Raw genomic sequence first — 143676 nt, forward strand, 5'->3', positions numbered from 1 at the left:
TTAAAATCCCAATGTTATTTTTTTAAGGAAATAGAACAAAATATAATCAGGTTAGTTTGGAACCACAATAAACCCTGAATAGCCAAAGCAGTCAAGGGAAGAGAACAAGGCTGGAGGTATCATACTACCTGACTTCAAAATATACTACAGGGCCACAATAAGCAAAACAGCATGGTATTAGCAGAAAAACAGACACACAGACTAATGAAACAGAATAAAGAGCCCAGAAATAAAACCACATGTATATAGGAAAATAATTTTTGACAAAGGAGCCAAAAACACACAATGGAGAAAAATCCTTTTCAATAAATAGTGCTGGAGCCTGACAGGTGGTGACACAGTGGACAGAGCATCAGACTGGGACACAGAGGACCCAGGTTGGAATTTCCGAGGTTGCTAGCTTGAGTGTGAGCTCATCTGGTTTGAGCACGGGCTCACCAGCTTGAGCACAAGGTCACTGGCTTGAGCATGGGATCATAGACATGACCCCATGGTCACTGGATTGAAGCCCAAGGTTGCCGGCTTGAGCCCAAGGTCGCTGGCTTGAGCAAGGGGTCATCACTCTGCTGAAGCTCCCAGTTCAAGGCACATATAACAAAGCAATTACTGAACAACTAAGGTGCTGCAATGAAGAACTGATGCTTCTCATCTCTCTCTCTTCCTGCCTGTCCTTCTATCTGTCTCTCTCTCTTGCTAAAAAAAAAAAAAAATTGTGCTGGAAAATTGGAAAGCCACATGGAAACAAATGAAACTTGACTACAGTTTGTCCCCATGTACAAGAGTTAATTCAAAATGGACCAAAGACCTAAATATAAGATCTGAAACAATAAATTACATAGAGGAAAACATAGTTACTCAATTTATGGATGTTGGTCGTAGAGAACATGTTATGAATTTGACCCCAAAGGCAAGGGAAGTAAAGGCAAAAATAAATGAATGGGACTATATCAAACTAAAAAGCTTCTTCTGCACAGCCAAAGAAACCAACAACAGAACTAAAAGGAAGCCAATCAAATGGCAGATGATATGTGCAAACAACAGCTCTAGAAAGGGGTTAATATTCAAATATATAAAGAACTCATGGCTGACCGGGTGGTGGTGCAGTGGATAAAGCGTTGGACTGGGATGCGAAAGACCCAGGTTCGAGACCCCGAGGTCGCCAGCTTGAGCGAGGGCTCATCTGGTTTGAGCTGAAGCTCACCAGCTTGAGCCCAAGGTCGCTGGCTTGAGCAAGGGGTTACTCAGTCTGCTGAAGGCCCGTGATCAAGGCACGTATGAGAAAGCAATCAATGAACAACTAAGGTGTTGCAACATGCAAAGGAAAAACTAATGATTGATACTTCTCATTTCTCCATTCCATTTCCTGTCTGTCTGTCCCTGTCTATCCCTCTCTCTGTCTCTGTAAAAAAGAACTCATGAAACTCAATAACAAAATACAATCCAATTAAAAAATGGGAAAAGGACCTGAACACATACTCTTGTCTTGAAGACATACAAATGGCCAACAGATATATGAAAAGATGCTCATCTTCACTAGCTATTAAGAGAAATGCAAGTCAAAACTACAAGGAGATACCGCCTGACACCTGTTAGATTGTTATCATATCAACAAGAGAAGTAGTAACAAGTGTTGGAGAGGCTGTGGAGAAAAAGGAACCTTCATTCACTGCTGGTGGGAATGTAAACTGGTATAGCCACTATGGAAGACAGTATGGTAGTTCCTCAAAAAAATTAAGAATAGAATTACCACATGACCCAGCAAGGGCATCTACCTGAAAAACTTGAAAACATTTGTTTGCAAAGATGTGTACCCTCATGGTTCACTGCAGCATTATTCACAGTGGCCAGGACATGAAAACAACCAAACTGTCACTCGATAAGAGGACTGGATAAAGATGTGGTACATATATACAATGGAATACTACTGAGCCATAAGAAAAGATGAAATACTGCCATTTGTGACAACATGGATGGTCCTTGAGAATATTATGCTAAGCGAAATATCAGTTACAAAAACTAAGAACTTTATATGATTTCACTCATATGTGGGATATAAAACTGAGACTCATAACAAAGACAAAAATGAGGTGGTACCTAGAGGGAGGGGGGGTGGGAGGCTCAGAGGTAAAGGGGGCCAAACATACAGTTATAGAAAGTGGTTTGACCTTGGGTGATGGGTACACAACACAATGAATAGATCACATGCCATGGAGATGTACACCTGAAACTCATGTGTTCTTGTGGACCAATGTCATCCCATTACATTTAATTTCTAAATAAATAATAAATATACAAAAGAATAAAAATAGAGCATTAAATTAATTACTAAATCACCATACTTCTCTATTTTAAGAAATATATGAAAAATTATGTATAAAACTATATACTTCAACAAAGAAGATTCATGGTACTATGTCCTTGACTTTAGATTTAAGAGTTCAAAAGAAGGTAACAACAAACATCTGTGTGTTCACACTGATAGGAAGTAAAGTATTACTGATCTAGTTAGAGCTCCATTGTATTCTTCCTAGTTCACTTATTCCTCCCTCCTCCTAGAAATAACCAGGACTTATCATTTGCATGTGTTTCTTTATAAATCAGTCCCCTATTGTTGTGAAATAGAGCACTGCAAAAGTCACAGGTTTAAACAGCGATCACGCATAGGAAGCATATAGCATCTATCAGTCCTGGGGGTTGCTGACCCAAGATGAGTTTCTGTTCTTTCCCAGACACTCAGAGCTCACATTCCAGAGGGCAGGATAGGTGTGCAATACATATTTGTTCAACAGATGAATACCACCAATATTATTTTTGTCTGGAGGTAGAATATTAAAAAAAAAACATCATATTACGATTATATAACTTTTATTCATTTTTTTGCTACAAACTAGTACTCATTTAAAAATAATATTTAGTAATTTATACTCAAAAGACATTTTATAGCTAACATCCAAAAAAGGAAATCAAAAATATTTTTAAAAGATTTATTATGTGCTTGGTACTCAAGAGCTAAATCTGCTCTTTGTTGGCATTAGTAAGATTAGAGAGTTAATTTCTAGCTAATGATTATAGAAGAACACTGAGGAAATTTTCAACCATTATAATCAGTAAGAGTATAATTTTACATTTCATGAAGGACAGTAGTCATGTTTAGCAATAGCCTCACTTATAAATTAAAATATACTCACTTAAATGTTGTATTTTAATACTATTTCTTTTCCTTTCTCTTCTTGGAAGTAACCAACAGGCACAAACTGTTTCCAGTTGGCAATCCAAAGGAAGGAAGAATCGTGGCTAACCATCTAGTTCAGTGGTCGGGAAACTTTTTGGCTGAGAGAGCCATGAACGCCACATATTTTAAAATGTAATTCCATGAGAGCCATACAATGACCCGTGTATGTTACGCATTATCCAATAAAAATTTGGTGTTGTCCTGGAGGACAGCTGTGATTGGCTCCAGCCACCTGCAACCATGAAAATGAGCGGTAGGAAATGAATGGATTGTAATACATGAGAATGTTTTATATTTTTAACGTTATTATTTTTTTATTAAAGATTTGTCTGAGAGCCAGATGCAGCTATCAAAAGAGCCATATCTTGCTCGCGAGCCATAGGTTCCCGACCCCTGATCTAGTTGCTAATGTTTGTGAAAGGCAAATTGCAAACTCTGAGTATAGTTGAACTTCACCAAAAGTAAAGTTCATCTTTCTAACTACTTTATTTCATGAAAAAAGTATACTTTTACTTCTAAAATATATGTTTAAAATTCAGTACAAAGACTCAACAACTATCAAATTTCCAACACTGATCTTTTAAAATATCCAATTAGCAGTTTTGAGACTAATTTGAAAATTTTAATAATTTAAATAAATGTAAGTTATTACATATTTCATTTCTCCATATCCTTCCAGAAATTTAAGTTAGGTAAAAATAATCACATGATTCCAGCTCATGTTTATATTTAAGGTATAAATATAAAACTGATTTTTAGAATAAAAGAATAATAAAGAACTTCTCCATTATGTATTTTTTTTGTTCCCAATAAACTTTTTCAGATAGATTTATGAAGTAACACAGTATAATGTCAACATACCTTTCATTTCAAAGGCCAAAAATATAGAAGTTAAGTAGTGAGATAATTTCTATTAGATTTTATAGTTGTATCAATTAATTAGTTAATCAATTAACTTAGTTGATCATTTTTTTTTCTAAATGAATAGCAGTTGATTTAATCTCGCCCAAATGAATGGGTCTCTTTTGGTTGATCAATGCGATAGAGGAACTCTGCAGGTAAAAAGTAGCCAAGATATTCCACTATATCGGGGGTAGTGTCGTAATGGTAGTGTCCACCTTCTCCGTGATGACTAAAACAGTGAGTGTGCTCCAGTCGCAAATCGAACCCCTAGGACAACAAACAAGCTACTGTTAATATTCAAGTTATTTTGGAGAGAATTTCTTTAAGGGGGAAGGAGACCTTTTATATTGGTGCTATGGTAATTATTTTTTTTATAGTTTAAGTAGGTAATACATGCATATGATTCAAAATTCATAGAACATGGCCCTGGCTGGCTGGTTCAGTGGTAGAGCTTTGGCGTGGTGTGTGGATGCCCAGGGTTTGATTCCTAGTCAGGGCACACAGAAGCGACCATCTGCTTCTCCACACCTCCTCCTTCTCTCTTTCTTCCCTTCCCATAGCCATGGATTGATTGGTTCTAGCGCATCAGCCCTGGGTGCTGACTCCATGGAGCCTCTGCATCAGGCACTAAAAATAGCTCAGTTGCAAGCATGGCTCCAGGTGGGCAGAGCATGGGCCCCAGACAGGAGTTGCCAGGTGGATCCTGGTCGGGGCACATGAGGGAGTCTTTCTATTTTCCCTTCTCTCACTTGGAAAAGAAGAAAAAAAATTCAAAGAATGCAAAAGGATGTAAGGATATATTCAGTAAAATATCTTTCCACTGCTTGCCCTCATCCCTCACTTCCTTACTTTGTAGGCAGCTAATGTAAGCAGTTTCTTCCATATCCTTCCAGTGTTACTTTTATTTTTTTCACTCAAGTGGTAGTACTCTGTACATGCTGTGCTGAATACTGTTTTTTTTTTTCATTTAACAATATAGCTTTGAGATCTTTGTATATATCACATCATAAAAGACTTCCTTATTCTTTTTCACATATATGGTATTCTATTGTATGCATGTACCACTTTCCAACCAATATTTAGATTATTTCCAATTGTTCTGCAATTATAGCAAATCTGTCATGAATAACCTTTTAACTGATCATTTTACACACTTATGTAAATATTTAAGTATAAATTCCTAGACACAGAATCATTGGATCAAAAAATATCATTAGCTATTATTTTGGTAAATATTTGCTTTGAATTGGTCTATACTATAATATTTTTCCTAGTGTATAGTGTTAGACTATAATGAAAAGTATAATGAACAGCAAATAAAATGAATCCTGTTGTGATTCTACTATTTAATAACATGACTTTGGGGATTCTTTAAAATGCCTGAGCCTTCATTTTCTCAAAGGTCAAATCTGCTCTGCCTAATTCAGGGTTGTTAGCCACCTGCTCCCTTATCTTTCAAGATAATGCTAAAGACCATCTTAGTTCTTAAATAACAACACAGAAAGTGTATTATCCAAAGGAAAAAAATCGTAAACACTGAGCATCATCATTGTGGTAGAAGGCAATGTAGAAAACAGACACAGACTTACTGGGTCCTTGGACACAAAAACTGGCAGACAAATCAAAGGCGCCTTCATTTCATAAAAATGCAACCATTTATTCACCTCCTCATCAGAGTTCAGTGGGCAGGAAGAAAATTCTTTAGGCTACAATAAAAGATCATTAGACACGTAAACATATTGAATATTATTGAGAATTAAAATTTTATATTATGTTACAAAATTTAAGCCTTTTTATATATTCTGTTGACTAGTTTTAGCATCAAAAGGAGTTATACACCCTGGTTTTCAAAAGGATCACCAATCAATGTGTACACAATAAAATGTATGAAGGAATGAATCTACTACTATGTTTTTATTTTCATAGCCTCAGTTTTCCTGTAAGTATATCCTCATCCTAATCTTACATGTCATCCTATAGTACACAAGTCTTTATTATTAACTATATTACCATTAAGTATGTTAGATTTCTAGAACTTATTCATCTTATAACTGAAAATTTGTACCCTTTGACCAACATCTCTCTAATTTTCCCCTACCATTATTCCCAAACCCCTGACAACCACCATTCCACTCTGTTTCTCTAATTTAGACTTTTTTAGGTTCTACATGTAAGTGATATCATGTAATGTTGGTCTTCCTGTGTCTGGCTTATTTCACTTAGTGTAATGTCCTATAAGTTCATCCATGTTATTGCAAATGGCAGAATTTCTTTTTTAAGCCATATATCTATAATATATCATATGTTGTTTTCATAAGTTGGCTATTGTGAATAATGCTGTAGTGAACATAGGAAAGCAGATAACTCTTTGAGATACTGATTTCATTTCCTTTGGATATACACATACACACACAAATATATATACACGTATATACCCAGAAGTAGAATTGCTTTATCATATAGTATAGTATCATATAGTTCTATTTATTTGAATTTTTTGAGGGACCTCCATACTGTTTTCCATAATGGTTGTACAATCCCATAATCATCTGGCATTTACAAATATATGTTGTAAATAATTTGGAAAAATAAGTAGTTTCAGAAATGTATCTTTCTTTGCAGGATCAGCTGGTGGGCCATTTAAAAATAACAGGATAAAAAACCATTAGAACAATACATTTTCTAATGGCTTTACTGATAAAATAAAAAAGAAATTAAGCTGTAATCACTTTTTTTTGAAAGAGAGGAGGGAGAGAGAGCAAGCAGGCGCATGATAGAAGAATCAACTCGCTGCACCCATTGATTGCTTTTCGTACACGTCCTGACCAGGGATCCAACCTGTGACTGAGGTAGGGGGTGGGTTGAGCTGGCGCCCTTGGGATCCAGACGGCTCCCAGGATCCACTGTACCACTAGCCAGGGCAAGTTGTAATCACTTTTATACTTCATTCATTCATTGACTCATTTGCCTACCAAAAATTATAATAAACATACTGAATGCCCTGAGTCTGCTTTCATACAGTATTCCATTGTTAATGTCTTATACACTTACTATATTTAGCCCATAGATTGTCATTTTCATAGTGAGTTCTTTTTCCAAAACTACAATCATGCTAATAGCAATGTCTATGTACTAAGTATGGGATTCTGGCAATGAAAATAATAATCAGTTTCTCAGGCTTATACTCACATCTATCTTGATCTTAAAGATGCTGAAACGAAAGTTCTAATGTATTAACATAAAAAGGGACTAACCATATGTTATGGCATAATATGACTTACAGTATTGTTTGTCATTAAAAATTTTAAAGTAATACAGTCTAGTAAAGGGATTTATTCAGGGTGTTTTTACAGGTAGAATTTTCAATGTGCATTTTAAAAAGTCCTGAAGATCTCAAGTACATACACACACAGATACCCACAACTGTTCACATCCATGCCCCTACAGGTCCTTACCATAATGTGAGTCTTCACTTTTCCCTTTTGAATTACGAAAGTACCTCCCATCCCTATAGGCTTATCTCCATAATGTTTTTCAAGAGTCTGTCTCATACAAGTCACAAAATTAAGTGTTCCAGTTCTTCTTTTGGCTTTCACCTCAATGACCTAGGGAGGACATAAAGACACATACCATTGTTCTAAGGTGCAAACTTTTATATAAATAACTACCAAAGTGAAACATTCTACAATCTAATGCCATCAAGCAAATATTCATTTCTTTGTTTAGAACACCCAAATATGAGTTGAGGTATCTCAATCCTTTCTAAGTTTTAATAATGCATATTTTATATAAATATAAATGTAATAGGTCATTTAATAATAATTCTTATTCATGCTTTCTTGGACTAAGAGTTATAGCTAAATCCAACACTGAACTCTAAAAGATTCTTATCATTGTATGTCAAGGTCGTCAAAGGTTAAGAACACTCTGGCTGAAAGGGTATTGCTTATTACACATTATTCTTAACCTCAGTTTTTTGTGGGGTTTTTTTTTTTTTTTTTTGTATTTTTCCGAAGTTAGAAGCGAGGAGGCAGTCAGACAGACTCCCGCATGAGCCTAGCTGGGATCTACTTGGCATGCCCAACAGGGGGTGATGCTCTGCCCATCTGGGGCAGAGTTGCAGAGACATACTAAGGCAAAGTAACTTCCATTCACAGGAGCTTTGTGTTCACTTAGTTGCTTAGTTACGGCCGAAGCCATGCTAGCACCTGAGGCAGAAGCCATGGAACCATCCTCAGCACCCAGGCCAACTTTGCTCCAGTGGAGCCTTGGCTGTGGGAGGGGAAGAGAGAGACAGAGAGGAAGGAGAGGGGGAAGGGTGGAGAAGCATATGGGCACTTCTCCTGTGTGCCCTGGCTGGGAATTGAACCTGGGACTTCTACACGCCAGACTGACACTCTACCGCTGAACCAACCAGTCAGGGCTTAACTCAGTTTTAAATAAGAACTTCACTCTGCCTATAGTACTTTCTGAATCGTCCATAACTGAATTATTTACTTGCAAGGGAGGGGAAAATGATTACATTTTCTCACTTCTTTTATAATTCTGGACTTAGGTTACCTTAACTTTATTAGTTATTTTTACTCCACTACCTCATTTCTCAAAGTGTCTAAAGTAGTTATCTGTGTTTATAAAATCTAGTAAGTGTTCACAACTGCTAAAATGGAAATCATCTTTTTGTGTACCAATAGGAAGTAATCTGAGGCATTAATTAATCATTCTTGCTACAAGTTTTTTTGCTACCATCATTTCTATTTAGTTCAATTAATGTCTGATCAGTCACAAATAAACACATTGCAAGTATACTAATTATCAGTAGACATTAGCTATTATCAGCCACATGGTTCATCTATTTGACTATCTCATTCTCCATATGACTATCTGTTGCCTTTTAGTTCCTCAGAAAAGATTGTATTGCTTACTAAATATTATTCTTAACCAAATGAGACTTTTACTCTACCTGTAGTACTCTCTGAATCTTTCATAACTGGGTTAAACAGTGTTGACTTAGGCACCTTGTATTTTCTTTATAAAAACATATTTGTGCAATAAAAGTTCAAATTTTTAGCTGACAACTTTTGAAGAACAATGTTTTTATGGACAAAATCACCTTTCCAGGTTGGCCCTCACTGGCAAAGAGATTAGCCAGTAATGCGCACCCAAAATCATGGTATTTCTCACTGTATTTCTCCAGGAGGCACCCTCCACCTTCAGGGTTAATGCAGGCAAAGTAACTTCCATTCACAGGAGCTTTGTGTTCACTTTCTGTCTGAATAACTGGCATAAACTGAAAAGTAAATAAGGTAAAAGTAGTCAATCTTAGTATGTCTCTGCAAACGGTATCTTGAATGATGTGGCAGAATTTTATCCTATAGTTTAAGATTTTATTTCAAGATCTAATAAGAAAACATGAAATATGAACTATTTAATTTTATATTCAAATCAAATGTTAAAGATATACAAATATCAAAAAACTGAACACATTTTATAAAATGTTTACATATTATAGTGTTCCTATTACATTGTAACATTTCCTTTATTTAAAATGTCTAGGCTGACCAGGCGGTGGCGCAGTGGATAGAGCATTGGACTGGGACGCAGAGGACCCAGGTTTGAAACCCTAAGGTCACCGGCTTGAGCGCAGGGTCGCTGACTTGAGCATGGGATCATAGATGTTACCCATGGTCACTGGCTTGAGCCCAAGGTTGCTGGCTTGAGCAAGGGGTCTCTTGCTTTGCTGTAGCCCCCTAGTCAAGGCACATATGACAAACCAATCAATGAACAACTAAGATGCTGCAATGAAGAATTGATGTTTCTCATCTCTCTCCCTTCCTGTCTGTCTGTCCCTATCTGTCCCTCTCTCTGAATCTCTCTGTCTCTGTCAAAAAATAAACTAAACTAAACTGTCTAAATAAATTTTTTTCTTTCTTGTGTACTAGGCAAATTATAGTAATGATTCTGCAAAAGAACCTGTATGATTATTGACTAATGGTCACATCTGTACAAGTTATCAGAGAATGGGCAGACTGAAGAGGTCACTCACTCTTCTATTTATGAGACATGAAGAAACTGTGCTTTCCTACCAAAAGCAAAGAGTTATGGGGAAACTAGGAATCCCCCGATGTATAAGGATTAAAGTCTTTCACAGACCAGGTCCACAGCAGACCACAGCAGGACCTTGGATTCTTCTAAGACTGAGCGAATACCCTAAGAAAATCTGAAATTAGAGGTTAGTGCTCCATTGTAGTTGCACCAATTGGAGCATGTGCTATATAGTTCAAGTCTGTGTCAAACAGTAGCAAATCTGTACAGAGACACATGACGTCAATTGATTCAGTAAGATTTCTGATAGGGAAGTAAATGGAAAAAGGCAAACCAAATGTCTAATCAATAAAATAAAATATATATTATATATATACTGACCTCAGAATTGAACCCAAGAGTATGAAATGGGCCGGCCCCTGCTCCAAGAATAAAAGCTCCAGGAAGCTTAATTTCTTTGGCAATCTTATTTAGATCATAGACCTATACAAGAGGAAAACAATACTATTTAAATCATAATTTATACAAATTCCCTGCTTTGCTTTTATTACTGAGTCTATCAACACTTCTTTGCCACACTGGTCAATGATCTTCTAATACTAATAGAAATCAACCCAAATCATAAAATCTTCATGTGATTATGAAGAGTAAAAATACACTTACTTTTTTTTTATTTACAAGAGGCAATAAGTAAGGCACACCTCCTACTTCTGCAATTCTAGGTTTCCCACAGATGCCTAAAAAATAAAAACATCTTAAAATAGACAAACATCTAACATAAGTACTATAAAATGCCAGAAGACACTAATTTAATTTATTAAGAGTAGATAACTTTCCTATTCTCATAGTTTTACAAATAGTAGCAGCTGGATGATATAAATAGCTAGGACCCTGTCCTATTCTACATGTGACTCTAATATTGTCATAACCAATTATGACTTAATATAGCTGGTAGCATAAAGGTAATGCAAAGTTGATTATAGGGCAGGGGTCAGGAACCTTTTTGGCTGAGAGAGCCATGAACGCCACATATTTTAAAATGTAATTCTGTGAGCTCCATACAACGACCCATGTATGTTATGCATTATCCAATAAAAACTTGGTGTTGTCCCGGAGGACAGCTATGATTGGCTCCAGCCACCCTCAACCATGAACATGAGGGGTAGGAAATGAATGGATTGTAATGCATGAGAATGTTTTATATTTTTAATGTTATTATATTTTTTATTAAAGATTTGTCTGCGAGCCAGATGCAGCCATCAAAAGAGCCGCATCTGGCTCGTGAGCCATAGGTTCCTGATCCCTGTTACAGGGCAAGGGCTAGAATTGGGGCCAAAGCTTATACTGGATGAAGTTTCTAAAATTTAATTTCCAGCCTGTAATTACTTATTTCTTTATGAACCTGTTTTTCCCCTCTGGGTGGGGAGGGGTTTAGCTAAAATTGCATTTTAACTAAAAATATTTATATTTTGCTATGGTAGAATATAATATTCTTTTAAAAATCCCTATTGGAAATCCTCTTGTCAAAGTTGTTTTTTTCTTAAGGTTGTTAATAAAAACGACAAATAATTAGAGGTAACTTCATGTGCTAGGAACTTTTTACTTACATTTTTAATCAACATCACAGGTACAGCCAGACACAATTTGGGAGAAGTCACTTTTTTTGTTTAACTGTATAGTAGAAAAAATAGCCTCTTATCTGATAAAAAGCAGTCTTATCAGTTTCATACTAACATCATTTACACAGTAGATATAATTGCTCTGTTTCTTCAGCTATACAGAGGATAGATGTACACAATTCATTTAGGTCCTGTTTATAATTAGGGATTTTGTAAATGTTTTCCACGAGGTCAGCAGAAATTACTCATGGATAAGACTTTCTCATAAGTACCAATAACGCTGAAGTCTCTAGAAGCCCATTAGAGGACTATTGTAGTACTCCAGGGAAAAGATAAGTAATGAGCTAAAAATGGTGACTTGTAGAGATGGAGAAGAGGAAATTAAGAAAAAGAACAAAGAAAGAATAGGCAACTCTAGTGAGATAATGAGTTGAATTTTAGACATGTTGACCTCAAGGGGTCCTTAGCAACTATAGGTAGATATATAGACAGCTGGAATTACTAATCTACAACTAAGAAAAAAAAATCTAGGCGACAAGCACAGATTTCAAAGTTGTTGTATCCAAATAGTAACTAAAACCACAGGAGTAGATAGAAAAGCCCACAGCATCCCAGGTGGATGCTCTATCCACTGTGCTACCACCAGTCAGGCTGTAAACCTTTTATATGTACCAGGAAACAAACAACAGGAAAGCCCTGGCCAGATAGCTCAGTTGGTTAGAGCATTGTTCTGAAGCACAAGGGTTGCTGGTTCAATCCCTGGTAAGGGCACACATAGGAACAGATCAATGTTCCTATCTCTCTCTCACTCTTTCCCTTTCTCTCTATAAAATCAATAAAACATTTAAAAAAATAAAAAGAAAGAAAAGCCCAGAGATATTGTAGAATAAAAAGAGGCCGAGGAAAGAATTCTATAAAACATCCAAATTTAGAACCTGCTAGAAAGAGAAATGAATCAGGAAAAATGAGGAACAAAGAACATCATGGAGGTAGGAAAGGCACCAGGAAGAAGAGGTGAAAGAGGAGAACCAAAGGGAGAGAGAATGTCATGTAACAATCGGCAAACAGTATGAAATATGAATACTGTGTAGTAAACACACCAAGCTCACTGGAGACTTGAGCGTGATGGATTCATGTAGAAAGTGCCTATGTTGCCTGACCAGGTGGTGGCGCAGTGGATAGAGCGTCGGACTGGGATGCAGAAGAACCCAGGTTCGAGACCCCGAGGTCGCCAGCTTGAGCGCGGGCTCATCTGGCTTGAGCAAACAGCTCACCAGCTTGGACCCAAGGTCGCTGGCTCCAGCAGGGGGTTACTCGGTCTGCTGAAGGCCCATGGTCAAGGCACATGTGAGAAAGCAATCAATGAACAACTAAGAAGTCGCAACGCGCAACGAGAAACTGATGATTGATGCTTCTCATCTCTCTCTGTTCCTGTCTGTCTGTCCCTGTCTATCTCTGCCTCTGTAAAAAAAAAAAAAAAGAAAGAAAGTGCCTATGTTTATGAAAGGTCATACATATACATACATATCTGGCTTCCTTAGTATTGTAATTTAAAGACTCACAAATTATTGATCAGAAAAGTCTTTCAAAGTATAACCCTTTGCAGAAAAAAAAGTATAATGCTTTGTATGAAAGAATTAAGATTTAACATTTTTTCTTTTTCCTTGTACCCTTTGTGTTTTCTCATTTTTATTTTATTTAATTTATCAATTACTATTTTTTTAATGGGGGAGAATGTATTATTCTTATAATTGGAAGAAACATGGCTACAAAAATATCATGCTAAATGCTTTCAAGGTATGCAGATAAACTGCTATCTGGCACACAAAACTTCTAGAATTATTGGTTTACTTAAGATCAAAGATTGTTTAAATTGGGAAGACCCCAAAAAGACCATTTAACTGCCAACACCCTGCTGCCCCCCATCCCCATCTCCCACAAAGTCCAGATATATTGATTGGCTTACCCAGGGTAATAAATATGAATGTGGCAGAGAAAGAACTAAAGTTAAGAACTTCCCTGTAAACTGTTTTTTGTTTTGTTTTGTTTTTTGTGTGGCAGAGAAAGGGAGAGTCAGAGAGAGGGACAGACAGACAGGAAAGGAGAGAGATGAGAAACATCAAGTCTTCGTTGCGGTTCCTTAGTTGTTCACTGATTGATTTCTCATATGTGCCTTGATGGGGGGGGGCCTACAGCAGACCGGGTGTCCTCTTGCTCGAGCCAGTGATCTTGGGCTCAAGCTGGTGAGCCTTGCTCAAACCAGATGATCCCGCACTCAAGCTGGCGACCTCGGGGTCTCGAACCTGGGTCCTCCACATCCCAGTCCGATGCTCTATCCACTATGCCACTGCCTGGTCAGGCTGTAAAATTGTGTTTTTGTTTTTTGGGGTTTTTTTTTTTTTTTTGTATTTTTCTGAAGTTGGAAACGGGGAGGCAGTCAGACAGACTCCCTCATGCACCTGACCGGGACCCACCCAGCATGCCCACCAGGGAGCGATGCTCTGCCCATCTGGGGCATTGCTCTGTTGCAACCAGGGCCATTCTAGCGCCTGAGGCAGGGGCCATGGAGCCATCCTCAGCGCCCGGGCCAACTTTGCTCCAATGGAGCCTTGGCTGCGGGAAGGGAAGAGAGAGACAGAGAGGAAGGAGGGGGGAAGGGTGGAGAAGCAGATGGGCGCTTCTCCTGTGTGCCCTGGCCGGGAACTGAACCTGGGACTTCTGCACGCCAGGCCGACGCTCTACCACTGAGCCAACCGGCCAGGGCCGAGAAGATCTTTGAAAATCTTAGTCTTAAAAGGGTGGAGAAGAGTTTAGTCTTTAAGCCTTAGGCTATAAGGACTTTGCCAGTTTACAACCTGTCTCCCACAATAGTGAATGACTATGAGTGTTTATCTTCAAATTTTTCATCATAGTAGAGTATAGTTGGAGGCTGTAGGACTTTAGAAGCAGACCTAGATTTGATTCTGGCTAATGATTCATAGGGTTCCACATCTATAAACTAGGGCTAATGCTTACCTTGCAGTGTTACTGTAAAAATCAAGACTTCAAATATAGGTTTCTATTATACTCTTTGACAAATTATATTGACTCGACCAATATTAATTTCCCTTTAATAATAATTAAATTAATAATTAAGTAATTATTTCACTTTAAACACTGGCTGGATGATCACTAGGCAAATTTGTTGAAGGGATATAAGTATCTAATAGAGTATTCAAATATAAGAATTTTAAATTCTCTTCACGTGTTGAATGAATAAATAAAAATATAAAAATTAAATTATGTTTCCATAATAGTCACAAAACTCTCATGTAATATCAAGAATTCTAGCTTAGGAGAATGGAGATGGCAGCGGAGTAGGCGGATGCACAGACACCCAGCTCTCAACACCAAACTGGAATACAAATCAATTTAGAAAAAATCAGCATGAAAAACCAACACTGAACTGCAAGAACAGCTCTCAAAAACCAAGGAGCAAAGAGGAAGCCACAATAATCCTGGTAAGGAGTGCCTGAATCTCCTCTGCTTATAGGAAGGGAAGGAGGGGGGTGAGGCTGAGAGCCCAGAGAGGATTTCACAGAGGAAAAAGAGCAGAAACTACTGCTCACAGCCACTTACCTGGCGACCAGGGAGCAAGGTGGGTTGAAAAGACCAGCTTATCTCCCAAGTGGAAAAGACAGGGAGAGGGACAGACTGTGAGGGGCTAAGGTATGCAAGAAACAAAATAAAAAAGCTGACTCATTCGTGCTGGAGGCGGCCATAGCTGGGGGAGGGACTGAACCTTTCACAAAACAGAGCTGAAGTGCTTCCGGATCAGAGATCTCGGGACATCTATCCAGCTCAATCAGCACAACAAGACACAGCTGAAAACAAGAAGTGGGGAGGAGGGGCAGTAACTCAGGTCTCCATGGAGATCTGAGATACACCTCCCCCTACTGAAGCTGAGAGAAAAAACCCTGCCCCCAGTGAGATTAGTTGGAGGAAGAGACCTTCAGCGTCTCAGGTTACACCCACAGTATTCCTGGATACAGTTTCAAGGAAGCCCCCTGCTGAGATCAGTTAACAAGACTATCACCTGTTAAGAAAACAAACAAATCAAGACTTCAAAGCTGCCCAAATCCGAAAGTGGATTACAAATAATAGCTGATACCAACCCACCAAGACCTAAAAATAACACAACTGAAAACTGGAGGCAGACAACACCAAGCCTAGACTCAATCAACTCTACAAATAAAAAAAAAAAGAAGAAGAAGATGAGAAAACAAAGGAGTGCAATCCAAATGAAACCACAAGAGACACTTTCGAGAGATGAACTGAGTGATATGGAAATAATCAAACTTCCAGATGCGGAGTTCAAAATAATGATTGTAAGGATGCTTAGGGATCTTAGAACAACAATGGAGGGGGAGTTTGAAAACCTAAATAAAGAAATAGCAAGTATAAAAAAGAATCAGTTGGAGACGACAAATACAATATCAGAAATAAAGACCACAATGGAAGGAATAAAAACAGGATAGATAGAGCAGAGGATCGAATCAGCGAGTTAGAAGACAACTGGAATGAAGGCATGAAAGCAGAGAAGAAAAGAGAAAAAAGACTCAAAAAGTCAGAGGAAACTCTTAGAGAGCTCTGTGACAACATGAAGAGAAATAACATCCGCATCATAGGGGTTCCTGAAGAAGAAGAAAAAGAACAAGGGATAGAGACTTTGTTCAATCATATCATAGCTGAAAACTTCCCTAAATTAATGCAAGAGAAACTCTCACAAATCCAAGAAGCACAGAGGACTCCATTAAAGAGAAACCCAAAGAAACCTACACCAAGGCACATCATAATTAAAATACCAAAGCTAAGCGATAAAGAGAAAATATTAAAAGCTGCAAGAGAAAAAAAAGTTATCACCTACAAAGGAGCCCCCATAAGGATGACATCTGACTTCTCAACAGAAACACTTGAGGCCAGAAGGGAATGGCAAGAAATATTCAAAGTAATGCAGAACAAGAACCTACAACCAAGACTACTTTATCCAGCAAGGCTATCGTTTAAAATTGAAGGAGAAATAAAAAGCTTCCCAGACAAAAAACAACTCAAGGAATTCATTACAACCAAACCAATGCTGCAGGAAATATTAAGGGGCCTGGTATAAACAGATAAAGTGGGAAAAGAATACAGAAAAAAAAAAAGAAAAAGGAATACACCTTTAAAGAAGAAAATGGCAATAAACAACTACATATCAATAATAACCTTAAATGTAAATGGATTAAATGATCCAATCAAAAGACATAGGGTAGCTGCGTGGATGAGAAAACAGGACCCATACATATGTTGTCTACAAGAGACACACCTTAGAACAAAAGACACACACAGATTGAAGGTAAAAGGATGGAAAAAAATGTTTCATGCAAACGGAAATGAAAAAAAAGCTGGGGTAGCAATACTTATATCAGACAAATTGGACTTTAAAACAAAGGATATAGTAAGAGATAAAGAAGGCCACTACATAATGATAAAGGGAGTAATCCAACAGGAAGATATAACTATTATAAATATCTATGCACCTAATATAGGAGCACCCAAATATATAAAACAGACTTTGATGGATTTAAAGGGCGAGATCAACAGCAATACTATAATAGTAGGGGATTTCAATACCCCACTAACATCACTAGATAGATCCTCAAGAAAGAAAATTAACAAAGAAACAGCAGACTTATTGGAAACACTAGATCAACTCGATTTAATAGATATCTTCAGATCCTTTCACCCTAAAGCAGCAGAATATACATTCTTTTCAAGTGCTCATGGTACATTCTCTAGGATAGACCACATGTTAGGGCACAAAAGTGCTCTCAACAAATTTAAGAAGACTGAAATCATATCAAGCACTTTCTCCGATCACAACGGCATGAAACTAGAAATGAATCACAGCAGAAAAGCTCAAAAATTCTCAAACACATGGAAACTAAATAGCAGGGTGTTAAATAATGAATGGATTAAGAATGAGATCAAAGAAGAAATAAAGAAATTCCTAGAAACGAATGACAATGAGCATACAACAACTCAAAATTTATGGGACACAGCGAAAGCAGTGCTGAGAGGGAAGTTCATAGCACTACAGGCACACTTTCAGAAGCTAGAAAAAGCTCAAATAAACAACTTAACCCTGCATCTAAAAGAATTAGAAAAAGAACAGCAAGTAAAGCCCAAATGTAGTAGAAGGAAGGAAATAATAAAGATCAGAGCAGAAATAAATGACATAGAGGCTAAAGAAACAATACAGAGGATCAATGAAACTAGGAGCTGGTTCTTTGAAAAGGTAAACAAGATTGATGCACCTTTAAGTAGACTCACCAAGAAAAAGAGAGAGGACTCAAATAAATAAAATTAGAAATGAGAGAGGAGAAATAACAACTGACACAACAGAAATACAAAATATTGTAAGAAAATACTATGAAGAACTGTATGCCAAAAAACTAGACAACCTAGATGAAATGGACAAATTCCTTGAAACGTACAATCTTCCAAAAATCAATCTGGAAGAATCAGAAAACTTAAACAGACCAATTACACCAAAGGAGATCGAAACAGTTATCAAAAAACTCCCAACAAAGAAAAGTCCGGGGCCCGATGGCTTCACAACGGAATTCTACCAAATATTCAAAGAAGAACTAACTCCTATCCTTCTCAAACTATTTCAAAAAATTCAAGAGGAAGGAAGACTTCCAAACTCCTTGTATGAGGCGAGCATAATTCTGATTCCAAAACCAGGCAAAGACAACACAAAGAAAGAAAATTATAGGCCAATATCTCTGATGAATATAGATGCTAAAATCCTCAACAAAATATTAGCAAACCGGATCCAACAATATATGGAAAAAATCATACACCATGATCAAGTGGGATTTATTCTGGGGAGGCAAGGCTGGTACAATATTCGTAAATCAATCAATGTGATTCATCACATAAACAAAAAGAAGGAGAAAAACCATATGATAATTTCAATAGATGCAGAAAAAGCATTTGATAAAATCCAGCACCCATTCATGATCAAAACTCTCAGCAAAGTGGGAATACAGGGAACATACCTCAACATGATAAAAGCCATCTATGAGAAACCCACAGCCAACATCATACTCAATGGGCAAAAATTAAAAGCAATACCCTTAAGATCAGGAACAAGGCAGGGGTGCCCCCTTTCACCACTCTTATTTAACATAGTCCTGGAAGTCCTAGCCACAGCAATCAGACAAGAAGAAGAAATAAAAGGCATTCAAGTTGGAAAAGAAGAAGTAAAACTATCATTATTTGCAGATGATATGATATTGTATATAGAAAACCCTAAAGTCTCAGTCAAAAAACTACTGGACCTGATAAATAAATTCAGCAAAGTGGCAGGATATAAAATCAATACTCAGAAATCAGAAGCATTTTTATACACCAACAATGAACAGTCAGAAAGAGAAATTAAGGAAACAATTCCCGTTACAATTACAACCAAAAAAATAAAGTACCTAGGAATAAACTTAACCAAGGAGACTAAAGACTTGTACTCGGAAAATTACAAAACATTGATAAAAGAAATCAAGGAAGATACTAACAAGTGGAAGCATATACCGTGCTCATGGTTAGGAAGAATAAACATCATTAAAATGTCTATATTACCCAAAGCAATTTATAAATTCAATGCAATACCAATTAAAATACCAATGACATACTTCAAAGATATAGAACACATATTCCAAAAATTTATATGGAACCAAAAAAGGACACGAATAGCCTCAGCAATCTTAAAAAAGAAGAATAAAGTGGGAGGTATCACACTTCCTGATATCAAGTTATACTACAAGGCCATTGTACTCAAAACAGCCTGGTACTGGCATAAGAACAGGCATATAGATCAATGGAATAGAACAGAGAACCCAGAAATAAACCCACAGTTCTATGGACAACTGATATTTGACAAAGGAGGTAAGGAAATACAATGGAGTAAAGACAGCCTCTTTAACAAATGGTGTTGGGAAAATTGGACAGCTACCTGCAAAAAAATGAAACTAGATCACCAGCTTACACCACTCACAAAAATAAACTCAAAATAGATAAAAGACTTGAATGTAGGCCGTGAAACCATAAGCATCTTAGAAGAAAACATAGGCAGTAAGCTCTCCGACATCTCTCGGAGCAATATATTTGCTGATTTATCTCCACGGGGAAGTGAAATAAAAGACAGGATAAACAAATGGGACTATGTCAAACTAAAAAGCTTTTGCACAGCTAAAGACAACAAGAACAGAATAAAAATACAAACTACACAATGGGAGAACATATTTGACAATACGTCTGATAAGGGGTTAATAACCAAAATTTATAAAGAACTTGTAAAACTCAACACCAGGAAGACAAACAACCCAATCCAAAAATGGGCAAAAGAGATGAATAGACACTTCTCCAAAGAGGACATACAGATGGCCAATAGGCATATGAAAAAATGCTCAACATCACTAATCATTAGAGAAATGCAAATTAAAACCACAATGAGATATCACCTCACACCAGTCAGAATGGCGCTTATCAACAAAACAACACAGAATAAGTGCTGGCGAGGATGTGGAGAAAAGGGGACCCTCCTGCACTGCTGGTGGGAATGCAGACTGGTGCAGCCACTGTGGAAAACAGTATGGAGATTCCTCAAAAAACTGAAAATCGAACCGCCTTTTTTTTTTTTTTAATTTTTTTTAGTTTATTTATTCATTTTAGAGAAGAGAGAGAGGGAGAGAGAGAGAGAGAGAGAGAGAGAGAAGAGAGAGACAGGGGGGAGGAGCTGGAAGCATCAACTTCCATATGTGCCCTGACCAGGCAAGCCCAGGGTTTCGAACCGGCGACCTCAGCATTTCCAGGTCGACGCTTTATCCACTGCGCCACCACAGGCCAGGCTCGAACCGCCTTTTGACCCAGCTATCCCACTTTTAGGAATATACCCCAAGGACACCATAGAACGGCTCGAAAAGAAGAAATGCACCCGCATGTTTGTGGCAGCATTGTTCACAATAGCGAAGATCTGGAAACAGCCCAAGTGTCCCTCAGAGGACGAGTGGATTAAAAAACTTTGGTACATATATACTATGGAATACTACTCAGCCATAAGAAATGATGACATCGGATCATTTACAATAACATGGATGGACCTTGATAACATTATACGGAGTGAAATAAGTAAATCAGAAAAAAAACTGAGATGAATCCATACATAGAAGGGACATAAAAACGAGACTCAGAGACATGAACAAGAATGTGATGGCAACAGGGGCAGGGGGGGGGGTTGGGGGAGGGGGGAGGGGGTGAAGAAGGAGAGAGGGGTTAGGGGAGGGGAGGGGCACAAAGAAAACCAGATAGAAGGTGACAGAAGACAATTTAACTTTGCGGGAGGGGTATACAGCACAATCAAATGGCAAAATAATCTAGAGATATTTTCTCTCAACATATGTACCCTGATTTATCAATGTCACTGCATTAAATTTAATAAAAAAAAAAAAAAAGCTAGCTTACTGAACATTTATTATATAACCTGTGAAAGTTACAAAAGTGCATAAAACAACATTTTTCCACAGGGAACAAACTATAATTTGACTAATATAAGAAAACAGTGAGCACAGAAATTAAGCACAATTTAATCTAAAAGTTAGGATAATATCCTTTATTTGTAGATACTTTAAAATAATTCTGGCTTAGGACTGAAAAATAAAAGCTAATTGTAAAAACTGCTTACCTTTTGCAGGAAAGGTAAATGGCTCCTTAGTTAAATCAGGGCAATCAACTACAGAGACCTGGACATCAGCAAAGTTATCCTTTAGTCCCTTCTGCAAAACTAATAAAGACAGGAAAATGATTATTTAACATTAAATTGTCACCACATATTAAATCTTCCCTCAAATTTTCTGTGTGTCGTATTTCCAACCTAAACTTGTGTTGTAGTAATATAATGTTATAGTAATTAAATATATAGAAATACAAAAATATATGGAAGATATATAAAAGTAATTAAGATATAATATTAAAATTAAGGGAATTAAATAAAGCTATGCCGTCTGGATAGGAATTAATATAGTGTGTGCAGATGTGATAAACAGACTCTGACTTTCGAGCAGGGCCCAGTTAGTGTGTGTGAAGTTATACATAGAAAAGAAGTGGCCTGATGTCATAACTCTGTAAGTTAACATAAACAAGAAACTTCCCTAGGAACATCTTAAAAGTGGCTTGATGTAACATTTCAGTAAATTAACATAAAAAGGGCTCCCTGCCAGGAACTCCCAAAGAGGTGGGTTAAGGTGATAATCCTGTTGTGAGAAGGCCTTGGCCAGAAAAGGTACTAAAGCTGAGGGGCCCCCTGCTGAGTAGTCGCCCAGACTCCAAAGTGAATGTGGACTGTCTCCATGCAGCTCTGAGCTCTGACCAAAGACAGCTGAGAGGAGCACACTGACAGGCCCCCTTCAGCTGTACCCAGGCACGCCAAAAGGGTTTGTGAGTAATAAACTGCCTGTGTGATTCTTGCAACTAACTTGTATGCTTGTATGTCAGTCGGTCGTGTCTTTCCTCTGGTGGCAGTTGGTCTCAGCATTGATAACTAGTATCCTCATAGCCGCCTCAAGAGTAGTCTTGAAGAGGCTGCCAGCCCTGCTTACAAGCAGGAGTGTTCCACTGTGTGGGGAAATCGAATCAGGGATGCCTGATCGACGTAGAGCTTGGGCTTTACTGGGACAACTTGTATAATTAAAAAAGAGGGGGAAATGGTCTTATTAATGAAATAATTCAACCTTAGACACATAATCACAAGATATCATGAAGACTAAGTGAGGAGCCACTGCGCCACCTCACCCACAGGTGTTGTAAAGTACCAAAAGCTACAGAATCAATATTCATATTTTAAGAGGCTTGAAGAACATTTTATTATTTTGGGTTAAGGTGTGCAGAGAAGTTGTGAGAAATAGTCTCTGTACTGTGTGATTGGCATAAAACCAGGATGGCCCTTGGCATTGTATTGTAAATTCAAAGGGGAGGAAAACATGGATTCCCAGACATTCCACCACACCTGTGGGGAAAGGGATGAATGGCTAGCCAGGTACAGGGAGAGAAAAGCCAAAATAAACCTTTTCTTTTCTTTTTTTTTTTTTTTTTGTATTTTTCTGAAGCTGGAAACGGGGAGAGACAGTCCCCTGCATGGGCCCGGCCAGGATCCACCCGGCACGCCCACCAGGGGCGAAGCTCTGCCCACCAGGGGGGCGTCGCTCTGTTGCCAGAGCCACTCTAGTGCCTGGCGCAGAGGCCAAGGAGCCATTCCCAGTGCCCGGGCCATCTTTGCTCCAATGGAGCCTTGGCTGCGGGAGGGGAAGAGAGAGATAGAGAGGAAGGAGGGGGGGTGTGGAGAAGCAAATGGGCGCTTCTCCTATGTGCCCTGGCCGGGAATCGAACCCGGTTCCCCCGCATGCCAGGCCGACGCTCCACCGATGAGCCAACCAGCCAGGGCCAATAAACCTTTTCTTATAGCAATGAGCCATTTGCGGGCATTTGTCCCCACCGAAACTACCTCTCCTATGTAATTGCGTGTGGTTAACATGTGTGACTCTGGACAGAGAGATGGCAGATAAACACTAGATAATATGGGAATGCCTTTTAATATGTAAAGAGACATCTTTCTACCATTGTGTTGGCTTGTAAATTTTGTTTTCTCCAAAATGATGTATGGCTTGCAAATAGAACATGGTCCTATCATGTAAAAGGACATATGACTATAACCAATAGTGGAAAAGGGCTCCTAATTGCAATTTTTTACTTCTGGACTTCCCACTTACAAAACTATAAAAACTAGGTGGAACAAAGGGCCAGCGCGCTCTCCCTCAGATTTCTGTTGGAGTTGCTGCCGCTTGGCCAAGCTAAGACAATAAAGCTTTGATGTGTAATCGACAGACTTTGTTCGTGTCCATGTTTCGAGTCCCTCCGGATTAGGCTTAACACTAAGACACATAAATACCAGTAAAAATCATCATGATTATAAACTACTAAGGAACCGTGTAGCCAGGTGAGGACATCTTCCAAAGACCTATTGAAATGTAAATATTTAAACTGATAGAAAGTAAGCAATTACATGCAAGAAATTCCTTGAAGCTTACACGTTGAGCAAAAGAAGCAGGACACAGAGTATATATTATATAATTGCACTTACATGTATTTCAAAAACAAGTAACTGATCTAAGGTGACAGGAGTTGGAACAGTAGTTACCTCTTAGAGATACTGACTGGGAAATTGCATGAAGGAGCCTTCTGGAATGAGGGAAATAATTTATATTTTGATTTTGATGGGAGTGACATGGGTGTAAATGTCTTAAAATTGATTAAGCTATATACTTAAGATTAGTGTACTTTACTACTGATACATTATAATTCAATAAAGTAAAAAAGCAAACATAGATATCTCAAAGTGCTAAATCTAAGAGCAATCTACATTTTTTAAAACTGATTTTAGAGGCCCTGGCCGGTTGGCTCAGCGGTAGAGCGTCGGCCTGGTGTGCGGGGGACCCGGGTTCGATTCCCGGCCAGGGCACATAGGAGAAGCGCCCATTTGCTTCTCCACCCCGCCCCCTCTCCTTCCTCTCTGTCTCTCTCTTCCCCTCCCGCAGCCAAGGCTCCATTGGAGCAAAGATGGCCCCGGCGCTGGGGATGGCTCCTTGGCCTCTGCCCCAGGCGCTAGAACTCGGCTCTGGTCGCTGCAGAGCGACCCCCCCACCCCCGAGGGGCAGAGCATCGCCCCCTGGTGGGCAGAGCGTGGCCCCTGGTGGGCGTGCCGGGTGGATCCCGGTCGGGCGCATGCGGGAGTCTGTCTGACTGTCTCTCCCCGTTTCCGGCTTCAGAAAAAAACACACACAAAAAAACAGAAAAAAAACCCAAAAAAAACAAAACTGATTTTAGAGCTGAAGGGAAGGAGAGAAAGAGAAACATCAATTTGTTGTTCCACCCATTCATACAGTCATTGGTCGACTCTTGCATGTGCCCGGACTGGGGATAGAATCCATAACCTTGGTGCGTGGGAATGACACTCCAGCCCACTGAGCTGCCTGGCCAGGGCAAAAGCAATGTACTTTTACATTTGAAAAGTTCCGATAAAATTTTCTCTGATAGTAGTGTCAGCCATTCTAGAAGTTTGAGTCTTGTAGAATCAGACTCTCTAAAAACAAGTCATCTAAATCTAGCCTTAGCTGTCCTATCATATCAAGGAAGACAGAAAAACTGATAGAAAAGAAATAGAAGCAGAGTACTAGCAATACACATTGTTTACGAGTTGCGATTTACTTGAGGAAGAAAATAGGAAGGTGTAAGAGGAGAGAGCCACAACCGAGTAAAACGCGGGTACACTTCTTGACTTCAACCTTATCAGAGGGAAAGAGGAACTACCAGGACAGCACTTTGAGAAATAAAGCTAGGTGTTAGAGTTACCACCGGAATAGAACCTAAAGGCTATTAAACAAACGTTAGCATTCTGACAGGCTATACAATTTTGGATTAATAATTTCCTGTCTCATTTTTTATTCCTATTTTCCTTTTCTTTTTATTATCTATCTCCCCTCCTAATTAATCTTATGAAGTTGGCTTAAGTTATTGTTCAAACAAGAGAACAATACAAAAATAAATGTAGACAAAGAAATATAAGCAAGTACTGTAGTAAGTTCACTGGCAGTCTGTCATATGGGGCAGGGAACAGTATATTGGGAACCTGATTAATACACCATAGCAGGTTATATATTTAAAGAATACTGTAACTGGTAAAAAGTTAAAGCAAAACTGTGCAATTCTTTGGGCATCACACACCCTTAAATCTTGGATTACTATATTTTCATTCTGTAAAATTATAATCAAGAATTTTCAAATAGTTTAATTTTTTTAGGAGGGGCAGAATTTTGCACTCTCAATAAAAATATATAGTACAGAACAATACTGAAAAGGAAAACGAGTTCTGTAATGAAAGTACTATTGCATAAATCATACCTTAGAATATTTTAATTTTTTTCCTTAGAATAAAATTTCCTTTTATTTTTTTTACAGGGACAGAGAGAGAGTCAGAGAGAGGGACAGACAGGGACAGACAGACAGGAATGGAGAGAGATGAGAAGCATCAATCATCAGTTTTTCATTGTGACACCTTAGTTCATTGATTGCTTTCTCATATGTACCTTTGACCGTGGGCCTTCAGCAGACCAAGTAACCCCTTGCTCAAGCCAGCGAACTTGGGTCCAAGCTGGTGAGCTTTTGCTCAAACCAGGTGAACCTACGCTCAAGCTGGTGACCTCAGGGTTTCGAACCAGGGTACTCTACATCCCAGTCTGACGCTCTAGCCACTGCGCCACGCCTGGTCAGGCTCCTTAGAATAATTTTAAAAACTTAAAGTTAGTATTGTATTTACCTCCAACAAGTTCCTCTAGACTTGGCACATGAAAAGAATACTCGGCACAGGGCATTTTCTCTCTTCTTTACTTGTGAGGCTGTACAAACAAAGCTATTGAAGGCTAATGATGCCAGGAGGTCGCAGTGCACCAAGCACAAACCGCTGCTGCTCTGGAAGTGAACATTCAGAGTTGTTATATAAAGAGGGCAGAAGGGCAACAGGTTTCTGTTCGCACAGAAAGGCAGCCTCAGCTTCCAGTATTCTATATTGCCAGTGGGAGATTGCCTAAGTAACCCCTTTTAATACTAATACTTCAAATAACTGACATTTAAAATAGACAAAAAGAAATGTCAAACCAAAAGGACACATGCTTCATTTTCTTTAGTCATATATCTGTATTGAACATGGAGCATTCTAATGGCTGGGCTAAGGAATACAGGGCCTGAAGCAAAAATAGTTATTATGATTCATGAAGAAGTGATTAAATGGTTGTAGAAAACAGTGCAGAATGCTCAAGTACTTTTATAATAATTCGTGTTTTCTATTCTATGTTTGACATTTGAGCTAAAAAGTTTCTTAGACTATCACTTTAAAAAAAATTAAATTACTAAGAGAAATAGAAACCTGCAAATGATTAGCTTTTGAAATTAAATTTACTTTCATTTACAAATTAACATACTTTCTTAGTAAGCAGCTTTAATGTCTAATTATTCTTATAACCAAATCAATTATCATTTGGTATTTTAAAAATATATGTAAAGTATATTTTACAATAAGTAGGCATATATACACAGAAATTAGTACCTTACCTCAAATGTTCAGGTGATAAAGTATGCAAGCAGAGGGAGATAAATACAATGAAGGCAAAAGAAAAAACAAACAAAAGTAATAAGGTAGATGAGGAATCTCACTCTAGGCCAGTTGTAAAAGGGAACAAAGGCAAAACTCTTCAGAGTGTCTCTCAGAGCACAGTTGGAGCACTTGATTAAAATTGTTAATGGTAAACCTCATTAATCTGATAGTCTCTGGCATATGCTTACTTAGTAAGTGAAAGGTGGTTCTTCAGCATTGCTGAAAAAATTCTTTCAAAAAGTTTCTTTTTAACTTTTCCAAAGAGTCACAGGTTCCTTAGAAACTGGGTTTTTAGTTTTGATGATAATTTCAAACTAAACATCCTCACAAACAGGCTATTGCATACACTTAGGACTTGACATTTACTTTAGTACTTTATGAAATAATCAACTTTTATTATTCTTTAATTAATATGCATAATCTGGTCTCCCAAGTAAAAGATGTATTATTGGTAATGGATGTCAAATCCTAAATAATTATAATTTAATTTTCTCAAACATATTTTTAAATTGAATAATCTATAATGTTCAGGAATTAGACATTTCAATTTTTTCTTTAGAAATAATTTCAGATGGCTTGACAGGTGGTGGTACAGTGGATAGAGTGTTGACCTGGGAGGGACACTGAGGTCCCAGGTTCAAAACCACAAGGTCGCCAGCTTGAGTGCTGGCTCGTACAGCTTGAGCGCGGGTCGGGGCTTGAGCATGGGATTATCAACATGACCCCATGGTTGCTGGCTTGAAGCCCAAGGTCACTGGCTTGAAGCCCAAGGTCGCTGGCTTGAGCCCCCTGGTCAAGGCACACACTAGAATCAATCAATGAACAACTAAAGTGCCACAACTACGAGTTGATGCTTCTCATCTCTCTCCCTTTCTGTCTCTCTCTCATGCTAAAAAAAAAAAAAAAAGAAAGAAAGAAAAAATTTCAGATGGAGAAAAAAATACATACAAATAATACTTATATACTCTTCACTTAGATTTTTCAAGTGTTACATCTTATCATATTTTCTTTATCATAAACCAGCAAGTACTAATTAAGAACATGTCAAAATCTTCTCTAGGAACCACATTTATTTATAATGAGGACAATAAAAGTACTCCAGCTATTTCTATTTCCAGTAGGAATAATAAAGATTCAAGTTTAAAATTCAAATATATCCTAACTTTACACCTCTTACTATCTTTAAAAGAAGTTTAGTTTTTTTTTGTTGTTGTTCTTTCTCACTAAAACAGAAACAAAGTCCAACCCTGGGGGACTACAGCCTGAATAATATGTTTAGAAATGTAGAACTTCTGGCAAGCCAACAGCCCAGAAGGTAGTGTGGTAGTGTATATGTACAGGTTTAAGAGTGAGTGGGAGGGAGGAGGTTGGAGTTGGAGTGGTGAAAAAAAGGGATTAGATTCTTATTTATTTATTTATTTTTATTTTGTATTTTTCTGACGTGAGAAACGGGGGAGGCAGACAGACAGACTCCCGCATGCACCCAACAGGGATCCACCCGGCATGCCCACCAGGGAGTGACGTTCGGCCCCTCTGGAGCATTGCTCCACTGCAACCAGAGCCATTCCAGCACCTGAGGCAGAGGCCAGAGAGCCATCCTCAGTGCCTGGGCCAACTTTGCTCCCATGGAGCCTTGGCTGTGGGAGGGGAAGAGAGAAATATGCGTAGAGAGGAAGGAGAAGGGGAAGGGTGGAGAAGCAGATGGGAGCTTCTCCTGTGTGCCCTGGCCGGTAATGGAACCCGGGACTTCCACATGCTGGGCTCATGCTCTACCACTGAGCCAACCGACCAGGGCTAGAAAGATTCTTAATATAAACTCTGAGTAGCTTCAGCAGGACAGTTTTGGACCACATGGAGGCACAATTACCTTTCAGATTCTACTGCTAAGAGTCAGTGGCCTGGAAGTAGGGTCTAGAGACAGGAATAGAAATAGGAGCCAGTTGGATAAGTGGAACTACAGAAACAATGCCTAAAGGGGTGAACCAACTATGGCAACCAAGCTGATAACTATTTATTAATATTAACTGCATCTTATGTACCAGACACTATGTTAGGCACTTTACTGACTTCTCTCAAACCCTCTTCTTTTTTTTCTTTTTTTTTTTTTTTCATTTTTCTGAAGCTGGAAACAGGGAGAGACAGTCAGACAGACTCCCGCATGCGCCCGACTGGGATCCACCCGGCACGCCCACCAGGGGCAGTGCTCTGCCCCCCAGGGGGCGATGCTCTGCCCATCCTGGGCGTCGCCATGTTGCAACCAGAGCCACTCTAGCGCCTGAGGCAGAGGCCACAGAGCCATCCCCAGCGCCCGGGCCATCTTTGCTCCAATGGAGCCTCGGCTGCGGGAGGGGAAGAGAGAGACAGAGAGGAAAGCGCGGCGGAGGGGTGGAGAAGCAAATGGGCACTTCTCCTATGTGCCCTGGCCGGGAATCAAACCCGGGTCCTCTGCACGCTAGGCCGACGCTCTACTGCTGAGCCAACCGGCCAGGGCCTTCTTCTTTTTTTTTTTTAAGTGAGAGCAGGGGAGATAGATTCCCACATGTGTACAGACCAGGATCCACCTAACAACCCCTATCTGGGGCTGATGCTCAGATCGAGCTATCCTCAGTGCCTGGGGCCACACTCAAACCAATCGAGCCACTGGCTGTGAAAGGGAAAGAGAGAGAGAAGGGAGAGAGGGAGAGGAGAGAAGCAGATGGTTGCTTCTCATGTGTGCCCTGACAGGGGATCAAACCTGGGTGGATGCTCTATCCACTGAGCCAACCAGTCAGGCTCAAAACCTCTTACAACCATGTCTATGTTTTCCTCATTTTGTAAGAGGAAATCAGCTAGAGAGAATACATTATTTACTTGACATTGCATAGCTGTTATACGTGGCAGAAATAGAATTCAAACCAAATCTAACACACTGTAAAGCCAGAATGCATCATATATGCAAGTTAACCAGTGAAGGAATGACAATTCAGCTCACAATAAAGGAAGAATTTGTAGAGTGATCTTCAGATTATGGCTGTGATCATGTTTGTTAAGTTCCTTCCGCCTAGACTGTGATCTTTTTGAAGCTAAGACAATGTTTTTCATATCTGTCTTCTATTAAAGAACATAATTCAATCCAGTAAATTTGAGGATCTAATTGGCTTTATTAAGAGATCCATGAGTTAGGCAGCATCTCACCCAACAGGTAGAAGGGCGCTCCCAGGGGTTGTACAAAATAGAAGATTTTCAGTCAGTAGGCCATGGCAGACAAGTAAGTTATTATTAGCAAAAGAAAAGAAAGGATTATCTTTAGGCCTGGTCCTCTTCTTTTGGGGTAAAAGAGCTGGCAGGAGTTTTATCAGATTACTGTACCTCACTAATTTTGATCAGGATATTCTAGACTGATTGGTTTAAAATTCCACCAGCAGAGAGGCTGAAACTGCAATTAGATTAGATTAAGTTTTGGTTTGACCAGGGGCTTAGCAAAAGTGATTCTATTCTGCTGTCTTTTAACACTTTCAAGTACCCAGTAGACCAGGGGTCCCCAAACTACGGCCCACGGGCCACATGCGGCCCCCTGAGGCCATTTATCCGGCCCCCGTTGCACTTCTGGAAGGGCACCTCTTTCATTGGTGGTGAGAGGAGCATAGTTCCTATTGAAATATTGGTCAGTTTGTTCATTTAAATTTACTTGTTCTTTATTTTAAATATTGTATTTGTTCCCGTTTTGTTTTTTTACTTTAAAATAAGATATGTGCAGTGTGCAGAGGAATTTGTTCATAGTTTTTTTTATAGTCCGGCCCTCCAACGGTCTGAGGGACAGTGAACTGGCCCCCTGTGTAAAAAGTTTGGGGACCCCTGCAGTAGACCATGGGCACCAGTTCAGCCTTAATTATTTATTGAACATTTACAATGTACCAGACTCAAGGCTCTGGGATAGGGTTCGCTTCATGTTTGTGCAACCAGTGTAGTTACACAAGGCCATATGCTCAAAATGACACTTGGCTTAATGCTCTGCTGTCATCTTAAAATTCTTAATTTTATATTTGAACTTTTGTTTAAGACTGATAGGGCAGCCATTTTCAGTGTGCTACAAGAGGCATACTGGTGTGCCGTAAGAATTAAAAAAAATTTTTTTATTCAGTAAGAGGAGGGGAGGCAGAGAACAGATTCCCGCATGCACCTTGACTAGGATCCACCCAGCAAGTCCACTAGATGGCAATGCTCTGCCCCTCTGGGGCGTTGCCCCATTGCTTAGCAACTGAGCTCTTCTTAGCACCTGAGGTGGAGGCCATGGAGCCATCCTTAGTGCCCCGGGCTAACTTGCTCCAATTGAGCCATGGCTGCAGGAGGGGGAGAAAGGGAGAGAGGGAGAGAGAGACAGAGAGCGAGAAGTGAGAGGGGGAGGGGTGCAGAAACTGATGGGCTCTTCTCTTGTGTGCCCTGACTGGGAATTGAACCCAGGACTTCCACATGCCAGGCAGATGCTCTACCACTCAGCAAACCAGCCAGGGCCAAAGATTTTAAAAATACGTAATAGCTGACTCTTTAGTCAGGGGCACTGACCTCTTTTCCCTTAGATTGTAAAAAAAAATTACAACAGCCAAAATAACAATAGCAGTCTGATGTGAAGGAGTCAGAATTATACCTATGTTGTTGTTTTTTTGGTCAGATTGGCAAAAATACATATATTTTTGGTGTGTTGCAGAATTTCAGTAATTAGTTTGTGTGCCATGAGATGAAAAAGGTTGAAAATCACTGTGACAGGGCAAAGACCATACAAGGAACGAGAGGAGAGAGGTGCAGTGCGCATGCCCACCACCATTCCTAACTATCCCCATTCACATAAAGCATGTGTGAAGCTGGGAATGTATAGAATTCTGGTGGACCCATGATCCACAAGGATTTAGCCAGACTCAAAGTTCCTGGATTCCATAGTGTTGGTAGAGTGCACATTAAGAAGTAAAATAAATACAGGTGAGTTAGTTTTGTGCATTTTCTGCTGTTCTACTGTAAGAATAGGAGGTGTTTGTATGAATTACGAAATGCAAATTGTGAAATTTCAATGATTTTGCATATGAGTTAAATGTTCTTATATCATATTAGTATTTAAAACTGGCATTACACAATATAAAGAATAGTAAAATTCATGCTAATCTAAATTTAAAATTTTTATTAATGAATTAAATAGTAAATTAATGCTAATCATTAACAGAATAATATTTAAAGCATGGTTAATAATGCTATCAATAATTAATAGCAAATTAATATTAATTAAAACACTACGGCCAGTCAAAAGAGATACTACAGAAAAAAAGAGTATTATATTTTAGTACTTTTTTTTTTTTTTTTTTGTATTTTTCTGAAGTTGGAAACAGGGAGGCACTCAGACTCCCGCATGTGCCTGACCTGGATCCACCCTGCGTGCCCACCAGGGGGTGATGCTTTGCTCATCTGGGGCGTTGCTCTGGTGCAACCAGAGGCATTCTAGTGCCTGAGGCAGAGGCTATGGAGCCATCCCCAGTGCCTGGGCCAACTTTGCTCCAATGGAGCCTTGGCTGTGGGAGGGGAAGAGAGAGACAAAGAGAAGGGAGAGGGGGAGGGGTGGAGAAGCAGATGGGCCCTTCTCCTGTGTGCCCTGGCCAGGACTCCTGCATGCCAGGCCGACACTCTACCACTGAGCCAACCGGCCAGGGCCTATTTTAGTACTTTTTTTTTTTTTTTTTTCATTTTTCTGAAGCTGGAAATGGGGAGAGACAGACAGACTCCCACATGCGCCCGACCGGGATCCACCCAGCACGCCCACCAGGGGCGAAGCTCTGCCCACCAGGGGGCGATGTTCTGCCCCCCTCTGGGGCGTCGCCATGTTGCGACCAGAGCCACTCTAGCGCCTGAGGCAGAGGCCACAGAGCCATCCCCAGCGCCGGGCCATCTTTGCTCCAATGGAGCCTTGGCTGCGGGAGGGGAAGAGAGAGACAGAGAGGAAGGCGCGGTGGAGGGGTGGAGAAGCAAATGGGCGCTTCTCCTGTGTGCCCTGGCCGGGAATCGAACCCGGGTCCTCCGCACGCTAGGCCGACGCTCTACCGCTGAGCCAACCGGCCAGGGCTATTTTAGTACTTTTAATGAAGCTTTTCCCCTCATTTTTGGACGATGGACCCTGTATTTATATTTTGTATTGAGCCTCACAAATTACATGACCAGGCCTTCTCCCAAATATGGCAGTGGATAAGACATGTGATCTTGTTCTGGAACTCACAGTATTTCATAGACTGAATTGCCTTCAGAATTACACTTTTCGGGCCTGGGATTGAATGTTCAATATCTGGAGCAAAATTGAGTGAAGCGACCAGATTACCTTCCAGGTCTGTTCAATCCCGAGATGACACTAACTATAAAGTAAGACTAGACAGGTTTACTGGTTTATCATATGATGCAAGAGGTCTGAAAATGGACAAATCAAACCAGTTCATTCAGTTTTGTAACTACTTTGGGGAAGAAGCCCCACAAAAACTAAGCTAGTTTAAACTGTTTGATCTTTATACTCAGTAACCTTTCAGGGAACTAAGAGGGGAAAATACTGAGGAAGAAATTTATCTCTGGTAATGTGTTAACCAATTCCTGGGAGACTGACCCTAGTTTAGAGTGAAAGATGAGCTAACAAAGTCCAAAGGTGGAGAGGGGAATTGGGTGTGCTATGGGGTAAACAATGGTTTCCAGATTTTGAGTGACAGCCCAAGCAGGATCCTTTCACAGTTTAACACGGAAGAGATTTTCGAAGGGTAAAGTAGACATCCAACAAAACACACTTGGTACCACACACATATACACATACAGTCCTACCCACCCAGCCACCTTGGACGCCAGATCAGCAAATGCGAGACCACCGGAGACTAATCAGGCTAAATGGCTGTTTCCCCGCGGTTCACATCCATTTCATTCATTTGACCTCACAATTTCGTTTTTGCTTTTGCCGAAATGTTCTTGACTATAGCACTTACCAAATCGGTTAGGGAAGTCTGCACCTGAATCCTGCCTTAGTCAACTCCACCTCCTCTGGGTTAGGGAGTTCAGGCTCCGCCTACTTACAATTGCTCCCCCCCCCCGTGGTGACCAAAATGGCGCCCCATACTCCCTCTTCTGTTCTTTCCGGAGCTAACTTGATATCGCGAGATTTTGACCCCAGTATTAGTTGGGTCGCGCGGCCGGCTCAGTCTTTTCTTCCGCGCAGTCGTGAAGGCGTCCGGCTGTTCCTGGTTGCCGACCTCCGAGGCCTGGGTTGCGGGTAGCTAGACGCTGCGAGGCCCTTACTGAGCCGGCCCTGGTTGGTGCAGGCCGTCTGCTGACTTGGATGGGTAAGGAAGAGGACGGGCCCTGTGGGTGACGGAGGGCTTGCTTTTTTAGTTTTTCCTGGGAGCCCTGTGTTTCTTGGAGGGTCGAACCGAAGAAGTCAGGCCCCGATAGTGGGGGGCGGGGGGCTCGCGGGTTTTGTGGGCTCGGGTTGGTCGTTGGACTGCGGCGCACACTTACACGGCTATAGAGGGGGCGTGATCGATGTGTCTCGGTTGTATGTGTTATGGACAAGTACAGGTGTTCTGAGTTAATCAGTGCGCGGTTAACAGTTACTCCGTTTTCTGTGCGAGAGGTTAGGTGCTTCGTGGAGACAGTCGGCCCAAGGTCACGTGGTGAGTGGTTAGAGGTGTGCGCGCTGGTGCGGTGCTGTGCCTGGCCACGTGGCCTCGCACAACCTCGGACTAGGAAGGGACACTTTAGTAGGAATGCTTTCTAAATAAGTTTACGAAAAAGTGATTTTTGAGTTAGCTACATTTTATTCTGACAATGTTCTGATGATACGTTTTTTAAAAAAATTAATCTCATAATGCGACCAGTGCCATTGAACCCAGTTTTGTTGAATTTCGTTTTTGAGCATTTCCATGAAATTACCACGTGATTTTGTTGGACATTTTGAAAAATGTGACCTTATTAACTATATTTGAAATATTTTGCTGTTAATTCTGAGATTTGTCTTATTCATTGTTCTCAAGTATGTTAAACACTGAACAATAAAACAATGGAATGAAAATTTTTTTTTTACAATATATCAATATATCATCTTTATTTTTACTTTAAATTGCTCAAACTATTGTAAAATTTTCAAGGAGGTTCTTAAAAAGGAAGATGAAGAGCATCGTTCTGGTAGTCCAATAGCCTTTCATTGAAGTTTGGAATTCAGAACTCTTACTAATACCTGAAATGGCAAAAGGTTTCACAGTGATTTTGGAGAAGGATAATATAAGAAAAGGCTACAAGTGAAAAATCCCAGACCAGGACTTTAAAAGCAATGTGTTGGATTGAGAGAGTAAAGCATGATTATTGTTCCTGGCATACTGAGGCCACACTCTGCTTTCTGGCTTTGTTTGTAAAACTTTTATAGGCGTTCCCACCTGCTCTTGGAAACTGGCTTTTTGGATATTAATTGTACATTAATACTTGTAACTGCAAGTTACTATATAGCTAGTGATAAAATTATATATATATTTTAAATTATATTTCTTGCTGTTATGGAGTGGTGTTTGATTTTGGGGGGGAGGGAAAGACATTTTTCTATAATTTTGTTACACTGACTGCATAGCTTTAGAGGCACTGCTGAAGGGTAGAACCTGGCTGGATTTTAGAATTTGATATAAAATAGATGGTTCCTACATGAAAATATTAAAGGCCTTGTAAATGTGCCTTATTTACATAGAATGGTGTCTGACTACATCAAATTTTGCATTGCTTGGATACTAGCTGTGTGCTGTTGTTTATTTGGTCAGGGAAATTACGTCATATATGCTGTACTTTTTTTGAAGGCAAACAAGTGACGAATAACAATTTTAAGAGGGACTTGGAAATACATATCTGGAATGGATTCTGTGGACTACATAGCAGCATCTGATTCAGCTATGGAAATGGAAAATCATAGGTAAGTGCATTATTTTTATATCAACAGCAACCACCAAATTTTTACTAGAAAACAGTATATTTGATGTTTAAGTTTAACTGTATTTGAATTACCTGGAAAGCATAAATTATTGTAGATAATGAGTGGTGGTTAAAGTAATTTTTAAGGATTAAGAAGGAAAAGAGAAAAACCTGGTTTACACAGTTCTTCAAAGTTTATCTATACTTGTATAGTTAACAGTGGGATACATTCTTAATGCAGGGAAATGGGAGTATATTCTTTGGGCCAACTTGGTATCTCATCTTGATTAAAACACCCTAATGTTACAACAAGAAAATGGACATCAGTTTGGACTTTTATTGCACATTATCAAGGATGCTGGCTTATGTACATGCTGGAGGTATTTAGTATTTAATAACCTCATCCATCCATCTCAACTGGGATGTCAAATTGGCCCTTCTAGTATATTCACATCAAATATCTGTCTCTACTAGGCATAGTGGAACCTCTAGCGGTAAAAAAGACTGCCTGTGTGGAACTTGTATTTCTCTCAGAAGATGATTTGCTAAGTAAGCTCTGGCATTTTGAGCCATTAGGTAGTGGTCAGAACTAAGTGGTTGCCTAGTACTGAGCCCATCTTTTTCAAAATTATCCTGAGCATGTTTTCCTGCTTTGGTTTGTGGAAGAAAAGTACATTTATGGTAATGAGCTTTCAGTTATATAAAGAGGATACAATTAATTTTGCCTCCCCCCTTTTTTTTTCTAGTGATAACTCTTCCTCTGGTAGCAGCTTATTTAAAACTCAGTGTGTTCCTTACTCACCTCAACAGAGGCAAAGAAATCCTATTAGAAAATTGGTTCATTCACTTTCTGAAAGGGTTCAAGCAACAGATTCATCCAGTGACTCATCTATAGAACCAAGACCATTGACTTTAAAAGCTATTTTTGAAAGATTCAAGAAAAGGAAACGTAAAAAGAAGAAATATAAGCGAACAGGAAGACCACAGGGAAGACCACAGGGAAGACCAAAAGGAAGTAAAAATACTAGGTTACACATAAGTAAGAAACAATTTAAAGATAAAAGACCGCAGTTGCCATTTTTAGAATCAGAATATGGGAAAAAACCATTGCCTTGGAAAAAAATGTTAAACTTTGAGGTGAGTCAGGATGTGTGGGTACCCATAGCTAAAGTGTCTAAATGATTTGTTGGTCACTTAGAATTTAGAGGTGCCTGACTTTCTACCATTTAACAGCCACCCCATTCTTCAGGTTAAATTTCACTTGGACTACTGGGTAAAATCTTAACTGGTATAAGGTGACTATACCTGTATATGAGGTGTTCTAAGACTGTTCATATAGTCCTTTGATCTCATCAGATTTTTAACATCACCCCTAAAACTCAAATGATTCTCTGTTGTATCTGAGGTCAAACCCACAACCAGTTTCATGTTGAGTGGCTTGAGTAGATTTCATTTTCTTATAGATAATAAGTATTCAGTTTCTGATAGAATGCCTGATAAATGCCCAGGATTTAGCAGTATACTCTCAAGTATGGGAGTTGATATTTGAATAGTTAATTTTTAATTCCTTGATTTAGAATATAGTACATATTAGGGGATTCATACTAGGTACCCTATGTTTTAAGGTGATTATAATCAACCATCAGAAATCGTTTATGTGCATTTAAAAGTTTTTAGTAATTCCCAGACAACACAAGATTTGTGTTTTTCTTGGTACTAACTTTGCTAAGTTTGATAGCTTTGCTAGGTTGCAGTGAAATCTTAAAACCAGCATTTGATGTGTGTGAGCCAGATATGGCAGAGTCATTGAATCAAGACCACCAAGAGCTCTTGGCAAAGGGGATCCTTGCCAGTTTGGAACATAGGCATCTGCTGAGGGATGGAGGAAGATTTTATTTTGAAGGGCCATGACTTAATTTTTTTATTATTTCCTGATAATGTAGCAAGCAGTGGCAAGAGGATTTTTCAATTACCTTGAAAAACTGAAGTATGAATACCACCTCAAGGAATCCTTGAAACAGATGAATGTTGGTGAAGATTTAGAAAAAGAAGACCTTGATAGCCGTAGATACAAATTCTTGGATGATGATGGCTCTATCTCTCCTATTGAAGAGTCAGCGTAAGTTTAATCATCAAATATTGGTCATGGGTTTTATCAAATAAAGTTGTGTTGTTAAATTTTAATGTTAATTCCTCCATAGGCTATTGATTTGTTTTTACTTTAATAGTGATGGGAGCAAAAGATACAATAGGCCATTAGGTTTTTGCAGTGGAGTGGAGTGGAGCTATGAGCTTGGCACATGAGAGCCAATTTTTTGGTGTTATACAGACAACATAATTTTCTCTTTGAGTGATATTGCTGTTGGGTGTATGTCATGACCATGTATTATTATGGGGTTATAGAAGATTTAGCCATCTGAGTGATATATTTAATATTACAGAGAGGATGAGGTTGCAGCAAATCTTGAACACAGTGATGAATGTGATATCAGATTGGTGGTAAGTGACATTTTTATCCCATTTTGGGGGAGGTACAGGAAGAATTTCATCCAGTAGTTATTGTCTTAAGAGTCTGCATTTCATTTGGTGTAGGAAATGCAAGAATAAAAATGCGTTTGGTATAGTTGAGTGTGACATGGACGTTTTAGTACCATTGTTACCAAGTTTTATATGTGACACTGCTATGAGGATATCAGATGAGAATAAAAGCAAAATTGGATTTTAATATCTTTGATGTAATCTCTGAAGGTGATATCACCTAGAGCTCAGTTATGTGTAATTACTAAAACAGTAAAGTTTGTTATTGCTTAATTATTGGTATTTTTTATGCAGGAAAGTAATTACTTCATAATAAGTTCTGAATTTCCCAAGAAGATGAATGTATATTTAGAAGCTGCTCCGTCTAAAAAGGCTTCAAAGTTCAAAAACATGGGACCAAAGGCAGAATGGCCTGAAAAGAAGATGGGAATATGAATGTCAAGGTAAAGAGACTAGAGGAAAACTACAGGAAGTAAAGATGGTATTAATATGTATGCCAGCTCAGTGGTAAAACTTCTAAGGTGAAAATAAAAAGAACCTCTGAACAAATGCATGAAAGAAATTGCTAAAGAAGTAATTTTTTTTCTGTATTTTTTTTTTTTCCCCCTGAAGCTGGAAACGGGGAGAGACAGTCAGACTCCCGCATGCGCCCGACTGGGATCCACCCGGCACGCCCACCAGGGGGTGATGCTCTGCCCCTTCAGGGAGTCGTTCTGCCTCGACCAGAGCCTCTCGTGCGCCTGGGGCAGAGGCCAAGGAGCCATCCCCAGCGCCCAGGCCATCTTTGCTCCAATGGAGCCTTGGCTGCGGGAGGGGAAGAGAGAGACAGAGAGGAAGGAGGGGGGGGTGGAGAAGTAAATGGGCGCTTCTCCTATGTGCCCTGGCCGGGAATCGAACCCCGGTCCCCCGCACGCCAGGCCGACGCTCTACCGCTGAGCCAACTGGCCAGGGCCTAAAGAAGTAATTATTAGAAAAAACATTTGAAAGTAGAATTATGTATGCAAAATAATTGAGGCTTTCATAGCAGAAATGATATAAAGTTCTCAAACTGTAAGAATTGTTTTTTTTTGCTGGGTGATCTAAGAATTTCATAGGCAAAACATTGCAGTACCAAGGTTCAAAAAATTCAAGACTTCCAATTTTTACATGGGTAATTTCTTGCAAAATAATACAAAGGGCCCTACTGTTTTTACCTATACTTGTTTATTTTAGGGTGAGAGCTTAGAGGAATCATTTGAGCATTGAATCAAAGTATAGAGATTGCAATCCCCCCAAAAAAGGTCTTAGTTACAGTAACCACTAATGAGTGACAACCAGTCACCCTGTATTTTTACCCCAGTTTTATTCAGACAAAAGTGACCTTTAGTGTCAAATATTTAGTACTGATAAGAATTTTTTGTTTGTTTTTGTATTTTTCTGAAATGGGAAGTGGGGAGGCAGAGAGACAGACTCCTGAATGTGCCCGACCGGGATCCACCTGGCAAGCCCACTAGGGGGTGATGCTTTGCCCCTCTGGGGAATTGCTCCACTGCAACTGGAACTGTTCTAGATCCTGGGCCAATGGAGCCTTGCCTGTGGGAGGGGAAGGGAGAGGGGGAAGGGTGGAGAAGCAGGTGGGCGCTTCTCCTGTGGGCCCTGGCCAGGAATTAAACCCTCGATTTCCACACACTCAACCACTGAGCCAACTGGCCAGGGCTAGGACTAATAAGAATTTAATATCCTCTTCTTACATCCCGGAATATTACAACTGTCATTGTGTTCTGTCACCACTGTGCATTACAGATTATGGTGCTATATATATTGCATTTTTAGGTAGCACCTGTGTTTGTCTTTGTTTAATTTGTGGGCAAAGACTACACACAGGTGCAAAAAATAAATCCTCTTTTGCAACCCAGAACTCATGGTGCAGTATGAGTTTTGATACATATAAGAAGGAACATGATACCTAAACAGATTAAAATGACAGGGCATTGATTAACAAATGTGGTTCCAGGACTTTAGAATTGATCATTAAGTAGTATAGGATATAAGGGAAGTCTCAACTATACTAATTTACTATTCTAATTTTAATGTTGATATGAAAAATGACTTTTTTTTATTAGGGTTTTATTATGAGAACACACTGGACTTAAAGGTATGTTTTATCTTTTAGGTCAGTTTTTGGATCAGATGTTTAAATGTAGCACATTGTCAGATAATCTCAACCTCCAGGTTTCATTAGTAAAAGATTTTGCTAACTTAATTTGTTTGACATGATTTCAGAAAATGAAGCTTAGGAATCACTCTTTCATAGTGGGTACTGTGCCAGTGTCACTTTACTTACAGGAAAGGGTCCAGACTGTAAGTTAGGTGATAGCAGTGCTCAGGATCTTGGTTATTTCTACTTCAAGCACCTATTGATAACATTAATGCATAGTCTATAACAGGGGTAGTCAGCCTTTTTATACCTACCGCCCACTTTTGTATCTCTGTTAGTAATAAAATTTTCTAACCGCCCACCAGTTCCATAGTAATGGTGATTTATAAAGTAGGGAAGTAACTTTATAAAATTTATAAAGCAGAGTTACAGCAAGTTAAAGCATATAATAATAATTACTTACCAAGTACTTTATGTCAGATTTTTGCTAAGTTTGGCAGAATAAATCTTTATAAAACAACTTACTATAGTTAAATCTATCTTTTTATTTATACTTTGGTTGCTCCGTTACCAACCACCATGAAAGCTGGAACGCCCACTAGTGGGCAACTAGTCTATAATGTATTACTAGGAATGATTATACAAGGCACAAGATTTCATAAGTTTGGATGGTATACAGTTCTCAAATTGTAAGAACATAATAAATATAGACACAAATTAAAATTTTTTCTGTATTTTTATACTTGATGTCAAGGCTAAGGAGAAATTTTATACAGACCTTCAATTCTGAGGCAAAAGTTGATTTATTTTTGTTGTAATCTCAGTTTCACATTGCAATATCAGGGCTTATAAAAAATCAAGGCTTCAGTGTGTGCATGGATATTTCTCCTTTGGGTTATCTATAATGGCTACTTGGCATTTTACAGGTTTTTTTTTTTTTTTGAAAAATTTGGGGTCTAAAACTGGGTGTGTCTATACAGTGGTTGAGGCATTTCAAATGCCATAAACAGAACTGAGGAAAGGCAATATATGAAGATAGTGATTTGTTATCAGACACAGATGAGGACAAGCTAATGGATGGGAGTTTTTTTGTATTTTTCTGAAGCTGGAAATGGGGAGAGACAGACTCCCACATGCGCCCGACCAGGATCCACCGGTGCGCCCACCAGGGGGCGACGCTCTGCCCCTCCGGGGCCTGGGGCACAGGCCAAGGAGCCATCCCCAGCGCCCGGGCCATCTTTGCTTCAATGGAGCCTTGCTGCGGGAGGGGAAGAGAGAGACAGAGGAAGGAGAGGGGGAGGGGTGGAGAAGCAGATGGGCGCTTCTCCTATGTGCCCTGGCCGGGAATCGAATCTGGGACTTCTGCACGCCAGGTCGACGCTCTACCACTGAGCCAGCCAGCCAGGGCCTGGATGGGAGTTTTAACAGTAATGAGTTGTATGAATTTTATGATGAATAAAACTTGAGTTCAATAACTTTATGTAATACATTTTCCCCCAAAATTTTGGGCTTCCAAATTAAGGTGCTTATACATGGGAGCGTCTTATACATGGGGAAATACGGTACTTCTAAGTATTGTTAAAATCCTTATGGGATTTCTTACATTCTTTTTTTTTTTTTTTTTTTTTTTTTTTCATTTTTCTGAAGCTGGAAACGGAGAGACAGTCAGACAGACTCCCGCATGCGCCTGACCGGGATCCACCCGGCATGCCCACCATGGGGCGACGCTCTGCCCACCAGGGGGCGATGCTCTGCCCATCCTGGGCGTCGCCATGTTGCGACCAGAGCCACTCTAGTGCCTGAGGCAGAGGCCACAGAGCCATCCCCAGCGCCCGGGCCATCTTTGCTCCAATGGAGCCTTGGCTGCGGGAGGGGAAGAGAGAGACAGAGAGGAAAGCGCGGCGGAGGGGTGGAGAAGCAAATGGGCGCTTCTCCTGTGTGCCCTGGCCGGGAATCGAACCCGGGTCCTCCGCACGCTAGGCCGACGCTCTACCGCTGAGCCAACCGGCCAGGGCTCTTACATTCTTTATAAATGTGAACTTTATACAGTTTTGAACTCAAAATGGCCGGAGCAGATAATTTCCAGTAATTGTCTTCCTGTAGAGTGTTAGACTTGTTTATATTTTTAAAGTGTAAATGGTTGAGGTCTATCCCGATGGGGCTTGTTCTGTAGACCTACATCGTTGGAAACGCCTCATAGAGTAAATATGTTGCTTCCTTTATTCACAGAACTACATGTTAGATCTGTGGGTAGGAACTACAAGACAGCATGCTAAAACTATGAAAGACCTAATCAATTTTCTTTATTTTAGGTATTTGTATATTCTGAAGATCTGTACTGTTCAAGGATGATAGTTTAGGTAAGTTTTAATTGGCAACAGTGTAACCTTAGGGTATGGCTGCAGTGCAGATGATGAATTTAACTGTTCAACTGCTGAATGATACAGGCATGAACTAAAACGTAATTCTGACAGCTGAATACTGCTCTGTAGGTTTTAGTTTTTAATCACACAGTCGTCAATATTTTATTTGGTGTTTTATCTGTAGGTGTGAGTATGATTTGAACTGACTCATGTTTAGATAGAGGTAAGTGGAACATTTAATTTGTTAATTTATTAAGGGTTTAAAGTGATTAATAGTTGCATATGTATAAAACAATTACCAAATTTTTGGTGAAAATATTTGCCCTAATTGTATTGAATACACAGAATAGGAAAATGTGAAGAGATTGCAGGGCTCCCAAATGAAAATGTCCACTTTTTGCACCGTTTTATTAAACTAACAGTTCCATATGGTTCATCCTACTAACATGTAGACTTGGGTATGTTAAAATAGCAAAGGAATTCTACCTAATAAGGATGGTTTGAACAACTGTGGTTTTATTTCCAGCATGAAGAGAAGACAGGATATAGATAATGGTGACAGGTTTATATATACTGCTCACAAAAACTAGGGGATATTCCAAAATGAATATAAAGCGATAAAGCATTTGATTTTTTATTAAACATCAGAAAAATGATGAATCAAAGAAAGTTGTTTGATTATGCAAATAATTTGCAAAACCAGCTTTTAGGCCTGACCTGTGGTGGCACAATGGATAAAGCTGGAAATGCTGAGGTCGCCGGTTTGAAACCCTGGGCTTGCCTGGTCAAGGCACATATGGGAGTTGATGCTTCCAGCTCCTCCCCCCCTTCTCTCTCTCTCTCTCTCTCTCTCTCTCTCTCTCTCTCCCCCCCTCTCCTCTCTAAAATGAATAAATTAAAAAAAACCCCAACTTTTATTTCATTGGTGAAAATGCACTATACAAAAGACTTAAAGTACTGGAGTATCTATATGTTCCCTGATCCCATAATTTTTGTGAGCAATGTAGTTTAAATGCATTAAGGTGGTTCCCTCATTGAAGTAACAGGAATTTTTCACAATTGGAGACTTACTCCTGTTACTTCAAGTAGAGGTATTTTTTATAGTCAAGTCAGATTGCACTACATGGTATCTGCATTCAGCAGTTTATTCCTGCTGGGTGTTCAAAGCACAGTGCAATAGAAATTCAGTATCTGGCATCGTTGGTTTTCTTGGCTTTGTGCATGCTAAACCTGGTATTTCTATTGATACAGTATTTCTAGTTTCTTACTGTTCAGTTAGAGATAATGTACAACAGAAACTAATGCTTCTCTTTTTTTTCTAGGATGTTTGAAATTGAGAAACCAGGCAGACCCATCTACTCTGACTCTGTGTAAGGCTTTGTGGCTGTTGCTTCTAGCTTTCCTTTATTGATAGCATAAACACTTCTGTACAAATGGAGAGTGTACAGAGAGCCTTTTGCAGAGTGTACATACAAGCTTAAGAATAGCTTTTATAAAGCCTCATTCTAGATGAAAAATGGGCACCATTCTTGTCCATTGTGTCCAGACATTAATGTGGCTACAGTGAGACAGGTTATGCTTCCACCACAGTACTGTTATTGCAGTGGTGACAATGAGACCTGTAACATTTTGCTAGGCTCAGTGAGTAGAAACGATGTAATAAAGACTTTCACTTTTAGGAGCCATTAACGACAATATCTTAAATCTGCCAAAATAACAACATACTATCTAATTTCTAGGGCCCTAAAGTAAATTACTTGAAGAATCTGGGTTCCAGTGATTATAGGTAAGATTTTAATTTTTTTCCTTCAAATTCCCCCCTAGTTTAAGAGACTTAAACTCCTTTATAAAACTTCAGCATTTACTGTCCTTGCATTTAATTTTTGCAGTAGCCCATCCTGGTTTATTACTGCCACAGAAAAGGCTAGCATTGTATGTGTGTGCTGTTCATCAGCATGATGTTATGATGATGAGCAAAATGTTCAACTGCTCTGAATGGGCTGAATGAAGATAGCCATCTGAACATCTATCTACATCAAATACGTGCTGTATTTTAAAATATGAGAGCTCCTTGAAACCATGTACATTTCCATATAGCTGCCTTTGCAGTCACTGATCAAAGGGCCTTTCATATGCATTCAATTTTGATTGGAAATGGATTGGACCCTCTTTAAATGAACTGGATTGAAAAGATGTCTGATCCAACTATATTGATATTTTTTAATTTAAACCTTGGATTTTTAGTTCATGCTAGTTGGGAACTGTTTTTCAGGATACTTTGAACCTTAATCAACCAACTCCATGTTGGAAAATATAGTCCAGTATGAACTTCAAAAATTTTAAATCTTTCTCCACAGGTGGTGAATTTTTGAAGTATGGCCATATTCAAGTGGAGATAGAGATGCTCAACTAAAAGAATCATGGTAAGTTATTTGTCTCACCACACCAGATTATTTGTCCAGTTATCGGTCATTACCAAGGCTTTTAGAATGCAGTTTCTCATTTGCCGTGGACATGACCACAAAACATTTTCCCATTAGGTTTTCTTTCTGCTACATTGCTAGTATTCAATCTATTGGGAACATTTTATTAACCTTTATTTTCATAACACGAGCAGTAAGTGACTATAATATAGTATGTCTGTAAAGTCATGGTGCACTTTTGACTGGTCACTGGAAAAATGTGAAATCTGCACCAAATAAAAGGAAAACCTTCCCAGTTTCTGCAGGATGATGTGGCAGCATGTGCGCATGCGCAGATGATGATGTAACACCGTGTATACAGCGGAGCAGCCCATGGCCATGCCAGGAGAGATGTGGGCGGTGCAGAGGAAAGTTCATTGTTCTGTGGCTCGCTAAATTCGAATCTGTGACCAAAGTGCAACGTGAATATCGGTGTGTTTATAACGAAGCGCCACTACATAGGAATAACATTACTCGGTGGGATAGCAATTGAAGGAAACTGGCAGTTTGGTGGAGAAACCCTGTTCTGGTAGGCCATCAGTCAGTGATGAGTCTGTAGAGGCTATACAGGATAGCTACCTAAGGAGCCCTAAAAAATCTGTGTGTGAGCCCACATCGAACTGCACTGAATAGGTGTGAAACCGGGAGAGTTTTTCTTTTATTTGGTGCAGATTTATAATAGCCATTGGTAATCTGTGAGGGTTTTTTAATAGCTGTCTCAGACCTCTGGAGTTTGTCTCGCTAATTGTAGGCTGCTAGTGACCAGATAGTTTGTGATGACATGATTCATCTCTATTACTGTTACACAGGACTGACTGACATGACAAGTAACTGGATTGAGCAAAAAAAGGTATGTACACGAGAAAAGATTCTAATAGGTCATTTCAAAGAGAGCTTATGGGACCCAAACCAGGAGCTCTTAACGCTGTGACCTAAGATTGACATTCTCCACAGGATGTAATAGACACTCAGTAGTGCTGTTGTTTCCCTGAGGAGAATACATTTAGCTCTTCTTATCATCGATGAGTGGATGACTTAGTGTCTCTCTAGTTTAACCACTGCCTGCTCTTCTTTTTTAGGGATTAAGACTCAAACTGGAGGAACTGCAGTGAAGGATGCGAAGGACTTATAACATGTGGAATTCCTTAAATAAAAATTTATTAACTTTAAATACTTGTACCTATGTTACATATAATAAAAAAAACCCTTTACACTTTTCGTAGAAAGTCAGCATGTATTTTTGGCTCGAAGTTTCTGTAGTGTTTTCTGTGGAGGGAATAAAGTAAAATTTAGCAGTTTCAATGGTGGTGTATCCTGCCATGTACATTCCCTTTGTGCCCTGCTCACCTTGTGGAATTCCTTTGCCCTTGCTCTGTTTTGGGCATAAGCATCTTGCTTTGCTTTCTCTTCCTTTTGCTGTTTTACTTCAGCTAACTGATTGTATAATCTGTAAGACATTTATATGGAATCAGACAAATAGTTCAGAAACGTGAATTATTCAGAAATATACACATACATGTACCTTAGAGCCCTCTGATGCATGAGGACTTTTGTTGTCTTTCTGTCTTCAGGAAGTGACACCCTGACTTTACTCAGGCACTTCAGGTGACTCACAGGTGAACCTGAGCAGAGAACAGGTAATTTGAATGGTAATATAGATTCCCTTTTTGAAAAGTGATACAAATGTTTCTGGCAACATACCTGTAGAAGTTTTACCCTTGATTACTTGGCTTTCAGAGACACGATTTTTATTCCTTATTTCTGTCTGTCTCTGACAGCATCTCTCTATAAATGATTTTTTTCTCTTTACAAATGCTTCTTGTAAGCTCCCTGGTACAGGTGTAAATTTTGGAAGGGTTTCTGTTAAGAGAAAAAAGAAAAAAAGGCTGGGACCTGAGTGTGGAGCTCCTACTAGCCCCTGGGTTCACAAACCCTTTCAGACACAGCATACCTGCAGGAACTGTAGGCGACCTCTCCAAGGGGAGCTCTGACCCAGCTGGACAATCTGGGTTTTCTGTTTCTGGTACATGAGGCAGAAATTCAGTCACCTAATTTTAAGAAATTCATAAATGAAGTTGCTTTCGCTTCAAAGTTCAGGCATGGTTTCTACATCTCACCAGGTTGCAGCTACACCCTGGTTCAGCTTTAGAACAATTTTATAGCAAGGGAAATTCTTTAATAGTTTTACTCCCATCAAAACACTTCATTTGACCAGCAGTACTAGAGAAAAATTAGTAGCTCCCACACTTACTTTCCCATTCTACCTTAGCCAAAAGCTTTTAGTTTTAACTCACACTATCCTGGAATACTCTAAACTAGCATCAGGTCACAAGACTTGATACCATCGATATAAACCTGGAGCCCTTACTAAAATGGAATTAGTGAAGTTATGTGCCAAGCAAGAATCCAATGGTTTGCTTGTGGAAAAAGGAATGTAGTTGATAGAATTTGAAATATTTTCAAAATAAACTTACAAAGCATATCCACTGTGGTTTTGCCCTCCTTAAAACCTGTTGTCTCATACCTTTGGAATAAAGTATCTCATTTGGAAAGGCAGGCAGGAGATTTAGCCTAAGTCAATGAACTAGCATCAGAAATACATATTTTAAGAGGAGCATTTGAGATCTTACTCCCTGGCATGTGCCACCAGTGTATTTAAGACTACTACATGCTACAAAACAATGTTGTTCGGTTGAGAGGCTTTTCCATTGCCTGTCATCTGTCAGTTTCTCCTGTACACTTTGTAGTTTGCTGCACTTGCATAAACCACAATATGAGGAGGTAAGTTTGCAAATAATTCTAATGGAAAGAAAAAAGTGACAAAATGTGAAAAAAGTAGTTCCCCAATTCTCAGCTATGGAATGCTATGACTGCTATTATTACCTGAGAACTTTTCTCCTCATCCACTTTCTTTTCTTCTAGGGTTAGGTTTGCAAAATCCATTTCAGCAATACTGATATCACTGGTGCTTACTAACGTAAGTTCTGGTTCCTCCATTATACCATGGCCAGACTCTGTCTCCTGTGCAATAAAATTAAAGAGGAAAGTGTCCAAAAATAATAGCCTTAAACATTCAAAATGTGAAAATGTACAGAACACCCCAGTGCATCCCTCCACCCCCACGCCTTTCAGATATCTGGCGAGGACTTGGGAGTAGGTGAAATAATGTGATTAACTGAAAAGGCCTACAAGGACTACAAACCCCAAAGCTCACAGGGCTAGGCAATTAGGTGCATGTTACCCGTGCTGTGGAGAAGCAGAGGATATAGCCCAAGCGGAGTGGTGCTAATGGGTTGCAGCCAAATATTGCCAATGTTGACAGATTAATTTTTTATGGGAAACGTCATCTTTTAAACATTGAGCAAGAGTTTGCAAAAGCAATCCAAAACCAAATCATCTGTGGTCTAGATGTCAACCATATATTCGATCTCTATTCTCATATGCTTATGCTTAGGACAAACAATACTATATTCAAGTGATGAGTTATTAATTCAATGTAATACAATAAGGTTGAACACCAAAGGTGCTGAAGCATAGGCCGGCCACCACTCCTCAGAGAAGCTGAACAAATAATGTGACTTGGGAGGAAAACCTTTTCCAAAATTCAGATATGTCCAAATTTGAAGATTTCTGATGATTACAAGAATGATTATCTCAAGCATATTAACAAGTACCTTTGTTGTTTCTCTTGATTTTGTTTTGAAAAATCCTCCTGGATTTGGACATTTTTTACTTTTTTCTTTTTTTTTTGAAACTATATTGCCCTCTTTTTCTGCCTTTGAATTCAAAATATTGCTGTATTTTTGTTTTATTCTCTGCTGGTTTGGAAACTTATTTCTACTCTATTAGTAATTATCCTCACATTTATAACATGCATACTTAACTAGATTTATGTATTTATATGCATTTTTTTTTTAAATTTTATTTCATTTTTTTTAATTTAATTTTTTTTTAGTTTATTCATTTTTAGAGAGAAGAGAGAGAGGATAGAGAGAGACAGGGGGGAGGAGCTGGAAGCATCAACTCCCATATGTGCCTTGACCAGGCAAGCCCAGGGTTTTGAACCGGCGACCTCAGCATTTCCAGGTCGACGCTTTATCCACTGCGCCACCACAGGTCTATATGCGTTTTTGACCAGTATCTTAACTAAAGAATTCAAATGTCAGTAAAAAAGTCTTCCTGGAAAACCAATCTAAATGCTAACTATACAAGACGGATTTCACTCACCCAGACTGGAACAGATCTCCGTGGTGAACATGATCCGGAACTGAGAAAGGGCTCTGACTGTGACAGCAGAGAGAGATTTGGTATGATTTTTGGAGTTTGTGCTGTAACTGACTTCTCAAAACATTTTTCATTCTGAATGGTTAATGAGTATGGTATCTGAACTAAAGTTCCCCTCTCCACTGTTCTTACACACAATTGTGAGTCAATTTCCTGTACATGTGGATTCACATTTAAAACTGCACAGCTTTCAGTTTTATTCCTTTCAGTGAGTCCTTCACTTTGTAACAGTTCATCATTTCCTCTTTCTGATAGTTCTTCTAAGCCCTGTCCTTTTCTGCCTTCTAATTGGTCTTTCACTGAGCACTCACTAGAGGTAGAACCACATGGAGTGCTATGCTGTGAATTTAACTGATGAAATACATTAGCTTCAGTGGATGAAGTGAAGATTGAACTCTGCAAATTTCCAACAGAAGGCTGGGAACGGACATTTTCCCCCTTGTTCTGTAATGTTTCAGTTGGTTCACAGGAATACTGCTTTTCCAAGCCTTGGGAAGAATCTCTTGCTTCAATACTTAAAATACTTGGTAGATCAGTATGTTGGTTCCCCTCCAGTGAAGAAAATTCTGGTAGAGGCTGTTGAAAAAACTGTTCAGATCCTGCAATAAGTTGAAGAAATCAGTCAGTCGTCATATGTGATAAAACTTGGATACTGATACAGCCCCTAATACTTTGAGAAAATTCCATAGCTTAGTTCCTACAATTTTAGGAGAGAAAGTTGATGTGTGTAACCATGAACAGAAAGCTAAAGGATGGTCTGACTTTCTAATAACTGCTGCTCACACCATGTATTTTCCCTATTATTAATTAAAAAACATGGCTATCTGACATAATGAGTACATTCTCCCTCATTATGAGAACCAAATATTGATTCTGTTGTAACAGAAGGACTTAGGTTAAAACGTGTGTGTATTTCATGTATGTGTATGTGTATGTGTGTGTGTGTTTATGTATATATAATTATATTTGTACAAAACGTTTTAGAAGGATAAACTGTAAGAGTTGAAGAGGCAGCACTTTATCCAGTTCACTACTGTGAAACTGCTAAGTGAGCATACATTACCGCTGTTATTTAAATGAATACAAGAAACAGAATTTGTAACACTGGGGGCAGAGGTGAGAACAGGACTGGAGACAAACCAGGAACTGCTAGGCACAATTTCCAAGAAAAATGCATGTAAACAATCAAGAAGAAAAGTACTGGGTTTTAACTTTTTCTAACTTAATCATACATACCTTCAATAATATTTTCTGTGTCAAAACTGTGAGCTGCAGAGTGAGTGAAGTCGGAGGCAGGCTGCTGACTGAGGTTTGTAATAAGGGAAGACTGCAGGCTGGTCCTCCTCAGTGCAGTAAAGGAAACTGTCCCTCTGGATGGCACAGTGGCGTGGTGGCTTCCACCTGAAGTGTCTGGGCTCTGATGCAGAATGACAGGAAAATGCTGAAATACTGATTATGTATTACAAGTTGAGTCAATAATCATGTTCCTTTGACATTACTCTTCCTTAATTGTCACTTTAACATCACACTAATAATTTACTTAGTCAAGCCTAATTCTTCCATTTCAGTTCATATGAAAGGGCATTTAAAAAAAATATTAAAATAATTTTAGAAAATAATAAAGAAAAATTGTGAATTAACCATTTGAGTTTAGAGCCTGATGAGCTCATTTCTGATTAGCACAAATGGTGTCCAGCCCAGATGTCAGTGTGTGGAGGTAGAAAGACCCAGGCTTGGATCTTAGCTTCTTTACTGGATGGAAAAAGACTTTTGAAAATTTGCAAAATTATATTTACCTTAAATGTTTAAGGATGAATTCCATTAAAGTCCATTATAGTAAATAAACAAAAATACTGTAAGGTCACTTATGAGTCATACTATCTGGAGCAAGGCTGACCAAATAAAATTCTAAAGCAGCTACGTTCCGTCTTGGTTCCACTTTAGACACACCTGGGGACTTTCACAAAGTCCTCACATTGGAGCTCTCTGAGGGATTCTGATTTCATTGCTCTGGGGTGCAGTCTGGGCATCGGGATTTTTAAAAGCTTTCCATATGATTCTAATTGGTAACCAAGATTAACAACCATTGTTCTGTTCTAACAGAAAAAAAGTGTCAGACTATTCTGGAAAATCCAGGGAAATGAAGCATGTACTTTAAAATACCTGATAGATTAAAATACCTGGAAGACAAGATGGCACTGGAGTAGGCGGACGTACCAACATCCACCTCCCAGAACCAAAGTGGATTACAAACTAATTTTAAGAAATATCATCTGGAAAAACCAACTTTAGCCTAAACTAAGAGGACTCTTCAACCAAGGAACACTGAAGAAGCCACACTAAGACTGGTAGAAAAAGCAGAAACGCGGAGAGGGCTGCCCAGCTCCCTGGAGTGAACGGCAGCCAGGAGAGGCTCACGTGGCGGGAAGTGAGTTTAGCAAAAAGAGGAGGATCCTGAGTCCCAGGAACAAAGCCCCAGCCTGCAGCCCCACAGCCTAGAAGAGGCATATGGACAGTATTTAGCTGGAAACAAGTCAGGACACTGTTTGTGAGAAAGAGACTGACTTCTTAGACCCTGGATTCTTCTTAAAGGGACTGCACAGAAAACCTATCTCACAACCACTCACCCAGGGCTCCGGGGGACGGGGAGATAGGAGAGGACCAGAGTAGCAGGAAGAGAGTGTAATCTAGGAGGCACAGGGAGAAACATTATGGGAGACAGCCATCCTAATCCCTGGGACGAGTCACTCCCTAAATCTGAAGTGAATATTTCCCCTGGAAACAGCAATACCAGCAAAGGGAAGCAGGACATCAGCCAAACAAGCTCTCCCACGGCACTCAGAGCAGAGTCGCTTAGAAGGAGGGAGCTCTTGGGACTACAGTAATGAGTGTTAGGGTCTGAGCTGCAGCGCCCCCACCCACACGGCTGAGGGCTCGCTGGAGAATGGGTGGCGGTGGAAAGCGGAAGCGTGGTTCTGTCGGCAAGGGCAGAAGCCGGCTGGCCACCACTGAGGCCCAGGTGTGAGCTCAGTCTTGCTCGGCTGGGGAGGAGGGGGAGTGCAAAAGCGGTCAAGCCCAGCTGCGGGCAGCCTGCAATCCAGCCTGTGGAAGAAGGGTGGGAACCCTGGAAGGGGTGGAGACCAGCCCTTGAGCAAGGGCGCAGGAGCACAGCCTTGCCCCACCTGTGGAACCGAGGCTTGTGGCCTGACTTGGGAGCCGGCTCCTCCCATGGGGGTGGAGCCAAAAACCCAGAACAGGCAGAGTCCCGCCTGGTCTGTGGAGCCAAGGATTGCAGCTGTCCCACGAGTGGGCTCCTCCTGCAAGGGTGGGGCGAAGGCCCGGAAACAGGCGGAGATCCTCAGCTGAGCAAAGGTGCTCGACATTGCCCTCAGGGCCGAGCATAACACCACCCACGGAGGCGGGGCAAAGGCCAAGGCCACCAAGGCTTGTACACTCAAGCACGTGATCACAGCCACTCCTGTAAAGGAGGCGGAAACCACAGCAACAGCCCCAATGGGCAGGCAATGCACATACCCAAATGCCCTAGGTAGCAACAGCAGAGGGGGTGGCGGGCCAGCAAACAGACCATACCTAGGGAACAGAGGCCACACCCAGTGGACTCCAGTGGCCAAAACCTTCCTTTAAACAGAGAAAATGAGAAGGCAGAGAAATGCAACACAAATGAATCACGAGAAATCCCCAGAAAAGGACCTGAATAAAGCAGATATAACCAAATTACCAGATGCAGAGTTTAAAAAATGATTGTTAGGATGCTCAAAGATACGAGAACAACAATAGATGGTCATTACGAACACCTAATAAAGAGATAGCAAATATAAAAAAGGACATTTGAAATAATAAAAAAGAATCAGTCAGAAATGACAAATACAATACAATATCAGAAATGAAGAACACAATGGAAGGAATTAAAAGCAGGATGAATGAAGCTGAGAATGGAATCAGCGAGTTAGAGGACAAGATAAAAAAAGACATGGAAGCAGAGCAGAAAAAAGAAAAGAGACTCAAAAAGTTAGGAAACTCTAAGAGAGCTCTGTGACAACATGAAGAGAAATAACATCCACATCATAGGGGATCCTGAAGAAGAAGAGAAAGAAAAAGAAATAGAGACTTTGTTCAAGCATATCATAGCTGAAAACTTCCCTCAATTAAGGCAAGAAAACATCTCACATGTTCAAGAAGGACAGAGAGCTCCATTAAAGAGAAACTCAAAGAAATCAACACCGAGACACATCATAATTAAAATATCAAAGCTAAGTGATAAAGAGAAAATATTAAAAGCTGCTAGAGAAAAAAAGACTATCACCTACAAAGGAGCCCCCATAAGGATGACTTCTGATTTCTCAACAGAAACAGTTGAGGCCAGAAGAGAATGGCAAGAAATATTCAAAGTAAAGCAGAACAACAGCCTACAACCAACACTACTTTATCTAGAAGGCTATCATTTAAAATTGAAGGAGAAATAAAAAGCTTTCCAGACAAAAAAAAAAAAAAAACAACTCAAGAATTCACTACAACCAAACCAAGGCTGCAAGAAATGCTAAGGGGCCTGTTGTAAACAGATCAAAGGAGAAAAAGAATATAGCAAAAGAGGAATACAGTTTTAAAGAATAAAATGGCAATAAACAATTACATATCAATAATAACCTTAAATGTAAATGGATTAAATAATCCAATCAAAAGACATAGGATAGCTGCATGGATAAGAAAACAGGACCCATACATATGCTGTCTACAAGAGACACACCTTAAAACAAAAGATGCACAGGCCCTGGCCGGTTGGCTCAGTGGTAGAGCGTAGGCCTAGCGTGCGGAGGACCCAGGTTTGATTCCCGGCCAGGGCACACAGAAGAAGCACCCATCTGCTTCTCTACCCCTCCCCCTCTCCTTCCTCTCTGTCTCTCTCTTCCCCTCCCGCAGCCAAGGCTCCATTGGAGCAAAGATGGCCCGGGCGCTGGGGATGGCTCTGTGGCCTCTGCCTCAGGTGCTAGAGTGGCTCTGGTCGCAGCATAGCGAGACCCAGGATGGGCAGAGCATTGCCCCCTGGTGGGGAGAGCATCGCCCCTGGTGGGCGTGCCGGGTGGATCCAGGTAGGGTGCATGCAGGAGTCTGTCTGACTGTCTCTCCCCATTTCCAGCTTCAGAAAAATACAAAAAAAAAACCCCAAACAAAAACAAAAAAAACCAAAAAATGCACATAGACTGAAGATAAGAGGATGGAAAAAATTTCACGCAAATGGAAATAAAAAATAGCTGGGGTAGCAATACTTACATCAGACAAAATAGACTTTAAAACAAAGACTATAGTTAGAGATAAAGAAGGGCACTACATAATGATAAAAGGAGCAATCCAACAGGAAAATATAACCATTATAAATATCTATGCATCTAATATAGGAGGACCTAAATATATAAAGCAGACTTTGATGGATTTAAAGGGCGAGATTAACAGCAATACCATAATAGTGAGGGATTTCAATACCCCACTAACATCACTAGATAGATCCTCAAGAAAGAAAATTAACAAAGAAACAGCAGACTTAAAAAGCATACTAGATCAATTTGATTTAATAGATATCTTCAGAACCTTTCACCCTAAAACAGCAGAATATACATTCTTTTCAAGTGCTCATGGTACATTCTCTAGAATAGAGCACATGTTAGGACACAAAAGTAGTCTCAACAAAATTAAGAAGATTGAAATCATATCGAGCACTTTCTCTGATCACAATGGCATTAAACTAGAAATCAACCACAACAGAAAAACTAAAAAATACTCAAACATTTGGAAACTGAAATATTCATGAAATAACGAATGAATAAATGAGATCAAAGAAGAAATTAAAAAATTCCTAGAAACGAACGATAATGAACATATATCAACTCAAAATATATGGGACACAGCAAAAGCAGTCCTGAGAGAGAAGTTCATAGCATTATGAGCATACCTCAAGAAGCTAGAAAAAGCTCAAATAAACTTGACCTTACATCTAAAAGAACTAGAAAAAGAATAGCAAGTAAAGCCCAGAGCTAGTAGAAGGAATGAAATAATAAAGATCAGAGCAGAAATAAATGACATAGAGGCTAAAGAAAAAATACAGAGGATCAATGAAACCAGGAGCTGGTTCTTTGAAAAGGTAAACAAGATCGATGAACCTTTAATGAGACTCACCATGAAAAAAAGAGAGAGGACTCAAATAAATAAAATTAGAAACGAGAGTAGAGAAATAAGAACTGACACAACAGAAATACAAAACATTGTAAGAAAATACTATGAAGAACTGTATGCCAAAAAACTAGACAACCTAGATGAAATGGACAAATTTCTTGAAACATATAATCTTCCAAAAATTAATCTGGAAGAATCAGAAAACCTAAACAGACCAGTTACAACAAATGAGATTGAAACAGTTATCAAAAAACTCCCAAAAAAGAAAAGTCCTGGGCCTGATGGCTTCACAAGTGAATTCTGCCAAATATTCAAAGAAGAACTAACTCCTATCCTTCTCAAGCTATCTCAAAAAATTCAAGAGGGGCCCTGGCCAGTTGGCTCAGTGGTAGAGCGTCAGCCTGATGAGCGGGGGACCCGGGTTCGATTCCCGGCCAGGGCACACAGGAGAAGCACCCATTTGCTTCCCCACACCCACCCCCCCTCCTTCCTCTCTGTCTCTCTCTTCCCCTCCCGCAGCGAGGCTCCATTGGAGCAAAGATGGCCCGGGCGCTGGGGATGGCTCCTTGGCCTCTGCCCCAGGCGCTAGAGTGGCTCTGGTCGCGACAGAGCGAAGCCCCGGAGGGGCAGAGCACTGCCCCCTGGTGGGCAGAGCTTCGTCCCTGGTGGGCGTGCCGGGTGGATCCCGGTCGGGCGCATGCAGGAGTCTGTCTGACTGTCTCTCCCCGTTTCCAGCTTCAGAAAAAAACAAAAAACAAACAAACAAGAAAAAAAAAAATTCAAGAGGAAGGAAGACTTCCAAGCTTCTTTCATGAGGCAAGCACAATTCTTCTTCCAAAACCATGCAAAGACAACACACAGAAAGAAAATTATAGGCCAATATCCCTGATGAACTTACATGCTAAAATCCTCAACAAAATATTAGCAAACAGGATCCAGCAATATATGAAAAAAATCATACACCATGATCAAGTTGGATTTATTCTGAGGAGGCAAGGCTGGTACAGTACTCTCAAATCAATCAATGTGATTCATCACATGAACAAAAGGAAGGAGAAAAACCACATGATAATTTCAATAGATGCAGGAAAGCATTTGATAAAATCCAGCACCCATTCATGATCAAAACTCTCAGCAAAGTGGGAATACAAGGAACATACCTCAACATGATAAAGGCCATTTATGACAAACCCACAGCCAACATCATACTCAATGGGCAAAAATTAAAAGCAATCCCCTTAAGATCAGGAACAAGGAAGGGGTGCCCTCTTTCACCACTCTTATTCAAGATAGTTCTGGAAGTCCTAGCCACAGCAATCAGACAAGAAAAACAAATAAAAGGCATCCAAATTGGAAAAGAAGAAGTAAAACTATCATTATTTACAGATGATATGATATTGTATATAGAAAACTCTAAAGTCGGTCAAAAAACTACTAGACCATTACCAGCTAGAGCAGCGGTCATTGGGACTTGGACATGAGCTGCAAAGTATAGAATTGTGACAACGATTCCAGTGCCATGCGGACTTTTCCTGGATGTGGACTTTTTCTGGACTCCTGCTCCTGGTGATAGCTCCTAACGGACTGAACTGGGGTTGGATTGCATTTGCAGGGATTTGGAATGGTGTTGGTGCCAACTTGGACTTGGTGAACATGTTAAGGACACTACTCTTTTATGGATTCTTGTTGTATTGGCCAAGAGTTTGCTTAAAGGCTTTAATCATTGTGGAAAAAAAAATATATATATATATGACTGGATAAAGAAGATGTGGAACATATACACTATGGTATACTACTCAGCCATAAGAAATGATGACATCGGATCATTTACAGCAAAATGGTGGGATCTTGATAACATTATACGGAGTGAAATAAGTAAATCAGAAAATACCAAGAACTGCATGATTCCATACATTGGTGGGCCATAAAAACGAGACTAAGAGACATGGACAAGAGTGTGGTGGTTATGGGGGAGAGGGAAGGAGGGCGAGGGGAAGGGGGGGAGGGGCACAAAGAAAACTAGATAGAAGGTGATGGAGGACAATCTAACTTTGGGTGATGGGTATGAAACATAACTGAATGATGAGATAACCTGGACATGTTTTTTTTGAATATACATACCCTGATTTATTGATGTCACCCCATTAAAATTAATAAAAATTTATTTATAAAAAAACAAAACAACTAGACCTGATAAGTGAATTCAGCAAAGTGGCAGGATATAAAATTAATACTCAGAAATCAGAGGCATTTTTATATGCTAACAATGAACTGTCAGAAAGAGAAATTAAGGAAACAATTTCCTTTATCATTGCAACCAAAAAATAAAGTACCTAGGAATAAATTTAACCAGGGAGATTAAAGACTTGTACTCAGAAAATTATAACACATTGATAAAAGAAATCAGGGAAGATACAAACAAGTGGAAACATATACCATGCTCATGGTTAGGAAGAATAAACATCATTAAAATGTCTATATTACCAAAGCAATTTATAAATTCAATGCAATACGGATTAAAATACCAGTGACTTACTTCAAAGATATAGAACACATATTCCAAAAATTTATATGGAACCAAAAGAGAACATGAATAGCCTCAGCAATCTTGAAAAGGAAGAAAAAAGTGGGAGGTATCACACTTCCGGATATCTAGTTATATTATAAGGCCACTGTACTCAAAACAGCCTGGTACTGGTTTAAAAACAGGCATATAGATCAATGGAACAAAACTGAGACCCCAGAAATAAACCCACTCTTTTATAGACAATTGATATTTGACAAAGGAGAGATAAGAACATACATTGGAGTAAAGACAGCCTCTTCAACAAATGGTGTTGGGAAAATTGGACAGCTACCTGCAAAAAAATAAAACTAGACCACCAACTTACACCATTCACAAAAATAAACTCAAAATGGATAAAAGACTTAAATGTAAGGCGTGAAATGTAATAAGCATCTTAGAAGAAAACAAAGGCAGTAAGCTCTCCGACATCTCTCGCAACAATATATTTGCTGATTTGTCTCCATAGGCAAGTGAAATAAAAGGATAAACAAATGAGACTTTATCAAACTAAAAAGCTTCTGCACAGCTAAAGACAAACTACACAATGGGAGAATATATTTGATAATGCATCTGATAAGGGGTTAATAACCAAAATTTATAAAGAACTTGTAAAACTTAATACCAGGAAGACAAACAATCCAATCCACAAATGGGCAAAAGAAAGGAATAGACACTTCTCCAAAGAGGACCTACAGATGGCCAATAGGCAGATGAAACAATGCTCAACATCACTAATCATTAGAGAAATGCAAATTAAAACCACAATGAGATATCACCTCACACCAGTCAGAATGGCGCTCATCAACAAAACAACACAGAATAAGTAAGTGTTGGCAAGGATGTGGAGAAAAGGGAACCCTCCTGCACTGCTGGTGGGAATGCAGACTGGTGCAGCCACTGTGGAAAACAGTATGGAGATTCCTCAAGAAATTAAAAATTGAACTGCTTTCTGACCCAGCTATACCCGTTAGGAATATACCCCAAGAACACCATAGCACTGTTTGAAAAGAAGAAATGCACCCCCATGTTAATGGCAGCATTGTTCACAACAGCGAAGATCTTGAAACAGCCCAAGTGTCTGTCAGAGGACGAGTGGATTAAAAAGCTTTGGTTCATATATACTATGGAATACTACTCAGCCATAAGAAATGATGACATCGGATCTTTTACAACAACTTGGATGGACCTAGATAACATACTGAGCGAAATAAGTAAATCAGAAAAAACTAAGAACTATATGATTCCATATATAGGTGGGACATAAAAATGAGACTCAGAGACATGGACAACAGTGTGGGGGACACAGGGTGGGGGGGATGGGAGAGGGAGGGGGTTGGGGGAGGGGAGGGGCACAGAGAAAACCAGTTAGAAGGTGACGGAAGACAACTGGACTTTGGGTGATGGGAATGCAGCATAATCAAATGTCAAAATAACCTAGAGATGTTTTCTCTGAACAGATGTACCCTGATTTATCAATGTCACCCCATTAAAATTAATCAAAAACAAAATTAGTCTCACAGTTAATTCAGACAGAAGAATAGTATAAGGATGCTAATTCTGCTTCTCAGGCCACATCCTGCAAAAGGGGCCCCAAGCAAATTGGTGATTTGGCTCGTCTGATTTTGCCAATTGGATTTAAAAAAATAGGTCAGGAACACCCTGAAATGGAACTAATACATGAGCATAAATTTATTTTTATTTTATTTATTTATTTTTTTTTCTGAAGCTGGAAACGGGGAGAGACAGTCAGACAGACTCCCGCATGTGCCCGACCGGGATCCACCCGGCATGCCCACCAGGGGCGACGCTCTGCCCACCAGGGAGCGATGCTCTGCCCCTTCGGGGCGTCGCTCTGTTGCGACCAGAGCCACTCTAGCGCCTGGGGCAGAGGCCAAGGAGCCATCCCCAGCGCCCGGGCCATCTTTGCTCCAATGGAGCCTTGGCTGCGGGAGGGGAAGAGAGAGACAGAGAGAAAGGAGGGGGGTGGAGAAGCAAATGGGTGCTTCTCCTGTGTGCCCTGGCCGGAAATCAAACCCGGGTCCCCCGCACACCAGGCCGACGCTGTACCGCTGAGCCAACTGGCCAGGGCCATGAGCATAAATTTAAAGGAGTTTTAGATACTAGAGCTGATGTATCTCTTATTGCCAAGTTACATTGGCCTCCTTCCTGGCCCACTCATGCAGCAGCCACAGAATTACAAGGTATAGGGCAGAGTAAATCCCCTCAAAAAAGTTCTAGTTTTTTACATTGGGAAGATTAAGAAGGTCATTCTGGATTTTTTAAGCCTTATGTGTTCCCTGGATGGCCAGTTAACTTGTGGGGTAGAGATGTTTTGAAAAATATGGGAGCGTTGCTTGTCAGTCCTAATGGTTTAGTCAGTACTCAGATGCTTGATCGGGGATTTCTGCCCATTAAGGGACTAGGGAAAGAACAGCGAGGAATTCTCACCCCCACAGAAGTGGCACCCATTACCAGAAGGTGTGGATTAGGATATCAAAACTTAGCATAGGGGCCTTGGTAGCTCCTGCTACCTTAATAATGCATTGTGCAGACCCAATTACTTGGAAATAAAATAATCCTGTATGGGTAGACCAATGGCCCCTTCCTCAGGAGAATCTTAGGGCAGCTGCTCAATTGGTACAAGAGCAGCTACAGCTTGGGCACATTGAGCCATCTAATAATGGCCCATGGAATACACTTTCATATTTTGATTTTGTCGCATCCTGGATTATCAAGGGGCATAGGCGACTCTTAACAGCTTATAGGTTTTGAGCCTCAAAATTATTGTTGTTCCTTTTTTCAAAGGATGAACAATGGCTCTGGGAAACTTACACTAAATGGCAAATTGCTTTTGCAAATCAATGGACAACTGTATACTGAAACTGTCAACTTAAAATCAGCTCAAAGACTAGAATTATATGCCATTATCATGGCTTTTCAGCATTTGCCATATTCCCCCTTTAGTCTATATACAGACAGCAAATATTTACTTATGGTGTTTTCACTATAAAGACTGCTTGTTGTAGGGACAAATGCTGATGAACTATTTCAGCAGTTCCTCCTTCTTCAAAGACTTGTATGTCAACATAGAGCTCCATGTTTTATAGGACATACTCGAGCTCACTCCATGCTCCCTGGAACTTTAGCACAAGGGAATGCCCTTGTTAATCAAGCTACTCAAAAGAAAATTATTTGGAGCAACCATGACAGATCAAGCAATTCAGTCTCATACTATTCATCACCAGAAAGCTGCAGCCCTGTGTAAACAGTTTTAACTTTCTTGGGAAGCAGCACAGCAGATTGGTAAATCCTTTCCAAGGTGTCCTATGCTACAATCTGTCCCTTCATTTGGAGTTAAACCTCAAGGACTCCTACCAGGACAACTCTGGCAAATGGAAGTTACTCATATACCTTCATTTGGCAAACAGTCCTATGTTCACGTTACAGTGGATACCTATTCTGGATTTATAGTAACCTCTGTTCAGAACAGGAGAGGCTGCTAAGCATGTTATAGCTCATTGTCTGTATGCATTTTTCTATTATTGGATTTCCTAAACTGGTTAAAACTGACAATGCTCCTGCATATGTAGCAAAAGCATTTACTGTGTTTTGTCAAACCTTTCGAATTATGTGTATTTCTTACTATCTTTAAAGTCAAGGTATTATTAAAGTGTACCCAGCAAATATATATATTTTTTATTTATTCATTTTAGAGAGGAGAGAGACAGAGAGAGAGAGGCAAGAGAGACAGGGAAGAGGAGCTAGAAGCATCAACTCCCATATGTGCCTTGACCAGGCAAGCCCTGGGTTTCGAACCGGCGAGCTCAGCATTTCCAGATCGACGCTTTATCCACTGTGCCACCACAGGTCAGACCAAATATTTTAAGGTCAATTTAGAAAATTTAAAAGGGGAGAATCATATCCTGGAACTCCTACGGGTCTACCATATCATGCTTTTTACTTAAAAAATTTTAAATTTCTTTTGAATGCTGATGAACAAGAGACGCCAAATCTTTTTCTCCTGCAAACTTCTACCTTCTTTTATTTGATTCAGCTAATAACACTGTTTTGTCTTTTTCCAAATAGCTCAGATATACGGAAAAGGTTTATATAGGCGGATGGGGACCCTTAAACCCCGCAGTGAGATCTTCTGAGCATGGCTTTTAAGGTACCAAGAGGCAGAAAAAGCCCAATAGAGATCAGGTGAACTACCAGCTTTTAGGATACGCCCTTAAAGGCTCCAATGCCCCAAAGGGGTCTCATAGGATTCCATCTGGGTCCTGCTTCAATAGTAAATAGGAAGGTCATTGAGCTAAAGTCTGCCAGGCTTACATGCCTTTGCTATGAGGAAAAGGGGACACTGGAAGGTAGGCTTCCCCCTCGCTCCTCTAAGGGAGGGTTCAGTCTCTTCCAGCCCTGCTCCAGCCACCTACGACCTAACCTTGCCCAGAATGCTGGGGTTTGCCACGGAAGGCTGAAGGTGTCCAGGGCCATCGGCCCCATCTACAACACTGTGGACGAGCCTAGGGTATTTCTTTCAAGAAGCAGGTAAACTGATCTCATTGGCACAAGGGCCACTTAACTACGTCTTGCCTGAATAGTCAGGTTTTTTATTCTTCCCTCGAAGATCTCTGTTGTGGGTGTTGATAGTCCTATTTTCTGCTGCTTTGTTTAATATATAGTGTTTCCTTTATTCCTCCTACCTCAATGTCCCACTCATATTTCAGGCTGGGACCTACTCCTAATTTAGAGCTCTCTTTCCCCCTTTTGCCAACTTCTGTTATGAATCTACCTTTGCCACCCAGCTTAGTGTATCCCAAGGTTCTCTTTACCAAGCCACAGTCGCAGAGCTCCAGGGAAAAGCAACCTGGTCTCATTTCTCCAGGCAGAGGAGAACAGAAGCTCCATCTCCACACATGCTGCAGATGGCTTTTCCAGTCTACCTGAATCATTACCAGCTAGAAGCAGCGGTCATTGGGACTTGGACATGAGCTGCAAAGTATAGAATTGTGACAACAATTCCAGTGCCATGCGGACTTTTCCTGGATGTGGACATTTCCCGGACTCCTGCTCCTTGTGACAGCTCCTAACGGACTGAACTGGGGTTGGATTGCATTTGCAGGGACTTAGCATGGTGTTGGTGCCAACTTGGTCTTGGTGAACATGTTAAGGACACTACTCTTTTATGGATTCTTGCTGTATTGGCCAAAAGTGATTAAAGGCTTTAATCACTGTAAAAAAAAAAAAAATAGAAGACTGGATAAAGAAGATGTGGCACATATACACTATGGTATACTACTCAGCCATAAGAAATGGTGACGTCGGATCATTTACAACAAAATGGTGGAACCTTGATAACATTATACGGGGTGAAATAAGTAAATCAGAAAAAACCAAGAACTGCATGATTCCATACATTGGTGGGCCATAAAAACGAGACTAAGAGACACGGACAAGAGTGTGGTGTTTGGGGGGGGGGGAGAGGGAGAGGGGGAGGGGCACAAAGAAAACTAGATAGAAGGTGACGGAGGACAATCTGACTTTGGGTGATGGGTATGCAACATAATTGAATGACAAGATAACCTGGACATGTTTTCTTTGAATGTATGTACCCTGATTTATTGATGTCACCCCATTAAAATTAATAAAAATTTATTTATGAAAAAAAAAAAAGATACCTGATAGAAGCCTCTGTCCTCTTGAGAAATCCCGGAGGATAATGACGACAAATCAAAATCTGGCTGTGGTTCTAAGGGTTTAAACAGCTGATGATGCAAGTTGGGAAAAATGAATTCAAATTCTGGAAAGTCAACGTCAACTGTTGGAATTTTAAGAAAAAAAAGTGAATTTACTTTTAAAATAAAGCCTAGAAAAGTAGTACTAAGAATATACAGTGGTCCCTCGTCTATCACGGGAGTTAGGTTCTAGAATGCCCGCGATAGGGAAAAATCTGCGAAGTAGTGACTTTATATTTATTTTATTATTTACATATATTTTAAGGCTTTATAAACCCTCCCCACACTCCTATAAACCTTTCCCACATTTTTTTTTTGTTGTATTTTTCTGAAGCTGGAAACGGACAGTCAGACTCCCGCATGCGCCCGACCGGGATCCACCCGGCACGCCCACCAGGGGCGATGCTCTGCCCACCAGGGAGTGATGCTCTGCCCCTCCGGGGTGTCGCTCTGCCACGACCAGAGCCACTCTAGCGCCTGGACAGAGGCCAAGGAGCCATCCCCAGCGCCCGGGCCATCTTTGCTCCAATGGAGCCTTGGCTGCGGGAGGGGAAGAGAGAGACAGAGAAGAAGGAGGGGGGCGGGTGGAGAAACAAATGAGCGCTTCTCCTATGTGCCCTGGCCGGGAATCGGACCCGGGTTCCCCGCACGCCAGGCCGACGCTCTACCGCTGAGCCAACCAGCCAGGGCCCTTTCCCAAACTCTTATAAACACTTCCTATACTCTTAAACACTTTCTACAGTCTTAAAGCTACATAATTTTAATTTTTTTTTTTTTTTAGAGAGGAGAGTGAGAGAGAAAGAGTGACAGAGAGAAAGAGAGAGAGAGAGAGAGAGAGAGAGAAGGGGGAGGGAGGAGCAGAAAGCATCAACTCCCATATGTGCCTTGACCAGGCAAGCCCAGGGTTTTGCACTGGCGACCTCAGTGTTCCAGGTCGACGCTTTATCCACTGCGCCACCACAGGCCAGGCAAACCTACATAATTTTAACAACATATAAAATTCTATATGGGTACACACCAGTGAATACTAATGTTTTAATTAATTTTTTAATATATTTTTATATTGTTTTCAATTTTTTAGGCTAGAAAATGCTTTACCACAAAAATAATTAAAATAATAAATATATGAAAATACCTATCTATATACCGCACAATCCTTCAATATAGCAAAAAATCCGCAATACAAAATTAGATATATACAATTTAAAAACGTGATACATTGAGACTGTGAAAAGTGAACTGCTATATAGTGAGGGACTACTGGTATTCATAAAAGCTTATTTTTAGTTAAATCCCATTCAACAAAATCTTTTTTTCATTATCAGAAGATGTTTTCAAATTAGATCCTCCTATCATTACTTACAATGTACAAAAAAATGGGGACACTCAGTGACCAAAACCTTTGACATATATGTCTCCATTTGTACCACATCTAAAATTTTGAGGTTAATTAAGAGACCATTATGATCACTGCTTTGCTATAAGCTTTGTTATCCTCACGTAGCTCATTTCAGATTAATGATTAAAAAAAGAAAAGCTGAGGGTTACTTTGGGCCAAACATTTCACTTTGTGTATACATTATCTCATTTAATCCCCACAACATCGCCATTATAGAAGATGAAAGAGTATCTTGCCCATGGTTTCACGGCTAAGATAAATGGTCCAACTAGGAGTTAAATCCAGGTCTGTCTGATTTCTGAGTTCTTGTTCTCAATATTGTCAGTTGTACTGCACTCAAGCTGTTATAGTTAACTGCAGCCGTGAAGGAAGCTCTGCCAAACTCTCCTTCTATGTGTTCTTCTGTGAGTCCAATTGGTTCCAAGTTCCCTCTCTCACTAAATACCTCGGTGTTTTCCATGGCATAACTGCTGTGGTGGCCATGAAAACAGGGAGCTCAAACACTCACTACTTAAAACTAGAAGGGATAAAAAGTCAAAAGTTATAGTTTACATAAAAGTATTTACTCAAAATAATTTTACCCTGTAAATCTGTCTTTTCAGTTATCAAATTGGCTTCATCTATGTACTCATCTGTCATCTGCTGAATGTGTGCTTGAGCAGATATAAGTTTTTCCTCTGTAGGCAAGAGAGGCCTATGAACATCCAAAACGCCCAGCCTTTGATAATTAACTTGTGATGCAGGAACTGCTGTTGTGGACCGTTAATGGCAGGAAGCCATTATAGATTCAAGGCTTAGCAAAAGGCTAAGTTCTCCCCCCTCCATCTCCATATTTGGCTTTGATGCTGAGTGTTTGCACCCACTCCACTTCCTTCCTTGGGTTGCAGGAAGCAATATACATACCCTTCCTCTGACTCTGTTTGTTTCAGATGTTTGTAAATTTCACTAATGTATCCTGTTTTTGCCTTGGGAGAGTTCCTGTCTTAGCCTTTGATGTGCAACTTTGTATCAGGGTCCTTGATTTGCATGGGTCCATATAATAAAGCGAACTGGGGCTGTGAGGCACTCAGATGCTGACAGGCAGTTTGAAGAGTCCTCCTGGTCCCATCGGTTTTGTTCTGACAAAGTGTGTTTCCTTAATTCCGCACCGTTATTTGGAAGCTGCGCTGGTCCGCGGCAAGTGGCGCCCGAACAGACGACTTGAGTACGAGGAAACTAAAACTGAAGGAAGGTGACAGAACTCCCCAAAGTGAAGTGCGCACAGTGAGTAAAGAAAGTATTTGGGGAAAGTGTAGTTGGGAGTAAAAGAATATGGGACAGATAGGGTAAAAAATAAGGGACCTTTTTGTAAAAATGTTTCCATATGAAGACAAATCATTGTCTGAAGAGTATCAGGGTAAGCCGGAAACAGAGGGATGTGAATATGAGGATAACTTGAAGTCTGAGGATGACAGGGGGGATGAAAAATCCGTGGCTATGGCTGCCTTAGCCGCGGGGCCTCCGCTGCCCTCAGCTCCTTCCTACATTCAACCCTCTGCTCCTCCTTCCCTTATCGGGCTGATTCCATAGTCTATAGCTCAAAATCTGGGAAATCTCCTCTCCAACAATCTATAGACCAGGCTCGAAATATAGGGGAAACAATAGATGGCTTTGCCTGTTTTCCTATTGTGGAAAGACAGGATGATACAGGGAGACTAGTGCGAGAACATGAACCTGTACCTTTTAAAACTCTGAAAGAGCTTAAACTTGCTTGTGCTCAGTATGGGCCTACTGCTCCTTTTACACTTGGTTTATTAGATACCATTAGTGCAAAGGCTCTTCCCCCAAATGACTGGAAGGCGATTGCTCGTGCTTGTCTCTCTGGGGGTGATTATTTGTTGTGGAAGTCAGACTTTCATGAAAAGGCTATAGAGCTGGATGAGAAAAATCAGCAAGAGGAGGTTGCTGTTACTGTAGATATGTTAACTGGAGAAGGAAAGTATGCCCATACGGCAACTCAATTAGAGTATCGACCAGCTATTTATGATATAATTAATCAGCTAGCCACACAGGCATGAAAATGCCTGCCTATTCCAGGGACCAAACCAGAAGAATTTGGTAAAATTAGGCAGGGTGCAGACGAGCAATTTCAAGACTTTGTCTCACGGCTAATTCAAGCAGTTGAAAGAATAGTAGGGGATAAAAATGTGGGAAAGGTTTTAATAAAACAACTAGCCTATGAAAATGCTAATTCTGCTTGTCAGGCTGCACTTTGGCCTCACCGCAAGAAGGGAGATATAGAGGATTATATTAGAATTTGCGCCGAGGGAAGTACTTTTGCCCATGGAAACTGTTTTCAATGCGGGGGTTCGAGGCATTTTGCTAAAAATTGCCCTGGTTTCCCCGGATATTGGTCTCGGCCTCTCCCTCAAGGACAGCCAGCCCTTAAGGCTCCGGACCTCTGCCCACTTTGTAGACAAGGGAAACATTGGAAGAATAAGGGGAGGCCTAAATGTACTACCGCAGGGCAGGGAAACGAACAATGGGGCCCTCCCCGGCCCCATCAAACAATAGGGGCAATGTCAGTGTTTCCTCAGCAAATTCAGATTCCAGCAGGCCAAACATTGCCCAACTATCCCAGGCAACAACAGGCAGTACAGGACTGGACCTCAGTCCCACCTCCCAATTCGTATTGACTCCAGAGATGGGACCGGGAGGACTCCTCAAACTGCCTGGCAGCATCTGAGTGCCTCACAGCCCCAGTTCGCTTTATTATATGGACCTATGCAAATCAAGGACCCTGATACAAAGTTGCACATCAAAGGCTAAGACAGGAACTCTCCCAAGGCAAAAACAGGATACATTAGTGAAATTTACAAACATCTGAAACAAACAGAGTCAGAGGAAGGGTATGTATATTGCTTCCTGCAACCCAAGGAAGGAAGTGGAGTGGGTGCAAACACTCAGCATCAAAGCCAAATATGGAGATGGAGGGGGGAGAACTTAGCTTTTTGCTAAGCCTTGAATCTATAGTGGCTTCCTGCCATTAACGGTCCACAACAAACTGCGGAACTTAAAATTGTTTCTTGTTCTTTGCCAGCGGCAGATTCTTGTTCCCTATGGTCCACATGTTCTGAAATGACTCTGCAAAGAGATTAATGAAGATATTTAATGGCTAGGTACTTCCAGAGACAAATTTGGTGAGAGGCATAGCAATGTATATACATTGATATGGGATCAGTACAAGAAATTTGCTTAGATAACTTGCTACTGAATGGGAAAATGTGACATTAGTGGACACTTCTGTGTTGTTGGGGATCCACAGAGCACTCTCAAGGGTCTGCAAGCCCATGATTTCCAACTATGTTACAATATCATACTGTCCAATATTCTATCGGGCATGAAAAGTTCTGCAATTTAAAGAACAATCCCTTGGCACAATGTGAAAGGCAGTGTCACTCTCACAACTGTACTGCAACAGCACTGGTGCTGATCTTCCGATTTATTTACAAATATTCTGACGATATTACCTGGATCTGTAAAGCTCAAATCTGTGTTTTCATTACTTAAGCTGCCAGTAGAGATAGTTACTGAAGATAATGGTTCATGATAAATCTCTTGTGTTTCAGCCTAAAAATTAAGAGGACCATTAGACCACAATGTAGAAAGTAATATCTAGGAAAAAACCCAAATCACCAACATCAGCAGTTATCAATTCTGAGCTCAGATCAAGTGTAGAAACCTTCATAATTACAAAGGTCAGTAGTAAAACATTTTCATCATTGCTCAGAACTGATCAGCCTTTCATACACATATGTCCCCCACCCCCTGAATCTCATTCACTCATCAGCAAGTCCTTAGTAGCCACACTCACCTTTACACACACACACACACACACACACACACACACACACACACACTTTAAATTAATTTACACTTTTGCTTCTCAGAACTACAGAGATCATGCATCAAGTAGACTAGAGGGTCTTCTGATGCTCAGATTTGGCTATTTTCATCACTGATCCACTTCAGTAAGAGCAGATCTCAGAGGGCACAAACTTTATCTCACCACTTCTGTGAACTAAGCGAAAGAGACTACAAAGCCAAACACCGCCAACGCGGCAGTGCACACAGACACGACTAACCTTATCACCCGGCTTCACAGCTGGACTCAGAGATGTACGTTCTTCTTCCTCCACAGCGTAACTTAACACTGCATGATTTTCAGCCACAGCCTCCTGGACCCTGGCTGAAATAGGGAAAAAAGGTTTGGATTAAGACGAAGCTAATTCTTAGAACCAAAAGGCATCATTTCTTGCTTTCCTACAAATTTGTTTCATGTTTTGCTTCGCAGAGCTGCTTTATCTTAGTACAGGTGTAGTCAACCTTTTTAAACCTACCGCCCACTTTTGTATCTCCGTTAGTAGTAAAATTTTTAATCGCCCACGGTTCCAAAGTAATAGTGATTTATAAAGTAGGGAAGTAACTTTACTTTATAAAATTTATAAAGCAGAGTTACAGTAAGTTAAAGCATATAATAATTACTTACCAAGTACTTTATGTTGGATTTTCGCTAAGTTTGGCAGAATAAATCTTTATAAAACAACTTACTATAGTTAAATCTATCTTTTTATTTATACTTTGGTTGCTCTGCTACCGCCCACCATGAAAGCTGGAACGCCCAGTAGTGGGCAGTAGGGACCAGGTTGACTACCACTGATCTATCTATTTTGGTATTTTTCCTAAGTTAGAAGTGGGGAGGCAGTCAGACTCCCGCATGTGCCCGACTAGGATCCACCTGGCATGCCCTCCAGGGGGCAATGCTCTGCCCATCTGGGGCATTGCTCTGTTGTGTGCCGGAGCCATTCTAGCTAGCTCCTGAAGTGGAGGCCATGGAGCCGTCCTCAGTGCCCAGGCCAACTATGCTCCAATGGAGCCTTGGCTGTGGGAGGGGAAGAGACAGAGAGGAAGAAGAGGGGGAAGAGTGGAGAAGCAGATGGGCGCTTCTCCTCTGTGTCCTAACCAGGAATCAAACCCAGGACTTCTATACGCAGGCCAACTGGCCAGGGCCTAAGTACAATTTATTTTATTATTATTTTTATTATTATTATTTTTTTCTCCAAGCGAAACTGTATCCAGCTTTATTAAAGATACTTTTCATAAACAATCATGGTATTTTAGGCAGGACATGGGCAGATAATCATTAACAGTATATAACTTTCAAACTCCCTTTTGCAATGGAGTACCCAAAATCAGAAAGCCACTATAAAACCCAATGAAGTCTTCATCTGATCCTCTGAACAGGGAAAGTTTAGAGCAGCGGTTCTCAACCTGTGGGTTGCAACCCCAGCGGGGTCGCCTAAAGCCATCAGAAAATACATAATGCATATCAGGTATTTACATTCCGAATCATAACTGTAGCAAAATTACAGTTATGAGGTAGCCACCAAAATTATTTTTTTGGTTTGGGGTCACCGCAACATGAGGAACTGTATTGTGGGGTCACGGCATTAGAAAGGTTGAGAACCACTGGTTTAGAGTAAGGGTTGACATTTCACATTAAACATGTTGTTTTAACAACTTTTCACAAGCCGACCCTGACTTTCAGGAAATAAAATGAAAACGGTAGAATTATCAATCTGTAGATCCACAACCTAAAAAAGGAACTGCTGCTCTTTTGAGGGATGCCACCTCGATGGTGACATTAGAAAGTGCAGATTGCCCCCAACATACTGGTAACCAATTTTGCGGGGGGCTGGGGGGGACCAGGTCCCAACAGGTCTCTGGGCTTAAGGGAGTCAAGTCTATGCTTAAAGTGGAGAGGAAGAAAAGGACACAAATGAATTTTTCCATACCACGAGGTGTTTGTGCAAGGTGGCTAATGTGTGTCAATATCAAGGGATCCCTCTTTCCAGGAACCAAGAGGAAGTCTCTCAAAACTAGAAGGGGCCTGACCTGTGGTGGCGCAGTGGATAAAGCATTCACCTGGAAATGCTGAGGTTGCCGGTTCGAAACCCTAGGCTTGCCTGGTCAAGGCACATATGGGAGTTGATGCTTCCAGCTCCTCCCCCCCCCCCCGTCTCTCCCACCCCCCCCTCTCTCTCTGTCTCTCCCTCTCCTCTCTAAAATGAATAAATAAAAAAAATTAAAAAAAAAAAAAAAAAAAGAGACTTAAAAAAAAACAAACTAGAAGGGAAAGGTGTTTTTCTCAAACGTTTACTCCAGCTTTGGAGACATTCTATTAGTACTGTATGTCCTTCCCCCCCCAAAACAACAATGAAGTGTTCTGTGGGCTAACAACATAGCTTAAAAAAAAAAGTCACCAGAAATACACAGTTATCAAAAAATGCACACACTTCACTTGGCATCTCCAGCCCCTTCAGCTTTCTCTGCCTGGTCTGTTCTGGCATCTCCATGTTCTGCAGGGTTATCCCCATCCCTGCCAGCATCAGCTTTCCCCTTTGGGTACCTCCTCTCCCTTCTTTGCAGAGGCCTTTTTAGGCTTGGGCTCTGTCTTTGGAGGAGCAGGCCTAGCTGATAACCCGGCGGATCCCCTCTGTGGTTTGTCCTTCACCTTGGCTTTACCTCCCTTAGCATCCCCTTCAGCCTTTCTCTTGGGCATGATGGCGACGGTGGTGAGACATACAGGTGGGGCACGGGGATGCAGTAGCGTGTGGGCTTTGGTTGCTCTGGGGGTTGTTTTCGCCTCTTCTTGGTCTAGTACAATTTATTTATTTATTTTTTTTAAATTTTTATTTTATTTTTATTTATTCATTTTAGAGAGGAGAGAGAGGGGGAGAGAGAGGAGAGAGAGACAGGGGGGAGGAGCTGGAAGCAGCAACTCCCATATGTGCCTTGACCAGGCAAGCCCAGGGTTTTGAACCAGCAACCTCAGCATTTCCAGGTCGATGCTTTATCCACTGCGCCACCACAGGTCAGGCTAGTACAATTTATTTTTAATGCCACTTTTACTCCCTCCCTAGTCTAGTTCTTATATTTTATTTTTATTTTTTTACAGAGACAGAGAGAGAGTCAGAGAGAGGGATAGGTAGGGACAGACAGACAGGAACAGAGAGATGAGAAGCATCAATCATCAGTTTTTCGTTGCACACTGCGACACCTTAGTTGTTCATTGATTGCTTTCTCATATGTGCCTTGACCGCAGGCCTTCAGCAGACCAAGACCTTGGGTCCAAGCTGGTGAGCTTTGCTCAAACCAGATGAGCCCGCGCTCAAGCTGGCGACCTCGGGGTCTCAAACCTGGGTCCTTTGCATCCTAGTCAGATGCGCTCTATTCACTGTGCCACCACCTGGTCAGGCTAGTCTAGTTCTTTAAAAACAGCATTTTAAGGCCCTGGCCGGTTAGCTCAGTGGTAGCGCGTCGGCCTGGCGTGCAGAAGTCCCGGGTTCCATTCCTGGCAAGGGCACACAAGAGAAGCGCCCATCTACTTCTCCACCCCTCCCCCTCTCCTTCCTCTCTGTCTCTCTCTTCCCCTCCCGCAGCGGAGGCTCCATTGGAGCAAGAATGGCCCGGGCGCTGGGGATGGCTCCTCGGCCTCTGCCCCAGGCGCTAGAGTGGCTCTGGTCGCAACAGAGCGACGCCCCGGAGGGGCAGAGCATCGCCCCCTGGTGGGCAGAGCGTCGCCCCCTGGTGGGCGTGCCGGATGGATCCCGGTCGGGCACATGTGGGAGTCTGTCTGACTGTCTCTCCCCATTTCTGGCTTCAGAAAAATACAGGAAAAAAACCCCCCAGCATTTTTTTTTTTTATATTTTTATTTATTAATTTTTAGAGAGAGAGGAGAGAGAGAGAGAGAAGGGGAGGGAGGAACTGGAAGCATCAACTCCCATATGTGCCTTGACCGGGCAAGCCCAAGGTTTCGAACCGGCAACCTCAGTGTTCCAGGTCGACGCTTTATCCCACTGCGCCACCACAGGTCAGGCCCGCCCCCAGCATTTTAAGTAAAGAAATTTTAAGAAAAAGAGATGATAAAATTTTATAGTAAGGTTATATTTTTTCTTAGGCAGCTCATTTCAAAAGCCAGTTGGGAGATTAGAAGTTAATCTGGAGTCTTTAAATTCATACCTCACAATTTGCTATTCTCTATAACATACCAAGAAGACTTCCCCCAGAGGAGAGATGAGTAAACAGGGTAACATTTGAGTAGTGATAAGAAGTGAAAAATAAAAACTGGAGAAAGAAGCAAGGTCAAAGTTCTATAAGACATTGAAGAATTCAATGAACAGGTCCCTGAAAGTAGTCAGAAGAGAAATAATTGTCACAGGTTTCGAAAAGTTCACTGGGAGTAGGGACTCATTCGGAGAAAAGAACACCAGGAAGGCAGTGCCTTAAGCAGAGTAATCTTCCCATGCCCCGCAGCGAGGCAACATGTCTGCTTTTCTCCAGGAGCAAAGCAGCATTTCCTGCTTCCCTACAGAAGCAAGGGGACAGAGCTGGAAGTCAGTGACACCACCTAAAAAGACATTAAGAAAGAGGTTAGGTGATAAGGACCTGGATGAAGTGGTAGGGAGGGAACAGAGAAGTAACAAAGTAAGACCCTCTGTTCTAAGACAGAAACAGCACAAACCTGGGGATGATTATGAGAAGCAGAACGTAGCCGGAGGACCAGGAACCGCTCTGGCACTATCAGCCAGGCCTTGGTGTTCTCCTGTTAAGCAGTAACTATTTCACACAACACCAATATCAGAAAAGGCCACTCTTACCATGATGGATCAAGAGAAAAATGAGACCACCCACACTCATCTCTGAACATAGACAAAATCATAAATACAGCCCAGACCACAAAAATGACCAAGCTTCTCCGTATCTTGGCTGATCTGGGTGACTGCTGCTTCGTGACCTGTTACAGCTTTAATTAGTCTTACTCCATTATTCCTGCCTCCTAAATAAGACTTTTCTAGGTACCCCAAAATAGAATTACCCTCTCCCTGAAAACAACAAATAAACAAAGCCCCATCTCTTTGAATCCTGACCAAAATCACCTAATAGAAGCCCAACTTTTATAGCAAGTCCCTTCTAATACCCTCTTATTGAGACACCCCATGTCCCCTATGGTGGCATTCTACCTTACTGCACCAAGTCAAAACCCCAGCTTTGTTTAACTACAGGTGTGTTCTTGCTACTCTTTGGCTAGAAGAAATGACCAGGCAGAATAAAAAAGGAAATATAAGTATCCTTTAGCTAAAACTAAAGTTATAAGTTTTATTTGATGTGTCAAAAATTACATATAATTCACTGGGTTATATCTTCAATTAAAAAAAAAGATGCTTAAAGTCAATTTTCCTATAAACCCTCAAAGAATAGTACTCTCATCTTTTACTCTATTAAACTATAGATGCAACTAAGATAATCACTCAAGGACATGTGAGAGCTAAAATAAAAAGAAATACGGTTAGAAAAGGTAACTATTTAAAAAGTGCTTTAGAACTGATAAAGCAATACTAGAACTATGCTTTGTATGGTTAAAAAGCATAGTCTACATGTAAAACAGCTTGTTACATACAATGCATAAATTCAAAAGTGAGAAAATCAACACTGGTTGTTTTTGGGGGACAGAATTAAGTGATTTAATGCTTTTTTTAAAAAATATAAACCTTTATTTTCCAAATATTTAAAAGTAAACAAAATAGCTTATTCAGAAAGCTATATATATATATCTTTTAAGATAAAATTTCATAGTATTTAATTAAATGTGAATTGTTATGAATAGGCTTAACACAAAATTTGTAAATGTTGCCAACAAAAACCCTATACCTTCAAATAACTCTGCTACCATTTATTTAGTGAAACTGAAAAGCTAATTTAATTATTCTTTTAATAAACTTCATTTCCTGTATCAAACTTTTTCTGTACAGAATACATGCTTCTTATTTTTAAGTCTACAGTTGAACATATAAAGTAGAAGGTGAAACCCAGGCCCTGGCCGGTTAGCTCAGCAGTAGAGTGTCAGCCTGGCCTGTGGAAGTCCCAGGTTCAATTCCCAGCCAGGGCACACAGGAGAAGTGCCCATCTGCTTCTCCACCCTTCCTCCTTCTCCTTTCTCTCTATCTCTCTCTTCCCCTCCCGCAGCCAAGGCTCCATTGGAGCAAAGTTGGTCTGGGCACTGAGGATAGCCCCATGGCCTCCACCTCAAGCACTAGAATGGCTCTGGTTGCAGTGGAGCATCGCCCCCTGGTGGGCATGCTGGGTGGATCCCAGTTGGGTGCATGCGGGAGTCTGACTGCCTGCTTCCTGCCTCCTGCTCCGCTTCTCTCTTCGGGGGGTGGAGTTGGGGGGAGTGAAACCGAGTGTCCAAAAATGTAAACCTGTACCAATACTTTGGAGTCTATCATTCAGACAATTTTCAATGCATGACCACAGATTCTTTCCTCCCATCATTTAACTACATAGAACTGCATAACATAGGTGTACCATAATGACTCTACATTACATATCTTTTGTCCACATACCCTTGTGCACAGCAATTTCACTTTCAATCTCTTGATCTCTCACCTGCTTCCTCAGAGTCGTCACCACAGACGTTCTCCCTGGCATTCAGGTGAGGATGAGCCAATGGAGCACGGTCCAGTGGGGTCCCAAGGAAACTTTGTTCTCGACTTATAGACACCCTCAGGGGGTCTCTGTCTTGATGAAAATCTGGTTTATCTGGTAGAGAAAAAAATGACTTGTTAGACTTCCTCTTAAGTTTCTGGTGCTAGCCAAAACTAAAATGGCAATTTAGATTATGGGGCAAAAAATCTAAACTCTTAAAGATGATTTATGTTTCAAGAAAACAATAATTACTTATCTTTTACATAGGCCCTTAAATTATTTTTCTGAGTTTTTAACGATACACCTACATAATATTAAATAATGCTTCAGTACTGAATCACAGGAGAAATGCCTGGAGACTTTACTAATCATTAATAATACTGTAAGATAGAATATACATTCATGACGCAATGTTCAAAAATAGCCACAGCTAATCTGTGGTATAAGAAATCAAGACAGGGGCTTACCCTGGAGAGAAGAGTACACAGTAACTGAGAGGGTACAGAGGGAGGCTTTATGGCATTCTCTAACATCCCAGCACTTGACCAGGTTGGTATTTACATGGAGATGGCTATTACAGTGATAATCATTGAAATAAACACCGATAATTTATGCACCTCTCTGAATATTATACTTTGATACAAGAAAAACAAGCGGCCCTGGTCGGTTGGCTCAGTGGTAGAGCGTCGGCCTGGTGTGCGGGAATCCTGGGTTCGATTCCCGGCCGGGGCAAACAGAAGAAGCGCCCATCTGCTTCTCCACCCCTCCCCCCCTCTTTCCTCTCTGTCTCTCTCTTCCCCTCCTGCAGCCGAGGCTCCACTGGAGCAAAGATGGCCCAGGCGCTGGGGATGGCTCTGTGGCCTCTGCCTCAGGCGCTAGAATGGCTCTGGATGCAACAGAACGATGCCCCAGAGGGGCAGAGCATCGCCTCCTGGTGGGCATGCCGGGTGGATCCCGGTCTGGCGCATGCGGGAGTCTGTCTGACTGCCTCCCCGTTACCAGCTTCGGGGAAAAAAAAAAGAAAAACAAGCAAACAAAGGAGTAGAAGATTACCAAAAATAGAAGCTAATTTACTGCAGACCCCACAAAATTGGGAATTAAAGGTACATTACTAGAGGAAGATGTTTGTCAGAGAACTAAAAACAGGAAGAATGTTTAAAACTATGCACTTGGAACAGATCCCTCCCACCCAAGGGCCCCTTTCCCCTAAAAGTCATCCCCAGAAAAGACTACACGTTTATTCTCCGGAGAAATCGAATCTAATATTATACATTCTGAATTCAGGGCGATCAGGCACTGGAAGGTGCAAGAGTGGATGGAAGAGATAGAATGCCATTAAAAAAAATCAGGGGTATTAAGAGAAAAGTCTGCCCTCTCACCCCAGGTGCCCCACCCAGGTCTGGCTGCAGAGCAGCAGACAGGCTCTATCAGGCTTGAAGGCTCTTTATTTTTTGAAAAAAACTAAACTATAAACTGACTTAGGGAAAAGAACTACAGAAACTAATTTGAGGGTCCCCAATGAAAAGCCACCTTTTCCACTGAAGTTCAGCAATATATAAGGCCTCCACCTACAGAATATCCAATAAGCCCTTTAGTCTCACTAATGCAAGCTATTAGAGAAAGCCTCTAAAATATCAGACAGAAACAACAAAATAAACAAACGAACTCAGTCACACAGAAAATATAGGAACCCACACAAAGAAAACATAAATATACTTAGTAGATAAAATTTTGCATTCATGAAAATAGCAGAATGCTATGAAAAAGAAAAAATATCAGGAAAAAGAGCAAGCTTTTAGAAATTACGATTTGATAGTCAAAACAAAACTTTATAAGAAAAGTTAGAAAAGCCTGACCAGGCGGTGGCGCAATGGATAGAGCATCAGACTGGGATGCGGAGGACCCAGGTTCGAGACCCCAAGGTCGTCAGCTTGAGCGCAGGCTCATCTGGTTTGAGCAAAAGTTCACCAGCTTGGACCCAAGGTTGTTGGCTTGAGCAAGGGGTTACTCCGTCTGCTGAAGGCCCACAGTCTAGACACATATGAGAAAGCAATCAATGAACTAAGGCGTCGCAACGAAAAACTGATGATTGATGCTTCTCATCTCTCTCCGTTCCTGTCTGTCTGTCCCTATCTATCCCTCTCTCTGACTCTCTCTCTGTCTCTGTAAAAAAAAAAAGTTAGAAGAAAAAGTTGAGGGAATTCTCTCAGAAAGTAAAGTCAAAAGGAAAATAAATGAACGACAAAAGAGAAAACTAAAAGATAACACACAGATCAGTGCTTCCCCGTGACACTATCATCCTTGCCCACCTGAGGGGCTTTTTTTTTGCTCTTTAAAAATTGCCTCCTATCTCCATGAATCTGTAATAACTATACACACACACACACACACACACACACACACACACACTGAATATCTTTCTATGTACATCTGTGCTTTGGTATATAAAAAGAGTAAGACTTTTTCACCTCTCCAAGAACCAATTTTTATCTCTTTTGGAGGCAATAGTACTCTTGTTAAAAATGCCTAATAGGTCATCCAACTGTGGTAAGGTACCAAAGAATTGAAAAAATTAATATTAATATTTTAGAAGGAAGAGTCAGGTTTCTTGTCCCCTCCCTTCTGTGGAGAATAGAGGGAGAGGAATGTGGGAGTTTCCTGGCTTACAAGGATGTACTATGTACTGAGATCAGAAACCCCTTTTACTAAGAGGCTTAAAAGGCATTTTATGATTTAGGCCAAGCATTCAGAGAGATTTTTTTTTATTTTTTACAGAGACAGAGAGTGAGTCAGAGAGAGGGACAGACAGGAACGGAGAGAGATGAGAAGCATCAATCATTAGTTTTCATTGAGCGATGCAACACCTTAGCTGTTCATTGATTGCTTTCTCATATATGCCTTGACCGCGGGCCTTCAGCAGACCGAGTAACCCCTTGCTGGAGCCAGCAACCTTGGGTTCAAGCTAGTGGGCTTTTTGCTCAAACCAGATGAGCCCATGCTCAAGCTGGTGACCTCTGGATCTCGAACCTGGGTCCTCTGCATCCCAGTCCGTCGCTCTATCCACTGCGCCACCGCCTGGTCAGGCCAGAGAGATTTTGTAAATATGATTTTTATACTTGTGTGTGATTTACACCAGCTCAAGATGGCCAGATCGCATTCATGCTTAGGAAGGGCTATTATATTGTAAATAGAGAGGTTTTCTTACTAGGTTTTGAATGAAAAGAGGAAGGAGGCTTGAACCCCCTCTCTTCCCCTCACCTCTGAGGAAGAAGGTAAACAGCTAGACAGGTGCAGGGGGGGGGGGGAATGATTTAAATAGCCCTTTCCTCTCCCTTTTCTTTCTCCTTAATGGGCAATTTACAAACACTTATCCTCTGACATCATGTAAGCCCCCTCCCATCCTGAAATCTTGATTGATGTATGTACCTCTAGACCAGTGATAGTCAACCTGGTCCCTACCGCCCACTAGTGGGCGTTCCAGCTTGGTGGGCGGTAGCGGAGCAACCAAAGTATAAATAAAAAGAAAGATTTAACTATAGTAAGTTGTTTTATAAAGATTTATTCTGACAAACTTAGCAAAAATCTGACAAAGTACTTGGTAAGTAATTATTATTATATGCTTTAACTTGCTGTAACTCTGCTTTATAAATTTTATAAAGTCAAGTTACTTCCCTACTTTATAAACCACCATTACTGTGGAACCAGTGGGCAGTTAGAAAATTTTACTACTAACAGAGATACAAAAGTGGGCGGTAGGTATAAAAAGGTTGACTACCCCTGCTCTAGACAAAGGAATGGGAGGTAGACACTAAAAGATTTGGGAATGTCTTTGATATGTAACACAACATCACTATTGTGTTACCTTATAAGTTTTAATAGGTAGGAATGTTTTTTACAGATCCTATAGATAAATGTTACAATCTTGTTAATGATTATGTCATGCTCCCCCTCTTTTTCCCCCAACCTGTATGTGGTCAAGTGTATATAACTAGCCTCAGACCCCGTGTAAGTCATATGCAGCCGGCTTATTAATAAATCTCCTCTTAAATATTCTTCTGTATCCTGCCTTGGTGTCTGTACATAACACGTGGAATTAAGGTACACTACTTTACAACACAACTTTCAACTAAAAGGTGTTCCACAAACAGAAAATGGTGTGACCTTAAAATATACAGAGGTATTTAATAGAAGTATTAGTGTGGGAAGACAGACATTCAATGGAAGCTTTAAGCAAATGAAAAAAAAAAGACACAATCTATTGTAGGTAAAGTTTAACAAGAAAGAAATATAATCATAGTATTCTAACTGTCTTAGCAGTAAAAAACTGTACATGAGCATGATGATAATTTAGCTTAATTTTTTTAAAATTTATTTATTAAATTTAATGCAGTGACATAGATAAATCAGGGTACATATGTTGAGAGAAAACATCTCTAGATTATTTTGACATTTGATTGTGCTGTATACCCCTCCCCCAAAGCTAAATTGTCTTCTGTCACCTTCTATCTGGTTTTCTTTGTGCCCCTCCCCTCCCCCAACCCCTCTCTTCTTCTTCACCCCCTCCCCCCTCCCCCCACCCCCACCCCTGTTGCCATCACATTCTTGTTCATGTCTCTGAGTTTCATTTTTATGAACAGGACCCATACATAGCTTAATTTTTGCTAAAATCCATTGCCAACTACAGAGGTAAATTCAAAAACCACTTAAAAGACTTGTCAAGTGATTGCCCCTGGCGAGTAGATTAAGGGGTATGTGGAGGGCAGGAAGAAATGCTGTTTCCTGTTATAACCTTTTGTATCAAACCACCTGTATTTTATCAAACCATTTGTTTTGGCACTACCTATTTGCCTTTTTAAACGCTTTGTCTGTAATACTTTGATTGAAAGTATTATTTAAAGCGGTGTGATAAAGGCTATAATGAAAGCTCCCAGAGAGCATCAGAGAGAGACTCTTGACAGTTCAGGGAAAGTTTACCAGACAAGTGGTACTTAAGCCAACCTTTGAAGGGAGGAACAAGGTGAGGAAGGACCTAGGAGGTGAAGCTCGGGACTTAAAAGAAGGCTGAAGAATGAGGAAGTGGAGGTGAAAGAACAGTATAAAGCTTGCCCTTTTAGACAAGAAGACATTATGAAACATGACTCAGCAAATTACAGAAATGAATGGTGAGAATTTCCCAATGTGCACTGTGAATAATAGAAAGCATCAATCAATTCCTGAAGTGGCAGTTTGCCAAACAGTGAAAAATAAGAAAATCTTCCAAAGCTGAGTAATAAATAAAATCATACTTTATAAGTTTTATAAGATAAGCATAAGAAAACAGAAAGGGGACTGATTCTTAAGAATTACTCTCATTTTCTACCGTCTTTATTTCTTTCAGACAGAAACAAAGACACACCAGTTTATGGATGAAGACCAAAATATTAACATTATACTTCCATGTACTTTCCTATTGAGAAAGCTAATGTTTTCTTAAAAAAGGATTTACTTTAATAAATTTGATCAAGAAAACTATTTGGTGAGTGTGGAAATATAAAAAGAATTGTGAAATTTAAATGGGGCTATTTACTAAGAATCTTAGGGAGGAGTTTTTCTAGACATTTTGATCTAGGAAGAAGTAGTACAGTGAATACACTTAAATTGTCCTTAAAGCCAGGATTTTAAGCTTAGTACTACTTATCCTATAAAAGATACAGGAAAAGAACAATGAAGGTACTGAAGTAGAAAAGCAACAAGGGAAAAGAGAAAAAACTGAGTTATATCCTAAAAAATAAATGTAGAAAACTGGCCAACTATTAAAAAAACCTGTATTTTATCAAACCATTTGTTTACCTAGTATAGAAGGCCTGCCACTTCCTGGTGAGTCTACCTCTTGAATAGCACTAAGTTCGTGTTGGTTCAAGTCCAATCCACATTTAACTTTCGCTACAGGTGGCTTTGAGGCTCTCCCTCCCAGCTCTCTGCTCAGATGCTCACCTATCAAGTCAATGACAAAGTTAGGCAAAATAAAAATCTATGAACACTCTACAAACTTCTCTTTAACCAGCAAGTTGCAGAAAGTGAAAGCAAAGAATAATCAGCAAAAAAATTACAATAAAATCCAACTGTCTTACCACATTGTTTGGTACTACTACCTTCTGAAAGCAGCTGATTATCATCTATCCTCACATCTGAAGGACTAGTGTTATGATCAACTTTTGCTTGGTCTTGGAGATGAGGAAACCACTCTCTGAGCATCTGGGGTTTTAAATCATTTTCAAAAGTGGGCTCACTTGTCTGAAACAGTAGACAGATGAGGGTGGGATGACACAGGATAAGGGATCATGTGAAGCATTCATTAGATTTATATCCCCCTCTTAAATTAGAACCTCAACCAAATAAATAGTTTCATCAATCATACTATTACAACCTTATCCACAGATAAAAAATGAGAAATGCTCCTAACGGTGAAAGGATGATTTATTTCCACTGGAAAGTAAAACCACTCATAGCTTCCGACCTAAAAACTTGGTGTCCATTGTACAATTCAAAAGAGACTTTACCCAAGTACCCTGCCACACACACTTTCTTTTCTCATTACTTTTCCTTCAAACAACAAGCAAATCCCTAGAACTCAAGTTTTCATGAACTCAACTCAAGCTTCTTCTGAACATCAAATTAGAGTTCCACCGAGGCGAAATCATAACTTTAGGTAATGGCATTTCAAAGTAAAATGGAGACATTCATATTTAGATTATATTCTTATCTCCCATATGGAGAAACTATGATTGTCTGAGTGACCGTGCCAGAGTCTTCTCAATAATTCAGCAGCAAGCAGCAGGTACAGCTGTCCATCAGCCTAACATCAATCATGCCCATTTACAACAGGCTTTAATACTGTTACTTGAGGAAAAGAGGGTATTGATTTTGATTCACACACATATGTCAAAGTGTTATACAGAAAGCACAAGGTCTGCTATTTGTATAAGAGAAAATCTGCTAACTGGCTATTTTACAATGTAATTTTATGGTGAGTTCAAAATCCTTTATAACAAACTTTAAATGACAATCTACATTTTTAAGTGTTTGCGTTTGGTCATATTTTAAGCATTTGCATTTGGCTGAAATCAGTTGGGCTTCAAATAACTACTAACCTCATAAACACCATCTGAAGTAGTTTTCCTGTTTTAACTTCCACATTGTTTAAGGTAGAAAATTAAAGCAGTTAAGGTCATATCACTTATTCTCAATAAATAAGAACTTATTTAGGCCTTAAGATTAAAACATTTAGCTTGTGTGAGTCGGGTTAACTACACTGTTTAATTCTTAGACATTCAAGTTTAATATGATACATACCTGACCATCTTTAAAGAAATCCTTCAAAGTCTCTTGATGTTTTTGTATCTGCTGCTGCAACACTGTTTGACTCCGGAGAAGCAGCTCCTCTTGGGCTTTCTGGCTATAATGCAGAATTTCTTTTTGCAGTTCCAACTGCTTCTGAAGTACAAAGTTATCCTGCTGAGCTAAGACAGGTTGTGAAAAACTCAAAAGTCTATCTGGAAATTTTGGGGTCACAGAATCACTTGAAGAAACTGCATGTTCATTCTTGGATGAACCCAATTCACAAACATCTTCATATTTAACTGCAGCAAAAGGTAGTGGAATAAATGAATGCTCTCTTTTCTTGGGTAGAAACAAAGGGGGAATAGCGTGCTCAGAAGATTCACTTTCAATCAAGTTATTACTCTTGTTTACAAGCAGTTCTTCCTGGGCCTTCTCATCAGACTGCACTTCCCTTTGCAAGTCCAACTGTGCTGTCAGATGACCTTGCTGCGGCACAATAGGCTGCGATAAACTATCCTGCAATCTGGAGATCTCAGGATGACCTGAGGGAATAGTATTGTTACTTCTGGTTGGAAAAGACTTGTGGCTTCTTTCCGAGCCAACAGGCAGTGCTCTCTCGGGTAAGGATGAAGAACCAACCTGCTCAGATGATACCCTTTTCTCCAATTCACTTAGTCGCTGCAAAAGCAATTCTTCTTGGAATTCCTGTCTAAACCGAATGGCTTTTCTTTGTATATCTAATTGCTGCTGAAGTACCATCAAATCATGATGGTGAGGTTGAATAAAATGCTCAGAAGATAACTTTTCCTCAAATTTATTTTGTGTAGGCAATATAACTTGAAAAACAGGCTGTGATAAACCTGAAAGACTATCAGGCATTCTTGGTGTCTCTGAATGACTTGAGGAGGCTGTATCATCACTCTTAGTTGGACAAGGTTCTTGGAATTTATCACATTCAGGAAGAGTTAATGAAGCAAAAGAATGTTGTACGCTTAGGGGTAAGAAGGGAGAGGTGCCAACCTGCTCAAGAGGTATTTCTTCCCTCCACTCTCTCTGTTTATGTAGTTCTTCCTGGGCTTCCCGTCTAGACTGAAAGACGGCTTCCCTTTGTGTAGCTAACTGTTCTTGAAGTGCCTTCAAATTATCTTGTTGAGGCTGGATAAGTTGTGATATTCTCAAAAGCCTATCCTGCAATTGTGGGATCTGAAGATGGCTTGAAGAAATTTTACCATCACTCTCTGTTGAAAGAGGCTCTTGGGTTGTACCCGATTCCAAAGGTAATGAGGTAAAGGAAAGCTGTTGTAACTGAGGCATGAAAGAGGAGGAGGAACTAGTTTGTTCAGAAGATATATTTCCTTTAGTTGTCTGGCTAAATTGAGGGGCCTCTATTGGGGCAAGCCATTCTTGTTGTTCCTCCAAATTACCTTGTGAAAATCTCAGAAATCTTTCCTGAAATCTTGGGCTCTTAGAATGGCTTAAGGGATCTGCACTGTCACTTGTCATAAATTCCTGGGATCTTTCATCTTCAGCAACCTGGGAAAGGGATAAAGAGATGCCAGCATGTTCAAAAGAAACTCCCTTTTCTAATTCACTTTGTTTGTGTACAAATTCCCGAGTTTCTTGTTCAGCACCAAGTTTTATCCTCTGTATGTGTGACTGTTCTTGGAGTGCTGTCAAATTTTCTTGCTGGGGCATGCTAGGCGGTGGACAGCTGAGAGACTCATCCTGAAATCTTGGGACTGCTGCAGGACTTGAGGGAACAGCATTCTCCTCAGACAAATAAAGGCTCTGAGTTCTTCGAGGCTCTGTTTTAGCAGTTGGCAAAGCATCTGAACAGCGAGCACCCACTGGTGGGAAGGAGGAACTCCTCTGTGCAGGCTCACTGCCCTCCAAATCCCTCCGTCCATGTAAAATCAGTTCTACCTGGGCTTCGTGCCGAGCCTGAAGAGCGTCCCTCTGTGCAGCCAGCTGCTCTTGGAGCAGCTTCAAACTGTCATGCAAAGGCAGGAACTGCTGGAGGAAACTCAAAGAGCCACCCTGAGATACTGGGATTTCAGATCGGCTTGAGAGAAGTCCCTCCTCACCCCTAGGTGAACACTGCTCCTGGATTTTTCCAGATTGAGTACCAGCAGAAATTAATGAAGTAAATGTATGCGGAGCTACCTGAGATGGGAGAGAAGGTGGCTCAGTCTGTTTAGACCACACTCCTCCATCCAGCTCACCCTGTTTATGTACACGCAGTACTTCCTGGGCTTCCCGCCTGGCCTGAAGGCTATCCTTCTCACGATTTAACTGTTCCCGGTGAAATTTAAAATTACCTCGCTGTGGTAAGCTAGGCTGTGAAAGACTCAAATTCCCACCCTGAAGTAGTGGGGCCCCAGGATGGCCTGAGGAAACTGCAGTATCATTCTTGGTTGGAGAAGGTTCCTGGATTCTCCCTGACTCCGCTTTGGCAAGCGAACCCCGAGGTGCCAATGGAAGAAACACAGAAATGCCGGTTTGTCCTTCCAATTCTTTCTGTTTGCGCAAAAGCAACTGTTCCTGAGCTTCCTGTCTGGACCGAAGAACTTCCTTCTGTAGAGCTAACTGCTCTTGGAGAGCCTTCACATTACCTTGACGGACTGTGATGTTCTCTGAGGATGGCAAAGACTTATCCTGCACTTGGCTGATTACAGAATGGCTTATAGAAACTGCATTTTTTCTCATGGTTGGAAAGGGTTCCTGGATTTTTCCCGATTCACCTGTACCAGGCAGAAAGCTAAAGGAAGGCTCTAACATTTCAGCTACTTCACCAGCATGCTGCAATACCAGAGGCCTGTCACATGATAAAGTCCTTGAAAGTATATGAGAATCTTTAAGGAATGATTTATAGTCTCTCTGTTGTGGTTCAGTCTGTGAAAATTGCTTAGGCTGTTCTTGTGATTCCAAACATTTCTTGGCTAAACCATCTGTTTCTGTTGTTTCTACTTGTCTTTGTGGAAAGTGATTTTGTCTTGGAACCTGAAAATAATCTTGTTCTAGTCTGGAGGTCTTGGGTCTCTGACCCGGATCCCAATGTTCTGATTTAACAGTGGGTCTTTCAGAGTCCTGGGGTGGGGCTGACAGAACGGAGTCAGACACTAAGGATGCAGCTGACATGGACTGGTACTTTCCTTTTAACGTAGCCTGATACTCAAGCAATCGTTTCCTGGCTGTTTCAACAGACTGTCTATGTAACCTACCAAAAATAAACACAAAAACAAAATATTATTCTTTTTTGATTAAAATTGTTCTGTATTCTCAAGTGTCTACACATTAAATTCAACAGCAATCAAGGACTGGCCAGAAATATGGCGGAAAAGAAAAACAATTCACACTGCTCTCTGAAAAATCTACATGCCATAATTCTAAGGGAACCTCAATTAGGTCTTGATATAAATAATAAATCCTGAAGATGTAGCCACACACTGTAATGTATGAATTGTACCCTAGCTAATACCTGTTTTGCTGTAGAAGATGATGCTGATAGATACGAATCATCTGCCTATGACTGTCTTCATCAGTACTTACGGTGCGAGATGCTGCAGCAGTGTGAACCTAATAAAACACAAAGCCACTAATTAAAAGGCAAATCTAGAAACAAGTACTAAAGTATTTACTATAAACTGAAGTCCTATAATTAACTTCCATACAGTTTTATTATTTTCATAAAAAAGACTGGCACTTCCCTTATTAAGAAACAAAGTTATCAGCTCCTTCCCAGGAGTACACCTCGCCTTCCCCTCCCTCTCTTCTTCCCTCACAGGCCTGCATCTCTTAGACTCTAAGGGTCCCCAGGAGACTTGCAAGCAGGGAAGCAATGAGTAGTGGCAGCTCATCCAGCACTAACCCCCCGAACCTGTCTGCAAACCCCCTTTATTCTGACTCTCCAGTGAGCCGGCAGCAGCCTGCTTTGGCTCATTTCTTTCCTGTAACATTTCTGCCCTCTGGGTAGTACAAACGTTCATGTACATCCTCGTGCCTCCTGACCATCCACAGTACAATTGATTTATTTTAAAAATGTGTAAGGCAACATTAAAAAAAGGCAAATGTATCTTGTTCTTGTTTCCATAAATTGGTTATCAAACAAACATGATTTTTAGTTAATAAAACTGTAATGGGAACAAATTTCATTTTTTGAAAACAAACTCACTCTCAGGGGTCAGTGAGCATGAAAAAAAAACCTCATTACTCAAAGGGCTAGAGAGCCTAATAAAATAAGCAGCCCGCTTAGGCTCTCTTGTTGCTTCTACCCTAAGCCCTTCCTTGTTTCATTGTTTACAGCTTCAATAAGCATCCTTTAAAAAACAAAACAAAAAACGACAAAGTCACCTATCATTCTTTTAGTGCTAAGCCAACCAAGTCCAAGAGCTCAACACACCCATTCATACCAATATGGTCACACATGCCGGCACCCGACAAGCTGCAAGATGAAAGCCATTAGGTTAGCATAAACTTATTTACACAAAAATATATACAAACATTATTAAAAGAATTACCAAATAAGAATCAGAAATGCATTTTACTTTGCTGAATGCTAAGATGGCTTGCACTTTCTTATCCCCCAACAGATGAGATTGACCCGCGTCCTACCCCAGTCTGAGTTTTTCTCCTTTTTTCTTCTTCCAGCTGAGCCCTGAAGCAATCAGTTTCTAATCTTAACTTCTGTTGTTCAATCTGTTCAAGTAATTCCAATTGCTTTTGCTTCTGCTCTTCTATTTCCATTATCTAAGTAACAAAAAAACTACTGATCTATTAACAACAAACTCACACAAGAGAAAAGTTTATAGTATGCATGACTTTGAAAAGAAACAGGTATTATCACCAAGGGTTCCAATTATCCTAGAAGATTGTCTGTTATTGCCGCTGCCAGAGGGAGGAAATTAGACACAGAAAGAATTTAAAAAGAGGCAGAAAGGGAAGAAAAACACTTTATTTCTTTTTCCTGGAAGTACAGGGAAACCTTGATCATCACTGAAGACTCATTCCAGAGAAGGAGCAAACAATGCTCAACCAAATTCAGTGATCACATCTTTAATTTCATAATACAGTAAGGAATGACAACATAATAAAATTTCAAGGCTTCCCCAAACACTTTGATTTCTTAGGCATAACCATTAGGGGATATGGTTATCCAGAAGCCAAACAGCAATACAACGTTTTCTGTCAGGCACGAAACAGATGGTCAGACAACGGCACAGGGATGCCACTTAAACTCTGCTAATACACCTATACACACACAGATTCAAGTGATAAAAATATATGTCACAGTGACTAAGTTCCATGAGGTCAGGGATGGGAGTAGTCTGGCTGCTTGCTAAATCCAGAATGTAGTCGAGTCCCTGATACATATGTAATACATAATAAATATTTACTGAATAAGTAGAGAAATAAACGCATGTGAAGTTTTATAAAGAACACTATTAGAGGTAATAAAGAACAATCTGGTTTTCAAAATAAAAATGTCTCAATCTGAAACTTTCAGCCCTGGCTGGTTGGCTCAGTGGTATAGCATCGGCCTGGCGTGTGGATGTCCTGGGTTAGATTCCTGGGTCAGGAAACATAGGAGAAGCAATCATATGCTTTTGCACCCCTCCCCCTCTCTCTTCTCTCTCTCTATATCTCTCTCTTCCTCTCCTGCAGCCATGACTTGGTTGAAGCAAGTTGGCCCTGGGTGCTGAGGATGGCCCCATGGCCTTGCCTCAGGTGCTAAAATAGCTCGGTTGCAGAGCAACAGAGCAACGCTCCAGATGGGCAGAGGATTGCCCCATAGGGGGTTTGCCAGGTGGTTCCTGGTTGGGGTGCATGCGGGAGTCTGTCTCCGCCTCTCCACTTCTCACTTCAGAAAAAAAAAAAACTTTCCCTATTCTAATCAGGCAAAATAGTTAATGGCAATAATTAATCAAGCTACAGCTGAGTCCCTATCTTTGTCTTCCTTACTTTACCTCACTCATAGGAACCACTGAATCTACCTGTTTACAGTTCTGTGGTACCTCTAGAACAGCACTATCAATACAAAAGTCACAAGCTACATGTGACTGTGTAAACTAATTCAAATTAAAGTTTAAAATTCAGTTCCTCAATTACACTAGTATTTAACAGCCCATGTGGCTAACAGCGACCATACTGGACATAGATATAGACCATTTCCATTACTGCAGAAAGTTCTATTGGAAAATACTGCTTTAGAATACTGATCAGAAAATATTTATCTGAGAAGCAATACTGAATCATAGAATTTGCACTGATCAGCTGTATTTTTTTCCTTTTTAATTTTTAAAATTTTTTTTTTATTTATTCATTTTTAGAGAGGAGAGAGAGAGAGAGGGAGGAGAGAGAGACAGAGAGAAGGGAGGAGGAGCTGGAAGCATCAACTCTCATATGTGCCTTGACCAGGCAAGTCCAGGGTTTCGAACTGGCGACCTCAGCATTTCCAGGTTGACGCTTTATCCACTGCGCCACCACAGGTCAGGCTCAGCTGTATTTTTATAAAAACTGTAACTATAAACTGGCTAAGTAATAAGCAGACTCTTTCAAGGTAAATTTGTATAAAAAACAAAATAACAAAAAACCTTTAGCTAGAGTATATGGGGACCAAAATTATAGTTAAGGAGGCTAAATTTAAATTTTTCTTCTGAAATACTACAGTATTTTTCAAAAAATCTTTTGAGATTACAAAGCCCAGCTGAGTGTCCTACATTATAACAGGTACTCATTTACTGAACAAATATTTATTGAGCACTTACTATGCAAAGAGCATTGTACCAGAAACTATGTAGGATAAATTGAGGTTTTAAAAAAATATTTATTTATTTATTATAGAGACAGAGAGTGAGTCAGAGAGAGGGTTAGACAGGGACAGACAGACAGGAATGGAGAGAGATGAGAAGCATCAATTATTAGTTTTTCATTGCGTGTTGCAACACCTTAGTTGTTCATTGATTGCTTTCTCATATGTGCCTTGACCGCGGGCCTTCAGCAGACTGAGTAACCCCTTGCTGGAGCCAGCGACCTTGGGTCCAAGCTGGTGGGCTTTTGCTCAAACCAGATGAGCTCGTGCTCAAGCTAGCGACCTCGGGGTCTCGAACCTAGGTCCTCTGCATCCCAATCTGATGCTCTATCCACTGCGCCACCGCCTAGTCAGGCAGAGTTTTAAGAAGAAAGTCCCCTGACCTGTGGTGGCACAGTGGATAAAGCATCAACCTAGAATGCTGTGGTTACTGGTTCGAAACCCTGGGCTTGCCTGGTCAAGGCACGTATGACAGTTGATGCTTCCTGCTCCTCCTCCCTCTTTCCCCCCAACTCCTTTAAAATAAATAAAATCTTTAAAGTTTTTTTATAAGTCTCCAACTTTAAAAAACTGATAAATTTTGTAGGAAAATAAGATACACACAAAACAAAGCAGAATGCAATCAGGGTCAAATGAGTTCAAGTGAAGGTGAGGTGCCTTCTCTCAGCTGAATGTGTGAGTCACGGTAGAATCAATGGTATCAAATGTATGCAGGCATTAAGATAAACTTCACTGGTCAAACAAAACTACAGTATGTAGGAGAATAAAAAAGCCTTTAAAAATAAAAGTTTCAAATTACCTGTTTCTGTCTTGCTGTCATTCTAATTCTGGCTGCTTCTTCTTGAGGATGGAGTAGAACTGAACTCTGAGCTACAGCTGTGATAGGCTGAGTCTCATTTCTCTCTAAGAGGATCCCCAAAACAAAAATTAGTTTTAATTATTTACAATTTTAGTACCACTCTAATCCTCTTTATTCATTCATTACATGTAATTTTATTAGGAAAAAAATTGAAGAGTCACTCAAGTTTAATTTAAGGATGTAAAAAGAAATACCTTGACCTTGTTCCTTTTTAGAGTCTGCATCACATGAAATTGTTTGATCTTCACTAGTAAGTGGTCCAGAGTCAATTGTAAGTGCATCACTTTCAACTATAATAGATAAATACATATTATCACTGTTAAGCTTAAGACTAAAAGTAAGAAAAATCTGTATTCAGATTGAGAACTCAATCTTGGTACACCTGAAGGTACATATTTCAGATGACTATATATTTATGTATACATTAACGGAAGATTAAAAATGTAAATGAAAAAAACAAACAAAAAATAAAAGAACGATTAAGAAGGATGCTGACAGCTTTGAACACAATGGAAAAGCTTAAAAGGAGCAGAATAAGCAAGGCACCAAAATTTATAGAGGAACTAAAGAAATTTAAATGTATCTTTGATATTTAGATATTATGATTTCTAATACTTATGAAAACAGAACAGAGAAGAGAGTTAAAGCAATCTGGCTATCAGGGTAGCCAGAAACTCTGCATCAAGCATTCGTTCATTCATTCATTCATGCTCTTACTCATTTAGCACCTACTTACTTATGTGCTGCATGTTGGGAACACTATGGTAAAAAGAAAATGGCCTTTAGGAGGTTTTATAGGGTGAATGGGGACAGAAACATTATATAATTATCCCAGGAAAAAAAATTATAGATAATGATAAGTACTATATAAGGGAAATAAAAGTTTTTTTTTTACAGGGGAATCTGAATGAGACTAAAGGCTAGGTGAGATTTCTCTTCAGAAACATACACAAGCAGACACCTAAAAGGTAAGAAAGACTCAGCCAGATATGCAGGTATTAATGCCTCTGAGGACAAAATCAGCTTGGCTCACTCAGGGAACTGAAAGAGGATCAGTGTACATGGGGTGTGAACAAGGAAGGGGAAAATGAAGCAAGATGAGGCTAGTCTACTCACACAAGGTCTTTTTCAAAATTACACAGCTGTGGAGTTAAAGATGAGAGCTCACTGCAACTTCAATGGCCACCGCTTTTTACTGCCTTTGCTGTGTGCTCCCTCTCCGGCCGTCCTCTAAATGCTGGAGTCCTCAGATGGTCTCATTAGCCCTCTTCTCACTGAGTTTGCTCCCCTAAGATCTCTTCTGTGCTCATCGCTTTAATTATCATATTTATGTCTGACTTCCAAAGTTACCTCTCTTGCTTTAAGCTATAAAATTAACTCAACAGTATTAACTGAGCACCTTTTATGTACAAGGCATTAGTCTAGGCTCTGGGATACAGCAGTGAATGAAATCAAGTTCCTACCCTCATGGATGTTCTATTGTGGCACCGGTGGGTGCTGAAGATAAGTGTCAAGATAAGGAGCTCATGAGTAAAAAAGTAAATTTATGGTCCATAAGGCTTCCTGTTGTACTTGAGGTAAAATCCAAATATGGACAAAGCACTTCTTTTAAAGGCCTGGCAGCACAACATCTTCATACAAATCCAATCATATTTTTAAAAAAACCCAGAAGATAAAATTTTAAGAATAAACACATGATACAAGCTTGAGTAGTGGTGCAGTGGATAGTGTCAACCCGGAAAACTGAGGTCCCTGATTCAAAACCCTGAGGTTGCCAGCTTGAGTTCTGGTTATCCAGCTTGTCTGTGGGGTCACCAGCTTGAGCAAAGGTTCAATGGCTCAGCTGGAATGTACCCACACCTCAAGGCACATATGAGAAGCAATTAGTGAACAACTAAAGTGACACCACTACAAGCTGATGCTTCTCATCTTTCTCCTTCCTCTCTCCTTTCCTAACCCTCTCTCTTAAAAAACAAACCAATAAATAAAACTCAAGCAACATCCTTAAAACACACACATGCGTGCACCTGACCATGCAGTGGCACAGTGGATAGAGCGTGGGACATTGAGGGCCCTGGTTCGGAACCCTGAGGTCAACAGCTTGAGCGTGGGCTCATGGGGCTTGAGCCTAAAGGTCGCTGGCTTGAAGCCCATGGTCAATGGCTTGAGCAAGGGGTCACTGGCTCTTCTGGGAGGCTCCTGGTCAAGGCACATATGAAAAAGCAGGCAATAAACAACTAAGACGCAGCAACTATGAGTCGATGCTTCTCATCCCTCTCATCTGTCTGTTCTCTTCCTCCATAAAAACAAAACAACAAAAGCAACAATAACACACATAATACAGTACAGTCAAAAGCTGTTAACATGTTCATCTTCTGTGATTCTTTCATGAGTTATTCCTAAGGAAATAATTAAAAATATGGGCAAAGACTTGGCCAAAATGTCTCAACAGAAAACTGGTTAATTTTGGTTCACCAATTACACTGGAATTAATACGTATATGATACAATAAAAGTGGTCTGGAAGGAGAATCACTGAATTTTTTTTTTAATTACTTAAGTAGCACCATTATGAGCTCTAAAATGTATTTTTGTTTTGCTTTTGACCTCTATTCTTTAATTTTTCAGGAATAAGCATATTGTTAGGTAACTTAGGAAGACTTTATGGATAAAATGAGACCCCTGGACAGACCCACCTTGTTCTTGCCCAGAGGACAATGTTCTCTCTTCGACAGCAGTTGTCCCTGATTCAGCTGTGGCTGTCTTACTCTCAGTGTCACTAGCAGGTGTAATCACTTCACTTTCATCTTCGGACATGGATTTAATTGTCCAGAGAGATTTTTGGTTTCGGATCTTATTCAATAATTTTTTAAAAAGAATTTTTGAAGGGAGCTGGTGGGTCTTCATTGCCAAGGGAACTAAAAGAAAAGAAACTTATTCAGCATCTAATATATATTTTAGAATATATATTACATATTATATACTATTCTACCTTTATACTCAGTTACCACTGCAACTACTAATTAAAATAAAAGCACAATTTTATTTTCTTCACTACTTACAATTTAACAGAATGTACAATGCTATTAAATCCCAATCACAATTTTATAACCAGAAATAACTTTTTTAACTTAAATACTAAAGACACCAGAATTAAACTATTTCCCAACAATATACATTCAACATAAGTTTCAAGCTTAAAAACATACTGGGAATATGTTGCTAAATGATGAAAGAATGGATGCCCTTTACTTGTGAGTAGATTAACACTGAAAATATGTGCTGTAAGGTTCTACACTGTACGCTAGAGTCCCATATATGGCTCTGTACTCAGTAGGCTATAGAGAAAAACATCAAATAAACCATAAAATCAAATCAAGCCCTCCCAAATTATTCCAGTACTATCTAGGAAAATTTCTCCTACTTATCATAAAGAGATCCCTATAGTTAAAAATTCTTAAGTTTTTTCCTCAAAACATCCTTCCATATGGGCTGACAATCAATGACAAACTCAGTACAATACCAATTCTCTAAGAGGACAAAACCATGTTTCAAGTATATAGTTCTCTGACTTAAGGAATAAAATTTAAGAACTCTACAGAGATTGAAAACTAGCAGACTGTAGTTCTGTTGGACTTACATTTTTCTTTAGACTTTCTGAGTTATAACTTACAAACAAAAGAGCACAAAACCTAAGTGATGAATTTTACATGTATCTCTGCAAGATCCCCCAGAGGATGTGAAACATTTTCAGCACCCAAAAAACTCCTTCATGCCCTTTCCATTCAATCCACCCCTAAAGATAACCACTATTCTACCTAATACAGATTAGGTTTGCCTGTATTTTTTTCCTTTACTTCATATAAATATGGAATATTTGGGTATTCTTTTCTGCTTAGCTTCTTTCACTCCAGAAATAAATTAACTGCCAATATTTAAAAATAAGGACTTTAAAAACAACAGTATTCCTAATTTCTTTTGAGAATTCAAGAGTTGCCAACACCAAGCCAGCAATCCCAAAGGGTAATTAATTAGCAGGAGCGGAAGAGTGACTGTCCTTTTAGATAAGGCAGGACTTGCAACTCTGACCAAATAGAGATTTGAATAATATTCCCAATGAAAAATACTGAAAGAGCTGATCTGGCAAAATAAAAAGATTCTGCAGAGGTTAAAAATGAAGCTTAAGTGGAAAATTTGGAAGGTAAGGGAGCCCTGAAACATTTTTCTGAAGTTTATGCGAAACACAGTAACCTTACACTTTGCTTGGATAGCAGTGTGGGCCTAGGGGCGTGGATAAAGCCTATAGCCCTCACCCAATGAGTCTAACAGGAGACCCACATAAAGCTGGAAGCCCAAAGAGCCACCTACTCAGTGTAGGGTAAAAATGAGAAGAAAGCCTTACTGATTTTGAACAAAAGCCATTCAAGTAGGTATGGGGGTAAAAAGAGGTCAACACGGAGATTACTTGGGCCCTGGCTGGTTTGCTCAGTGGTAGAGCATCGGCCCAGCGTGTGGAAGTCCCAGGTTTGATTCTCAATCAGGGCGAACAGAAGAGGTGACCGTCTGCTTCTCCACCCCTACCCCTCCTACTTCTCTATCTCTTCCCCTCCTGCAGCCATGCCTCGAATGGTTCAAGCAAAAGTTGGACCTGGACTGAGGACAGCTCCATGGCCTTGTCTCAGGTGCTAAAATAGTTCAGTTGCCGAGCAACAGAGCAGTGGCCCAGATGGGCACAGCATCATCTCGTAGGGGGCTTGCTGGGTGGATCCTGATCAGGTCACATGCAGGTATCTATCTCTGCCTCCCCACCTCTCAATAAAAAAAGAAAAGAAAAAAAGGAGATTATTTGGTCCCTAAAGAGATATAAGAGTAAAAGAGAGGGAGTTGTTACAGGTAACTCACTGGTCTAACTTGGATAACTGCAGACTGTGGTACCATTCACTTAGGATAAGAAAAGCCAGTAAGACAAGGTTTCAGGAGGCAGGAGATATCAATTTACTGTTTTAAGTACCTGTGTGACAGCCCAGTGAAAAGGTTTAGAATGGTGGGGACAGAAGAAGTTTAGAAAAGAGAGATCTATGCTATTCTGATCTCAGTGCTATTTGTCATTACACATGATTCCTAGCTGTCAAGAACACACAGGATCTCTTTGGTAATTTGAAGTCTAAAAAAAATTAGACCTTTCAAATGAATTCAGAATTAAGCATCTAAACCAAATAGTCTAAAAATCTTCAGACTTGATGTACATATGAATAAAAGAATGTTCCTCTTATGTATATGTAAAGGATCTTTAATAACGAAAAGCTCTAATACTGTTTCCTCCTTCCATCACTCCTATTAGCATTACTCACTGTTTGCCTTTAAGTTGGACCAGACTTTTCTAACTTGGAAAATGACTAGCATTTTGTTCTATAACACACTATAATGTTTAATTCTGAAAAAGTCTTTACCGTCTGCTTCACTAGAACATATTGTGTCAGCTTCTGCCAATGGAAGATTTTCAGTTTCACCTAAATTTTCTTGTTCCATTGAAAGGTCCAGTTCTTCATCTCGGATCTGATCAGTCACAGTGGGCAAAGGCTCTGGTTCAAGGTGCAAAATCAGGTTTCCTTTCACCTCTCAATAAAGAAATACAAAGACATGTTTCCATTTCAAAATGACTAAAAAGAACTTGAGCACAAAATAAAAAAGTAAAGGCCATTATAGTTTCTAAGTCTAAAATATGAGGTATTCTTTCAAATGAACAACTCATTTAAAAATAAAAACTGCTTTATCAATACCAGTGTATTCTCCCACCCAAACATTTACAAGCATTGCTGTCAGCTTATTGAAAATATCTTACTCCTGTCTGCATTGTACATGTCTTCAAAGGCGAATTCTAGCTCTCTCTGCCAGTCTTCTTTCATCTCACTGCGTCTGTACGGAAGTTCCACTAGCTGTGGTGGCATCTGGGCTACAGTCTGTCTCCTACGTGCCAGGTCCTCTTGTTGTAGTTGTTTCAGTTCTTTCATTAGTTTCTCTTGACTCTTCAAGCATAAAGAGAATTAATTAACAACAGCTGATCCACAAGCTTTGGACAGTAATATTAACAATGAGGAAAAAGTAGAGAACTCATGAGAAACAGGGACTGGGGTTCCCTTACCTCCTCTATCATTTGTTATGCCACAAAAAGGCACTCATTTATTCTTTCAAAAAAATTTACTGAATGTCATATACCTTTCTTGATGCTAGAGATATGATCTCACCCCTAACCTAGAGACCAAAAAATGGAATCAGTATTGTTAGTAAAAATCTGAGATGGTGGGTGGTACTGATTATGCCACAATGCTTTAAAAGTATTTGCCAGTTACAGTTCTTCTTTATCAGGATAGTCATCAAGTTTAGTTCTAAATAAGTCGCCATGGCTCCTGCAATGTACTCTGTCATTCTCCATGCAGATAGCAGCATATACCCGTTTCTGGTAAGCACCAAGACCCAGATTATACTTTTACTTCACTCTTAGGACTAACCATGTAAATAAGCTCTATATGTATCTCTTCAATCTTAAAGAGTATGGCCAATTTGGAGGATTAAGCAAGAGTTTCAGTGAGGGTACCTAACAGAATTTGGGTGGTGGAGCTAGGGAGGGGGCATAAGAAAAGACTTCTGATTCCTTGGGATGGAGACTTAGCCAGACAAAAGTGGGAAAGGATGAAGGAGTATAAAAAGTATGGAAATGAAGGCACAGGGTATTCAGAGAAAGTATGCTATTCAATATAGATAGGACATAGAGGGCAAGGATATTCAAGGCAAAAAAAGATCAAGTTGAAGAAGAAAGCAGAGGCCAAACACAGTTTTAATAGACACTAGCAAGAAATAAGGTCTCAGGGCACAACAGGGTCTACCGCAAAAAGGTTCAGAGAGGGGAGAGGACATGCTCTAATACTAACTAGACTGCATGGCTTTGATGACAATTTAATATAAGACACTTAAGACTACAAAAAGGTGCACAACATGTATAATACAGTGTTTGTCAAGTGGTAACACACACTACTTATTTTTATGTAGTTTTAAGTATTTTGTCATTTGGAGACAAATTTTTTTTGCCATGCCCTAAAAAAGAATCAAATTATGAACAAATTCATTTCATTTATATTGTTTCAAATCATCTCATTAAACTAACTTCAAAGTTATTTGAATAAGTATATTATTTCTGGCTCACTGAAAGCTTGGCATATTTTTCTACTTGAACTATTTAAAAAATAACGACCATCACCCAAGACATTTACTGTGAGCTTAAAAAATTGCAAGCACAATTCTAAGGGCTTTACTCAACTAATTTAACCCTCACAAAACAGATGATGAAACAGAGCTCAGAGAGGTTAGGTAACCTGCCTGAGACCAAACAGCTAAGGTGTGAGGGACAGAATCCAGGCCAACTGGAGTCCACTTACTTCACCACAAGACACTAAAGATTTGTGGAGTGCTCAGTTTACTATGCTTTCACTTTTATATAGGTTTAAGCTTTAGATGAGAATTATTGATAGTAATTCACACATTCAGTTATTTTAGTCATAATTTACTCTATTTATAAAAGCTAAAAATTTAAGAGAGGTCATAATTCAGGTAAAACTATGCAAATTAACTTTAATAAGATAGGCATTTTACCAGTGTCACCCCAATAGATTTAATAAAACAAGATAGGCATTTAATTCTCATAAAAGCACTTAAAAACTTTCCCAGATGAGCATTTAAAACATCCAAATGGCCTGACCAGGCGGTAGTGTAGTGGACAGAGCATCAGACTGGGATGCCGAGGACCCAGGTTTGAGACCCCGAGGTCGCCAGCTTGAGCACAGGCTCATCTGGTTTGAGCAAAAGCTCACCAGCTTGGACCCAAGGTCGCTGGCTTGAGCAAGGAGTTACTCGGTTTGCTGAAGGCCCATGGTCAAGGCACATATGAGAAAGCAATCAATGAAAAACTAAGGTGTCGCAATGTGCAACGAAAAACTAATGATTGATGCTTCTCATCTCTCTGTTCCTGTCTGTTTGTTCTTGTCCATTCCTCTCTCTGCCTCTGTCTTTGTAAAACAAAACAAAACAAAACAAACAAACAAAAAACCATCCAAATGCACGAGTAAAATTCAAAATCAGACTTCTAAAAAGACAAATCATTTTTATGCTGTTTCAAGAGTAAACATTTACTGAATAAGCATGACAAAAGTGAAGCTAAAACTATAAAGCTATTTTTCATTATACATATCTTGCACGTCTGCAACAGGCACATTTTCCAAGCTCCTTGACAACAAGCACCATGGCTCTACTTTTGAATTAACACTCTCAGAAGTCAATAAGGGCTTTGCTCAATAAATATTTAATGAATTGAATCCTAAAATTTACAGAACACAAATGTAATTCAAACAATTAAAGTGGTTTATTTCTTCTCAGGCTATTTTTGAACAGATTAAAATATTCAACTTTTAATACATCCATCATTAGTAAAAATTTTAGGACAGCAATAAACTATAAGAGAAAATATAGAGCTGCTTGTGAGCCTCATCTAACCTGAATTGGAAACAACTGGGAAAGAAAGTTGAGAACTTTGAAGTCATATAACTCATCGACTGTATTTTCACATTCTTCAAACCTCCTTACTTTAAGCCCATTCACTAATCAGTTCTGTAATACTATTGGTTAGTCTATGAAAGCAGTCACAGCCAGAATTTAATTCTTACTTGAGCCAAATGGATCTTTTTCATTGCTTGGAAACCCCGTAAATGAGCCTTTTCACTCTGTTCCATTCTCTCTTTTGCTGCTTGTTTTTGTACTTCTTCTAGTCTTTTAGCTTCTTCTTCAGCAGCCAAATGAGGATCTGGCTAGCAGTCAATCAATAACATTTTAGGTATTTTAAAAGTGCAAAACTAAGCAATAACTAAAAAAACAAAACAACTTTAAAATCACATTTTTCTATTTATATAAAATTAAATAAGAAGAGTTGTACAGTATTTCTAATGCCCACAGTTATCAATAGCATATATCTATGAAAAAAGATAAAAGTGTTAATGTAAAGTTTCACAAATTGTTCACTTCAAACTGAATTACACTATACCAGCAATTTTCAATCAGTGTGCTGCAAGAATTTTTAAAAAACACCTATTTAGTCAGGGACACTGACTTCTTTTCTTTTAAACTGCCAGAACCCCCCCTCCCCCCCAAAAAACCCAGCTAACACAACAATAGCCATGTAATGTGAAGAAATCAAAATTACACTTTTTAAAAATTTTTTTGGTCAGATAGGCAAAAATATGTTTTGGTGTGCCACAGTATTTTGGAAATTAGTTTATGTGTGCCATGAGATTGAAAAGGGTAAAAATCCCTGCACTTATACATACTCATCCAAATGCAGTCCTTACAATTTTTTTTAAGGAATAAATACCATTAAAGCAACTAATGTTAAAAGTAAACATCCACAAAGCTAGCGGTAAAGAAACCACTAACATCAAAGGTCATCTAAGTCATTTAGGGAAGCACTGAGACTGCCTTTGGTCTTCAGCCAACATCTGCTGCTTGGCTTCAGCCTAAAGGCCAGATTATCAAGAACACATACTTTAATGTAATTTCTGGCTTCTTAGAACTTATGCATAACCAATGATTATGTGATTGTACTGTCAGTCATGTTCATTAACATAGCAATAGGAAAACTAAAAGGGAGAGGCATAAAACCTAGATAATTTACCAACATTCACTTTCAAATGTTGGTAAACATTCCAAATGTTATATGTATTTTATATGTTGAAAGCCTATTCTCAATTGAAACAATTAGTGATGATGATGAAAGCTATTAATTATATATGTAAAATTATTTAAAATTCTCAAGCAGTTAAATAAATAGGTATAAACTGATATTAATACACTAAGAAGGTGCACTGTCTAAACATCTCTTTGAAAAATATATATCACTTTGGAGCCAATAAATATTAATCAAGTCTAAATATGCCAGATAAAACAAAGATTCAATTCAATCTAAATTATAATCTCCAAAAAATTATTTAGTGCATTAACATGCATAACATTAGACACAATAACCTTTAGTAACAGTATTTCATTCCATTTAAGTCATGAGGTTTAAAAAAAAAAGTGGGAATTCTTCACACCATTTAAGGGTTAATTAAAAGCAGAAAGAATGTCAATTTTGGTAAACCAAAATTTTAAGGGAGGAAAAACCTTTAAAATATTTGCCTGATCAGGCGCTGGCACAGTGGATAAGAGCGTCAGACTGGAATGCCGAGGACCCAGGTTCAAGACCCCGAGGTCGCCAACTTGAGCATGGGCTCATCTGGTTTGAGCAAAGCTCACCAGCTTGGACCCAAGGTCGCTGGCTCGAGCAAGGGGTTACTCGGTCTGCTGAAGGCACGCGGTCAAGGCACATATGAGAAAGCAATCAATGAACAACTAAGGTCTCTCAACGAAAAACTGATGATTGATGCTTCTCATCTCTTCATTCCTGTCTGTCCCTGTCTATCCCTCTCTCTGACTCTCTCTCTCTGTCTCTGTAAAAAAACAAAACAAAAATATAAAACATTCATGGTAAGTCCAGACACAATGACTAATTTAAAGGATATTAAGAAAAATGAAAAGTTAGAGAAAAATTAGGTACCCTAAATATTATTTTTATTGCCCAAACCTCAAAACAAGCTTTTACAAGAATGCTTTAGGAAGACAATCCTTTATAGATTTATGTCAATGCAATTAAAAATTTAAACAAAAATATAGTTGATATTATGAAGATTCCATTTTCAGTAGTTGAACTCAAAAGGTATGTAAACTTTATGAAAACTGTGAATCCCAAGAAAAATTCTTTTTAGAAACATGTTTCTAAAAGACTTGTTCATAACTTATAATCTGCAGTACACGAAGTAATAAATACTATTAAATATGCTACTTCTGCATCTTGTATATTAGACATTTGGCAGAATAATTTTTCAAATTGATGATTTTAACTTTTCTGCTTTGTCTGCAGACATTCCTGGGTCTCACAGTAACCAATAAAATGCAACTGTCATTGACAAAGGAACAAACAAGATGAAGGCCAGGAGTGATTTAAGAATTTCAAATATATGATGCTTTTTTTAGTTTTATCTGTACAGAAAGTAAATTAGCAAACATAATTTAGAGAATTACTGGCTCTAACAAGAATACAGCAGGCCACTCATCATTTTGCAGCCACAGAGAAATTTTGTGGTACATAAAATTTTAGAACTAAATCATCAGGATATTCAACCAATATATAATAGCAGCTCTTACATGTTAAAAAAGCTGAGTGAATAAAAGAGAGTCTTTTATTTGCAAAAAACTAATGCAAAGAGTGCAAGTATTTTTTACAGGATACCTGCTGTAAAGATACTATCATTCCATTTCAGAAAAGATGCCAAATTATTGTGCCAGTGATATTAAGCCTAAATGCACACAAAATCCAGACATAATTTTATCATAAAAACTGAGCACATTATTCCATTGTCACAATTTAACCCAAGGAATAAGGACAGAGTTTTCCTAAGTGACGATGTGAATGAAGAAGCAAATAAATTATCAAAAGACTTTAGTTTGTGAGACTGCTTTTATAAAACTCTGATCCAATCTTGAAGTCTGGAAATTGAAGAGGAGGTAGGTCTTTTAGTTACTATCAAAAGAAAGTTTAGTAACTTACTCTATCATCACCAGTGGTATCCTGTACTACAACTAGGCAAAAACACAAAAAACTCTTTCATCAATCTTAATTGAAAGGGAACAGCTATCTACTCAATACTGCAAAAATGTAGTACAGTAACCAAAAGAGCATTTTAGTAACTAACCGACGTTATTGTTCCTGTTTTATAATATTGGAGTTGTGATATTCCTCTATGATTTTAAGCAAATCTCAAGATTGATTCTTAATTCTTAGAAGTTAATTCTATGATGATGACATTTATTTTAGGTCTTGACCAAACACTGATTTTACCACCTGCTTGTAAGCAGTCAACCAAAATGTGTATGTATTTGTTGCATTCTAAACTCCAAACAAATGCTATATTGAGAAAGTTTATTTTCCTAGTAGCCAAAATATATTTGACATGAATAAAAATTAAAACCCACTGCTACAAAGAAATAGCAATTATAATAAGAGATATCATTTGTCATTCTTAAAACTGATAAAAAAATGCAAACCACAATACTCTCTACAGACAAGAGTATAATAAGATAGTCATTCTCATAAATTACTGATGCTTTTTAGAAGGCAATTTAATGACCACTATCAAGTATCTGCATCTAATGTGATATAGTCTGGAAGCAATCATTTCTCTTCTAGGAATCTGTTCTAAACATACAATCAGATTTGTAGACAAAATGTACAACATGCCTGACCTATGGTGGCGCAGTGGATTAAGCGTCGACCTGGAAATGCTGAGGTCGCTGGTTTGAAACCCTGGGCTTGCCTGGTCAAGGCACATATGGGACTTGATGCTTTCAGCTCCTCCCCCCTTCTCTTTCTCTGTCTCTCTCTCCTCTCTCTTCCTCTCTGTATCTCTCTCCCTCTCTCTCTCCTCTCTAAAAATGAATAAAAAATTAAAAAAATTAAAAAAAATGCACATTATGTCTACATTTACAGAAAAAATGGAACAAAAGTGATTAAATCATATAATAAAATATTAAGAACTTGTTAAATGTTTTGAAAAGTGTGTACATATGTTTATATATGGGATATACTGAATTCAGTAACGTCTTAATCACATTTCCTTTTGGTGATGGAATTATGGGTGTTTTTCCTATAGTTTATACTTGTATTAGTATAATTCTAAACTTTTCACAAAGAGCATATATTATTATTTTTTTAAAGGTTTTTTTTTTTAAATTTTATTTATTTATTCATTTTAGAGAGGAGAGGGAGAGGGAGAGAGAGAGAGGAGACAGAGAGAGAAGAGGGGAGGAGCTGGAAGCATCAACTTCCATATGTGCCTTGACCAGGCAAACCCAGGGTTTTGAACCGGTGATCTCAGCATTTCCAGGTCAACGCTTTATCCACTGCGCCACCACAGGTCAGGCCATATATTATTTTTTGATGAAAGTTTTAAAATTTGCTATTTTAAAATATAACCATCCAAATAGTTAATTCCTTTCATTCGTACTAAACTTCATTTACATTAATGATGACATAATTCAAAGCATATTTGAAAAATTTTTAAATCATTATTACTCTATAATGGTTAGAGTTGTTCAAATTTTGATAACTGGGCACAACTTACACAGAACCAACATACGTGAACAGAAAAATAATAAAATGAGGGTCATGAACAAACACTAAGTCACCTGTTTTGTGTTTATCTCTCTATTCACAAAAGTGTGAAGATGATGGTATGTAGAACTACTGGTTTTCACATTAGGAACTTTCTTGACTTCAATATTCTGAAAAATGAAAGAGAAAATAGACTGTTAGGTTAAAAACATTAATTTTCATTAAAAGCTGAACCCAATACAAAAAAATAATTTTGTTTTTTCATCAGTTATCCTTTTTCATTTTTGTTACATGGGATCATGCCCTGTACTTCCATGAACCCTTTGAGTAGTGAGTTTTTGTTAACCCTTTGAGTGAGGACATACATGAATGTTCGTACTACTCAACAGGTTAACTGAACTTTAGGTTTAAAAGCTAGATGATGTTTAGGCAGGAATATTAAAGAAGTGATGCCGCAGTTCACGGCGTCACGTCAGAAGGCACATAATGGTAAGTTGCTCCACTATTACTGATTCTAAGTTTGATTATTTGGTTACGGTGGTTCATGTCCACTGATAAAGTTCTGTTTTCTTTTTTTCAAACAGAAGTAGGCCAATGAATAAATGTAGAAGGATGATAGATACCTGTCTGGTGCCAAAGTATCATCACCCAGATTACTTGGTAATTGAAAAAATATATATATACCTTTATGATTGACATCTCTTATAGTCACCACCATAACCAAAGCAGACAAATACAGAATATAAGAAACTAGTCTAGCCTCTTCAAACTAGTCCCTTCAAAAAGTCTGAAATAAAAAACGGCTTGGGTTGGGGGAGATGATGTTTTACATTAAGAAAGGCCAGAGACAAAACAAGCAGAAGCAGTAAGTGAACTTTAACTTAGATCCTGGTTTAAAAAATAAAAAGGCCCTGGCCGGTTGGCTCAGCAGTAGAGTGTCGGCCTGGCATGCAGGGGACCCGGGTTCGATTCCCGGCCAGGGCACATAGGAGAAGTGCCCATTTGCTTCTCCACCCCCCCCCTCCTTCCTCTCTGTCTCTCTCTTCCCCTTCTGCAGCCAAGGCTCCATTGGAGCAAAGATGGCCCAAGCGCTGGGGATGGCTCCTTGGCCTCTGCCCCAGGCGCTAGAGTGGCTCTGGTCGCGGCAGAGCAATGCCCCGGAGGGGCAGAGCATCGCCACCTGGTGGGCAGAGCGTCGCCCCTGGTGGGCATGCCGGGTAGATCCTGGTCAGGCACATGCGGGAGTCTGACTGTCTATCCCCGTTTCCAGCTTCAGAAAAATACAAAAAATAAATAAATAAATAAAAAGATAATACAATTTAAGGGCAATTGGAGAATGTTGATTATAGACTAAATATTAAATGGGTTTAAGGAATTAATTTCTTAAGGTGTTATGCAGTTGTATAAGAGAATAACCTTATTCTTACAAGAAGCATTGAGGAAGTGTTTAGACCGAAATGTCATCTCTACAATTTACACCCAATTACATACATATATACACAACTATTTAAAATCTTTACATAATGCAAATAGCTATTCATTGTATTCTTCTAACTTCTTTGTGTTTTGAAAATTTTCTCAACAAAAAGTTGGTAGAAGTGGAGTATACATTCTACATATAATTCATATTTGCCAAATCATGCAGATAGTTCTTGCTTTTTATAAATTTTTCTCTTTGGTTGGTTCATTAAAAACATTAGTAATTAATATGACAAAGGTAAATGAAGGCATCATAGATAAAATACTGCCGGTCTTTTAACATGGTACTGGGGGAGTGACTGAAATCGGACTCTTCCATTTGAGTCTTACTGGATCAAATGTTACATGGCAGATGGCTCAATGTAAGAGGAAGCAAGCCAACACGTGAAAGGCTTAGGGGGAGAATACTGGGAACTTACGTTGACAAGACACACATAAGATACACTTGTATACACAACTAAATTAGACATCCCTATATTTGTATAAGTCTTTTCTTTACTACTCAATTTTTTAGATAAAAATAACTATGTAATGTTGGTAATCATCCAAATAGCCATCTCAATAACCACAAAATGTTCAAGTAAATAAGAGAATCAACACCTTTTAAAATTAATTTCCACTTTACTTAATAAATTGTTTTTTCAAAAATAAGCTCCAAATCACAAAAGCACACATTTTACTCCCATAGAGACCTCTCTCATCATTTTACATAATCTTATTTAATTTTTAAAATTTTATTTTTTTAAATTATTTTTATTTATTTATTCATTTTAGAGACAGAGAGAAATAGAGAGAGAGACAGACAGACAGATAGAAGGGGGCAGGAGCAGGAAGCATCAACTTTCATATGTGCCTCGACTGGGCAAGACTAGGGTTTTCTTTTCTTTTTTTTTTTTTAAATTTTTTTTTTTTTAAGATTTCTTTTTTTTTCTTTTTTTTTAATTTTTTTATTCATTTTAGAGAGGAGAGAGAAAGGGAGAGACAGAGACAGAGAGGGAGAGAGAGAGGAGAGAGAGACAGAGAGAGAAGGTAGGGAGGAGCTGGAAGCATCAACTCCCATATGTGCCTTGACCAGGCAAGCCCAAGGTTTTGAACCGGCGACCTCAGCATTTCCAGGTCGACGCTTTATCCACTGCGCCACCACAGGTCAGGCAAGACTAGGGTTTTCAACCGGCGACCTCAACATTCCAGGTCAATGCTTGATCCACTGCGCCACCACAGGTCAGGCCATTTTACATAATCTTGTGTAAATTTATTAACTTATTATGAACCTAATTTCTTTTATCTTGTAATATGGTAACTATTTACAATAGCCAAACCTGAATGCAGAAAAGTCTATAGAGCAAATAATCTAGTTTTTAAAAAATAAAGGGCATTTTTTTAAAAGGCCAAACTATTCAGTTATTAAAAATCAAAAACATTATAGGATTTCAACAACAAAAAACTATTTTGAGAAAACTGAACACAGACCGTGTTTTAGATGATATTGGGAACAATATTAGTATTGTGCTAAAAAAAAAATCCTTATACACCAGAGATATATACTATAGCAGTGGTCCTCAACCTTTTTTGGGCCATGGACCGGTTTAATGTCAGAAAATATTTTCACAGACCAGCCTTTAGGGTGGGACAGATAAATGCACAAAATAAAATTATAGGACCGGCGTAAAAACTGGTATTTTTAAATATAATTGTCGAACTTATGACACAAGTGTCAAGAGTGAGTCTTAGACGGATATAACAGAGGGAATCTGGTCATTTTTAAAAAATAAACATCATTCAGACTTAAATATAAATAAAGTGGAAATAATGTAAGTTATTTATTCTTTCTCTGCGGACTGGTACTAGTCTGTGGCCTGGGGGTTGGGGACCACTATACTATAGCCTTTATGTATAAACTGATACCCAGCATTATTTTTAAATACTCCCAATATACACACATCTTACTTGTACAATTGAAATTAAGTTAAAGTAAATGATATAACTTTCACTAAATTCTAAAAGTAAAAAACTATTATAATCTAGTTCTTTTAAACCAGGGGTCCCCAAACTATGGCCCGCAGGTCACATGCGGCCCCCTGAGGCCATTTATCTGGCCCCCGCCGCACTTCTGGAAGGGGCATCTCTTTCACTGGTGGTGAGAGGAGCACATTGACCATCTCATTAGCCAAAAACAGGCTCATAGTTCCCACTGAAATACTGGTCAGTTTGTTGATTTAAATTTACTTGTTCTTTATTTTAAATATTGTATTTGTTCCTGTTTTGTTTTTTTACTTTAAAATAAGATATGTGGCCCTGGCCGGTTGGTTTAGTGGTAGAGCGTCGGTCTGGCGTGCAGGAGTCCTGGGTTCAATTCCCGGCCAGGGCACACAGGAGAAGCGCCCATCTGCTTCTCCACCCCCTCCCCCTCTCCTTCCTCTCTGTCTCTCTCTTCCCCTCCCGCAGCCAAGGCTCCACTGGAGCAAAGTTGGCCCGGGCGCTGAGGATGGCTCTGTGGCCTCTGCCTCAGGTGCTAGAATGGCTCTGGTTGCAACAGAGCGATGCCCCAGATGGGCAGAGCATCACCCCCTGGTGGGCATGCCAGGTGGATCCTGGTCGGACACATGTGGGAGTCTTTCTGACTGCCTCCCTGTTTCCAACTTCAGAAAAATACAAAAAATAAAAATAAAAATAAAATATGTGCAGTGTGCATAGGGATTTGTTCATAGTTTTTTTTTTTTTATAGTCCAACCCTCCAACAGTCTGAGGGACAGTAAACTGGCCCCCTGTGTAAAAAGTTTGGGGACCCCTGTTCTAAACACTCAAAGTAATTCACCTCAAAAAGAGCTGGAGGAGGAGGTGGCAGACTTGTAATTTTGGCAGATCTCTCCTTTTCCACAAGCAGTGCTTCCTTTCGAGCTTTTATGTGCCTTAAAAAACAAGAGATGTCTTAAATTACTTTCTCAGGTAATATTACAGTACAACCCTTAAGGTTAAAAATACAAAAGCCATGAGATCTCAAGAAATCCTCTAATTTGATTCCACAGGCTCAGTTGTTGAACAAAGTCTATGCATGGTAGACATGTAAGAAAATGTTTACCAAAGGAAAGAGAAGGATCTAAAGAGGAAAAGCTCTACAGTGGGGACTAATCCAACCAACATCTAATGTTTCTTTTTTTAGAGTCATAAAAAAAATAATAAAAGGATAAATACTGATAAAGATGGGCCACTGTATAAAATGACTGCTACTGACTAGTAACACACTTTCATTTTTACAACACGCAAACAAGTCACTAATGACTTCCAAAGATTATACAACCTCTTTTAGTGCTCTTAATCATACCGATTTTCTTTCATTTTTTTTACGAGAGATTTTGATTGACATGCATTCTGAACTAGCCATGCATTTCTACATAAATTTAGTAATTGTTGCTAAAGTCAGCCTAGAAGAGAAAGTTCATTTGTTACTATGCTCACCTATGCAAACCACCTCCCCCAATGTATTATTTTTAGGTCAAGTTAAAAAACACAATGTATATAATGTAGCTTTTATTTAATAGCTGCTTAAACAATATCCATTTAAGCCTCTACTTCTAACCATATCAGTTTCAGTGGAGAATATGGTAAAAATAATTCCTTTACCAGGTTTTTTCTTTCATTAACATTTCTTTTTGAGTCTTCTGTACTTTCAGGGCCTCTTTATGCCTCATGTCCGCTTTTCTTTTTCTTTCTGCTGCCCGCTGTGCCAGAACATCCAAATCAGGCTCCTAAATATATATGTAAGATATTAAATCATGTTAAACAAGGCTAAAAGGTAATATTACAATACAACCCTTGGCTGCTTCACTAGTCAGAGCAAAAATCCTGAAGATGATATGCAATTGACTGAAATTTAGGCAATGCTGCACTGTAGTACAAAGTTAATGGTGGCATAAATAAAGCTACAAAAATCTGATGTCAGAACTGAAGGTCATGCCCTGGCCAGGTAGTTTTGATTGGTTACCGAAACATTGTCCCAATATGCCAAGGCTATGGGTTTCATCCCTGGTAAAGGCATATACAAGAACCTACCAATAAATGCATAAATAATGGAATAACAAATTACTGTTTCTCTCTCTCCCTCCCTCCCTTTCTCCCTCTCCTCTAAAATCAATGAAAAAGGAATTAAAAAAAAAAAGAACTTAAGATTATTACAAGACTAGAACCAGGGGCTGCAGAACATATTAATTGCCACATTCTTTCCAGATATTTCTTTTCCTTACTAGTGGTTTAAAATCAAAGACTAGCCTTCTCTGGAACCAGCTTGTTTATTTTGTGTAATTGTGTCTGGGACTGCAATCGGGAACAGACATAATTCACTGTGCTTCACCTTATTGCACTTGATAGAGAGGTTTTTACAAATTAAGGCTTGTGGCAACCCTGCACTGAGCAGTGGTCTGAGACCAAGCCTGCAACATCTCCGATGTTTACCTGTATTTTCCAACCATAATCACAATAAACAAAATAAGGTTCAGGAAGCAGTCTTAAATAATCAGTTAAGTTCTACTTTGCCTCTCTGAAATTCATCAAAGAATTTTTATTATGTGTGAATGAAATCCAATTGTATATACATTTAGCTGTATTAATTTTAGAGGTACGAGGAATTGGAAAATTTGAATTCACCCTACTGAATCTGTTCAAAATGCTCAAAATAAAAAATTCTGATAAAGGTTACTATTTTATTTATCCAGATAGTTTAAGACTGGAACAGAATGATACTTTAAACATCACAGGAAGATAAATTTTACTTGACATGACTCTTAAAAGGAAATGAACCTAGCAGCATTCGGCTCAGTGGATAGTGGCAGCCCACATATTGATGTCCTGGCTTCGATTCCCAGTCGGGGCACACAGGAGAAGCAACCATCTGCTTCTCCTCCCCTTTTCTCCCTTTCCCCCCTCTCACAGCCAGTGGCTCAATTGGTTCGAGCCCTGGGAGCTGAGGATAGCTCAGGTGAAGCTCATCAACCTTAGGCACTAAAAATAGTGCAGTATTGGAGCATTGTCCCCAGGTGGGTGTTGCCGGGTAGATACTGGTTGTGGCACATGCGGGAATCTGCCTCACTATCTGCCCTCCTCTCACCTTCCCCAAAAAAGAAAAATTTAAAGTCTGTGCTGCCCAAAACGAATTCTATATATAAAAACATTTTTTTATCAAATAAGCATTTAACAACTACATTTACTTTTAACCAAAATTACTACTACAGATAGGGAATCAAGTAAGTGTTCACTTACATTTTCTTTTGCATGTTGGTGTCCCTCTCCCATAGTTCTTAAACTTGCCAAATACAGTTTTTCCAAGTTGTTTATTTTCTGAGTTTGTGATTCTTCCCACTCGGTTCTTAGTGCTTCTGCCAAACGAGTAAATTGCTGATTTCTCCTCTGTTTTATATTTTCTCTTATCTGAAAAGCGATATCCCTTTCTTGTTCTCGAACCTAAAGAATATTTAACAGATTAAATGAAAGAGTATTTAAACTTTTTTGAAAACTATTTGGAAACAGAAATTTAAATGACTTCTTTTTAGGTCTATCAATTCTCCTGAATATTATTATATTAGATAAGCTCTATGTAAAGCAAATAATCCAAAGATGTAGAAAAAACTAAAATCTCAAGACACTTCTAAAGTTTCCTAAATGATTAGCTATTATGCCCCCAAGCCCTAATGGTACTGTCATCAGCATTCTAATAACCTAATCTAAGAGGTTAAAATGGTTAATCATGATTCAACAAAATTTACGGTACAGATGAATATAGACAGAACTAGATGAGAACTCTGTATCTGAGCTACATTATCGCCAATTCCAGGTGGAATGGCACCTAAAGCAGGCCCCACAAAGACTTAACTAACACTAACTCTAAAGACTTCTAGAAAAGAAAAATCTGCAACTTCTTAATAAATTTGTTTCATGTACTAATAATCTTTCCAGTAAGTCTTCTTCAAAGTAATGTTAATCTTCCTGCTCTAATCTTCATCAGTTACACATCACTTAAAAATATATTTAAAGAATTATCTTCCAATAATTATTGAGTCAAAAGATCCTATCCTTAAACTCTTCTTCAATCTATTTACCATTTTGGTCTATATCAAATGTTCCAAAACTAGTTAGTATGCAAGAACCAGGGCTCTTATACAGCCAGAAAAGGTTTATAAATCCAACATTTTATTTAGAACACTCTAATGCAAAGATACTAATAATTTGGGGAGGACAAAGAATTTGAAACTTTGTTCCAAATAAATCTTACCTGTAGCAATCTTAATTTTCGTCTTCTCTCATAATCCTCTTTCAATATGACGGCTTCCTCATTAGGACTCAATCTCACCTTGCCAGCATTCACCACCTTTCTTTTCATATCTGTGTTCTTCAAATATAAAGGTTCTAAATTTTTTAAAAAGACAAGTGCCTATTAAAATAGGGCAGCAAAAATAAATTTTAAAATATATTAATATATTCAACAGTTAAAGGGCTGTATACATGCAAATAAAATAACTTGGGTAAACAAAGTCCAACTTATTTATAAAAATAAACTATTAATTCAGCACTTAAATCAGTGGTTCTCAGACGAGAAGGGATTAAGTGGAGGATAATCAGAACTACTTCAAAAAAATGTCGCCATCAACAGATTATTTTTTACCTAGAGTATCTAGGACCTAACTTTTTCCTGATTGGGATTTTCAAAGTTTACTTAGCTTAAATGTAAAAATCACAAAGACTTAAAAGGATGTGTTAGCACAGAATAGATATTTTCAAAATTACAATTTAAAACTTTAATAACTTGTTCATACCAGCAAGACTGCTGTAACTGCAAGGGCTTCTGGTCCCTAGATTCAATTTCTAATCTGCTGTATACGGCTTGATCACCAAGTGTCATTGTATTGTATGGAATCATGTCAAGCCCAGAATAGTAAACAATTCTCCAACAATGACGATGGTATGATTTTTAAATAAATAACAATTTAAAAAATCCTCTTGGAACAAATCTTTTATTTGGACGAGCTTAGTGTTGAGATTTCTAGTTCTATTTTTCCAGTGGTACTGTTTATACTCAGGTATTTTCACTCTTCTTGCTAGATTAATGTGCCCCTATTGGGGGGAGGGGCTGCTGGAGAGAAATGGAAAGAATGTAAGGATCTATAAATTTCTGTAACTTAGAAACCCTCTGCAGGTCATTCTGATACTTCCTCATCCTCATCAATGTCAATTCCAAAAATTCTGAATATTCACCATTTCATTAGCTAAAGAATTATAGGAAAACAAACATATATTTGTTATTTTTACCTAGATGTGATAGAATAACTGTTTTCTGTTGTATATAATTTTAAAAAATCTTCAAATTTCATAAATCATCCCACTAATGTCCATTTTCTGGACCAGGGTCCAATCCAAGGAAAACACATTGCATTTGATTGTTGTGGTACTACTCTGCAGATACCAAAGTGGGAGTAAACCCACAATGATTTTATTTAAAAAAAAATGGGGAGAGAGCTGGTAGAAGCTGGCAGCACTTCAGACTTCCATGCATATATGACACTGAGTGGAGGGATGTAAGCCGGGTAGATGCCTTTTAAATGGCTACACAGTCCTTAAGCTCAAGTCCTTGTTTCTCAGGAACTGGCCTGCTATACTGTTATTGGCTAGGCTCTGTTGTTGGCTAGGAGCAGCCCGTGAAAAGCATCCACGCAAATGGACTTTAGAATGCAAGTGCTTCATGTTTTCGTGGCTGTGAGGGTGATCATGTCTCCTTCAGTTCCTTTAATCTGGGGCAGTTCCTCAGCCTTTCTTCTCAAGATCATGACATTTTTGAAAAATACTGGCCAGTTTTTTTTTCTTTTTTAAATTTATTCATTTTAGATAGGAGAGTGAGAGAGAGAGACAGAGAGAGAGAGAGAGAAGGGGGGAGGAGCAGGAAGCATCAACTCCCATATGTGCCTTGACCAGGCAAGCCCAGGGTTTCGAACCGGCGACCTCAGCGTTCCAGGTCAATGCTTTATCCACTGCGCCACCACAGGTCAGGCAGATTTTTGGAGAATGTCCCTCAATTTGGATTTGTTTAATCTTTTCTTGTAGTTAGAATGAGGTGATGCATTTTTGGCAAGAACACCACAGAAATGATAATGCAAGACCCTTCTCAAAGCATCACATCAGGAAGTGAGGTTAATCTGTCTTACTACTTGGTGATGTGAATTTTGATCATGTTAAGTGGTATGTACCTAAAGCTTTCAACACTGTAGTTATTACTTTTCCTTTGTAAGTATTTGCTGGAGAAATTAACAGTTGAGTTGAAGCTATATAAACATCATGTTGCTCACCAAACTTCTGCCCACTAAGTTTAGTATCCATGCTGTCTGAAACAATTACTCTGCCATTTATTAAAAGACATGTTCTGTTCCCAATTCCCTCTACACTTATATACTGCTCACAAAAATGAGGGGATCAGGGAACTGCAAACACTCCAGTACTTTCAGCCTTTTGTATAGTACACTTTCACCTATGAAATAAGTTGGTTTTGCATCTCATTTGCATAATCAAACAACTTTCTTTGACTTGTCCTCTGCTTTTCTGTTCTTGTTTAATAAAAAGAAAAATCAAATACTTTTTGAAAATAGTTTCATGGCCCTGGCTGGTTGGCTCAGCGGTAGAGCGTCGGCCTGGCGTGCAGGGGACCCGGGTTCGATTCCCGGCCAGGGTACATAGGAGAAGCGCCCATTTGCTTCTCCACCCCCCCCCCCTTCCTCTCTGTCTCTCTCTTCCCCTCCCGCAGCCAAGGCTCCATTGGGGCAAAGATGGCCCGGATGCTGGGGATGGCTCCTTGGCCTCTGCCCCGGAGGGGCAGAGCATCGCCCCCTGGTGGGCGTGCCGGGTGCATCCCGGTCAGGCGCATGCGGGAGTCTGACTGTCTCTCCCCGTTTCCAGCTTAGGAAAAAAAAAAAAAAGTTTCATATTCATTTTGAAATATCCCCTAAGGAAGAATTTCCCGGGCTCCCTCATTTATTCACAGCAATACGGATTTCTAAACCCTATTATTATTGCTATCCATAAGAGAGATATTACTTTTCTTGCAAGATTTTGTTCAGATTACATGGCACCCGACACACCGTAATCAAAAATTAATACTAGACTTAGAAGATGAGGTTCAAGACCCAACACTGCAACTTAAAGCTGGAAGGAAGGCGCTGGCCAAGTCACTGAAGTCATTTTGGTCTCCTTAAACTACATAATGGGAGGAATATCTATCCCAATAGGTTGTCCTGATGATTACGTGACTTTAATGAATATGAAACTGCCAAATATTTTCTAAGTATTAAAGACTCGAACGTTCCCCAATGTCCTCAAAGCTCAGTCGGGGTAGGACTTAATGCCAGAGAAATTAAAGGGGTCACAGACGAAAAAAGCACTCTCCGCATAAATGGACCAAAGGCGGTGCTCTTAAACGGCCAGCAGGTTTCAGGCCACGTCCCGGTGATCTCGGGGGTGGGTGGGCAGGGCACCAAGAACAGCGTGTAGCAGCAGCAGACGCTGCGGAGGCGCTCCCGACTGCCCACAACTTGGAATCCCAGGGACCCCTCGCGCCCCGACTCCGGGAGCGGCGCGAAACCGCACGCGCAAAGACCGCCCGGCAGCCTCCCGCACGAGCACGCGGGTCTGTGTCCGGCCGTGCCTCCTGCCCGAAGCTCCTTAGCCGGACCTGAGCCAGGGGAGCGCTGCGTCGAGATCTGAGAACCGCCGGTCTGGCTGCGTTCTCGGCGTCCCCTTCCTTCCGGGTACATTCCCAACTCCCAAGCTTCAGGGAGTCGTGCACGCTCGGCACTCACCTGAGAACCAGCAGCCGGGAGCCAGGGAACGCAGCTCAGACAAGGAAGGCCGCGGCGACCGCCACCGATTAGCTTCCCAACAGCCGTTCGTACGCCTGTGGGACGGCCATCGCCGAACTGCCGTCATTTCCGTCATTCAAACCGCCCGCCAATGGCGGGGCCAAACCGCGGGAATCCGGCTGGTCCCACCTCCCCCGGGGGCCGCTGGGACGGCCGCGCCGGAAAAGCCTGCGCCCTGCGCACGCGCACGGACAGGCGCCGGCTCCTACGTAGGTCCCCATTATTTCTCACGCCGGGGCCCCTGAAGGTTTGTTTCATTTCTTTCAACGTGCTCGTATCTCAGTCCAGGAGACAGAGGTCCGGAAAGGGGAAGATATTTGTCCAGAGGCTTGAGGGTGGCTTTAATCTTAAGTCACCGCCATAGAGATGCGTTGGGATTTGCATCCTTTTGCGTACTGACGACACAATTCGTTTGGTACGATTATGCTGGTTTCTGATTGCTTTCTTTAAAGGCCTCCAGCTCCTACGACAGTGAACCATATCGTGACGCTCTGTACCTCCAGAGGTCGGACACATCTAGAACATGCCAAGGATTTATCAGCTGTAAAATAAACTATAATCCGAAAGGGTATGCATATAGTTTCATACTTATTGACCAAATACTATGTGCCAAGTAGAGTGTGCTCCGTGCAGGGAGACTAGGGTATATGAATTACAGCCCTTAGCCTAGATTTTGCAGTCTATTTAAACATACCAGGAATCAAAGAAATGGGAAGCGGGGGAGAGGGAAGCTGCTGACATGACCAGATCTATCTTCCTGGTGCAGAAGAGGGAGTGGACTGACAGCAGGGGCACCGCTTAGGATACTGCTGTGGGAAGTGAGAGATGATCACACAGAGAATGGAGAGAAGTAGGTAGGTTTAAGAGACAAATAGGATGCCAAACATTAGGAATTGCTCATTACATAATCATTGAAGTCAAAGGAGAAGGAGAAATCCATCTTGATACCCAACTCCATATTTGGCAGCTTACGTGGATGGGGATGACATCCTCCTACAAGGACACAGGAAAAAGCAGGTTTGAGGGAGGACGTAATTAGTTAAGCTTTGAATATTTTGATTTTGTGCTGTTTGTGGAATATTCAGACAAAGGAGTAAATGGCAGACATTCAAGAGGCCGAACTAGCAGTACTAACAAACAATTGCATGTGACGTTGAAGGAAAAGGTTAACCTCACAGCCTACTACTGTAGCTTGGGGAGCAATGTTGATGGTGCCACCAACCAAGGAAGAAATCAGAAGTAGGAGTCAGTGAAGTGGCAAGATGATGAGCTCATCTCTAGACAGGTTGAACTTCACATTCCGGTAGAGTGTCTAGGGGTGTGAAGTAAATAGGTGAATACAATGGTAGTCCACACATCTCTAGTAATAGTTAACCTGCCCTCTTCGTAAGGTGGTTGTGAGACTCAAAATTCATGAATCACATTAGAGCACTTTGTAAACTTAAAGAGGTTGTTTAATAACTACTTTGCTTTTTCTGAGCAGCACCTTTCTGCCCTCTTCTGGTGCAGACCTGGCCCTCCAGGCCACAGGGTAGGCATGTGACCTAGACTGGGCAAATCATAGTTCCTCTCTTCCTTGCCACTGAGATTGACCCAGGGATGGGTACACAATCTAAATTGGTTCAATCAGAGTCTTTCACGTGAATTTTTCTTACCAGAGCCATGAGGGACAGATCTTTTTCTCTCTGGGCTCATGTTAGGATTTGAAACTGGAGCTTGCCCAAATGGCCCACCATGTGGACTCCCATAAGCTGGTCTGGAAGAAAGAGTCTGATATTTAAGTAGGAACACAAAGAATCCTGACAATGTTCAAGTCCCTGGATCCAGCAGTCCCTGATGTTAGCACTTTCTTTTTTTTTTTTTTTTTTTTTTAATAAATTTTTATTAATGGTAATGGGATGACATTAATAAATCAGGGTACATATATTCAAAGAAAACATGTCTAGGTTGTTTTGTCATCAAATTATGTTGCAAACCCCTCGCCCAAAGTCCGATTGTCCTCCGCCACCCTCTATCTAGTTCTCTGTGCCCCTCCCCCTCCCCCTAACTCTCTCCCTCCCTCCCTCCCATGTCCTCCCTCCCCCCCCCACCCTTGGTAACCACCACACTCTTGTCCATGTCTCTTAGTCTCATTTTTATGTTCCACCAATGTATGGAATCATGTAGTTCTTGTTTTTTTCTGATTTGCTTATTTCACTCCTTATAATGTTATCAAGATCCCACCATTTTGCTGTAAATGATCTGATGTCATCATTTCTTATGGCTGAGTAGTATTCCATAGTGTATATGTGCCACATCTGCTTTATCCAGTCTTCTATTGAAGGGCTTTTTGGTTGTTTCCATGTCTTGGCCACTGTGAACAGTGCTGCAATGAACATGGGGCTACATGTGTCTTCACGTATCAATGTTTCTGAGGTTTTGGGGTATATACCCAGTAGAGGGATTGCTGGGTCATAAGGTAGTTCTATTTGCAGTTTTTTGAGGAACCACCATACTTTCCTCCATAATGGTTGTACTACTTTACAGTCCCACCAACAGTGAATGAGGGTTCCTTTTTCTCCACAGCCTCTCCAACATTTGCTATTACCCGTCTTGTTGATAATAGCTAATCTAACAGGAGTGAGGTGGTATCTCATTGTAGTTTTGATTTGCATTTCTCTAATAACTAATGAAGCTGAGCATCTTTTCATATATCTGTTGGCCATTTGTATCTCTTCCTGGGAGAAGTGTCTGTTCATGTCCTCTTCCCATTTTTTTATTGGATTGTTTGTTTGTTTGTTGTTGAGTTTTATGAGTTCTTTGTAAATTTTGGATATTAGGCCCTTATCTGAGCTGTCGTTTGAAAATATCAGTTCCCATATAGTTGGCTGTCTGTTTATTTTGATATCAGTTTCTCTTGCTGAGCAAAAACTTTTAATTCTGATGTAGTCCCATTCATTTATCTTTGCCTTTACTTCTCTTGCCATTGGAGTCAAGTTCATAAAATGTTCTTTAAAACCCAGGTCCATGATTTTAGTACCTATGTCTTCTTCTATGTACTTTATTGTTTCAGGTCTTATATTTAGGTCTTTGATCCATTTTGAATTAATTTTAGTACACGGGGACAGGCTGTAGTCGAGTTTCATTCTTTTGCATGTGGCTTTCCAGTTTTCCCAACACCATTTGTTGAAGAGGCTTTCTTTTCTCCATTGTGTGTTGTTGGCCCCTTATTCAAAGATTATTTGACCATATATATGTGGTTTTATTTCTGGGCTTTCTATTCTGTTCCATTGGTCTGAGTGTCTATTTTTCTGCCAATACCATGCTGTTTTGATTATCGTGGCCCTATAATATAGTTTAAAGTCAGGTATTGTAATGCCCCCAGCTTCATTCTTTTTCCTTAGGATTGTTTTGGCTATTCGGGGTTTTTTATAGTTCCATATAAATCTGATGATTTTTTGTTCCATTTCTTTAAAAAATCTCATAGGGATTTTGATGGGAATTGCATTAAATTTGTATATTGCTTTGGGTAATATGGCCATTTTGATTATATTTATTCTTCCTATCCAAGAACAAGGAATATTTTTCCATCTCATTGTATCTTTTTCAATTTCCCTTAACAATGCTTTGTAATTTTCATTATATAGGTCCTTTACGTTCTTTGTTATGTTTATTCCTAGGTATTTTATTTTTTTTGTTGCAATCGTGAAGGGGATTATTTTTTTGAGTTCGTTTTCTAATATTTCATTGTTGGCATATAGAAAGGCTATGGACTTTTGTATGTTAATTTTGTATCCTGCGACCTTACTGTATTGGTTTATTGTTTCTAATAATCTTTTTGTGGAGTCCTTCGGATTTTCGATGTATAGGATCATATCATCAGCAAAAAGTGATAGCTTTACTTCTTCTTTTCCGATATGGATGCCTTTATTTCTTTGTCTTGTCTGATTGCTCTGGCCAGAACTTCTAGCACCACGTTGAATAAGAGTGGAGAGAGTGGACAACCCTGTCTTGTTCCTGATTTAAGGTAGAAAGTCCTCAGTTTTATGCCGTTTAATAGGATGTTGGCTGATGGTTTATCATATATGGCCTTTATCATGTTGAGATATTTTCCTTCTATACCCATTTTGTTGAGAGTCTTAAACATAAAATTGTGTTGTATTTTATCAAAAGCCTTTTCTGCATCTATTGATAAGATCATGTGGTTTTTGTTCTTTGTTTTGTTGATATGGTGTATTACGTTAACCGTTTTGCGTATGTTGAACCATCCTTGAGATTCTGGGATGAATCCCACTTGATCATGATGTATTATTTTTTTAATATGTTGTTGTATTCGGTTTGCCAGTATTTTGTTTAGTATTTTAGCATCTGTATTCATTAGAGATATTGGTCTGTAGTTTTCTTTCTTTGTGCCATCCTTGCCTGGTTTTGGTATGAGGGTTATGTTGGCCTCATAAAATGTGTTTGGAAGTATTGCTTCTTCTTCAATTTTTTGGAAGACTTTGAGTAGAATAGGAACCAAGTCTTCTTTGAATGTTTGATAGAATTCACTAGTATAACCGTCTGGGCCTGGACTTTTATTTTTGGGGAGATTTTTAATAGTTTTTTCTATTTCCTCCCTGCTGATTGGTCTGTTTAGGCTTTCTGCTTCTTCATGACTCAGTCTAGGAAGGTTGTATTGTTCTAGGAATTTATCCATTTCTTCTAGGTTGTTGTATTTGGTGGCATATAATTTTTCATAGTATTCTACAATAATTCTTTGTATATCTATGATGTCTGTGGTGATCTCTCCTCTTTCATTTTGGATTTTATTTATTTGAGTCCTGTGTCTTTTTTCCTTGGTGAGTCTTGCCAAGGGTTTGTCAATTTTGTTGATCTTTTCAAAGAACCAGCTCCTTGTTTTATTGATTTTTTCTATAGTTTTTCTGTTCTCTATTTCATTTATTTCTGCTCTGATTTTTATTATCTCCTTTCTTCGGCTGGTTTTGGGTTGTCTTTGTTCTTCTTTTTCTAGTTCCTTAAGGTGTGAAGTTAAGTGGTTTACTTCGGCTCTCTCTTGTTTGTTCATATAGGCCTGAAGGGATATGAACTTTCCTCTTATTACTGCTTTTGCTGCATCCCAGAGATTCTGATATGTCGTATTTTCATTTTCATTTGTCTGTATATATCTTTTGATCTCTGCGCTTATTTCTTCTTTGACCCATTCATTTTTTAGAAGTATGTTGTTTAGTTTCCACATTTTTGTGGGTTTTTCCCCCTCTTTTTTGCAGTTGAATTCTAGTTTCAAGGCTTTATGATCAGAAAATATGCTTGGTACAATTTCAATTTTTCTAAATTTGCTGATATTGTCTTTGTGGCCCAACATATGGTCAATTCTTGAGAATGTTCCATGTACACTAGAGAAAAATGTATACTCTGTCGCTTTGGGATGAAGTGTCCTGTAGATGTCTATCATATCCAGGTGTTCTAGTATTTTGTTTAAGGCCACTATATCTTTATTGATTCTCTGTTTGGATGACCGATCTAGAGCCGTCAGCGGTGTATTGAGGTCTCCAAGTATGATTGTATTTTTGTTAGTTTTTGTTTTAAGGTCAATAAGTAGCTGTCTTATATATTTTGGTGCTCCTTGGTTTGGTGCATATATATTAAGGATTGTTATGTCTTCTTGATTCAACTTCCCCTTAATCATTATGAAATGACCATTTTTGTCTCTGAGTACTTTTTCTGTCTTGTAGTCAGCATTATTAGATATGAGTATTGCTACGCCTGCTTTTTTTTTGGGTGTTGTTTGCTTGGAGTATTGTTTTCCAGCCTTTCACTTTGAATTTGTTTTTATCCTTGTTGCTTAGATGTGTTTCTTGTAGGCAGCATATAGTTGGATTTTCTTTTTTAATCCATTCTGCTACTCTGTGTCTTTTTATTGGTAAGTTTAATCCATTTACATTTAGTGTAATTATTGACACTTGTGGGTTCCCTACTGCCATTTTATAAATTGCTTTCTGTTAGTTTTGTATCTAGTTTGATTCTTCTCTTTTGTTTTTCTATCATTTGTTTTTGTTTGTTTGTGTTCCATACTTCTTTCCTCTGTTGCTACCTTTTTTAAGTCAAGTGTTTTTGTGGTGGTTTTTTTAAGGGTGGTTACCATTAAGTAATGAAAAGGGTACCTACCATATTCATTGTAGTACCCTATCTTATAAGTATCTCTGCACTTCATCATCCTTTGCTACTGTTAATCTCCATCCTCTCCCCCCTTTTTTTTCCTTTGTTGTCACAGTTTAAGTTTGGTTTTATTGTGTTCTTGGTGGAGCTGTTACTTGTGGTGTTGTTTTCTTTTGTTCTTTGAATCTGGTTGGAAAACCCCCTTTAGTATTTCCTGGAGTGGGGGCTTTCTGTTGATAAATTCTCTCATCTTTTCTGTATTTGTGAATGTTTTTATATCTCCTTCATACTTGAAGGATAGCTTTGATGGGTATAGTATTCTTGGCTGAAAGTTCCTCTCTTTCAGGGCTTTAAATATTGGGGTCCACTCTCTTCTAGCTTGTAGAGTTTCTGCTGAGAAATCTGATGATAATCTAATAGGCCTTCCTTTATATGTTGTACTCTTCTTTTCCCTGGCTGCCTTGAGAATTTTTTCTTTGTCATTGGTTTGTGTCATCTTTATTATGATGTGCCTTGGAGTGGGTTTGTTGGGGTTAAGAAAACTCGGTGTTATGTTTGCTTCTTGAATTTGAGGCTTTAGTTCCTTCCACAGGCTTGGGAAGTTCTCGTCTATTATTTGTTTGAGTATATTCTCCATTCCATTTTCTTTCTCTTCTCCCTCTGATATACCTATTATTCTTATGTTATTCTTTCTGATGGAGTCAGACAATTCCTGTAGGGCTTTCTCGTTTTTTATTATTTTTGAGTCTCTTTCTTCTTCTCTCTGTTGTGCCTCAAGTTGTTTGTCTTCTATTTCACTAATCCTATCTTCAATCTGGGCTGTTCTGTTAGCTAAGCTTGTTACCTCGTTTTTCAGCTCGTGAATTGAGTTTTTCATTTCTGTTTGATTTGTTTTTATAGTTTCAATTTCCTTGGTAATATATTCTTTGTGTTCATTGAGTTGTTTTCTGATCTCCCTATATTGCCTTTCTGTGTTTTCTTGTATATCTCTGAGTATTTTTAAGATTTCTATTTTAAATTCTCTGTCATTTAGCTCCAAGGCTTCCAATATGTTAAGTCTTTTCTCCATAGATTTTTCCACATCTATTTGTGTTACCTCTCTTTCTTTTGTATCCATAATATTCGATTTCCTCTTTCTTATCAGCATCTGAGGGTGGTCTTATTGATAGCACTAATTAGAATTAATAAAGAGTAAAAAGAAAAAAAAAAAAAAAAGGTAAAACACCCCACAAAAAAAAACAGTAATAATTTATTATTTCCCCCTTTTTTTCTCTCTTCTCTTTCCCTCCTCTCCCCTCCTCAGGGAAATATCGTGCCTATAATGGAGGGCCTGATTTGGGGTGAAGAGTTCAAGGGGCAAAAAAAAAGGGAGTAGGGACCTACTAAATGCAAAAAAAAAAAAAAAAAAGGAAGAAAATCTTAGACAAGCATAAGATGATTTGCTTGTAAGTGATGGTCAACTAAGAGATATAATGAGAGGGATAAGAGGGAACCAGAAAAAAGGACCAAAAAAGAATAATAAAGAAGAAAAAATAAAAATAATAAGTAAAAATCTGTTGTATTAAGTGGAGCGAAGACTAAATACAATGGAGCCCTTGGGTTGGGAGGACCCAAAATGCCACAAAAATAAACAAACAAGAAAAAAAAATAAAAACAAAAGCAAAAAAGAGAAATAAAGCCAAAAAAAAGCCTTGAGTCCCAAATTAACTAATTTGTTCGTGATTGAGGATTATATGGGAGGAAAGTAAAATGAGAAAAGAAAAAACGAATAGAAAGGAAAAAATAAGAAAAAGAGAAAAACGAAGGAAGAAATAAAATAGGAAGAGAAAAAAAACAAAATAAAGCAAGACCAAAAAAAAAAAAAACAAAAGAAGAGAGAGTGAGAGTTAAGTGTTTTGGAGTATAACCTTAAAGGAGGGTGAGGATGAAGAAGAAAAATAAAATGCAACACTCATGAGTAGTGTAGTTCAAGAAAGGGGAAGCATCAGATGGGGAGAGAATAGAAGGACCGAGGTGGAGGAAATAAAGGCAAAAAGATAGAAGAAACAAACAACAACAACAACAAAAAAAATTAGTGGATCAAGTTGTAAAGTCTGTGGGTTTTTCTTGATTTTGAGAGGTTAACTTCTTCCTTTTTCTTTTCTCTCCCTCTTCCTGGTCAGTGACTCTGTACCCCAGGCTCTGCCCCTGTGTCACTCTTAGGTAGGGATTTGCAGTTGATGGGATTCTATGGCAATGTCATATAATTGGCTTTAGTCTTGCTGGAAGTAAAGGCTTGTTGGCATTTGCAAGGTTCAACGATGAGAGAGTTTGCTTTCCTGGATTCTCTCTCCTAGTCCCCCCTTTCTGAATTAGCAGCCTGTTGATCCAGCTATAAGGCTGCAACTGCTTCTGCCTGGGGAGTAAGAGGCTCAAAGAGCTGGGAAATCCCCACTCTATCCCCACTCAGTGCAAGGCTTTGGGAAAGGCTCTGACAGTCAGGGCCTCCAGTGTAATCAGGCGGGGGTGGGAGTCAATTGTTGTCAAGGTGACTGATCAGCGCCTATCATTTAGTTGGACCTCTCAACCCAGGCTTTCCAGACTTTGTAGCCTGTTTTTGCAGGGAAGAAGAGGCACTAGTCTCTGCTTACGACTAGTGTAGTATAGACCTTATTATCTGCCAAGTCCTTCTTGTTAGCGTTTATCCCTGAATATGGAGGCTCTATCAATCAGAAGTTGCCCCCGCCCCTTTAGCGAGAGGCACTAAAAAATATCACGCCTCTTGTCTTGGATCGCTGAACTGAGAGAGATCTTATCAATTAGAACCGAGGGTGCGCAGATTTTATGGGTTAAGCTAATTTCAGTGATTGGGTCGCAGCTGTGCTTCCGAAGGTATTTTAGGCTGCCTGCGCGCGCCCCTCCCCCAATGCTTGATTGTTAGCTTGAATGGCTGGGTGAGGTGCCCCGCCCACGGAGAGAATCTCCCAAGCCTCTCCCGCTCACCCCGCCGCTGGCGGCTGGACCGCACCAGGCGCAGGATAATGGAGCCCCCTGGGTGTGCGGGCCAGCAGGGCGCCCTGGGCGCGTGGAATGCCCAAGGCACGCGCGCGAATGGGGCGCTCTGGGCACCAGTGGCCGGCGACCCCCACTCGCAGTGTGCGGGCCGCTGGGAACGTCAGCGGTGCTCAACCGTACCGGGCGCGCGCGGGGCGGCTCGCGGCGGCGGCTCGTGGCGGCCGCTCGCGGTGGCGGTTCGAGGCGGCCGCTCGCGACGGCTCGCGTTGGCGGCTCGCGTTGGCGGCTCGCGGCTGCTCGCGGTTCCCAAGTATATGGGCTGACTCACCACAGGCGCACTTCCTTGCGGTTTGAAAGAACGTCCCTGTGGTAGATTTCTCCACACCCTCGTCTCTCAGATTCAAGTGATAACAGTCCTTTCGCTATCAGTTTGTGTGGAACTCCGGAATGCTCCGAGGATAAATTTTTCTGTTTCTAGTTGATAAATTAGTTGTGATTTAGGGGAGAGCTGTTGGACACGCTGCTCACGGCGCCATTTCCGTGACGTCACTCCAGCACTTTCTTTAAGTTACTGATAGGAGCCATTAAATCACCTTCTTTTACTTAAGCTGCTTTGAATTGGAATGTCTCTTTTTGCAAATTAGAAGAGCCTGTAGAATTTTTTTTTTTTTTTTTTTTTTTATGGAGAGAGAGTCAGAGAGAGGGATAGATAGGGACAGACAGACAGGAACAGAGAGAGATGAGAAGCATCAATCATCAGTTTTTCGTTGTGGCACTTTAGTTGTTCATTGATTGCTTTCTCATATTTGACCACGGGCCTTCAGCAGACCAAGTAACCCCTTGCTCGAGCCCGCGACCTTGGGTCTAAGCTGGTGAGTTTGCTCAAACCAGATGAGCCCGCACTCAAGCTGGCGACCTCGGGGTTTCGAACCTGGGTCCTCTGCATCCCAGTCTGATGCTCTATCCACTGCCACCTGGTCAGGTGAAGAGCCTATAGATTTATATTTAAATTTTCACAGACAACATCTTGGAAAATACTATAGAATCAACTTTAAGATCTAGGACCTGGAGTCCAAGTGCCTGGCTTTTTAAATTTCTGGCTTAGCAACTCTGTGACCTTGAGCTAGTTCCTGAACTCCATTTTCTCATCTTTAGAGGGGATGTAGGAAAGGGACTTGAAAGGTTATTGTGAGATTTAAAAACAGCACCAGGCACAAAGTGTGCAATAAATGTTATCTTTTTTGGCTTTTATTTTAATACATTCATTTTAGACCACAGGGGGCCAAAAAAAAAAAAAGCCTCCTCTCTTAAATGTGTTTATTGGTGCTTTTGGTTTAAATTTTAATTAGGTTTTCTTGTACTTTATAGGCCTGGGGAGAAGTATGTGTATTAAGCTTCTAGTGTTGTTATCCCACTAAGAATTAATGCCAATAAACAGTGATCTAGAGGAAGAGTTGCCCCTAGGCAGTAATGGCATTAGTGTGACTGGTCACCATGTATGTAATGCTGCCTCATCTCAAAGTGCAACTGAAGCCGTTTAGGATTTGAGTTGTTTAAGATGCTTCTTTGATGGTAACAGTTTCTCTGTTCTGAGTTCACTTTCATCTTTATCCATACCAATATGAGAGATGGACATTAAATTTTGGGGGGGGAGAATTATTTTCAATAATTCTCATATAGAAAATCCAGAAGAAAGGAAATCTCTGCTAGAACTGACATAAACTTGCATCTCACCCTTAGCCAACTGCTTTCTTTCTCTCTGGCATAAATACCATGAAAGTTTAACAAGTGATGTTATCTCAATAAGATAATTTAGAACTGCTATCAGGAATTAGATTGAGAGTACCCAGAAGGTGAAATAAAAGGTACTGGGAAAGGCTTTTCAAATCTGTAAATATTTTTTTTAAAGGTGTGTGGGTAGGTCTGCAGGTGGGGTGGAATTGGGCCATTTATTTAAGGAGAGTGAGAAATGAGAGAATGGGAAAATTAATTGATTTTGCTTCACCTTTTAAATCTTTTTTTGGCACACTGCAAATATGATATTTATTAATATTAAGCCATAATAAGTGACTGTGACCTACATACTTAAAAAGACAGGATGCCTAAAAGAAAAGGAGAGAAAAAGGAAATTATTCAAAACCCAGAGAAATACATAACATTCTGGGAGTACTGGGTAAGGTGGGGAAGAGGTTTACAGCTGTAATCAGAGGAAGTGGGTTTGAACATCTGCTTGATCAACAGTTAATCACTGAGGCTCAGCTTCTAGCTGTAAAATGGAGATAAAAACACCTAAAACTTATTGGGTATTCTATATGCAAGGAATTTTAATACCTATCCTATCTTGTAGAGCTGTTGTAAAGACCAAACAGAAAAAGTTGCAACTATCCTACACAGATGCATATAAGTAACTGTAGAAAATCGTACTACAATTTGGCCACCAGTACGGACTCTGGGTCAGCAACTTCTGCACTGCAGTTTCTTTGTTACTGCCATGTGACTTGCTTTAACTGATCCAGCTTGTATGTAACATGAATCAGCATTACTGAGTCAGAATTCTCGTCACCCAAAATGATTTATATTTACCTATGAACATAACACTAATCTACACACTTGTTACCCAAAGTGTGGTCGGGGACCAGAAGCCTCCTCAGTGCCTGGGAGCTTGTTAGAAATGCAGACTTTCAGGCTCCACCCCACATCTGCTGAACCGGAGTCTGCATGTGAGCTAGATCTGCAGGCAGTTCACGCACACATTAAATTCTAGAAGAAGCAGTGCTCTACAAAGTCCCACGTGGAATAAATTTAGACTAGAAAAGGGGAAGCATATGGGTCATAATATGAGTACCAGTGACAGATTAGGTCACTATTTAAATGAGAACAGTGGTTCTTTTTATTAATATAGGCCTTGGCCACTTGTAGAGGTATGAGGTGTGGTAGAGTATACCGGATTTAGAGTTCTTATCCTAGCTCTTACTAATTTATAAAATCAGTTGCTCAATTTCCTCACCTACAAAATGGGAATTATAAGATCTATAATTTACATGAACCATTGAGCACAGAACTGAGAACCCATTGTTCTTTTCCTGTCCCTTGATAGAGGGTGTCCAGAAGAGTAGTAATACAATGGGTTGATGTTATCTTTATGATGTATCATATTTGTCTTCATGGGTGCTCTCACCCAGAAGCCTGGGACATATGCATGTCCTGGGCATCTTAACAAGATGGTAATTACCCATTTATAAGCATTTTGGCTGCACTGTATTCATTCATTGAATATTCATTGAGCATTTACTAAGGGTCAGTTCTTTGGTTGAGAATGCAGTGATTAACCAGATATTGAGGATACAGCGATGTGCATGAGAGGCACAATCCTGACCTCAGAAAGGCAGCGCAGACATGCGAACAGGTTCCTACAAGACCGTGTACTAAGTGCAGTCACCTCTTCATTCCTTACATACCTGTATACCTGGCCAGTGCCCCATTCAAGCCTCAGGTGGGGTTCCCAAATACGTAACTGGTGAACTGAGGGCTAGGATTAGCAGAAGGAGTGGGGCAATGACTATTAAGGAGGCAATTGATGGTCCTGCTACCCCAGAGACCTAGCACATATGATAAACACTCAATGGTCCCCAGAGAGGAGGAATTCCAGCTATAAATCTTTGGTACCAGGAAGGAGACAGGCAGGGATCTACACTCTTCTAGCAATTTCAAAAAGAGCAATGTTTTGATAATATAATGCATACGGTATTCTTGTATGTTGATGGTGCAAAATATTTACTTAAAGGATGTAGTTTGGTTAAACAGGCATATTGAAGAGAATTCTGCTCTTCTAGAACACTGCCAAGCACAGCTGACAGAATAAATTTATGCTTGCTTCAATGTCTGTATGTTTGGACTTGATTTTTCCCTCAGCATTCCAGAGAGTAGTGATCTGGGATAAATCTTTCAGCCAGACATTCCTCTATAAGCATTCTTGTCCTGCTTAAACCTACAGTGCTTCTCTTTTACATAACATACCAACTCCAAATGTCTCTTAATAGCTTTACAAATCCTCTAGGACAGGCGTCCCCAAACTACGGCCTGGCCCGTGGGCCGCATGTGGCCCCCTGAGGCCATTTATCTGGCCCCCCGCTGCACTCCTGGAAGGGGCACCTCTTTTTCATTGGTGGTCAGTGAGAGGAGCACTGTATGTGGCGGCCCTCCAACGGTCTGAGGGACAGTGAACTGGCTCCCTGTGTAAAAAGTTTGAGGACCTCTGCTCTAGGATATGGCACTAAAAAGAGCAGAGCTCCGGGTTTGAGTTTATTACATTGAGTCTTAGTTTCTTTATTTGTAAAATAAGAATAATAATAGCCAGCACTCCAAATTCACAGGACTGTGTGACAGTTAAACAATATGATGCATCTGAAAACATTTTGTAAACCACCAAGTACTATGCAAACATTATTATTATTGTTGTGCTCTTATTCATGCAAGCTTATTTCATGACACCCCTTCCGCTGCTCTTCAGCTGAGCTATATACTGTGCAGTGATCATTCGCATGTCTGAGTTGGTGCCATTCCCCAGCATGATGGGGAGGAGAGCAGAACCTGAGGCAGATTGCGTGGGGTCTAAATGGTACGGGCACTTGCTTACAAGGCTGTTGTGAAGATTAAATGAGTTACCGGTGTAAAGTTCTTAGGACAGTGCCTGGCCTGCAGTGAGTGTTATGGAAGTGCTGCTGCTGTCACTCCTGGTGCAGTTATGGCCTGTGCTTCCATCCTTCCATGTCTTTCAGTTCTACTTCATGTCCTTCCTCCTCCATGAAGTCTTCTACCTGTGAAATGTGACACCTAGAGCCTGTGTTACGCAGGTTGACTATTTGTTTATTATGTAGTGAGATAATTCTTCTCCCTAGTTAGATGCATTAATTCAACATTTAAGGAACATCTGCTCTTACCAGGCTCTTTACTGACAATGAGAATAAAGATGTATAGAAAACAGAGCCTTTTCTCGAGATGCTCATGGCTAGTGGGAAAGATGATCAATCACTTCCTCGTCTGTGGCCAGATGATGAAGCAGGCAATTACAATGGCATCACTATAGCATGAATGTTTATGCCCCCACCCCAAATTCTTATATTAAATCCTAACCCCCCCATGTGATGGTGTTTGGAGGTGGGGCCTTTGGGAGGTGATTAAGTCATGAGGATGCTGTCATGTTGAATGAAATTAGTGTTCTTTTAAAGGAGGACCCAAATTGCTCCTTGCCCCTTCTACCAGGTGAGGACACAGCAGGACAACCATCTATGAACCAGGAAGAAGGCACTCACCCATCACTGAACCTGCTGGTGCCTTGATCTTGGACTTCTCAGCCTCCAGAACTGTGAACAATAAATTTCTGTTGTTTATAAACCACCTGGTCTCTGGTATTCAATACATGAATTCTTGGAAGGGGCACAATTCAACCTGTCACGCTTACTCTTGAAGCTAGTGCAAGGACTGTGACGTACATAAGATGACTCTGTTGTTCACGTGCTCACAACTCAGGGCTTCACCACATAGAATCATAATGTCATAAATGTGCAAACTGTTTGAGATTCCTTTCGTCTTCCTAGTGTGGGACCAATGTTGTGATGTTCAGGGTTTCTTGCGTCTTTCTGGCATAGTGCTGTGCTGCTTGCTTATGTGGGCCCTTCTTGCTCTGAAGGGTGATTCCTAGAGTGCCAGGCCAAGTATGTGCTTGAGGAGCAGTGGGACACAGTGCCCCTCTCTTTATTTCTACACATCTATACCCTACCTATCCTTCAAGGCCAAGGTAGTCTTAAACATTCTAATATCTACCATTTTATTGAGCCCTGGAGTTGCCCAAGTGTTACATGGTTCAAGTGACACAGCCGAATTTTCACCCTGGTGTTTCTGACACTAAAGTCCATACTCTTCCCATTCCTCTCTGTGCACTCTGTTTTCCGCTCCACTCCAATCACTCAATGAATATTTACTGAGCACTTATGTGAACAATGCTCTGAACTTCTGTGTTTCTCTTTAAGCCAGCTGCGATGAGACTGTATGCTGAACTGTCTCTGCTCAACAGTAATGGCACCTCCTACCTAGTTTCATTATTCCTTTGTAACTATGCTACATCCTCTGAAAGACTGCAAACACCTTGAAGGAAACAGCCACGTCTAATTTATCTTGCACCCCTGCATGGCTGAGTGGAGCACACAGTGTTTAAACCTTGTAGGCTTCCACAAATATCCACTTAACAAGTGTAAGAACATATGATCCCACAAATATTAGATATTGGACTCTTTTCAGGTCTCTGTTCTGATTCTTATAATATGATCCAGCTTCAAAAATAATCCTGTGCTCTAGTTTTTAAAAAGCCTTTTATTTCTGTGAGATGTCTCTTATCTCCAAGTTATTGGTACCCGATCTCCAAGCTTTTGACCCAAAATATAAGGTTCTTTATGCCAGCACAAATGCGTACTAATATATATATATATATATATATATATATATATATATATATATATATTAAAGAGAATAATCTTTTAGGCTAGGAAATTTTTGCATTCCTTTACTTCAAGGCCTAATTTCCAATCTTATTACAGCAATTACCGTTTTGAGGTATTATCCCCTAGATAGACAATTGCAATTTTTGAAGGAATAGAGGAAGCATATTGGGGATTCTCTTCTTCTGCTCATCACCTTTGGAATAGCCAGGGGCTCCTCCAAGCTCACTTTTATGGCTGACATCCATGGGCTGGCTGACTCTCATCTCGCTGAGTCCCAGGCTGGCTGAATTCGAGCTAAAGGATTCACAGGCACACCATTCCTCCCAGGCACAGTTACAGGTTTGATTTTAAGAAGAACCTTCAAAGTCTTAACACCAGGCAGTGAGCACTGGGCCAGTGTTTGTTAGGCACTTCTGCATCTTTACATGGTGGTGGCAGGACAAATAGTGGTGGGGGGGAAACACCTCAGATGCTACCATTTTGGGGCATTTTCTATTTCAATTCCAGTTGAGAAAAGAGGTGGCAATTATTATATGTACCACTAGAGGGCAGATTAGTCAAATTTTGGAATGTTTGCCGGCAATTGAGAAGCAGTGGGATTTTTTTTTCTTGCTTTCAATAATTTCCCTTAGCATTGACAAGAGAAGAGACCCGGTCACCAGAAACAAGAAAGAGCAAACTCAGTGCCGTTGCTATTGATATGAGTGGGCTGTCCTCATTTTTTTTCTCTCTAAATGTGTATATCATACTAGGCTTGCCCCAGGGAAGTGAACAGGCAGTACACCCAGATAGTGACAGCCTAGTATTTAGTCCCTGTTATGTGCTGGGCTCCATGCTGGTCATTTGACCTATGTTATCTTCTTTGATCCTCACTGTAGCCTTCTGAGGCAAAATTTTAAAATAAGCATTATATAGATGAAGAAACAGGCTTATGAAGTTTAAATATATTGGCCAAAACCAAGAAGCTAGGGGCAGACCTGGGGTTTGAATTGATGTTTGTAAAGGAGGGGTAGATGGCAAAGGGGGAGCCTTAGAGGGGTGAATGAATCACCACTCAAAGCCTCCAAGAAGGCTTCAGGCAAGGCACGGTCTACTTATGGCAGCAGGCAGCTCTAAGTGGAGAAATACTTTTGAGCAATTATAGGTATTCACTGTAAAAAAACAATTTTTTTATTGTGGATACATCACTGCATAGATAAATACAGAATTTTCACTATCAATTTTAATGATTGCATTTTATCACTTACCTAGCTCCTGTTGATAAACATTTTATTAATTTTCAGTTTTTTAGTATTAAACAATTGTATAACAAATTCTTTGCATCTGCTTCTATCCAAGGCATCCCTTCCTTTGTTACGTGGATCTCATCTCATCTCTCTTAATTCCCTTGTCATTACTTCCTTTCTGCCATACCCTTTCTTTTGCAAACAGCTACCAGATAATAGCTCCCATCTTTAAAACTCTTTTTTTTTTTAAATTTTTTTATTTATTCATTTTAGAGAGGAAAGGAAGAGACAGAGAGAGAGAGAGAGAGAGAGAGAGAGAGAGAGGAGAGAGAGAGAAGGGGTGAGGAGCTGGAAGCATCAACTCCCATATGTGCCTTGACCAGGCAAGCCCAGAGTTTTGAACCGGCGACCTCAGCGTTTCTAGGTTGATGCTTTATCCACTATGCCACCACAGGTCAGGCAATAGCTCCCATCTTTAAAACTAAACCTTCCTCGATGTCATCCCACCTTCAGCTACAGCTCACGCTCTTTGTTTACCTAGGCACCTTAAATTCTTGCCAGCCTCACTTTCTATCCTCCTGCTGTCTGGAATCCACTCCAATTAGTCTTTCATCTACAGCCCTCCACAGACGGTTCTTATCAAGGTCATCAGCAACCGCTGTGTTGTCCAACACAATGGTTGGTCCTTTGTCTTCAACCTCCTTGCAGCATTTGACACCTTGACCATTCCTTTCTTTCTTGGAATTCTTCACTTGCCTCCTATGAAACCATTTTCTTGGGTTTTCTCCCATTTTGTTAGCCACTGCTTTTCACTGCTCGCAGTTCCCTTTGCTTTTTTCTCCTTGTCCTCCTCACCTCCAGTTTTGGGACATCTCAGTATTCAAAATTCTTTTCTTCTCCATCTACATTCATTCCTTTGGAGACTTCATCGATCTCAGAACTAAATACCATCCATATAACCAGTTCTTTCTCTGAACTCCAGATTCCTAATCCAAGTGCCTATCTGACATCTCTATTTAGATGTCTAACAGACAATTCAAACTTGACAAATTGAAAGCCCTTGATTTCTCTGACCTCATCTCACTACAGTTCTCTTTCTATAGGCTTCCCATCTTAATGAACGTACTTCTCAGCCAAAAATCTCAGTGTCATCGTCCACTCCTTTATTTCTCTTACAACTATAACTTCAAACATATCTAGCATTTAACCAATTTCAACCATCTCCAGTGTCATCCTCTCCCATTGTGTCTCATCTGGATTACTGTAATCACATCCCAATTGGTCTTCCTGCTTACACTTTTGCCCACATCCAGCCTAGTCTCCACCCAGGAGCGAGAGAGTCTTTAGAAGCTCAAGTCATAGACCATTGCTGAACTTCTCAAAGCCCTCCAATTCTGCTTGTTCTGTTAATGGCAAAACCCAAATGACCTTGCCATGGCTGACAAGGCCCTGGGTAGTCTCAGAGGACCACCCCCTCTGCTTCTACCACTTTACTCTCCCTCACTCTCTCTAGACTCATTGGTCCCACATTTGCACCTGTTCTCCCCTCTGCCTGGAATCATCTTTCCATAGGTATTCCCATACCCTGCTTCCATACTTCCTTCAAGTCTCTGCTCAGTGTTGCCTTCTCAGAGAGGCCTTTCCTATTGTTCTTGCCCTTACCTTGCTTTATTTTTTATACCACCACCAATGCACACACAACACACAATTGATTTCTTTGCCATTTATTTCCCCTGACTACAATGTATGTTCCTTGAAGGGAGGCATTTAGCTTGTTTTGTTCTCAGCTGTACTACTAATTCCTGATCCAATGCCTGGCACATAAAAATGGGCTCAATAGAGATTTTTTGAATGATGGATATTCATCTTCTAGTGAAATCATCTCCTTGAGGTAGATTTCTAGGAATGGGGTTACTGACTGTAGGATCTGAATTTTAAAGACATACCTGGGGCCTTGACCAGTTGGCTCAGTGGTAAAGCATCAGGATGTGTGGATATCCTGGGTTCGATTCCTGGTTAGGGCACACAGAAGAAGAGACCATTGGCTTCTCTACCCTCCCCCCTCCCCATTCTCTTTCTTTCTCTCTCTCTCTCTCTCTCTCTCTCTCTCTCTCTTTCTCTTTTCCTCTCCCACTTCCATGGCTTGAATGGTTCAAGTGCATCTTCCCCAGGTGCTTAGGATGGCTCCTTGGAACCTCTGCCTCACATGCTAAAAATAGCTCGATTAATTTGAGCATCAGCCCCAGACGAGGGTTGCCAGCTGGATCCCAGTCAGGGTGCGTGCAGGAGTCTGTTTCTCTATTTCCCCTCTTCTCACTTGGAAAAGAAGAAGAAGGAAAAAAGACATCCTTGACACATTTGACTGAAGTATATTCCCATCAACAGAGTACATGACAGTGCAATTGATCTAATGCTCACTGAAAGGCATTTTGTCAATACTTTTCATATTTAGTAATCTCACAGGCAAAATATTTTCTTTTCATTTGCATTAAGGGATTATTTGAATGTTTATGTACAGATTTATCAACTGTTTGAACATGCATTGTTTGTGTGAATTCCTAGATTATGTTCTTTGTCTACTTTTCTATTTTGATTATTTCCCTTATTGATTTCTTCTTTGAGTATTAAATCTTTGTTTAAAGTAACAGTATTCTACCAGTTTTCTATTTGTCTTTCAACCTTGCACTTGGTGTTTTTGCCAAGAAGTTAACAGTATGTTAGGCAGGCAAATTTATTCATTTTTTCCCTGGTGATTTCTTTATTTCTCTAACAAGGCTATGGCAATCAAAGATTTAAATATTGAGCTTGCTCAGGCTTTCTTGGAAATGTTTACTAAAAAATATTTTCTCTTATCAATAAATTTTCTCCTAAAAGTTATATCACTGGTCAAGTAGAAGAAGTTGGTATAGAATGATTGGGCCATCAAACATACAGTCCCAAGAAACTGGGGGATATGAATGCTATACCAAGAAAAAAATGCCATGAAACCAGTTGCCTGAAGAGTTCACAGAAGGGTGAGCTGATACGCTGTTAAGCATCTATGCATAAAGCAGGTGCCTGAGGGAGAACATTGTGTAGCTCCTGGACATTGCACTTGCATTGTTCTTCTCCAAGGAGAGACATACAATGAACTTAATTACACAGTTCTGGGGAATCAGAAAGGTTTACCATGAGAGGTTTCCCAGCTTGAAGAACCACATCATCACCAGCTAGTTCCCTTCTCAACAGTATTGGCTGCTATATGTCTCACCACAAAGTGGTGCTATTCTTAGACACTGATGTAGGTGACTTCCCATCCACCGTTATCCCATGTGCATGAGGCACTAAAAATGCCCTCAGGTGCAGAAACAACTAATATAAGGTATGAGTTATCTCAAATTAATATGAGAATAGGACTTCCCATTTATTGAGCCATAGATGTATTAAGGTGTACTAAGACATCGATTTCTCTCTGGCTCTCAAGACTGCTGGGACTGGGACTGGGTGGCCTGAATCCACAACCCTAACTCCTCAAAGTACTGTCCATAGATTGGTAGTCTGGGCATCTTCGGGAGGGTTTGTTAGAAATGCAGAATTTCAGACTTCCTCTCAGAATCTGCATTTTCACAAGATGTCCATTTAAGTTTAGGAGCTGTGCCCAAGACAATTGACTGGTCTTGAACAACCTCATCTTTTTATCCCAAATGTGATGTATAAATATTATCTTGCTTTATTTGTTTATTTGTTCCTTGATTGTGGAAACATTTCGAAAACACTGATTCTTATACTCAGAGCTACAAAGAATGTCAGATAATACTCTCAGGTGTTTTTTTTTTTGAGATTTTATTTATTCATTTTAGAGAGGGGAAGAGAGAAAGAGAAGGGAGGAGGAGCAGGAAGCCTGAACTCCCATATGTGCCTTGACCAGGCAAGCCCGTAGTTTTGAACCTGTGACCTCAGCGTTCCAGGTCGATGCTTTATCCACTGCACTGCCACAGGTCAGGCAAATGTTAGATAATGTTGCTGCTGTTGTTTTTTATTGGTTTTGATTTCTGGAAAATATGGTCAATCCTTAGCACTTGATTTTGTTGGCTTTGTATCAATCTCTAATTGTTCATGTATAATATATGACTTGATTCCTTCTAGCGAGACTGTAGGACCCTAAGGGACAAGGGCTATTTTATCTTACAACACTTTATGCTCATTTTAAAATATAATTAAACAGTGTTTTGCAAAGGAAGCACTGGGTGGGAGGGGGAGTATCTTGTTAAAATGCAGATTCTTATTCAGTAGCTCTGAGATTCTGTATTTAAATAAGCTGTCAAGTGATGCCGATATTGCTGGTCCATGGACTACACTTTGAGTAGCAAAGTGATACAGTAGTCATTTGACTTTTCCAACAAGCTGATGAAGAAGGTAGGCTAGATGTTATCCCTATTTTACAGATGAGGTACTTGAGGAGCAAGGAGTTAATGTACCATGTCTAAGATCCCACAGCTACTAAGTGATGGAGTTGGATGGACCCATTATGGTGTTTGCCTCTTTTCTTTCTCCCTTTGTATAGTAAGGAACAGAAAAACAACTGAGAGTGGTCCTATAATGGTGGCTCCTACAGCAGTCTAGGAGCTAAGACTAAAGTTTCTTTTTCCTCTGTTGATGGCCATGATTCAGGCAGTACACTGTAGACTGGAATCGTCATATCTTAGTCTTTCTGAACTGCCATAACAAAATGCCATAGGCTGCCATTCTGGAACCTGGGAGGTCCAAGATCAAGGCACTAGCAGATTCGGTGTCCGGTGAGAGCCTTCTTCCTGGTTTATAGACTTCATCTTCTCACTGTACCCTCACATGGTGGAAGAGACTCAGTTCCCCTCTGGGGCCTCTTTCATAAGGACAGTAATCCCATTCATGAGGGTTCCACTTTTATGAGCCAATCACCTTTCAGGGGCTCACTTCCAAATCCCATCACCTTGGAGATTAGCATTTCAACATATACATTTTGGAGAAGACAAAAACATTCAGTTTATAGCAATGGTGAATAAATGTTTTGTACTAGGAGGACATTGTGACAGCTCTTAATGGCTGCAAAATAAATTTCATCTAAGACATTATTTCTTTAGATCCAGTGGTTCTCAATCTTGACTCACTGCTGTACTTTAAAGACACGGATTCCTGGGCTCCACCATAAAGATACTGGAGCAGAATCTTTGGAAATGTGAGCTCAGGCACCTGTATCTTTTCAAAGCACCATAGGTAATTATAATGGATGACCAGGATTTTAAAAATCACTGCTCTCTGTCTTTCCAATCTTGCCTAGCCAGTTCTCATGATGGAATAGCTAACATTTATTTAGAATTTATTATGTGTCTGGCAATTACTCAAAGTGTGGACAGCAGGGCAGCAGCATCAGCTTGACCAAGGAGTTAGCTGGAAAAAGTCAGAATCTCAGGCTCCAACAGAATCAGAACTGACATTTGAAGAAGATTCCCAGGTGATTTCTGTGCACGTGGAATGTGAGAAGCACTGCTTTGCATGCATAATTTCATTTCATGTTATCCTTCCAAAACACTGTGGGGTCGTATTTTCAATTGTGTGGACATCGGGGTTTAGGGAAGTTTAGTAACTTGCCTAAGATCACATAGCTAGTAAGAATTCAAGCTACGGTAGGTCCCATCTGTGTCTAGAACCCGTGCTCTAACAGATGTACTAGTGATTCACGTAATTTTGTCTGTGGAAGATTTTTCTAGGCAGCTTATTAAAAATATTGATTCCTGTGCTTCCTTTCCTGAAATTCTTGCTCCAGCCCATGGGGGCGGAGATCAGAAGTCAGCATTTTAACCCACCCATCCTAGGGCTTTTGAGACAGGTGGTCACAGAACACAATTTGCAAAGCACTGCATTTTAGTGTACATTCTGAATGTGCTTTTGGGAGAGGAACTACCTTGTATTTCCAGAGCACTTTAAAATGATGGTGTAGTTGACGGTAATAAAGATTCAGTTTCCTAAAAGCCTCTGAAACTCCATGCCTGGCTTTGGGAGGAAACGTGGAGGCATCCCACTGTAGTAGAACAGATGTACCAAAGCAGAGGTTTAGTTGAGTACCAGATAGTCACAGAGGACAAGTAAGGGAAAGATCTGGATCTATTCAAGAACAAAAGCAAAAGCTTGTAATTTTTCACAATCTACAAAATTGAACACAGGCTGGGATGTTGGCTACCTTTTAAATTTTTTATTATGGCTTCATGTATAATTTAAATCACTGGATGGCCATAGTTTCTGCTAATAAATTGTGTACATCCTGAACACAGTAAGAATCAGCTGGCACAGCAGAATCAGTCTGTTTATTGCTGAACCTCTTGGGGCATGGTGGAGTTAAGGAACTATGAGCAGGAACTAGCCACAGAGGAGCGGGACCTCTCCTCTCCAATTTTCTTTCAACAGAATACATTCTTGAACATATTTTTCTGACATACTCCTAAAGAGCTCAGTGTGTGACGCACACACACATTCGTATTCCCTACTTTTGAGAGAGCTAAGGGGAAAGAAGTAGAAAGAATAGGTAATAGTAAATTACATGGTAAGATTCATTATATTGAGTCCGTTCACTCAATATAATGAACATTTGTGACACTCCGAGCCATTTGGTAGCAACCTGACCCTCAAGAGAGCACAGTCTCCTGGAGGTATGGGGTGAGAGGAGAAGTTGAAACACAAAAATACAAAATTTTAGCCTGACCAGGTGGTGGCGCAGTGGATAGAGCGTCGGACTGGGATGCGGAAGGACCCAGGTTCGAGACCCTGAGGTCGCCAGCTTGAGCACGGGCTCATCTGGCTTGAGCAAAGAGCTCACCAGCTTAGACCCAAGGTCGCTGGCTCCAGCAGGGGGTTACTCGGTCTGCTGAAGGCCCGTGGTCAAGGCACATGTGAGAAAGCAATCAATGAACAACTAAGAAGTCGCAATGCGCAACGAGAAACTGATGATTGATGCTTCTCATCTCTCTCCGTTCCTGTCTGTCTGTCCCTGTCTATCTCTGCCTCTGTAAAAAAAAAAAAAAAAAAAAAAATACAAAATTTTAACAGGTTAACTTAATGAAGGAAATGCCTCCCAAAATATATCTCCCTGGGATTTATCTGCTATCAATATGGAGGAAGTTCGGGGCTCAGAAAATGTGACCACAGTGAGCAGGCCCTGTTTTGAGAAAGCCTTGGCACTTGTGAGTGTCAGGCCACCTCAAAGTATGTGGTAGGTGTAAGGTATTTTTCCCTGCCGAGAAGGAAAGAAGGGGCCGGAGCCACCAAGTGTGGAATAACAAAAGGCTTTACTGAGTACAGAGCACGCATCCCACCTGGCGAGGTTCCCTGGCCCCGAGGAAAGATGGAGGCCAGGGAAGTCGCAAGTGGTGACCCATGTGGGAGATATTTAAAGGGTCCCTAGGGTGGTTGAGCTAATATGACGTGGTGAAATCTCACTGGCTGGCAGACGGTTGCTGATTTCCAAAGGGTTCCTGGGAAGTTTCTTTTGGCGCGCTTAGTTGTGGGCAGTCCTAGCCAAAGTTCATGGGTCTGGGCCTGACCTGTGGTGGCGCAGTGGATAAAGCGTCGACCTGGAAATGCTGAGGTCGCTGGTTTGAAACCCTGGGCTTGCCTGGTCAAGGCACATATGGGAGTTGATGCTTCCTGCTCCTCCCCCCTTCTCTCTCTCTGTCTCTCTCTCCTCTCCCTCTCTATCTCCTTTCTAAAATAAATAAATAAAATAAAATAAAAACAAAGTTCATGGGTCTGGGTTCCCCACGTGACCATCCCCCACTATCCACTGACCTTACATTCTGACCTTTTGTGTTAAATAGAAAAAGGGGCGCCATTTATTTGTCTGGCTACTTCCTGCTGATTAGGGGCATCGTGGGGAGGGGGAGATTGCAAGGTGGTGGCTTTGAGGGGTGTCAGGAGGAACATCTGTGTGGCCGTGCGAAACTTTGTGGATGCGGTCCTGTAAGGATTTAAAAAAAAAAAAGAGGAGTAATAGGCAGATTTGTAGGGTCCAGCCTTTTGGTGAGCTAGAGATGGATGGAGTCCAGTGGTTCCGACTGCCAGTAGTCCTGTATGGAGGCAAGCTTGAGGCAAAACTGCATGTCAGGAGTGGTGTAAAAAGGGGAAAGGAAGGGGTCCCATCCATTCCCATAACCAAGACCTGTGAGGGAATTCGAGGTCCAGAGTGTGATGGCAAAACAGAGAAGGTAGCCCCCGTGTCCACAAGAAATGAGATGGACTTACCCACTAGTTGCAGCATACCCTGGGTTCTCCGAGTCCAGGCTATGTCCTAGGAGTTTGAGCGATGCACCCACCTGGATGGATTGGCCTCCCATTTGGGTGGCTTGTCCTCCATGTAGAGGTGCTGAGGAAAAGCCTGTTGCCCAAAGGGGCAATCGCTTCACCAGTGACTGGGCTTCTTGCAGTCAGGGCAGGGCTCAGTGGGCAGCCGCAGGCAGGGGCCCTGCCGGCACCAATGATCCTGCTTGTCACACTTAAAGCAAGCTGCTGGTGGGGTTTCTCTTTGTGGCTTGGATTTGGGTCAGGCACTTCCTGTGCCTTGCCTCTGTTGTTCTACTGGCCTCAGGGTTGCCACAAGAGCCGGGGTTTGGAGCGTTACCTTCTGCTGCATGCGGGCCTGTCATTCAGTCTTGGCCTGTTTCTACTAGTTGGGACCGTTAAAAACTTTAAATACCGTGTTCACAGGTCCTGGATAGGGGTTTGGGGGGGTTGAGAATAAGAGGAGGAGGGCTCGTGGGGAGCCCGGCACCCCAGATCCCGCAGGAAATGCTGGAACCAAAGGCAGGACAGGGCCGGAACTTCCTGTAAGAAAATTGGGGTTGGATGTCCTGAAAACCAGTGTAAGAGCCAATGCCAGGCTGAGAATGGCCTGATGGAGTAGGGGCTTAAGAACACAGTGGAGAAGGGAGGGGCCCCTGGCCAGCAGGGGAGGAGAAAGAGAGAATGGTAGTGGTGAATAAGAAACAGGTTTTTGTGAAAGGAGGGGAGGGGACTCTCAGAGGAAAGAGACCCAAGCACAAAAGAGGTCTGCAGAGGAACTAGAGAAAAGTCCCAAGAGAGGGGTGCCCCCAGGGGTCAGACAGGAGGGAGAGAGAGTTGGGAGTCCACGGAGAAGGAAAGATCAGAGGGGAGGTTTTAGGTGAGGTTTCTCTGGCCAGAAAAAGGCCTGCGCGGTGGAACAGGCGGCACAGAGATTAAGGACGGGTGCGTGAATAATTAGAAGCCGTGTATGTAAGAGATCTCCAATTAGTTCCCAGTTTTTTTGGCGATAGTTAAATTGGTGAGGGTGTTAAAACCGAAAGTCAGGAGGCTAATTCAGTGTGTTCTGTGGCCTGGCCACAGCGGAGAAGAAGAACAGTTTCTTCTTCTTTAGAGAGGGAGATTCCTGTGCCCCCAAAGCCATCCTCAGCCCTCGGAGTGGTCAGATTTGAGTATTAGCATCCTAAAACTCAAGGTCTGGCCACAGATGGGTAAAGTGGATATGCTTGGGACATCTCCACAAGCACATGCACTCGGACATAAAGACTTCCCTGCCGTAGCTACAGTTTCGGACAGGGAGTCTCGGAGGAAAGAACTCAAGGGTGGCTGGAGGCAGGGGACTTACTGCACCATGCTCCAAAGTGGGTGGAAGGTCGGAGATCCTGGTTCTTTCTCGGAGGGGATGAGGAAGAGGAGCGGTCCTTGCAGACTTCAAACTCCTCCCGGGTTTTCAGCACCAAAATGTAAAGTATTTTTCCCCGCCGAGAAGGAAAGAAGGGGCCAGAGCCACCAAGTGTGGAATAACAAAAGGCTTTACTGAGTACAGAGCATGCATCCCACCTGGCGAGGTTCCCTGGCCTCGAGGAAAGATGGAGGCCAGGGAAGTCGCAAGTGGTGACCCATGTGGGAGATATTTAAAGGGTCCCTAGGGTGGTTGAGCTAATATGACGTGGTGAAATCTCACTGGCTGGCAGACGGTCGCTGTTTTCCAAAGGGTTCCTGGGAAGTTTCTTTTGGCACGCTTGGTTGTGGGCGGTCCTAGCCAAAGTTGGTGGATCTGGGTTCCCCACGTGATCATCTCCCACTATCCACCGACCTTACAGCAGGCTCTGAATACTTATCCCAGACTCACAGGCAAGGAGGGGAAGCCCTAGGGGGGGTACAAATGTTCCCAAGGTCACCCTAGGGGAACATAGCACAATCAGAACCTGTGTGTAAGGCCAGTAGCCACAGCCACCATCACAGCTGCCTGGCAAATGCAGGTTCGCATTTGATTCGGACAGATGGCAATGAAACAATGGAGCCAAGAACTGGTAAGCCATTAGCTTTAATCCTAGCTTGCACCCAGCGGGCAAGTAAAAACACACAGTGGGCTTCAAAACCCACTCATTCAGTGCTCACAAAGCTACTGACTTATCCGAGTTTTCTGGAATGAAAGGTGTCTACCTCACCAGCCTTATTCACTTCTGTTCCCCATCTCCTTCTCTCTGCAAAAACTGCACAAACTGGGCCCTGGCCGGTTGGCTCAGCGGTAGAGCGTCGGCCTGGTGTGCGGGGGACCCGGGTTCGATTCCCGGCCAGGGCACATAGGAGAAGCGCCCATTTGCTTCTTCACCCTCCCCCTCCTTCCTCTCTGTCTCTCTCTTCTCCTCCTGCAGCCGAGGCTCCATTGGAGCAAAGATGGCCCGGGCACTGGGGATGGCTCCTTGGCCTCTGCCCCAGGCGCTAGAGTGGCTCTGGTCATGATGGAGCGGCACCCCGGCGGGGCAGAGTGTCGCCCCCTGGTGGGCAGAGCGTTGCCCCTGGTGGGCGTGCCGGGTGGATCCTGGTCGGGCGCATGCGGGAGTCTGTCTGACTGTCTCTCCCCGTTTCCAGCTTCAGAAAGAAAAAAAAAAAAACAAAAAACTGCACAAACTGGCTTCTCCCTTAGCACTCTGCGATCTTGGCTGCCTCTCCTCTCCTCCACATGGCCTTTCTCTACTCTCTCCTCTAATACTAAT

General features: G+C 40.3%; 3 protein-coding genes, 11 non-coding genes and 1 pseudogene across 24 annotated transcripts; 10 read left to right on the forward strand and 5 right to left on the reverse strand.

Moving 5' to 3' along the window:
- Positions 1-2848: 2848 nt before the first annotated feature.
- C1H11orf54 (chromosome 1 C11orf54 homolog) lies at positions 2849-34179 on the reverse strand. 3 transcript variants are annotated; one of them, XM_066248438.1, is made up of 9 exons: positions 34051-34179; positions 26243-26394; positions 21560-21658; positions 10841-10914; positions 10559-10660; positions 9246-9422; positions 7591-7740; positions 5725-5841; positions 2849-4402 (listed from the first exon to the last, which is right to left on the reverse strand). In XM_066248438.1, exons 2-9 carry the CDS (start codon positions 26295-26297, stop codon positions 4229-4231), a joined length of 948 nt encoding a protein of 315 aa, XP_066104535.1. In that variant the 5' UTR covers positions 26298-26394; positions 34051-34179; the 3' UTR covers positions 2849-4228. The 3 variants fall into 3 exon arrangements, with proteins under 3 accessions (XP_066104535.1, XP_066104542.1, XP_066104526.1); XM_066248445.1 differs by having other exon boundaries at positions 26243-26389; positions 34051-34078; XM_066248429.1 differs by lacking the exon at positions 34051-34179 and adding an exon at positions 27034-27189.
- Positions 34180-34260: 81 nt separating this feature from the next.
- On the forward strand, positions 34261-46731 carry TAF1D (TATA-box binding protein associated factor, RNA polymerase I subunit D). Of its 6 annotated transcripts, XR_010727704.1 has the most exons (15): positions 34261-34404; positions 35902-36014; positions 36760-37150; positions 37957-38132; positions 38455-38512; positions 38846-38994; positions 40654-40685; positions 43001-43048; positions 43236-43274; positions 44374-44421; positions 44791-44837; positions 45409-45474; positions 45771-45945; positions 46323-46363; positions 46593-46731. XR_010727704.1 is itself a non-coding variant. In XM_066248461.1 (7 exons), exons 2-6 carry the CDS (start codon positions 35956-35958, stop codon positions 38984-38986), a joined length of 825 nt encoding a protein of 274 aa, XP_066104558.1. In that variant the 5' UTR covers positions 34261-34404; positions 35902-35955; the 3' UTR covers positions 38987-38994; positions 39164-39820. The 6 variants fall into 6 exon arrangements, 1 of the variants encoding a protein (XP_066104558.1); XR_010727701.1 differs by lacking the exon at positions 45771-45945; XR_010727703.1 differs by lacking the exons at positions 40654-40685; positions 45771-45945.
- On the forward strand, positions 40366-40492 carry LOC136321300 (small nucleolar RNA SNORA40). Its single transcript, XR_010728567.1, has one exon. It is a non-coding gene; the product is annotated as a small nucleolar RNA SNORA40 (small nucleolar RNA).
- LOC136321247 (small nucleolar RNA SNORA18) lies at positions 42828-42958 on the forward strand. Its single transcript, XR_010728522.1, has one exon. It is a non-coding gene; the product is annotated as a small nucleolar RNA SNORA18 (small nucleolar RNA).
- LOC136321341 (small nucleolar RNA SNORD5) lies at positions 43093-43164 on the forward strand. Its single transcript, XR_010728602.1, has one exon. It is a non-coding gene; the product is annotated as a small nucleolar RNA SNORD5 (small nucleolar RNA).
- LOC136321189 (small nucleolar RNA SNORA8) lies at positions 44167-44304 on the forward strand. Its single transcript, XR_010728472.1, has one exon. It is a non-coding gene; the product is annotated as a small nucleolar RNA SNORA8 (small nucleolar RNA).
- LOC136321222 (small nucleolar RNA SNORA1) lies at positions 44548-44681 on the forward strand. The gene has a single exon (XR_010728500.1). It is a non-coding gene; the product is annotated as a small nucleolar RNA SNORA1 (small nucleolar RNA).
- Positions 45008-45079, forward strand: LOC136321180 (small nucleolar RNA Z40). Its single transcript, XR_010728467.1, has one exon. It is a non-coding gene; the product is annotated as a small nucleolar RNA Z40 (small nucleolar RNA).
- LOC136321238 (small nucleolar RNA SNORA32) lies at positions 45518-45638 on the forward strand. The gene has a single exon (XR_010728515.1). It is a non-coding gene; the product is annotated as a small nucleolar RNA SNORA32 (small nucleolar RNA).
- LOC136321208 (small nucleolar RNA SNORA25) lies at positions 46390-46517 on the forward strand. Its single transcript, XR_010728487.1, has one exon. It is a non-coding gene; the product is annotated as a small nucleolar RNA SNORA25 (small nucleolar RNA).
- CEP295 (centrosomal protein 295) lies at positions 46656-115889 on the reverse strand. 4 transcript variants are annotated; one of them, XM_066248420.1, is made up of 31 exons: positions 115756-115889; positions 112188-112321; positions 111179-111379; positions 109547-109671; positions 108741-108834; positions 104521-104616; positions 99912-100052; positions 97040-97223; positions 96648-96815; positions 93894-94115; positions 91393-91488; positions 91139-91242; positions 88143-88277; positions 87010-87107; positions 83544-86748; positions 82343-82484; positions 82041-82184; positions 76173-76325; positions 69808-69911; positions 69193-69292; positions 68724-68804; positions 66265-66429; positions 64228-64367; positions 51034-51214; positions 49741-50396; positions 48397-48534; positions 47465-47561; positions 47215-47373; positions 47036-47135; positions 46861-46960; positions 46656-46779 (listed from the first exon to the last, which is right to left on the reverse strand). In XM_066248420.1, exons 1-31 carry the CDS (start codon positions 115880-115882, stop codon positions 46741-46743), a joined length of 7629 nt encoding a protein of 2542 aa, XP_066104517.1. In that variant the 5' UTR covers positions 115883-115889; the 3' UTR covers positions 46656-46740. The 4 variants fall into 4 exon arrangements, 3 of the variants coding, with proteins under 3 accessions (XP_066104517.1, XP_066104496.1, XP_066104507.1); XM_066248399.1 differs by lacking the exons at positions 66265-66429; positions 68724-68804; XR_010727691.1 differs by lacking the exons at positions 66265-66429; positions 68724-68804 and having other exon boundaries at positions 46740-46779; positions 46861-46947.
- On the forward strand, positions 56350-56425 carry TRNAI-GAU (transfer RNA isoleucine (anticodon GAU)). The gene has a single exon. It is a non-coding gene; the product is annotated as a tRNA-Ile (tRNA).
- Positions 69381-69450, reverse strand: LOC136321280 (small nucleolar RNA U2-30). The gene has a single exon (XR_010728549.1). It is a non-coding gene; the product is annotated as a small nucleolar RNA U2-30 (small nucleolar RNA).
- Positions 69607-69686, reverse strand: LOC136321281 (small nucleolar RNA U2-19). Its single transcript, XR_010728550.1, has one exon. It is a non-coding gene; the product is annotated as a small nucleolar RNA U2-19 (small nucleolar RNA).
- LOC136320517 (non-histone chromosomal protein HMG-17 pseudogene) lies at positions 71852-72370 on the reverse strand (annotated as a pseudogene).
- Positions 115890-143676: the final 27787 nt, after the last annotated feature.

The sequence above is a fragment of the Saccopteryx bilineata genome, chromosome 1 (genome assembly GCF_036850765.1).
Source record: "Saccopteryx bilineata isolate mSacBil1 chromosome 1, mSacBil1_pri_phased_curated, whole genome shotgun sequence".
NCBI lineage: Eukaryota > Metazoa > Chordata > Mammalia > Chiroptera > Emballonuridae > Saccopteryx > Saccopteryx bilineata.

Coding starts and splice junctions, on each gene's coding strand:
- C1H11orf54 (XM_066248438.1), bottom strand. CDS start 26,297: ATGCCCTGTGCCGAGTATTCTTTTCATGTGCCAAGTCTAGAGGAACTT. Junction 7,741..9,245: donor GTGAGGGCCAACCTGGAAAG/GTGATTTTGTCC, acceptor TGTCCTCCCTAG/GTCATTGAGGTGAAAGCCAA. Junction 4,403..5,724: donor TTTTTGTGTCCAAGGACCCA/GTAAGTCTGTGT, acceptor TTGTTGTCCTAG/GGGTTCGATTTGCGACTGGA.
- CEP295 (XM_066248420.1), bottom strand. CDS start 115,882: ATGACGGCAGTTCGGCGATGGCCGTCCCACAGGCGTACGAACGGCTGT. Junction 97,224..99,911: donor AAAAGATCCATTTGGCTCAA/GTAAGAATTAAA, acceptor TTATGCTTGAAG/AGTCAAGAGAAACTAATGAA. Junction 47,136..47,214: donor CAAGGGTAAAACTTCTACAG/GTATGTTGCCAG, acceptor TTCTCTGCTCAG/GTTCACCTGTGAGTCACCTG.
- TAF1D (XM_066248461.1), top strand. CDS start 35,956: ATGGATTCTGTGGACTACATAGCAGCATCTGATTCAGCTATGGAAATG. Junction 37,151..37,956: donor AAAAAATGTTAAACTTTGAG/GTGAGTCAGGAT, acceptor CTGATAATGTAG/CAAGCAGTGGCAAGAGGATT. Junction 38,133..38,454: donor TCTCCTATTGAAGAGTCAGC/GTAAGTTTAATC, acceptor TTAATATTACAG/AGAGGATGAGGTTGCAGCAA.